This window comes from Zalophus californianus, chromosome 5 (genome assembly GCF_009762305.2).
Source record: "Zalophus californianus isolate mZalCal1 chromosome 5, mZalCal1.pri.v2, whole genome shotgun sequence".
NCBI lineage: Eukaryota > Metazoa > Chordata > Mammalia > Carnivora > Otariidae > Zalophus > Zalophus californianus.
The window spans coordinates 102,179,386-102,286,408 of record NC_045599.1 but is presented as its reverse complement, the minus strand read 5'-3'; the positions used below and the strand labels follow the sequence as shown (position 1 = coordinate 102,286,408).

Here is a 107,023-nt window from a genome sequence, read left to right as displayed (position 1 = left end):
GAAAACAGTATGGAGGGTCCTCAAACAGTTGAAAATAGAGCTACCATACGATCCAGCAATTGCACTACTGTGTATTTACCACAAGATACAAATATAGGGATCCGAAGGGGTACGTGCACCCCAATGTTTATAGCAGCAATGTCCACAATAGCCAAACTGTGGAAAGAGCCAAGATGTCCATCGACAGATGAATGGATAAAGAAGATGTGGTATATATACACAATGGAATATTATGCAGCCATCTTAAGGAATGAGATCTTGCCATTTGCAATGGCGTGGGTGGAACTGGAGGGTGTTATGCTGAGTGAAATAAGTCAATCAGAGAAAGACATGTATCATATGACCTCACTGATATGAGGAGTCTTAATCTCAGGAAACAAACTGAGGATTGCTGGAGTGGTGGGGGGTGGGAGGGATGGGGTGGCTGGGTGATAGACATTGGGGAGGGTATGTGCTATGGTGAGCGCTGTGAATTGTGCAAGACTGTTGAATCACAGATCTGTACTTCTGAAACAAATAGTGCAATATATGTTAAGAAAAAAAAACGTTAGCAGGAGGGGAAGAATGAGGGGGAGTAAGTCGGAGGGGGAGACGAACCATGAGAGACGATGGACTCTGAAAAAGAAACTGAGGGTTCTAGAGGGGAGGGGGTGGGGGGATGGGTTAGCCTGGTGATGGGTATTAAAGAGGGCACATTCTGCGTGGAGCACTGGGTGTTATGCACAAACAATGAATCATGGAACACTACGTCAAAAACTAATGATGTAATGTATGGTGATTAACATAACAATAAAAAAATTAAAAAAGAAAAAAAAGCTACTGGAAAGATCTCACTACTAAAAAAAAAAAAAGATGTCACCTTCCTCTCTCTCCTTCCTATACCCCTTTTTTGCTTTCTTTTTCTCTTTAATACTTACTACATTTTAACCAAGTATAGAATTTTTATATTGTTTATGCGATCTCTTCCCACTAGTATAAAAGTGCTCTGTGGGGAGAAAATTTGGGCTGCTGTTGTACTGATACTAACCAGCACCTAGAACACCGTCTTACACATAATAGGAATATATACAAATATGTTGAGTGAATGCTATTAATTCAAGACATTTTTAATGGATAAATATAACTACATACTTAGATTTATTTTAGTAAACTACACATAAACAGAGGCTCTAATGAAAGCAACAACCAAGGATATTTGTCTAAATACTTACAATATTATAATTCCATATTTAGACAATTATTTAAAAATTAAGCAGTCAGTATCACTTTTATTTTTTTATTTTTTTATTAAAGTTAACATATTTTTAAAGATTTTATTTATTTATTTGAGAGAGCAAGAATGAAAGACGGAGAAAGAGCACATGAGAGGGGGGAGGGTCAGAGGGAGAAGCAGACTCCCTGCTGAGCAGGGAGCCTGACGCGGGACTCCATCCCGGGACTCCAGGATCATGACCTGAGCCGAAGGCAGTCGCTTAACCAACTGAGCCACCCAGGCGCCCAGTCAGCATCACTTTTAAACTGAATAATTTATCATTGATTTGGGCATCAGTTCCTGAAATCTTTTAAAATTTCAGTTTTGCAAGATATATTTTAGCTTAGAGAATATTATTGCTTTCAAAATATTTTCCCAATAACAAAAGAAGACCAAAGAGGATTTTTTCCTTACATTTTAAAAAGACCCAAAAGAAATTATAAGAGTTTTACCTAGTTTCAGTCATTGGCTCAAAACACCTGAAACAGAAAAGAGAAAGATAAACAAAAAAATTATATCCTGAAAAAAATAAATAAGCATTGTAGTTTCAGATTCCATGGCCTTTTTTTTTTTTTTTTTTTTTGGCCCCTTCTCTCCTGCCTGTGTTACTGGCAGAGGATCTAGCTTCATAAGATCTGTTTTCAAAGAGACATTAGCAATCCAACCTGATATATGAGTTTGGGTATGAAACTTCATCAACTCAATCTAAATAATACCCATTGATAATGTCAGCTTTTCTTCCTAGTCATCAAGAAAATTTTAAACCTGACTCATTATAGCTCATTCAACAAATATTGTTGACCACCTACACGGAAGAATAGGTGCAGAGTGTGTGATGCAGTACATATAGGGAGTTCTTTACCATATGCACCTGATGTCCTTCCTTCATTTCATCCATTTGTCTCTAAATCCAGCTTCAACTTGCTCCTTAGGTAACCATTCTCCACACTGCAAAATTACTTCTTCTGTCCCCCATTATTCCCCACAGGGTTACAATATGAAGTACAGTGCCACAAGACTGGAAACCGGGTGAATAATGGCTCTTCTTTAGAGATTATCCCTGACTCCAGACAAGAAAATTCCCATTTCTGATCTCAGAGACACATAGTGTATACTGCTGTAGATGAAGGGAACAATGAAGTTTCTGTTTTACTTATTTATTTTCACCAAATCTAAGCAATGTCATATTATTTCACTGCTTTGTGTGTGTGTGTCTGTGTGTATCTTACCCTACTCATAAAATAATAAGCATACAAAATGTGTTCTATACTTAATAATGTACATCTTCCTTAGCAAGTAGTGAAGATTTATCTATTAAGCTGAATTGAAAATGCCATTTGAAAGATATTAAATGGAAGGGCTTACTAATCAAATCAATTTACATACTTGAAAAAAGTTATGAATCTGGAATACAAATGATAGTAACTGAATTTTTGAAAGACTCTAGTTCTGCTAAAGTATGCTTAAAATCCAGAAGAATTATGAAAAGATTAGTTAAATAAAATTTTTGTTAAATTGCTGCCAGCCTCAAATGTAAATCCATCCAGTTTGGGGGATATTGAATTAACTGTAGTGCCAGATTGACATACTGTTTACTACCTTGAATATGCATTTCCAAAAGTGTCCATTATTTTATGATATTTATGAAGAGGAAAAAAGATTAATTTCTATGTGTAGGTATTTTTCTATTAATAACAAGAGTTAAAGAGAATGAGAAATAAAATATTCATGACCGACATACTTGAACAGTGAGATTATCATTATATTGTTTCCATGTTTCAATGACTAAACTTTTCACTATGTTAGGTTTAGTATGTGTTGCATCTATTTGGAAAAAGATCCATTACTTAAAAATAGGCAAAACAACAATGCAACTTAAACAAGTGATTTCTGAATCACTTGGTAGATTTTTTTTCCCTTGTATATAATTTAGAGCCAGATAGAAAGTATCTGAGGATGCCCTGTAAAAGAAAGATACCAGAAAATAATTAAAAACTTATACTTTAATGAAACATTTACTAAAGATGAAATTTTAGTGGCTTAATACACTAAAAAGTGCCAGTGTGGGGCGCCTGGGTGGCTCAGTCAGTTAAACAACTTCCTTCGGCTCAGGTCGGGATCTCAGCATCCTGGGATCGAGTCCTGAGGAGCAGGGAGCCTGCTTCTCCCTCTGCCTCTCCCTCTCTCTCTGTCTCTCATGAATAAATAAATAAAATCTTTAAAAAATAATAAAAATAAAAAGTGCCAGCTATCCATCATCCCTTTAAGGCTTATGGGAACCCTTAAGTATCACATGATCTTATTCCAGGGTTTGATGTCTTCACATCTTAATCTGGGCAAGATAGGAAAGATGAGCAATAATTCAGCAGATGGCACTCCTGTCCCTAGGTCTAGACTAAAACAAAATCTAAAGATGTTTGTTTCACACTTCAGTGTAGAGATAGTGCTTAGAAACCTATAAAATCTATATATCATAATCCTAGCATGGATCAATGCAATCCCAGTGAAAATCTCAGTAAGTTATTTTATAGATATTGACAAACTGATTCTAAAGTTTATGGGAAGAGGCAAAAGACCTAGACTAGGCAACACAATATTGAAGAACAAAGTTGGAGAACTGACACTCCCTGACGTCAAGACTTAACTATAAATCTACAGTAATCAGGACAGCATGGTATTGGCAAAAGAATACCCAGATCAATAAAACAGAATAGAGAGCCCAGAAACAGATCCATATAAATATAGTTAACTGACCTTTGACAAATGAGCAAACAATATAGTAGAGAAAGTTAGTCTTTTCAAAAAATCGTGCTGAAAGAACTTGGAATCTATATGCAAAAAAATGAACGTAGACACGAAACTTACACTCTTCATGAAAATTTCCTCAAAATGGATCACAGACCTAAATTTAAAGCACAAAACTATAAAACTCCTAGAAGATAACATAGGAGAAAACCTAGATGGCCTTGGGTATGGCTGTGACTTTTTAGGTATCACACCAAAGCCATGATCCATGAAAAAAATAGTAAGTTGTACTCTATTAAAATTAAAATTTTCAGCTCTGCAAAAGACACTGTCAAGAGTGGGAATATAAAATGGCACAGCCACTTTGGAAGACAGTTTGATGGTATGTTACAAAACTAAAGCTTCTCTTATCATATGATCCAGCAATCATGTTCTCTTGGTACTCACCCAAAAGAGGTGAAAACTTACTATCATGTAAAATTCTGCACATGAATGTTTATAGCCGCATTCATAATTACCAAAACTTGGAAGCAACCAAGATGTCTTGTAGCAAGTGAATGGATGAATAAACTTGGTGCATCCAGACAGTGGAACATTATTCAGTGCTAAAGAGAAATGAGTTATCAAGCCATGAAAAGATTTGGAGGAAATTTAAAGGCATATTACTAAGTGAAAGAAAACAATCTGAAAATGCTACATATGAACTTTGATTGATAACAGTGTGTCAATGTAGGTTCAACAATTGTAACAAAGGTACAACTTTGGTGGGGAATGTTGAAGATAAGGGGAGATTGTGCATATGTGGGAGTAGGGGATATATGGAAAGTCTCTGTACCTTCCTCCCAAATCTGCTGTGAGGGAACAAAAAAAAAAAAAAAATGAAGTTCTTTTTAAAAAACTATCATAATACCAGCATGGACACCAAGTATATTTAGGGAGAGTGGGATGGAATTGGGTGAACAAGCTCATGTGATCCTTAATAAGTAAATGGTAGGTTGAACTATAAATAACCTTGAGTGTACGAATGTTCCTTACCACTCTCAAGAACAGCCCTCCACTGATCTTTCTGCAAATACAGCAATTATCATTATTGGAGAAACTTAGGTTCACTGTGATTTAAAACTTTTAAAAAGATGGTGACATATCCAGAGTGACCATCTTCTTTCTCCTGAGATAGTCTGCAAGTACCCATTAAAGAAGGGTCATGTGAAAAGCTATTGGAAGGTGCAACATGGATGGCAAACATTTTTTTTTCTTTTTAAAAGTTTTTGTGTAGATAGTGACATGTGATGGAATACCAATAATACTTCTTTTCAAGCCATCAATCCTATGATACTAACTCAATATCTCACCAAGTAGATGGAAGCTATAGGAAGACCCTAAGGGAGAAAATCAGAATTCAGACTATTTCTAAAATATGTACTTTGTCTTGTTATGGCACAGTGATATATATACGTTTGCTTTAGCTTTCATAAATTGCATAGAGTTTTACATTATTTGGTCAGCATCATGCAAAATTTGAAGTTTTCCCACTCATGTTGTACCATGCTAATACACATCATTTGCCAATAGATAGTTTTTAAAGCAATCCAATAATTCTGAACTTTCAAAATAAGAAAGTTAAAGAAAATACATTCACTTCTGCACCATAATGCCACATAAATTTACAAATGCTAGTGTAATCATCTCTGTTGATATAAGAATTAAGTTAATAATTATAAAGTTCTTAAAACATTGCCTATGCATAGTAATTGCTAAATTGAATATGTTAAATAAAATGTTTGAGAAATACTTATACAGTAGCTCTCTCTTTAGAATCATAATGCATGAGTGTATTAAAACTCCAACAACACAACAGCTGTGTTGTGATAATGAACAACCACAAGATCTCAATAGTTTATAATGACAAAATTAATTTTTCACTTATATATATAGGCTAGTTTCAAATATTTGTTCTTTTTCAAATGTTCTTACACTCACGTGATATGATGTTGGGCAAATCTATACATCAGATTCCTCATCTGTACAGTGGAAGTAATCATACGAATATATCAGGAGGTGGTTATGAAGAATATATGTTAGCACATGTAACACACTTATGCAGAATGAGACATTATAGGCACACTAAATGTTAACTTTATGATTGAAATTCTATTATCTTATAGATAAGAAAATTAAGCCTCAAAAAGATGAGGTGTTTTAAACAAAGTTCAGATAACTAGCAAATGATGGATCACAGACTCACACTAAAATTGGTTTGAATTCAATCCCTCCTTTTCTAACATTATATTACTGGGAAATTCTTATTGTTAGAAATACCTATCAATATGCTATTAGAAATATGTTCAAGAATTTGGAAAGAAATAATTTTTCCTAGTGTATTATATTTCAGTGATACATATAACTTGCCACATTTAGGTGCACACAGACAGAGTATGAGAGAGAGTATATGAGTTTGCAAGAAATAACAGTGCTGGCCAACATCAATGTGATTTTATCTTTTTCTCAGTCCTCATTAGTCCCATACAACAAGGAAGGAAACTAACATTTATTGAATACTGATCAGGTTTCATGCACTATGCTACATATCTTACACTTAACTTAATTCCTAGAATAGGAACCTTGTAAAATGGTCTCAGTATCTATAAATTTTAATCCTGAAGCACTCCGGTAGTGTTTCTGGTTGGTGCTTGCTGCCATTCTGTCACTAATTTCACTATATAACATTTTCCACTTAGCCAAAATGCTTCCTAAGAAAGACTTTCTTGGTCAAACTGTGGAAAAGAGGCTCTACCCAAGTCATATGACTCATCACGCTCTGAAATTGTAATATCTATCTATCTATCTAATCTATCTCTCTATCTATATCCCCTATCATCAGGGGAAGCTTCAAAAAAATGCAGAGGTATTATCTTTCTTGGTCCCTGCTTAATCCCCACTGTCTAGAATAGTGCTTGCGTGAACAAATGAATGAATTTATGAATGCAAAATTGAATGAATGAAGCTAAGAGATTGTTAAGGAATTTATCTAAACAGTCACAGTTAGTAAGTTGTACAATTGGAATCTTAACTACAAATTTGGGCCCAAACCCCATGGACATCCCATTGTGCCAACTGTTTCCATCTTGTTTCCAACATTTAATGTCACCATGGCCATGAAGAGCAACATTATGTAATACTAGTTTGAACCATGTGGATTTGCCTTCCAGAGTTGAGTGGCATTTCATCTCTAACATGAAGTATATAAAGCAGCCACTCTGCTAGTCAGAAGGACATCTTGTGCAAGAGAATCAGTAAGGTCCATATTTTAGGGGAGACCCTGGGTTATTCTACAGGATGACAAAAGGCCAGCATGGTCAGAAATTAGTGACAAAGAGAGTGTTTGAGAATTGGGCAAAGTCTAGATAGTGCATGGTGCTATAAGTTATGTAAAGAAATTCACATTTTATTACAAGTGCAGTAGGAAGCTGCTGAAAGTTTTATGCCAGAAGAGTAGGATGATCTGGTTTGAGTTTTTGAATAGTCACTCTAGCTGTTGTGTGGAGAAGGAACTAGGAATGAGCAAAATATACATGCATGCACATACACCTTCACACCCCACATGCTGCCTTTGGATTTATAGGATGGGGAAAAAGAGGATTTTGCATAGTACTAGGCACATGGTGACACTGAAGTTAATGATTGCATCCCATGTCTCTGAATACCAAATGTTATGTCTCCCTCTTTCTCTGTCCAGCTGCCTGCCCTCTGCAGCAGCATGAGCAGCCTCACATGGAATGGGACCCTACCGTACAGATGGCAACTCTAATATGAATGGAACACTGAACTAGATATAATTTCATATGCAAAATATTCAGTGTGTAATGATGACTTATATATTTTCCGTTGTTAGGATGCATTTTATTCCTGCATACTATCCAGTTGTTAAGTATGGTTTTCTTTAATTTTTTTTTCTAGGACCATGTGATTCTTCCATCTAATGTTCTTTATTAGCTCCCCATTTTCTTTTACTTTGCAGGATAAAATGCAGGCATTTAAAGTTCTTCATGATCTGGCCCCTAGATCCCTGTCCATTCTCACATTTACAAGCAGTCCTGCTCATCTTGCTCACACACACCCATATTCTGTGTTGAGGCAGTAGTGAATATATTCATCACATGCTATTATTTTTCCTATGTTTCTGTATCTTTGGGTACTTTTAGGTTTTGGTTTGATAAACTTCTATTCATTTTTAAAACCTTGGTTATTGTTCTCGTCCACAGAAAACCATCCCTGGTACTTCCTTAATTGGCGAGTCACACTTTTCTCTAAATTTTTTCTACCCCTTATTTTTGAATATAGTAATGGATTTCTTTACTGGATTCTTAATCATTTATTACCAAAATGAGTTTCTGGTTGAGGGATTACTTTTCATTTGTTTTATGTTTCATATGTATAGTAGCATTGGGCTTGAGATAGTTCAGCCATTGGACAAATATGTTCTAGGTTGAAATCGACTTTTCATGTATGCAGATATTCTGAATAACTACTGTTCACATAGAAATAAAGTAAATTCACAATATGCAGTAAGAGGGATTCCAGGATAATTCTTATTAGTCATCTGTCAAACTTCAGTGGCAAAAAGTATTGTAACAACAAATCAAAGGGAAATAAACCATAGACCCTTCGTGAGATTGCAAACATTCTTAAGAATTTTAATATATTTTGTGGTATTGGAAGTCCATACTTCTGATAGATATAGAACAGAATAAAGAATAAAGTCAACGAAAGTTTTATTGTTTAAAAAAATTGAACTTGGAAGAAATGTGTCAATATATTGTAGAAACCACTTTCTTTATTGTTTTGATTTAAGCACTTTAAAACTAATGTTTCCACTGAGGGCTTCTACCACAATTTATAAGGGTTTTTGGTCTTTACTCTTTTATTCAGAATTCTGCTGACCTTTGAAATTTAAGGAACTGGGAGCTGGAAGGAAAGAAATACAGTATTTATTATTTGAGGAGGCAGTGCACTACTAGACTGCTTTCAGCCCTGACAAACGAGATCATACTTGTGAAGGTCCTTGAAAAAGTTAAAAAAAAAAAAAAAAGCAATCTCTATTCGTAATTCTGGTAACAATGATGGAAATGACATACCTTCTAGACTCAAGATCCCACAAATTAAGAAATAGAGTACGTTTGTTATAAAGTGCAGGCTTCAGTGGATATATTTATTATTTTGTTGAATATTATAATTTTCTGCTCATATTTCCTTGCTGCCTTCCACAAGGTCATTGGAATGTCTAAAAATAGCATAAGTGAAAATAATGTTGTAATGAATTAATTACTTCAAAAAAGGAATCACAGACCTCCATGGTTATATGAATTCCACTAGTGTCTAGAGTGTTTTTCTTGTTCCCTCTGTAAATCTTGCACCTAAAATATGGGACAAACAATGCAGAATCCTAATATTTGTTGGACTAATAAATGATATATTGAATACCCACCTTAAATTTAAATGGAAATAATTCCATTTTTTCAAATAGTTATGTGCATTTCAATATTGCTTTATATCTACCAGCTCTTCTGGTTGTTAAATTTTGTCACATTTGTTCTGTCTCCCAATCTATCTCTCTCTGTACATAAATATATAGCCATTATCTTTTATCTCTTTCTGAAGTTTCACGAGTAAGATGTGGACATAGTGTCCCCTTACTCCAAACAATACAATATTTCTGTTCCCCAAACAAGCATGCTTTCTTGAATAACAGTCACATAACCCTCCAAATCAGGAATTTAAAATTAGTACAATATTACCATTCAAGCCCAAGTTCCCGTTCAAATTTTATCAGTTGCCCCAACAGTGACAACTTTCCCATTCTGATTCTGGTTCCTAGCCAAGACACCATGAGGCATTTAATTGTTAGGTCTTTTCTGATTCTTCCATCCTGATTCAGTCCCTTAGTGTTTTTCTGTCTTTTGTGTCTTTGACAAGTTTAAAGGTAGCAGGCCTTCCATTCTATATAGTATGACCCTCAACCTGAGTCCATGTGGTAATTCTTCCTGTCCTGACTCAGCTCATCACTTTTGGTAGGAATTCCGCAGAAATGTTGTTGCACACTTCTTGGTGCATCACCTCTCGAGACACTTGTGAAACAATCCTTTCTCTGGTGACTTCAACTGAAAACACTGGGTAATACTGGCCTTTGCCAAGTTTTTCCACTTACAGCACCATTTTACCAGTTTAACTGACAAGAGTAATGTAGGGAAGTATTTCATAATAATTATATAAACCCATTCCTCATCAAGCCACCACCAAATGACTTTGGTATCTATTGATAGCATCTACTTAATTAACCATGCTCTCTGAAGTTGCCAAATGGCAATTCTCTATTTTTATTATTCCTTCAAAATTTGTTGGCATTCTATTGTAAGGAAAAATTTTATCTATACATATATTTTTGTATATAACTATAATAGAATACATAGATGTATAAATAAAATCTATCTATAATAGAATATATAATAGAACCCATAATTCTATTCATTTATTCATCCATTTATTATCAATATAATATCATGGATTCTTATTCAATGGGCTGCAATCCATTGTTACTGTTACTTACTTTGATACCAAAATCATCCCATTCAAACTGGCTCCTATGTGCTTTAGAGATGTCCTTAACACTCATTGAGCATTACCTTAATTTCAGGCACAATACAATATTCAAAGCTCATCTCCTACTTTCCCTGTCCTCGTCCTAGGAAAAGTTAGTACTTCAAGAAGCCCTGGTTCTTTTTAGAGAGGTCAGCACTTAGAACACCAGTGTCTTGGTACTCACTGTACTTATTGTTAAAGAGTATCATTGCCCTATCAGTGGGCAGAGCTTGGAAGGATATGTATATGAATGCATATACAACTACAACTATTATACATATAGTCGTGTATATATATTACAAAATCATGCATCTATATTAAAATCTTTAATTTTAGTCCAACACCTCATGTTTCTTTCCATCATTTTACCTTTCTTTGTTAATATCTTCTCTTGCTTCCAGAGGCTTCATATTATTCTCAATACATTTACTTATTTGCTCAATGTAACCGAACTCTAGCCACGCCAGCCAACTTTTCTGTCATCTCTGACCTTCTCATTACTCCCACTGTTTGTGGGGACCAGACTCTTCTGGTCTGCCCAGCATCCCTGACCATCAATCCTGCCATTCCATACCTCCATGTAGTTCTTCAACTCCCTCTTCCCTCTCCACCTCACATTCCATGTGCCATATGTTCTCCTCTACAAAGGAAAGAGAAAGGAAAGAAAGACTGGTAAAGAATTTTTAACAGCATTTCTGTCCACTGATGGGTACTTCACAAAATATTCATTAAAGAAAGTCTATGCCATACCAACATGAAAAAAAGAAAAGAAAAGAAGAGGGAAAAAATAGTTCTTTTTGGTTGCTCTTTGGGTTACATATTTAAAGTGAAGTTATCTAAAGAAATGATTCTAGGGGCACCTGGGTGGCTCAGTCAGTTGCATGTCTTACTCTTGGTTTCAACTCAGGTCATGATCTTGGGGTCGTTGGATTGAGCCCCACATTGGGCTCCATGCTCAGCACAAAGTCTGCTTGAGATCCTCTTCCTCAGCCTCTCCCCCAACTCACGTGCACACGCTCTTCTCTCTCTCTAAAATGAATAAATAAATCTTCTTTAATGAAAGAAAGGATTCTATACTTGTGCCTAAGATATTTCTTTGCAGTTCTATCCCTCCCAAAATTAGGTTAAATTAAAGGTGTTTATTGTAGAATTTAAGACATCTTCCATTTGTAAACCCTGGTGTTATAATAAAAAATGTTGTATTGAGATACTAATTATATAAACAGCTTTAGGTCTATTTCTAGAGAATAATCATGTAAATTGTATGATTTTTTTAATTCAATAAAAATAACTATATTTTCTGCAAAACATGGCCCTTATATAAGAGCATATGTAGGTAGAGCATATTTACTGTCACCATTTAATGAAAAAGAACACTAAGGCCAAAAGATCAAATAGTTTCCTAAGATCTCAGAAGTATCCAATTCTTCCAATTTCACTATATCATGCCTCTGACTTTATGATAACATGAAACATACACCTAGAAAATATTTTACTCTCCTCTTCCAAAAATATACAGTTTTGTGACAGTATCTCAGTGGATGATTTTAGCCATAAACAGTAGAATGTCCCATTAAAAAGAGATTAATTATTGGGGATATATATTACCCCACACAATAGGAAGTTTAATGTGAATAACTGTGAATGATCTGAGATTTTACTTTACATGTGAGGTAACATAATTAGCCTGTAACGGTTTCATGAGTTGCATGTGAACTACAAGACTCTGGGTCAGAAATAAAGGCTTTATTACAACAGTAACAACAGCCAGAGTATCAGTTTTTGCTGGTTCCATGAGTCATGTTTCCACATGGAAATTAAAAGGTCCAGCTGATACATGCCCATAAAGTTGGTTGCATTACAAGACAAGAACTCTAAGCTTAGGAAACCTGAATCTTTTTTAATGGGCTTGCCTACATTTTGTCTTGGAGGTAAACATTATCTTTATCATACTGAAAAGTAAATAAACTGGCTCTGTTACTGAAGGAGACACTATCTCTATTTTCCAAGCCTCTTCATTATACAAGCATCCTTGAAAATGTAGTCAGCAACAAAGGCAGTTAGTACTGCTGCTTGTAAGATATGCAGAAAGGAAGAGACCCATGGAAAATTGTCTCTCAGTGCTCAGCTGACGGTTGATTACAGAATTGGTTTTGCAAGGCAACAATATCATCATGGCCCCAGATGCTCAGTACATTAGTCTTCTGTTATCTTTAGCGACTTGGAAATGTTTTTACTTATGGTTGCAAGATGTTTGTCACAGTTCTGTGTTATCATCTTGACATATGGCCATATCTAGTGAAAAAGAGATATTTCTACTCTTGCATCATTTAGTTAGTTAGTTTGTTTGTTTGTGAAGCCACATTGATAGATTTACCTGTCTATCCCTTTGGTCAGGACTGGGTCACACATTCATACCTAATCAATCACAACCAAGAGGTTTGAGACCTATCATAATTATCCTCCTCTATTTTTTTTTTTCTGAACTATGTGAGTGAATATCCAAACAAATGGAGGTTCTGCAGCAAAGAAGTAGGCAGATGGGGCAACCAACTGAGATTACTAGGCTTCTAGATTCCAGGAACATTTCTGCCTTTCTGCTCTATAAATTGTAAGCATTTCTTTTGCAGCACAGAGGTAGAAAATGGTCTTTCTCTTTCACATACAATAATGGAATATAAGCATTTACAAAGTCTTTACATTTTGGGAAAGCCATAACTGTGAAGATAAGTGGGACACATAGCTTCATCCTATTATCTGGTCTTCTTACTCAACTTATAAGGTTGTAATTCGGAGGTTTCCCTCCTTTTTACCCTGAGGTTTAGAGATGATGAATTATCGCCATTACTCTCCCTTTCAGGAACACTTCTCAATCTTCCATTCTAAAGTGTTTCTTATTTATAATTTGAAAAAAATATAAGTGGGACTACTCTTAAAAATCAAAATTCCTTACATTCCCTTGAGAGCTCATCATTATTTTCTTCATCAAGAAGTCATCTCTTGAATTACCAGAGAGCCAATTAGCATGATTTTGAGAGCATTTTATATTTGAATGGTCTTTAAATGTGTATTTTATGGAAGGAAAGTGAAAAATATCTATTTGATTAATTTAATTGCTAAAGGTAAAACTCCAAAAAAGAGAATACTTTCCCTCCACTAGATTGGCTTTTCTTTTTCCCAGGTCTAAACTTTTATATCGAAGAGCTCTCAAACATGCATCCTGCTGTGATGCGAAGGGATCTTATGAAACTAGGTTACTAAGTATTTCCAGAAAACTAAAGAAGTTTCTTTAATCTTTTAACTGGTGGAGCCTCAAATGAATATAATAAAGGCCTTTTTATTTGAAATAAGGTGTTCTCATGTCTCCCTTCCTTAAGGGAAATAATGACATAAAGTGTTCTGCCTAGTTTTGGAAAATCTGATTTGAATTATGTCACATTTAGTTTCTAAACAGGGGAACTTTCAGTCTTTGATCTCTGCCATGGGTTCAGATGCTGTTACTTTAGGTGTTTTTTTGTTAGATTTTCAAAAATCAAGATTGTACCTTCTAACAAAAACTCAGGAAATCAATGTGTCCTAAATTACACACACACCTATCTACTTTGTGGAAGGGAGAAAACCTGCATCCCTGCCCAGGGCTTTTCCCCTAGAATAAATTGCCTGGGAGCACACCACATAATAATAATTTTGAAATATAGCCCCCTCCAGATAGCCCCTATTACCATGTGACATTGGAAAAGTCGCTTTAATGCTCTGGAATGTTTGTTTTCTTACTGTGATGTTTAAGCATTGGATTAAATGCTCTCTAAAAATGATCATTCCATGAACTGATTGATCTCAGGATCTGTGAGATTTCATGTTTCTTACTAATTTTATAGGGCTGTAGTCAGGATATTTTCTAGACCTGAGGACATGCCTCTAATTCTCGAAAAGATTTGTTTTGTAAATATTTTAAAGGTTCACTACTATGATTTTTATCTCAATGTTTTCTTCTCCATTTGTGAAAAACAAAGACTGAGCCACATGGCTCTTTCTCCTCCTAATTCTCAAACTGTTCCTGCCTTTTCATCTCATTGAATATATTGTTCTTACAGAAATAAAAAAGTTGAATTTAATTTCAGGAAAGGAGAAATTACTATGTGTAATGATGTCCTTTCCTTAAAATTTATACTCTGGGACATCAGCAAAACTTTCACTAGAACAGTTAATAAAACAGAGGGAGTGTATACCACTAGCTACTCCTAGTTCTCTTTGGGAGCTAGGTAAAGTCCAAATAAAAATAAACAAAAATATACTTTTATGCTTTTCTATAAGAGGCTGCTTTAATCATTACTTTCTAAGTAAAATATTTATTAAGCTTACTGGGTATGTAACACAGACATTCCCCCCCAGTTTGTATATTCAGCCTCTGCCATTATCTGATGGGGTAGTGATGCTTTCTGCCAAAAATCCTGAGTAGAGTTTCTTGGATACATTCTCTTCATAAGGTGATGCATTTCATGTGTTTGAAAGGAAAATTTTCCTAAAGGAATGAAATCAGAGGCAGGAGTCTTTGTAAAAGAATATAGATGGTGGGCAAAAAAGCAGCATGCAAAGAACTTGAGTTCTAATTCTTCACACCCTGATTGATTCTTCCCTGAAATTTAGTTGGCAGGGTGGAGGTGATGAGAGTTGTGGAAGGGATAGAAATGACAGCAAAACAACAATAAAAAAGATAACCAACCTCCAACCACCTCAAGAGGAAGATACTGATAAAAATGGAAATCTGGGGCGCCTGGGTGGTTCAATCAGTTAAGCGTCTGCCTTTGGCTCAGGTCATAATCCTAGGGTCCTAGGATCCTTGCTCAGCGGGGAGCCCTTCTTCTCCCTGTCCTTCTGCTGCTCCCCCCTGCTTGTGCTCTTTCTGTCAAATAAATAAATAAAATTTTAAAAAATGGGAATCTAGGAATCTCATTCAGAAATATTTTACAGCTCTTCCACAAAGGTTACAAAGTAAACACTCTATACTTCAGAGGTAGGATTGTTCAAAAGCTCAGGATCTCCTCATAATTTGGTGTGGTAGAAGGTTGTTACAAGAACTCATGAAGTTGGATATGCACTGTTATAGTTTTTTTAATTTTAGGGATGCTAAGTGTAGTGTAAAGGTGTTATTGTCTCCCACAGAAATCACTCTGAAATCAGGACTATGCAGGTTTTTATTGACGCTGCAGTCATTGGCTCTTAGTATCAATGGTACTACCTCAGTGAAGATGACCTGGCTTCAGTCACAATGCTGCAAGCAAGTGTAATGCTAAACACCACAGTGGACAATTTCTCAGCATTGTCTCAATGCCAGGAATGTTGGCCCCTGGGAAAATGGAAACCTCCTTGACTACAGATATGAAGAGATGAACAGACTCTGTTCTCTTATCCTGGGGTAGTGAGATATCTGCAAAGTGGCAAATCAAAACCATCTTCAGTGTGGAGCTGTTAGTGGGAGAATCAGAGTAGATGAAAGATGTATCTGCATTTTTGTGCTCTTTAAATAGTTCTTGGGGCACCTGGGTGGCTCAGTCGGTTCAGTGTCCCACTCTTGATTTTGGCTCAGGTCATGATCTCAGGGTGGTGAGATCCAGCCCTGTGTTGGACTCTGCACTGGGTGTAGAGCCTGCTTAATATTCTCTCCCTCGCCCCCTCCCCTCTACGCATGCGCACACACACACGTGTGCTCTCAAAAAAAAGTTTTTTTTTTTAAAGATTTTATTTATTTATTTGACAGAGAGATACAACGAGAGAGGGAACACAAGCAGGGGGAGTGGGAGAGGGAGAAGCAGGCTTCCCGCCGAGCAGGGAGCCCGATGCGGGACTCAATCCCAGGACCCTGGGATCATGACCTGAGCCGAAGGCAGACCCTTAACGACTGAGCCACCCAGGTGCCCCCTAAAAAGTTGTTCTTTAACAAATTGGAAAATGGGAAGTTTTTTAAAATTTTAATACATGGAATCAGTTTCCTCAAACGTGGGCTTTCTATTGGTGTAGAAGTCAGGATTTCTTTATCTCCTATGACCATTGGTAGTTTTGTGGAAGCCGTATTGTTCCACAAATAAATACTAGTAGCCTTTTGCTAGTAAGTCAGAGAAGTTACAACTGCAGTGGTTGATGGCCTCTTGAGTAGACCCCAATTTGATGTTCTCATATCTGGTTTCATGCCCCACCATGCCCACTTTTCACAGTCAACCTCCCTTATCCATTCTCCACATTAATGCCAGAGAGGTCACTTGAGAACACAAAACTGATTTTGTTTCTCCTTGTCTAAAATTGCTTAATAGTGCCACATTGCCTAGAGTATAATGCCTAAGTGCAGTAGATTGACATAAAAAGCCTTGCATAGTTTGGCCTTTGTCTACCTCTCCAAATGTGTAATTCTGTCACAGGACCACGTATACACCCAGAAGACCCAACTTACTTCTGTTCGTCAGTTGTTATCAAAGATGCTGAAGTTCTCGGGACATTCTGCTATCTCTTTTCATTTATCACATTTCCCACCTGTCTTGTATTTCCATTTCTTCTCTATCTAGAAAACTCCTTTTCACCCCTCAAGACTTAACTGAGCTTCTTTTGAGAAGACTTCCATGACATATTCAGAGTCAATCACCCCATCTTTTAGTTTCCCACATCCTCAGCATTTTGCACAGTGTCTGTCACATGGTAATTTCTTAATAGTTGTTTTATTTATGAATGTATTATTTATGACATTAATTTTCAGTCTTTAATGAGTAAATGTGCCTGTAAACCTTTAAGTGAAATGCACAACACACAGGGTGTATCAAGAATTGCACCCAATTGCTGGTAAGTAACAGAGATCTAGTCACAATTGTTTAAACATGTTAAGATTTATATTTTCACCCCCCCACCACCAAAAAAAAGAGTTAAGATGGTACACCAGGGCTGATGAGGCAATGCCACAGAGTAAGTTTCATCTGTAGGTTTTTGTAGTGTAAGCCTTGACAGCTGGCTTTTCTTTTTGTGGTCCAACTGCCTGACTTAAGCTTTGATTGCTGAGACATCCTTTTCAAAGGGGCATCCACCTCAAAGACGGCTATCTCCAATAAACACATTGCCAACCACATGACTAGAGAAAGAGCCAGGACACCTCTCCCCACATTCCTTTGTTTTAAAGAGCTTGGTTGATTTCAATAACTGACCATCTGGCTGCTTGTTTTTCTCTTTCTTTGCCTTAAATTCCCACTCTTATGTTTTAAATTCACCAATAGTGAGCCCACCAAACCACTGGCCTCCACCTTCAACTCCAAATAAAACTAAATAAGAGTTCTTTCTGTTACAAGAAAGGAGAAATTTGGATAAATTTTGCTAGAGGTTTTCCAAGCAATGGAATCTTAATTTCATAAAATGTTGGCATTTCTAGAAACATGCGTTCGTTGCAACAGTTTTGAAAACATTCATCTAGACAATCTGTTTCAGACATTTCTCCCTAGTATAACATGTTATTAGTTACTAATTACCTAAGAAGTAAATTCCAGATCCCCTTGGATTTGATATTCTATTATTCTATTAGATCAAAACCTGCCTTTTTAGTTTTCAGATATTTTTTTCTGTTCCCTTACCTTTGACTTGGTGCATTTATGAAGCATTTTCTTTAGGATGACAGTAATCCTTTCTCTTTAGAGATATTTTCCAGAAACTCATCATTTTTCTTCCAGAGGACCAAAGTCTAGAAGCACCTGGAATAAAGCATGGGTCAGCTATCTTCTCATGTGAGATGACCGATTCAGGCATTTTTGCCCATCTTATTGCATAGACATTGTACATCTGTTGTCTGCTATGGCATCCACTGGAAAAAATATTATGTGCTGTATTTCAGCCTCTGTTTAGAGCCAGACTTTTCAAACAATGCAGATAAAAACAACCAATCATTTTGTTCCATGACTAAATCTAACAATCTCTGGGATACTACAATTCTCTATCAGCTGATGACAAAGCTGCCTGCTTTATAAGGAAAGAACATCTTCCACATAGAGATGCTGCATTAGAATACAGGCTGAATATTCTGCAAAGTTTCTGGTTCTGGAGCCACACAGTTCCAAGGTTCAAATCCTGGCTCAGATATAGGCTAGCTGGAAAATCTCAGGCAAAGACCTCTTCTCTCTGAGCCTGAATTCCCAATTCTGAAAGGAGCATCAAAGCATTTTGCAGCATAATTGTGAAGTTTAAAAAAAACTATGTAAAGCATTGAGCATCATTCTTGGCAGTGATTCTCTCTACAATTTGCTATTTTTCTTCTCGTCTCCCTCCTCATTCTTTTCCTTATCTTTATATCGTTATTTTTAGTAGTAATAGAAATATTAGTGTTTTAATATTAATAGTACTTTGTTGCAAAAATATTTAGCTCTGTTCTCCAGAAGTTTCTAGGCAAAAACTTTTTTTTCATTTTTTTCTGTAAATCCAAACACCTGCCTTACACAGCACAAATGTATTCCTTATTTCATAGCATCAGTAAACTTTGTATCTTTTTAAAAATAATGAAGAAAGTGAACCAATTTAATTTCACAAAGGAAAAGAGACAGCATCTATCTCATCTGATTGCCTACTGTAGTCTATAATTTACAATATGATCTGGCTCCTGCGCAAATTGCTAAAATCATCCAGTGTCACTTTTCCTCTCATTCATCACTCATGTTCCAGCAACACTGCTTTTATTTCTCTTATTCAAGCTTCCTTGTCTCTACTCATGCTGTCTCTGTTTCTCTCTCTTTCTCCTTTTTCTCTCCTCGTTTTCTTCTGTTCCCTTCCTTTTCCCTATCCTCCTGGAATGTTCTTCCCCCCATACATGACAGACCTTATACCAAAGGTTACCACTTCACAAAGGCCTTCCCTTGGGTTGGGGGAATGGGGTAGTTGGGTGATGGGCACTAAGGAGGGCATTTAATGTAATGAGCATTGGGTGTTATATGCAACTGATGAATCACTAAATCCTACCTCTGAAACTAATAATACACTATATGTTAATTAAATTGAATTTAAATAAAAAAATTAAAGAAAGTCTTTCCCTGACCACTCTAATTAAAGAAGCTGTCCCTAATTACATTATCCTTTTTATTTGGCTTTATAAAATTTATGACCATCTGAAATTTTTTTTTAAAGATTTATTTATTTATTTTGAGAGACTGAGAATGAGAGAGAGAGAGAGCACATGAGAGGGGGGAGAGTCAGAGGGAGAGGCAGACTCCCCGCCAAGCAGGGAGCCCGATGCGGAACTCGATCCCAGGACTCCAGGATCATGACCTGAGCTGAAGACAGTCGCTTAACCGACTGAGCCACCCAGGAACCCCAGACCATCTGAAATTTTAAAATATATTTGTTCACTTATTTATATTTGTCTCTGGTTGTTCATAGGCATGTAGCAATAGAGAAGCGGCATTATCAGTCATAGTCAGTATTATATTCCTGGTCTTAGAATAATACCTGCCCATTAGAAGGTGCTCAATATATGAATAAATGAATTAATGCTAAGTGAACCTTTATTAAACATGAAGGAAGGGAATTGCAGGCTAGTGTTTGCTCTTTTACCTTTCTAGAGTTCTTTTATATGCTGAATCCCTTTATTTCTCTATATTCCGTCAAGAACTACGAGGTGTCTAATACTTTACTTGCAAGCTAACGCTTTATTCTTCTGCAGTTTTTTAGGTGCACACAGAAGGCATAAGACACCTGGGTCAAAGACAAAGGGCTTTATTATTCAAAGCACAACCAGCAGCGTAACGTTTGCATCAGTGCTCCACACCCCAATTTCCACAGGGCAACATGAAGAGGGCCAGATGCACCTGCGTATGGAGCACGATGCATCACAGGATAGGAACCTGGAACTTAGGGAACCCACATCTCTTTTGTTAAGATTTTATTTTTATTTTATTTTATCTTATTATTTTATGTTATTTATGTTATGTTATTTTATTTTATTATTTATTGTGAGTCGAGTCCATGCCCTACACGGGGCTTGAACTCATGAGATCAAGAGTTGCATGCTCTACCGACTGAGCAAGTCAGGCACCCCAGAAGCCCACATCTCTTATTATGAGAAGCATGCCCTGCCCTTTGTTCCAGGACAATGCTATCTTTACCTTCCAGACTGTTTACTACAGAAACATCCTTGAAAGAATAATCTGGAACAAAGCAATCATTTTCTCTGCTTATAACATGTGCAGAAATGCTGGAAAACAATAGAGAATTGCCTCCCAATAAGTCCCTCTAACTCTTACTCACAATTCACCCCAATGTCTATTTTGCTCTTCTAGATTTTACCTTTTATATGACATATCCAATTTACTTGTTTACTCTGAACATTTCTGGCTTTCAGGGAACCTACAATCTACTGTTAGTGAATAAGGAAATCCAGAGTTTCCAGCTCCCAAACCAGCATTCCCTACCCCATCTCACTCCTGTGAGCACAGCCTCCTAAATAGTTGAAGTGGTTGCCACTCCTTCTTGGAGCTATCTCCCTAAGTGTAGTAGACAGGAGGTAGTCAACTCATACTTTCTGATGAGACTGGAGGGTTGGGTGTCTTCTGAAGCACTTAGAAATATTAAACCCAGCAGGAGAAGTTCAAGCATGATTCCATTGAGAAGAAATCCTTCATGTGAATCACGAATATTGGAATTTTTAATAACCAGAATATCCCTAATCATCATGGTTCTAATACTTTGGAGTTGGAAATCGGCCTGTCATAGCTTGGAATACAGTCAGTCGACATTTGTAGGGTCAGGATTAGGGGAGGGAAGTTTTTAGTCCAGTAGAATTCTAGGCATCAATACCTGAGCTGTCAAGTTTTTGCAAATGTTCGGTTAGGTCTTTGCTTTATGCATAAGGGATATAGGGACTGATATACTGGGAAACAATTTTCTTGCTTAATTATTACAATAAGACACACGGAATTTCATATTCAAAAAGAAACAGGGAAGAGAATGGGAGCATACACAATTTGAAAACTGCAACATCAACATATTTTCACCTATGCATAGAGTCATGGAGCCAAGGAGAAGTAATTGTGCATTCTGACTGATTTAACATCAGTATTCCTATAACCTGAATCTTTTTAAACCTCTATGACTATAGAATGCAGTATTTAAGATAAGGTTATCTAAAGACTATAATGACTGTTCATGCTAATATACATTGGCATCACTTCTTCTAAGAATCTTGAATTCATCCATTAAATCCTAAATTGTACAGTGCTTTCAGAGAACATATGTTCCCTGATGGATGCCATTTACATGGCTATTTTGTAAATTCTCAAGTGATGGTGACATAGTGGTATTCCCTAAATAAAAACATTATAATGTGAGTATCCCCAGTAATAGTATCTATAGTACAATTTCCTTTGGATTATTGATTTCTAACCTCACTGTGAGGAAGAAATATTAATCTCAATCCATAAAAATTTAGAAGCTGAATATCAGAAAGTTTTTATTATAGTGATGATATAATATTAATGAGTAGAAATAATATCAGTAACATTAAAAAGTGTTCATTGAGCATTTATCATGTGCCATGCACTGTGCTAAGCACTTTAAGTTATCTAATTTAGGCTTTTTTTTTTCAATTTTTTATTGTTATGTTAATCACCATACATTACATCATTAGTTTTTGATGTAGTGTTCCATGATTCATTGTTTGTGCATAACACCCAGTGCTCCATGCAGAACGTGTGCTCTTTAATACCCATCACCAGGCTAACCCGTCCCCCCACCCCCCTCCCCTCTAGAACCCTCAGTTTGTTTTTCAGAGTGCATCGTCTCTCATGGTTCATCTCCCCCTCTGACTTACTCCCCTTTATTCTTCCCCTCCTGCTATCTTCTTCTTTTTCTTTTTTCTTAACATATGTTGCATTATTTGTTTCAGAAGTACAGATCTATGATTCAACAGTCTTGCACAATTCACAGCGCTCACCATAGCACATACCCTCCCCAATGTCTATCACCCACCGACCCCATCCCTCCCACCCCCCACCACTCCAGCAACCCTCAGTTTGTTTCCTGAGATTAAAACTCCTCATATCAGTGAGATCATATGATACATGTCTTTCTCTGATTGACTTATTTCACTCAGCATAACACCCTCCAGTTCCATCCACATCATTGCAAATGGCAAGATCTCATTCCTTAAGATGGCTGCATAATATTCCATTGTGTATATATACCACATCTTCTTTATCCATTCATCTGTCGATGGACATCTTGGCTCTTTCCACAGTTTGGCTATTGTGGACATTGCTGCTATAAACATTGGGGTGCACGTACCCCTTCAGATCCCTATATTTGTATCTTGTGGTAAATACACAGTAGTGCAATTGCTGGATCGTATGGTAGCTCTATTTTCAACTGTTTGAGGACCCTCCATACTGTTTTCCAGAGTGGTTGCACCAGCCTGCATTCCAACCAACAGTTGTAGGAGGGTTCCCCTTTCTCCACATCCCCGCCAACATCTGTCATTTCCGGACTTGTTAATTTTAGCTATTCTGACTGGTGTGAGGTGGTATCTCATTGAGGTTTTGATTTGGATTTCCCTGATGCCGAGTGATGTTGAGCACTTTTTCGTGTGTCTGTTGGCCATTTGGATGTCTTCTTTGGAAAAATGTCTGTTCAGGTTTTCTGCCCATTTCTTGATTAGATTATTTGCTCTTTGGGTGTTGAGTTTGATAAGTTCTTTATAGATTTTGGATACTAGCCCTTTATCTGCTATGTTATTGGCAAATATTTTCTCCCATTCTGTCAGTTGTCTTTTGGTTTTGTGAACTGTTGCTTTTGCTGTGCAAAAGCTTTTTATCTTGATGAAGTCCCAATAGTTCATTTTTGCCCTTGCTTCCCTTGCCATTGGCAATGTTTTTAGGAAGAAGTTGCTGCAGCTGAGGTCGAAGAGGTTGCTGCCTGTGTTCTCCTTTAGGATTTTGATGGACTCCTGTCTCATGTTTAGGTCTTTCAACCATTTGGAGTCTATTTTTGTGTGTGGTGTAAGGAAATGGTCCAGTTTCATTCTTCTGCATGTGGCTGTCCAATTTTCCCAACACCATTTGTTGAAGAGACTGTCTTTTTTCCATTGGACATTCTTTCCTGCTTTGTCGAAGATCAGTTGACCATAGAGTTGAGGGTCCATTTCTGGACTCTCTATTCTGTTCCATTGATCGATGTGTCTGTTTTTGTGCCAGGACCATACTGTCTTGATGATGACAGCTTTGTAATAGAGCTGGAAGTCCGGAATTGGGATGCCGCCAGCTTTGCTTTTCGTTTTCAATATTCCTCTGGCTCTTCGGGGTCTCTTCTGGGTCCATACAAATTTTAGGATTATTTCTTCCATTTCTTTGAAAAAAGTGGATGGTATTTTGATGGGGATTGCACTGAATGTGTAGATTGCTCTAGGTAGCATTGACATCTTCACAATGTTTGTTCTTCCAATCCATGAGCATGGAACGTTTTTCCATTTCTCTGTGTCTTCCTCAATTTCTTTCATGAGTATTTTATAGTTTTCTGAGTACAGATCCTTTGCCTCTTTGGTTAAATTTATTCCTAGGTATCTTATGATTTTGGGTGCAATTGTAAATGGGATCGACTCCTTGATTTGTCTCTCTTCTGTCTTGTTGTTGGTGTATAGGAATGCCACTGATTTCTGTGCATTGATTTTATATCCTGCTACTTTACTGAATTCCTGTATGAGTTCTAGCAGTTTTGGGGTGGAGTCTTTTGGATTTTCCACATACAGTGTCATATCATCTGCAAAGAGTGAGAGTTTGACTTCCTCTTTGCCAATTTGGATGCCTCTGATTTCTTTTTGTTGTCTGATTGCTGTGGCTAGGACTTCTAATACTATGTTGAATAGCAGTGGTGATAGTGGACATCCCTGCCGCGTTCCTGACCTTAGGGGAAAAGCTCTCAGCTTTTCCCCATTGAGAATGATATTCGCTGTAGGTTTTTCATAGATGGCTTTTATGATATTGAGGCATGTACCCTCTATCCCTAGACTCTGAAGAGTTTTGATCAAGAAAGGATGCTGTACTTTGTCAAATGCTTTTTCTGCATCTATTGAGAGGATCATATGATTCTTGTTCTTTCTTTTGTTAATGTATTGTATCACCTTGATTGATTTGCGGATGTTGTACCAACCTTGCAGCCCAGGGATAAATCCCACTTGGTCATGGTGAATAATCCTTTTAATGTACTGTTGGATCCTATTGGCTAGTATTTTGGTGAGAATTTTTGCATCCATGTTCAACAAGGATATTGGTCTGTAATTCTCCTTTTTGATGGGGTCTTTGTCTGGTTTTGGGATCAAAGTAATGGTGGCCTCATAAAATGAGTTTGGAAGTTTTCCTTCCATTTCTATTTTTTGGAACAGTTTCAGGAGAATAGGTATTAATTCTTCTTTAAATGTTTGATAGAATTCCCCCTGGGAAGCCATCTGGCCCTGGGCTTTTGTTTGTTGGGAGATTTTTGATGACTGCTTCAATTTCCTTAGTGGTTATAGGTCTGTTCAGGTTTTCTATTTCTTCCTGGTTCAATTTTGGTAGTTGATCCATCTGTAGGAATGCACCCATTTCTTCCAGGTTATCTAATTTGCTCGCATGTAGTTGCTCATAATATGTTCTTATAATTGTTTGTATTTCTTTGGTGTTCGTTGTGGTCTCTCCTCTTTCATTCATGATTTTGTTGATTTGGGTCATTTCTCTTTTCTTTTGGATAAGTCTGGCCAGGGGTTTATCAATCTTGTTAATTCTTTCAAAGAACCGGCTCCTAGTTTCGTTGATCTGTTCTACTGTTCTTTTGGTTTCTAGTTCATTGATTTCTGCTCTGATCTTTATTATTTCTCTTCTCCTGCTGGCTTTAGGCTTTATTCCCTGTTCTTTCTCCAGCTCCTTTAGGTGTAGGGTTAGGTTGTGTATTTGAGACCTTTTTTGTTTCTTGAGAAAGGCTTGTATTGCTATATACTTTCCTCTCAGGACTGCCTTTGCTGTATCCCAAAGATTTTGAACAGTTGTGTTTTCATTTTCATTGGTTTCCAAGAATTTTTTTAATTCTTCTTTAATTTCCTGGTTGACCCATTCATTCTTTAGTAGGATGCTCTTTAGCCTCCATGTCTTTGAGTTCTTTCCGACTTTCCTCTTGTGATTGAGTTCTAGTTTCAAAGCATTGTGGTCTGAAAATATGCAGGGAATGATCCCAATCTTTTGGTACCGGTTGAGACCTGACTTGTGACCTAGGATGTGATCAATCCTGGAGAATGTTCCATGGGCACTAGAGAAGAATGTGTCTTCCGTTGCCTTGGGATGGATGTTCTGAATATGTCTGTGAAGTCCATTTGGTCCAGTGTTTCATTTAAAATCTGTATTTCCTTGTTGATCTTTTGCTTAGATGATCTGTCCATTTCAGTCAGAGGGGTGTTAAAGTCCCCTACTATTATTGTATTGTTGTCAATGTGTTCCTTCGCTTTGGTTATTAATTGGCTTATATAATTGGCTGCTCCCATGTTAGGGGCATAGATATTTACAATTGTTCGATCTTCTTGTTGGATAGACCCTTTAAGTAGGATATTGTGTCCTTCTTCATCTCTTATTACAGTCTTTCTTTTAAAATCTAATTTGTCTGATATAAGGATTGCCACCCCAGCTTTCTTTTGGTGTCCATTAGCATGGTAAATGGTTTTCCACCCCCTCACTTTCAATGTAGGGGTGTCTTTGGGTCTAAAATGAGTCTCTTGCAGACAGCATATCGATGGGTCTTGTTTTTTAATCCAATCTGATAGCCTGTGTCTTTTGATTGGGACATTTAGCCCATTTACATTCAAGGTAACTATTGAAAGGTATGAATTTAGTGCCATTGTCTTGCCTGTAAGGTGAGTGTTACTGTATATTTTCTGTGTTCTTTTCTGATCTATGCTGCTTTTAGGCTCTCTCTTTGCTTAGAGGACCCCTCTCAATATTTCTTGTAGGGCTGGTTTCATGTTTGCAAATTCCTTTAGTTTTTGTTTGTCCTGGAAGCTTTTTATCTCTCCTTCAATTTTCAATTAGAGCCTAGCTCGATATAGTATTCTTGGCTGCATATTTTTCTCGTTTAGTGTTCTGAAGATCTCATGCCAGTCCTTTCTGGCCTGCCAGGTCTCTCTGGATAGGTCTGTTGCCAGTCTTATATTTTTACCATTGTAGGTTACATATCTCTTCTCCCGAGCTGCTTTCAGGATTTTCTCTTTTTCTCTGAGACTCATAAGTTTTACTATCAGATGTCAGGGTGTTGACCTATTTTTATTGATTTTGAGAGGGGTTCTCTGTGCCTCCTGGATTTTGATGCCTCTTTCCTTCCTCACATTAGGGAAGTTCTCTGCTATTATTTACTCTGATATACCTTCTGCCCCTCTCTCTTTTTCTTCTTCTGGGATCCCATTTATTCTAATGTTGTTTCGTCTTATCGTATTGCTTATCTCTCGAATTCTGCCCTCGTGATCCTGTAATTGTTTCTCTCTTTTTCTCAGCCTCTTTATTTTCCATCATTTGGTCTTCTATATTGCTGATTCTCTCTTCTGCCTCATTTATCCTAGCAGTTAGTGCCCCCATTTTTGATTGTACCTCATTAATAGTCTTTTTGATTTCGACTTGGTTGGAATTTAGTTCTTTTATTTCTCCAGGAAAGGTTTCTCTAATAACTTCCACACTTTTTTCAAGCCCAGCTAGTATCTTTAAAGTCATGATTCTGAACTCTAGGTCAGACATCGTACTAATGTCCGTATTGAGTAGGTCCCTGGCTGACGGTACTACCTCTTGTTCTTTTTGCTGAGGTGATTTTTTTGTCTTGTCATTTTGTCCAGAGGAGAATAGATGAATAAGAGAACAAAATGCTAACAGGCTAACAACGTCCCCAGCAAATATACTCTATACAAATCAGAAAAGACCTGAAACCAGGGGAAAAGAAAGGGAAAGAAAGAAAAAAGAAAGATAAAAAAAAACACAAAAAGAAAAAGATAAAAACAAAAACAGAACAATACAAAAAAAACAGAATATGATCAAATATGATCAGGCTAGTGCATAGATCAGTGCCACACAGTAGATTTTGGGCGTATTTTGGTCTATTAGAAAAAAGTGTCTCCTAAAATTTTAAAGGAAGAAAGACATATATGTACAAAATAAGGGTTGATACAATGGAGGGATGGAAGATAACTGTAAAGATAAAAACTATAAAAGATTTTAAAGAAGGAATTGATAAGTTGTTTGAAAAAAGAAAGAAGAAGATTAAAAAAAAAAGAAAAAAAAGGGAGAGAATGTGATCAGGTAGGAGACTAGAACCAAGCCATACACTAGTGATTTAGGGTATATTTTGAACTGTTAGAAGAAACTGTATCTTAAAATTTTAAAGAGAGAACAACTGATATATATATGCCAAAAATAAGGGTAACTACTATGAAGGGATAAAATATGACTCTAAAAAAATGAAAAATAAAAAATGTTTTTTTTTCTTTTTTTAAGATTTTATTTATTTATTTGAGAGACATAGCGAGAGAGGGAACACAAGCAGGTGGAGTGGGAGAGGGAGAAGCAGGCTTCCCGCGGAGCAGGGAGCCCGATGTGGGACTCGATCCCAGGACCCCGGGATCATGAACTGAGCCGAAGGCAGATGCTTAACGACTGAGCCACCCAGGCGCCCCTAAAAAATGTTTTTTTAAAAAAGGGATTGATAAGATGTTGGTTGAAAAAGGGGAAAAGAAAAATAAAAAAAAAACAGTTAAAAAAATTAACTTTGAAAAACTAATGCATCATAGTAAAAAAAGCCATGAATTCTATGTGCAGTATTCCCCTAGCACTGGAGTTCTCCCGTTCTCCTTAATCGGTAAACTTGGTCTTGGCTTGCTGGCTGTCCGTGCTGATCTTCTGGGGGAGGGGCCTGTTGCCGTGGTTCCCAGATGTCTTTGCCGGAGGTGGAATTGCCCCACCCTTGTTGGTCTGGGCTAAGCAAGCTGCTCCGGTTTGCTCTCAGGAGCTTTTGTTCCCTGCAAGCTCTCGGTACAGCTTTGGAGGACCAGGGTGAAAATGGTGACCTCTCAATCTCCACCTGGAGGAGCCGAGAACTCGGGGCCCCGCTCCTCAGTGCGCCCCCAGAGAAAAGCAGTCACTCCCGTCTCCCCGGTCTCCGGCCGCACTCCGTGCTCACCCGGCCTGTGACCGAGCGTTTCTATCTCTGACACCCGACCCCGTGTGGAGTCTCCAAACCCAGCAGATCCCTGCGGTGTGCTCCCACGCCGCTCCTCCCCGGGAAGGAAGGGGAGTCTCCCTGGATCTGCCGCTTGTTGGGTCCCTGCTGGAGGAGCAGTGTCCCCACTGTGCCGCGGATCACAGTTTATGGCAGCCCTAGCTGAGATCCCGCGCCTCGTTTCCGTCTCTGCAGCCAGCTTCCCTGCTCCGATACCTGGGAGCTCTGTCGCACTCAGGCACCCCCGGTCTTTCTGTGACCCCGAGGGTCCTGAGACCACACTGTCCCGCGAGGGTTCCACCCTCCGCTTAACCACCGGAGCGATGTCCCTCAGCAGAGCCGACTTCTAACAGTTCCAATTTTGTGCTCCGCGGCTCTATCACTTGCCAGAAGCAGCCAACGGAGGCCCCCTCCCCCGCCGTCTATCCTCCCGAATATCGCCTTGGATTCACTTCTCCGCACGTCCTACCTTCCAGAAAGTGGTCACTTTTCTGTTCAGAGAGTTGTTGCTACTCTCTTCTTCGATCTCCTGTTGAGTTCGTAGGTGTTCAGAATGGTTTGATCCCTACTCAGCTGAATTCCTGATACCAGACGAAATCCAGGTCTCTTACTCCTCCGCCATCTTGCTCCGCCCCTCCTAATTTAGGCTTCTTAAGAAAAAATGGCTCTTATTCCTAATTTTCAGATGAAAAATTGGAAATACAAAAAAGTTAAGTAACTTGTCTCAGCTCAGTAATTAGCTGAGTTCAGACATGACCCATGTTTCCCTGAAACTGCTTTACTGTTCTGTTGGACTTTTATTGAGTTTTGAACAGAACATCTCTGCCATTTTTATGCCCATCCAAGACTGGACACTTAGCCCCTACTGCCAACATCTACTCTCATTTGATTTCAAGAGAAAAAAGGAAATCCTTTCTACAACCAATCTGGAGACAGATGCATGCCCACACTACACAACTGTCAACTTTATCTTTACTTACCTACTCTTCTGAAAGGCAAACCTATTTTAGCTAAGTGAAAAATAAGAAATGCTAATCTCATCTACCACAGCTTAATAATAAATGTAATGATCAGAGTTTTAAACTTAGAAGTGTTTTAGTAACTGATCTTTTCATCCTTTAGATAGAAAGCTAGGTTTTCGGGGTGCCTAGGTGGCTTAGTTAGTTAAACATCCAACTGTTGGTTTTAGCTCGGGTCATGATCTCAGGGTCCTGGGATTCGGTCCCACATTGATCTCCTTGCTCAGCATGGAGTCTGCTTGAGGATTCTCTCCCTCTCCCTCTGCCTGTCCATCCTCTCTCTCTCTCTTTCAAATAAATAAATGAATCTTAAAAAAAAAAAAAGAGAGAGAGAGAGAGAAAGGTTTTCAACCCATAGAAAACAGATGCCCAAAGTCGAGTGTTATTCATATATGGAAGAATTGTTTTTCCTTCTTCTCACAAAGATGCAAAGCAGAATTATAATTCTCTCCTGACCATGAGGCTGTTTCTTTAATGTTTCCATAAACATTAACTTATGATAGTACATTTTTTAGCAGTGAAACAAAGAAATTTGTTTCATTTAAATTTACTCTCTATTTAAAACTTGCTCTTCTTGCTAAGGCTGTGTGTGTCAGGGGGCAGGGGCAGGGGGTGGGGAGACAACCTTTCAAATGAGAGAAAAGAACATGCTTAATAGGGATTTGGAGATGTTTACTTACATAACTGTTGTGGAAAACCACACAGCCAAACTTATACACGCTTCAACATAAGGAAGAGGAGGTGATTCATTTAACAATAGGACTGTGAGAATTATGTGACTAGTGAAGAGTTCCAAGGTCTATAGGCAGAGAGCTAGGTGAAGAGCTTTGGTTCCCATCAATGTGATGCTAACATATTTAAACATATGCTCCCTAGGGTATCCAGCAGGGACAAAATGAATTCTGCCTGAAACCAAAAAAAAAAATAAATAAATAAAATAAAAAAAAATAAAAAAAATAAAAAAAAGAAAGAAAGAAAGAAAGAAAAAGAGTGGCTGTAAGTCTCCAGACTGGTAATATTATAAAATGATCTGAGATTTATAACATGCACCAGAGTCTTTTATACTCAACCATGTCTGTTTAGTTGATTGACAGCCTTTATTTTTCAATCATTTATTGTTGAGTTTATAGTAAACCTATAAACATTTCATTTGGAGTAGTGCCTATGATTATGAACTAAGTGTCTTATTTCTGAAGGGAAGTTTTACTCCTGGATTACTATATAATTAGGAAGATGAAGAAAGTGAGTATGAATTTCTAGCACTGTGCTACCATTTCCTCTTCAACTTCTAAGACAAGTGAATGAAATCTCAGCAATTTTGAAAATCCAACTCTTCCTGGGTGATAACAATTACAATAAAAAAAACCTAGAGTCACAATTCTGGGGTTAGTGTCAATGTTTCATTTCTTCTGTATCCAGGAAGCTAAATCATATCGCTTTTCTCTTTTTCTTTTTGTTGTTTTATAAAAAATTTTACAAAAGGTATACATACACAAAAAATACTATATGGAAAGGATAAAATTAAAAGGTGTGATCATTACTGACAGCTCTATGTATCTGAAATGTGTACCATTTCAAACCTATATTTTGTCATGTTATTATATGTATTTTATAAAACAGTAATCATACTATTTATATGTTTGCTTTTTTGATGTAGCAATACACTGTAAGTATCATTTTATGTGAATGGGTCAAAATTTACTTCATTTTTTAAAGTACTACATATAATTTCATGATATGAATATACTAAAATTTATTCAATTTCTTCCCTATTTTTGGACATTTAAGATGCCTCTAATTTTAGGGGCATTTACAGATAATCCTACATTAAGCTTTCATCTGCATCTGGGCCAGAACTATTTATTTACTATATTTTCTTCATGTACATTTTTATATCTGATAGAACAATCCCTATGCCTAGAATTTTCTCCCAAAAATATTTTGATGATTTTGTTCCTATTTACTCCTCAGAAGAACTTTTGAATTGACTTAAATAGTTCTAAAAATAATCTGATTAGATTATTCAGTATATTTGTAAAGATTTTATATGAAATAAGTTCTAGAAACTCAAAGGCAGTAATAATTATAGACATGAATTTTGCAAATGGGTATGAGAAAGTGAAAGTAGTAGACCTGAGCAAGTGAGTCCTTTAATACAGTGTGCTGTTAAATGAGGAAATCTCAGATTTGGTTTTAGATTTGGAAACTACATAAAAATCAGGATCTATACAAAGGATAGTTACTGAACCTTCTTTCAATAAAAATGTAATGAACAAAAAACTACTTAATATTGTCCAGGAGTCATTTTTGTTAAGACTTTTATATAAAATTTTAGTTTTGCAAGGTATTTGGTGTGCTGAGCTCTGAAGACTATACTTTTCTTTATGTCTTAATGTGCTTCAAAAGAGGGGTGCCTGGGTGGCTCAGTTGTTAAGCGTCTGCCTTCGGCTCAGGTCATGATCCCAGGGTCCTGGGATTAAGCCCCACATTGGGCTCTCTGCTCAGCGGGAAGCCTGCTTCTCCCTCTCTCACTCCCCCTGCTTGTGTTTCCTCTCTTGCTGTGTCTCTCTCTGTCAAATAAATAAATAAAATCTTAAAAAAAAAAAATGTGCTTCAAAAGAGAAGGAGTTTAGCAACTTTAGAGTTAGCACGATTTTTCAAAGGGAAAGAATGATAAAATTGGGGATTACAATTTCAAATATTGCAAACACTTTTTCTACCTGTTCCCATATATTAGAGTAGAAGAACTGCTCTACAGTCTAAACAAATTTAGTCCTAAAATATTTGGGTTTTCTCTTACCTTTTTTTGGTGACTCACAAGCTCTTCTCAAGGAAAATATTAACCCTTCTTCTATTTGTTTTTTTTTCTTTTGTTTTTATATATTGCTCACAACAAAATCACACACTTATTTTAAAAAGTGGGAGGTGAGGTAGGCAAATTTTCTAATGGATTTTTTTTTTTTTTTTTTTTTTTTTTTTAGTTTATGGGGCCTTCCATGAGAGTGTAAATGGGAGATTGATGCTGTTTTGTCTGGGAACAGGGCTTGTATTTTTGTCCTCCTTAAGCCTTTGACAAAGGCTTCTGAACCTTGACTGACCTTCCCCAACCATGTTCTTCCAAAACCACAAGGCAATTCTCCTGAATTCGCTGACTTGCTTGGGAGCCTGACAAAAATTTCTCCAGGCACTGAAATCATGATTTAAACATATGGCTGTCAGACTAACTTAGGACAGTTCAATCCCTGAAATAGCTAGTTTTCCTAGAGGTATCAAGTCTCTCAAGGTCACCCAAAGAGTAACTATAATATTTTAACATGGTTCACAGAACTAATAATGAAGGAAAGGAACAGAACAGCAGTCTAGTGAAGCTGGTTTTCAAACATTTTTTCTGACGTCTGCCTTTATTCCACTTTGGCAGTTTAGAAAAGCATACATTTAACTGAAATTAGCTTATAGAAAGAATTATAAAACAAACAAAATGCTCTTCATGATTTTCAGTCTAGGAGTAGTTGATATTTGTGTTTAATTTGAATTCTAAAATATTGATATGATTCAAATGGTCTGTTATGGAATGAACCTCCTTGATAAAATCATATATTCCCACACAAATAAATAAAATCAAAAGCATGGTATAAAAAAATGAATCTCTGCACGACTGGTCCCTGATCCTTTCTTTGTCTAGTAAAAGTTACTTTTCAAATTCAGAATTTGCTGAATCCATAAGAAATAATTTGCCTTTCTGTGTTCCCTTCTAGAATTTCTGAACTGCTTCCTCTTTCAGGGGTATCTATCTATTCCAGTTGTCAGAAAAAAAGTAAGATGTAGTAAGAGTATATCATTTTTCTCAACTTCTAATTTGTTCATTAATTTTCATCCCATTTATTTTGTTTTCCATTTTATCTGATTTTAATACTAAGCCATCCTATATTTTGACTAAACCTACATTGTCTTATTGGCAAAATAGTTGAGCAGAAGTTGGATAGAGAGAAATTTTCACCTCCTGTTGTGGAGTTATGGTTGAGTCTTGCAGTTGCTTCCGCCTTAAGCATTTTATGTCTTATGTTCTACCACCTGCTGAGTCGAATTTCTCTGAAATAATGAATTCACTTTCCTTGTAAAAGCCAATGCTTTCTTGCTTCAGGCAATAACTATATGATTAAAAAAAATCAAATGGCCAATCTGATATTTAATAAATTTGGGCTGAATGAATTGGTCCACCTGCAAAGCCATAACTTAATTGGTTGCCATGTATAAAAACTTAATATTTGAAAAGCTAAGAAATGTTTTAGGGAAAGTTACATGTTATCACAAATTGTTAAGGTGTAAAGATTGTGTTAATAATAACCATAGTTACCAATTGTTGAAAATATTTTAATGTATTACCTACTTTATGGCTATTATCTCATGAATATTCCATGTAAAATGAAGTTATTAATCCTCTATTACAAAAAAAGAAACAAATTCAGAAAAATTAAGTGACTGAACAGTAAGTAATTGATAGAGAAAGAAAACGTCTGACTCCAAATTGCACTTTCTTAAATATGTTATTCTGCTTCCCTGTTCTAAACATTTTTAAAAATTTAATTCATTTCTTCACAAACCGCAAACTGTGATCAGAAATATATTCACGAGTCTCTCATGACAGTTCTACTCCCAGCCTATGAGGAAGGGACTTACCTTCACTTACCTTATAATCATGAGTTTTTGGAAGCCACAAAATCAATGTCTTCATTGGGTTCAAATCTGGGCCCTGAATTATGAACCAGGTGTGTCTAGGAAAGTCCACTATTCTTTTGAACCTAGGTTCTCTGTGAACATTATTGCAAGACTGCAATGGAAAAGATTATGTGGGGGGAAAAAAACAACACAGTTTCTGGTATACTTTAGCTACTAAAATAGGAGATAATCTCTTTTATGGGGGGAGGGGGAGGCATTTTAGAATTCATTCTCTCACCTCCTTAAATGAAATGTAAGAATGGTCCACTTTATGTGGAAATTCTAATACTAAATGTGAGTAGTGACGAACAGTAAGCCCGCTCTATTGCTTTCAGAACCACACTTTACATCTTTCAAAGGCAATTATGTGCTGTCATCTTTATAAGCAGATGAAGCGTGGAACAAGTAAATCTAGCTTCACTTGTCATCTTGATCCTTTATGTTAAGTTGATATTGGTCTATATGGTTTCTGATGTTGTATGTCTTTACCCATCCAGAGCAATGCTTTCTGGGCTAAATCTCCAGTTCTATGGGGGACAGTCCACATTCCTGAGATATGCATGGGCTGATTGTTTCAGAAATGAAATTACTCAAGAGTAATTATTACTCATCTTTAAAACTCTTTTGTTCCCTCCTGTCCCTGCCCAAGACCATATATATAATTAAAATGGAAGTTGTGGAATTTTCTCCAAGGGAAAGTATGGTGAATGTTATTATAAGCAAAATTGGAAGTGAGTTAGTTTGAGATTGTTTAGTTGTAAATTATAGTTAAAAAAATTAATTGGTTCTATGTTCTACATTTAACACAAGGACATTAGATAATTTGGGATATATTCAAGACCAACCATAATAAAAATGCATCCATATCTACAAACTCATTTTCATTTGACGCCACAGAACACAATTATTGTAAACATCAAAAATTGGGAGCTACTGAACAGATGGGGCATTAGTGTCTTAATTCTTGATCTTTGTTCTAGTAAATCCTTCCATTTCATATCCTTTCCACAAATCCTATGGCCATTCAGGGCATGATGAATGATTTTTTCAAATGCTGCTTTAACGTTTGTGTCACTTTTTGTGTTTTATGATTTCAAACAAATATGTAAATGAAGCTGCCCAACAGGATAATGAGACCATGTTGAAATCCTCAAATATTCTAAACTAGTTGTATCCTTATCATGTCAGAAGATTCTGCATAAACTAAATGCAATTTCTTGGTACCAACATGCCTTTTTTTTTTTTTACTGTTTCTGATAAGTAATCTTTCTAAATTGATTCCCCAACTCAGATCTTTTTCTTTTCTGTATGCTAGACACTTAATAACTGATATTGATTGAAGAGCTATTCATTATGTTCACCTTAACAGAGAAAAATAAGGGCAAATATGCATTCTAATGGGTTAGAGGAGTTTACCCAGACTATGTGTACACATACACACTTGAAGTTTACCAAAGAAAACACATCCTGAATGGCTTAATGTTACCATAAAAATAGAGACTGCATGTTTCCTCAATTCAAGTTATATAGGATATACCATTTAAAAAACCCAATCTAGAGTTGTGACATTTTATTTATTTATTTATTTTTTTAAAGATTTTATTTATTTATTTGACAGAGAGAGACACAGCAAGAGAGGGAACACAAGCAGGGGGAGTGGGAGAGGGAGAAGCAGGCTTCCCGCCGAGCAGGGAGCCTGATGCAGGGCTTGATCCCAGGACCCTGGGATCATGACCTGACCCGAAGGCAGACGCTTAATGACTGAGCCACCCAGGCATCCCTAGAGTTGTGACAACATTTTAATAGACTATGCTCATTTTCTTACCTCTCTCCTGACTTGCATTGCAGTCTTCACATTGCTAATGGAATCTAGAGTCTAAAATCTTCTCAAAGTTTTGAAAATTATTGATACATGATATTTGAAAATAATAATTCTTAAAACTATCAGCTTATTATCGTTCCTCTGAACTCTGAGTAAATCTGCGTTTTCTTGGCTGGGTTGATGTGTTTGACATCTGTGAAAAGAAAAGATGTTGAAAGAAAATGGGTGAATCTGGGTTACACGTGAGTTGCTGATAAACTGAAAACTGCCACAAGAAAACTGGGTACTGTCCTACTTACGTGACTATTAAAAAGAGTCTGGCTCTCACATATATGTTTTATTCCTAAAAGGTATTAGTTGCATTTTTCTTAAATCTTATGGGAAACGTTGTAAAATGTCCCTTGGGGGGGGGGGGGTCTGTGGCTGACTGTAGAAGCTGTGGTTGAAGCATGCGCTGTGGTTGGTTCTGTCTTGGAGCTTACTCCAAATTTCCTGGTTTAGAGTGTATGTTAAATATTCAATGTCCAAGGCAGGTGTAGTGAGAAGCATTCTTCTTCTCAGAACACCTTAGAGATAAGAATATGGGCCTAGGATTAAGCCTGGCATGTAAGCCAGTTTGTTGTGGCATCTTGGCCAATAATGGGAGTTCTGTGTTTCAGTTAAATCTTAATATGTAATAGGGACAATAGAATCACTATTGTGAGTTATATGAAGATGCTGTGCAGAATGTGTTACAATGCTTGAAAAATAATGAATTCGCACTGAGATAAAAGAGAGTGAAGGAAAGTGGCATTCATTGGATACCTCCTAGGTGTATGCAAGAGGACTATGTGTCTCACATTTGTTTTCCCATATAATGCCACAATCAGCAAATGAGGTAACATTACCTCATTTCATTTATTTTTTTTAAAAGACGTATTTATTTATTTTAGAGCGTGCATGAGTGGAAGGAGCAGAAGGAGAGAATCTGAAGCAGACTCTGCGCTGAGCATGGAGCCCCATATGGAGCTTGATTTCACAACCCTGAGATCATGACCTGAGCGGAAACCAGGAGTCCGTCACTTAACCTACTGTGCCACCCAGGTGCCCATAACATTACCTCATTTTAAATCTTCAGAAAATGCGGTTCAGAAAAGTTCAGCAATATACCAGGGGTCATGAAGCTATTTGATACCAATGACTTCAGATATATATCCATGTGTGCCATGCTAACCCAGGTTCTACTACAAAGATCACAGGTTTTTCCTTACATAACTTTGATCTGTTAAATTGGTTGGGGCATACAATCTCTAAATCCCTTTAGAGTGACAAACATTTATGAGTCAAATATGAGAAAATCTTGATTTTGTTTCTATTATACATACCCTGTCTCTCACTATGCTAAGATGTCAAACTAGCCTTCTAGCATGGGAAAAAAGAATTTGTCTAAGTAACCCAGATGACAAAGGTGTCTAGGTGAAGGTACAAAAAGTACTCTATTACTTAAATCAAAGTTCTTTTTCCCACTGAGCTATTATTTCAATACCAATTAGAATAGAAGGTAGAAGGTATAGCCCTCTGGATGTGCTCATATAGTTCATTAGCAAGATGGTCTGTATGATAAATAGGGAAATTAGAAAAGGGGGCCTAGTTTAGTGAGTATAAAAATTCCATTTTAGGGACGTCTGGGTGGCTCAGTCCTTAAGCGTCTGCCTTCAGCTCAGGTCATGATCCTAGGGTCCTGGGATGGAGCCCCACATGGGGCTCCCTGCTCAGCCGGGAGTCTGCTTCTCCCTCTCCCACTCCCCCCGCTTGTGTTCCCTCTCTCGCTCTCTGTCAAAAAAAAAAAAAAAAAAAAAACTTAAAAAAATTCCATTTTAATACCCAAGTGTATATATAAATAAATGTAGGTGGCATCATGTTTAACTGCAACCTGTACATTTATTGTTGCAGATTGATAACCATGTTTCCTACATGTTAAAATGTACTTTCAGCATACATATCTAAGCCATGCAAAGACATTAAAAAGACCACTTTATTCTAGATTTCAGTTGACACTTATTTGATATCTCATTATTTTTACTTCTTCTTCTCCCTCACCCCAAATTATTTTGTAAATGATAAAAAGCCACACTGAATTAATGAGAACACTCTTGCTACTTTTTTTCTCATGTGGTTCACATTTAGTTGGAGAAAGTAAAAACATTTTTGTTGAAAAGAATCAGTACCACTTCTTCAATTAGGTCAGGGCTTCCTGCCATTTAAAATTGACAGAAAAAGCAAAATGTACCAGACTACAACACTGGAAATAGAGCTATTAGGCCTCCCCAGGATCTGTGGTCCTAGGTTTGACCTCAAATCCCTTCTGCCTACAACCAGTGATGGTTTGGAGGTCCTTTGAGGGAGTGGCCTCGTAAGAAGGAAAATAGCAGAAACCTCTGAAACACTAAAGTAAGTAAGCCTGACACTGTGTTGCCGTTTGATGCACTAAACCAGCAAAAGAAAGAATCTTGTCCCGAACAAATATTCTTTTTAAAGATTTTTATTTATTTATTGAGAGAGAGAGAGAGAATGATAGAGAGCATGAGAGGGAGGAGGGTCAGAGGGAGAAGTAGACTCCCCGCTGAGCAGGGAGCCGGATGCGGAACTCCATCCCAGGACTCCAGAATTATGATCTGAGCCAAAGGCAGTCGCTTAGCCAACTGAGCCACCCAGGCACCCCCCGAACAAATATTTTTAAAAAATGTTCAGAGGTAGGTTTTATGTAACTGATATGAAGATGGTAAACATAGATATAAGATGAATAAAACAGATTTTAACGTGACCTTACAACTGTATAGTAATTAAGGAAATAAAGTAATGTAGAAGGGTGGTTAAGGAAATAAGCTTTGAAGTCAGAAGATCTGGGTTTGCATTCTAGCATGAACATTCCCTACCTACGTGACCTTTGGAAAATCTCTCACTCTCTCTAATCCATAATTTATTGAATGATTTGTAAAGCAGGTATATTAAGACTATCTCTCACAGACATGTTTTGTGAATTAAAATAAATGGTTTATGGAAATTTGTTAGTACATTACTTGGCACCAAGTAAACACTTTAAGAATATTAAATATCATGGTTATTACTATTTCAAAAACTTACTTCAATCAGATGCACACACACTTTGAAGGGATTTATTCCCCTAGGTAGGAGAAAAAACAAGAGTGTCACCAATTATCTAAAAGATTCAATATAACAAGACAACATAAAGTAATTATTTCCTTGCCATTAATTTCTTATATTATTTCTTATATTTATTCCTTGGTATTATATGCATATGTTAATGATACCTTGATGGGAAATAATAAACACACTGATAATTTAGAATTGCAATTGCTATTTTTGGAGTAGTAAAATTATCAGTGTTTTAAACGGCCACAATTTATTTATTAAATTCATTTATTAAAAACATGTGTCCTGGGGCACCTGGGTGGCTCAGTCAGTTAAGTGTCTGCCTTCGGCTCAGGTCATGATCCCAGGGTCCTGGGATCAAGCCCCGCATCGGGCTCCCTGCTTGGTGGGGAGCCTGCTTCTCCCTCTCCCTCAGTCTGTTGCTCCACCTGCTTGTGTTCTCTCTCTCTCTGTCAAATGGATAAATAAAATCTTAGAAAAAAATATGTCCCAAAACAAATCATACATATATCATCTAGTAAAAACTGCTTTGTTTTACTTAGAGGATCATAGTATGGACATTGCCATTTCCATATGTGCACTATAGTTTTAAGATAAACCCAATAATTATTTATAAATATTTATTGTTTTAAAATGTATGGAAATGCTGTGCAGTTGTATCCTGTTGGATAGTCACATAACATTTAATCTGAAGAAAGATGTGATTGACATTGTTCTCAGAGAGTATTGTGCAAATGATAACGTTTCAGTAACTGTGACTGAAAAAAAAAACAATGAGTAAAGTGATTTGTTGTATGGTATTAGATATAGGATATAAAGTTATTCCCATTTGCAGAGGAGAATAGGAGCTGTGACAGTTTTACCGGGAGGAAAAAAAAGATGAAAAGATTACATTTCTAGGACTATCAGTCTTTGTTGAATCAAAACAAAACTATGGAATTGCATTTTATATTGTCAGGTAAGAAAACAGTATTTTCTAATTGTTAACCCAGGGTTTCAGAACTTTACTGAAGTGAGTTTTATTCTCAGAACTGCTCAATAAGTAAGTGAATTAATGTGTAAGTACATAAGTAAATAAAAATTGAGTAATGTCATATAGGGAAGCTGTGATGATCCTCAATGGATATCTTTAAGAATACATTGACCTTTGTCCTATCTGAAAAGAGTAGGCAATGTAAGATGATCTTCAAATCTCTCTTCCTTGAAGATTTATTTCTAAAATCTTTTCCCAATAACATTTCCCTTTCAAAATGATTTCATGATTACCAAGCCCGATTCTGAATGTGGTCATCAATTTTATTTTCCTTGTTTTTTTCAATAGGATAGGTTTATTTTCGATCGCTTGTCCTAAGTTTTAACCACCTAAGCTGGTTGCATTGCAGCACAAGGTCAGGGAAGGCTTATAGCCTCAAAAAACAGTGCGTGGTATAGACTGGCCATTTAGGTTTTTCTTTACTTTGCCAAGCTCCGCCCCTATAAAAAAAAAAAAAGTCTCCTCTGCTAGAAGTCTTCTTGGGCAAAATGACTAGGGAGCTCAAATTTCGGACTTTAGTCAATAAAAGAATTACCTGGAGGCACTTTATCTTTTCAGCGCCTCCTACCTAGTCTGGCCCAAGTACTGAAGGGAGTTTCCAGAGCTTCAGGCCATTTCAGAAAGCACCCATCTAAAAAAAAAAAAAAGAAAGAAAAGAAAGAAAGCACCCATCTCCTCTGTGCTACAAACACCCATTCACAAAATCCGAAGAGAGAACTACTGTTGCCCCTGGTTCCTTGGAAATTTAGTTAGATTGATGTTGAAACACACCCTCCTTCCCTAAGTGTATAATTATTCGTGGGTGGAGAGTCACCAGAGAGGGTAATAGAAGAGGGCAGGGGGAAAAAAAAAAAAAAGTAGAAGACAGTTTTGTCCTGACTTCTAAAATCTTTTTGTTAATCTTCTCTCCCCCCTCTCTCCATTTTCCTAATCCAGAGAATGATGGAGTTCGAGGCAAGGGAATGATTCCGGAAATGGAGATATGACTCTCAAACCTAGAAATGATCTGAGTGATTTATTTAAAGTTAAATACTCCTCGTCCTGGGAACCCAGCACAATTCTTATTTAAAGGAGCCTGTGTTTTCTCCTTCAAAACATAAACAGTTGCCTCCAGAGATTAAAAACCCGGTTCCGGAGCGCGTTTCTTGCTGCCCTCTAAGCTACTGACGAAGGGGGGCGGGAGGTGGAAAGCACTCACAACCTGTGAAAGTGCGAAAGCCTCGAAGCCTGGGGGCCAATTCCCTACTGGCCAGAACTCTTCTCCGCCATCCCTCATCATTCGTGACTCCGCAAGACACAGGGACTCAGACATGTGTGTGGGAGTCCGTGCGAGGGAGGCAGGCGAGAGGACAGTGGCTCTCCACATGTGCAACCCTGCAGCTCCCTGCATTCATTCAGATGCATGTAGTGGTTGAATCTTTGATCAAAGCTGGACTAGTTACACTGATCAGTTGTTTTTTTAATGGGCACACCTTAAAATAGTGTTCATGAATTGAAAGTGTGATTCTGAGGGGCGTCCCTAGGTCTCTAACCCTTTCTACCCTTTTCTCCCCCCATTCCTACTCCCCCACAAAAAAAAAAAAAAAAAAAAAAAAGGAAAGCTTGCAGCAGATTGTAGAAGGATTTGACTCCGCAGCCAGAGAGAAGGGGATTAGGGCCAGAGCGGTGCAAGTTAAATTGTGCTGCATATAAAAAATGGGCGGATTGGTCTCCAGATCCAGAGGCTGGTACCACCTTCCTTTCTAAAATAAAATCTCTCTGGCATGAAGTCACCGCCTATTTCACATCCGGTTTGCCCTGGGACGTATTACTACTGTCTTGGTAAAGAGAAATCTTTTGTTGTATAGCTGCAGATCGGATACTGGGAAGCAAATTTGGGTGTGAAATCTTCAGCAAAGGAGCACGCAGAGTCCATGATGGCTCAGACCGAGTGAGTGAGAGGCAGAGCGAGGACGCCCCTCTGCTCCCGGCGCGCCCGGACTCGCGGACTCGCGCTGGCTCCAGGCTCTCCGCGATTTTCTCTCGCACACTTTTCCCGGGTCTTGAGCGATCCTGTGCCCAGAGGGGGCCCGAGGTAAGTGCGGCTTCGGACCGCTACACACTGAGCTTTGAACGTGGCTTTTCCTAGCTGGAGAGACTGGAATGCTAGAGAAAAAAAGAGAAAAAGGGAACAGGACAAGAGCCTGATCCCATAGCAGGTAGAAACAACGAAGGTTTTTCTTTCAGGGTGAAAACCGCAGCAATATAGAAGCATTATTTTTCTCCCCTCTGTATCTCTTCTTTTCTTTCCCCCTTTCTTAGGCAGATATGAATTTATTCCGCGGGGTGGGTGGTGACATGTTGTTTTGATTCCTTTTTTTTTTTTTTTTTTTTCAAGAGGGAGCTGGGATGAGCTGGGGAGGGGCTTTGGGGGGCATCCTCTAAAGTTCAGATGCTGGGACAGAAAGCCTGTCTTAAGGTTCCAACCTAGGGAAGGCACTCTCACATTCTGGCTGCAAAAATGACTCTTTTCTCCTTTCCAGTGGACGCTGCTAAAATGCCCTCTGGTGTAGGGGTCTTTCTGGTTCTGAACATGAAAAACTCAACTTATCATTTAATATGGATAGCATGGGATATGGGTGTTTGGAGGGTGTGTGTCTGGTGGGGGAAGGTGGAAGGTGGAAAAGGGTAAGGAGGCAGCATAGCATTTCTTTTAAACTATTATGCTTGTATTTGCAAGAAACTTTCTTACTCAACAACTCAAGTGCCATGATAGGTTTGTTTTTCTCTTTAAAATGCCAGAGGAGGACAAAAAGCTATGGTACCTTATTTTGGGATTTTGTTTTGTTTCATTTACCCCTTCAGGAATCACCTTTTTTTTTATATATATATATAAAGACCAATAATTATTAAGAGGGTAAGAGAAGTTGCTTTTCCTTCATAACAGATGTTGAAGATTAATGCAAGGATGAATTATAACTGTGCAATTTAGATGCAATATTTTAACATAATGATATTTATCCAGTATTTCTTGTCATCCATGCCAAAACCAGTGACTAAATTAAGTAAAAACTATAAAGCTCACAGCTCTTATCTGTAGATCTAGACCATTTCACTCTAAACACATTAATTATGTTTCATTGCTTACATGCCTGTTTGTAATGGTTTTTACTGATATAAATGATCCCCAAGAGTGTGGAAAGCATTTGTGTAGATGTACTTAAAGGCATACCACATTAAACCATAGAGTGGTCAATGAAAAACATGCTTTAAAAGACATGCAATCCATTAATCACTGACTGTACTAAGGAGTATAGATTCAGGGAAGTGCTAATAAATACCCTTAACATTTCTCATGTTATAACTGCCATTAATTGTAGCACATTAAATAAAGTGTTACCATATCTGCTCCTTAACCAGGTAGTACACCGATTTTTAAAAATTGACACCACAAATAAATCATAATTTTTTTGAAATTCTCTAAGCTTTCCATACTCTTCCTTTCCTTCAGCATCCCACTATCAAGTCTAAAATTCAACAATCAGATGGTGATTGATTGCACTTTACCTAAGAGGGAAAAAAGATTCCCGTATTCATGCAAAGCAAAGCACTCCAGCTTCCATCTGCTTGAGATGAAACATTTTCTAGCAGCAACCTGGCAGAATATAAGAGGGCTTAAAAGATATGTGTGGGCATGTTTGTATGCACTTACGTGAGGGTGGTTTGTGTGTATGAGAGAGATCAGCACATGGCTTGACTGTAAAGTGTGTCCTTTAGCCTCACAGAAGCATTAGTGAGCATATTTAACAAGGCAATCACAGGCAGAGAATAAAAGCACGACTTCAGCATTCAACAGTGTGTTTCCTATTTTTTTTAAGATAAATGCAGTTGCTTCTGAAATCAAGGTACATCCAGAATTCAAAGATGAATTCAGTCATTGAAGCATATTAACCTACCCCATCTCAGCTCCAAAACATGCTTTCCCCGTTATAGACACCAGCTTAAAAATTTCAATGCACAGTTCAGGTGGGGAAACTCCAATCAGAAAGGTCAAAATTTTCAAATGATAAACAATAAGAAGAGAGTAATTCACACTATATTGGAAATTTAAAACCTACAGGGAAAAAAAACTCACAGTTTTTATGTTGAGCAATATTGTCACCTGAAAGCATTTCAACTTGTATTCTTTTACAGGAGAAATTAAGACACTGATATATTTCTGAATGGAGAAATGGAAGGGAAAGTGGAGAATGGATGGTCCAGGTTTCCATTGCTTCCAATGAGGTGTCATATCCTAGTGAGGTCATTTCCTGACTTCAAAGCATTCATCTGAACTGCCTCAGTCAGCCCTAGTGGTTATAAACCTGATGTTTCTTGCAAGAGACATTGATCTCTACTTGTTCTACTTTTCAGCTGCACAAGCCCGCGATGAAGAAAAGTCCGGGTCTCTCTGACTATCTTTGGGCCTGGACCCTCCTTCTGAGCACATTGACTGGAAGAAGGTGGGGACACTTTATTTTAAATCTGCATGAGAATTTCTGTAACTTTTCATTTATTCTTTCATGGGGAAGAAAATTGTCCTTGGATGAATTCATGACTAAGGGAATTCAAAAAACTTAATGGCAATAAAATCCCAACTAAGAATAAAGAAGAGCAGTATAAAAAAATAGCCATCTTATTTGCATGATGGTTAGAATACACTTAACACGTTTTTGTTTAAGGAATGTATTAATTCAACATTTAAGTCTTAAATTGAACTTTTCACTGTTCAGTTGTAACTGAATGAAATATGTGGTTTCCTAATTCAGAGAGAAAGTTACCCCAATTAATGTCTGCATACTCTATGAGTTGATTTTCCAACAAGAAAATTTCTAGCCAAATGTAAAGATCATAGAGTAACTTGTGACTGTATCAAAATGGAAAGTTTAAAATAATATTTGTAATTTGAAAGTCCTAAGTCTCTATAAATGTGTGTGCATATTATGTTTTGAAACCATTCTTTGTATAATCAATAGAGGTATAATACACCTAACAAATATTTAAGAACATTACATAAAATCGAACTTCTCTATTTAAGCGTAACTATTGTGGGGACAAGTTATGAGAAAAATGTAATAATAGGCTTAACCATACTCAAAAATCTGCTAATGATCAAATCAAGCATATAAACATATTATAGTAGCAGTGATATAAGTGACCAAATATTTTAGATTCTTCTTTATCTGCTTTAATACTTCTTGCATGGTCTACTCCTATGGCCCTTAAGAAAGTCTTAGACATATTAAAAAAACCTAAGGTTCTTCAAGATGTAATGGAAAGTGAACTCTTAACAAGTTAAGGCGGAGAGAAAGAATAATCTGGAAAGATATGAATTTAGGAGGATTTTTTTAATTGAGAAGTTGTCTGTTTTTATTTTTTGCTGTTGTGTGTGGTAAATACTGACTACCAGATGAAGAGGAGATTCACTATTGCCAGATACTCTTAATCTGAGGAGTTAAATGTTCTCCATTGCTTTTGAAAAATTATATGAAGTGTTACTATTGTAATGACCTGTAGATGGAGTTAGTGCACAGTGTTTTATTATATAGTGGTTCATATGGAATCAAAATCAGGTACTGTAACTGACATTTCTCTTCAAATTATATATTCAGTTTAGGAAACCTTACATTGGCATAAGTGTTTAAGAGCAATAAACAATCTTGATCTTTATCCTGGGGTTATTCTCTGACAGTTATAACTGGACACAGTAAATTAGAAGAAGAGATGAAGAATAATCTGATTAGAAAATCACAGGAAATAAAGATCACTATTCCAGTTGGGATAGCAGAACTAGTTTTCTGGGAGGCACAGAAAAGTCTCTTTTGGCATTTGAATTCTGATGCATACAATTGGTGGAAATGACATTTAGAAGATAAAACTGGGGATGAAAGCTTTTCCTGAATTTGGTATAAGCTTCAACACAGAGAAAATGCAGGAAAAGGTAACAGACAACTGCATATTCTAGGAATTGTATCCAGAATCGAATTGTGCTCTGTCACTCACCCCATCTCATCTTTACCCCTTCTTATTTTGCTGCTTTCTTCCTTAGACTACTTGATCAGGCCCTCCTCACAACTTAAAGTGTACTGGCATTTCTTTTCCACCTTTATCAAGATGACCTTCCTATATCCTTGAAAGATGCATGCATGGCAGTTCGTTTTGTGACGAGTTTTTATAAATAATTGCATTTAGACAACTATCTTTGCATTACTGGTATCATCTGCTAATGAGACATCCTGGAAGACACAGAGCTCAGTGAAAATTTGATTTCAAAAACTAGTAAGATGTTTAATTTTGCCAAAGGAGAGTAAACCGTCAATCTGTGTGGTATTAATGTTGAATTTAGGAGAATGGAAAATTATTCCATAGAGTTGCATTTCATATATTTAACATCCTGAATAGCTTTTAGTTATAATAGCTTTAATTTTTAAATTAAAATTTTATCAGAAAAATGGCCATTGAGCTTTGCCAATATAAAAGTAATTACCTTTTTAAAAATACTGTTTGTTTTTGAAATGATACTTTCATTATATTTCTTGTTCCTGTCAAATAAGTGAATCCTGGTTTCAGATGTTACTATTTTTTTACATTGATCAGTAATATAAACACACAAGAGTGAAACAAAAGCATATTAAACAGAGAGTATGAAAGTGATATTTTTGTGGCATTTCTTAGTTTACACTCTGTATTCATTTTTTTTTTTTTTACTCAAGGTCAGAGCTATCATTGAAATATATCAGTGAGTGTGATCCACTGAGATAAAAAATAAACTTTTCTCTCAAAGGATTTTGGAGGTGTCTTCCTAATCATTACGTAAAATATGATTCAATGACCATAAATGATAATGTGATTGATAATAAGAAATATACAATATTTGAACTGTGGTCACTATGTGGTTGAAACTCTAAGACTCATAATGGTAAGGGGTAAAAACTATACCTGCAAATAGAAAGAAGAATTATAGAAGAATAGGATTAAAGTTTTTAGACTAAAAGTTGAAGAAAACAGGGTTCTAGTTCAAGCTCTGCTCACAGATTGCTGTGTTTTCTTAAACAAAACGCTAATCCCACACTACAGGTCAGTAAACTATAAATTAAGAATATTGGACCATATTTTTTTCAAGGTATCTTTTACTTCTAATACTGAAATGACGAGAATTCAATTAATTAGAGGTTGAATAGACACACTGTAAAAATTGGTTCATAAAACTTGAGAATGGAAATTGCACACTGATTTGAAACTATAATTATCCTAAGAAACAAGTTTTAACTATTTTTCTCATCTAAATATCCTAAAAGAACATAAAAAAAACAAATATATATATATATATATATATATAAAGTGGATGAAGGAAGTGTATGTTGGTAGGTGAAATCTTAGGCTAATGCTACACGTTAAATTAAATGAAAGCAAAACTACTAATTTGATAACTCATAAATACATATTTTTTTTATTTGGGAAGAAGTTTGCCAGATTTTTTTTCTCCCTAGCGTGTAATAACATTCTTGCCCAGAGAAAACATGCATTATAGCATTGTATACATGCTGAGATTTACACATGCAGAGACAGAACTCATTTCCTGTAATTTTCCTTCCATAGTTAGAAATATTAGAATAAAGAGCTTATCATGCATGATAACAAATATGAGAAAATGGTAAAAATTAAAATATGACTTTTTTTTTCTTTGCCAGAAGGAATTTTCAAATTAAAATTCAATAGAAAAGGAGATAGGAAAATCTAGGGAAGGCTTTATTTGGGAAAGGGTTTTAATTAAAAAAAAATTGTATAATTTATATTGTTACCTGCCTTTATATTTTTTTCAGCTATGGACAACCCTCATTACAAGATGAACTTAAAGACAACACCACTGTCTTCACCAGGATTTTGGACCGACTCCTAGATGGTTATGACAATCGTCTGAGACCAGGATTGGGAGGTGGGTTGCATTATTGTGTTATTATTATTCTTATAGAGAACAGTATCAAATCTTTACTAATGAAGCCTTGCTTTCCTTTTAAATGGTAAAGTAATAAGAATGGCAGCATGTAGTTTAAGGACTAATCCTATTTTTAATAGATTGCTTAATGTTAATTCAATTTACTATGGTAATTTTGTGCACATACCTATATGTAGTAAAAGGCAAATACAAACATCTCATAATTACATAAAAAATGTTATTTACTTGGCAGTCATAATGTTTTCTGTGCAATGATTTGATTATCCAGAGAAAAAATGAAGATAATATTCTCCCTTCCAGCCCAAAGACTGCATCTACTTCATTTGGCATTGCTATGTTTACATTGAATTCAAGTAGATTATCTCTGAGCCTAATGCTGTAAACATTTATTTTGGAATATTACATATTGATCCACTGTTTTGCATTAGATTAGCACCAACTCTGGGATAAAAGGTGAATGAGATAGATGGTAATTTTTTTTAACCATGCATTTAAACTTAAACCCTAATTTTCTATGTAAAAATTTGTTTTTCTTTGTATACCAATTAATTAGTTACACTAATAGGTTTCTACTTAGAAAGAAAAAAGCACTTAATAATACAATATTTATAACAATAAGAGTAAATAGTGCTAGACATTACTCACTTATTTAAATAACATTTGAATAAGATAATCAATCAATTTTATTTAGTTAAACAGAGACTAATAAAGCCAAAACAAAATATTGATCTAAGACTAAAACAAGGGAAGCAAGGAAATAAATTATTGTTTAAAGTCACACAGGAAACCAAGGTGAGAATCTGTGATTCCTAACTATAGCTAATGCTGCATCTTCTCTGAAGCATTTGTTAAAAACTACTTAATAGCAATATTTAAATTGCAATTAAATGGTGATATTAAGAAAATCATCTCTTCTTCACTTAGAAAATATATACAAAAAATAAGAAGGTTAAGACTCCAAATTTTGATTTTAGAACTGAATGATAACATGGATTTAAAGTCTTTTTCTTTTCCTCAATATTTTGGGTAGCGTAATCACATGGATGTGGATCATAGGTCTGTTTTGAGACTGCCAAACACCATTACTGTCTCAGAGGTTTAAGGGGAACTGCTTTGTCAAAGACACAACTCAAATATACGTCAGAGGCCTTACCAGGTGTCCTTTCTTGTCAATTTCAAACATCCATTCTTGGACATGCTATACAAATTCCTTCAGGTTTGAATTCCACCTAGTGTTCCTTTAGTACCTTCTGAGAAAAAAAATCTTAAGGAACAAAATGTATCGGTCATAAAATGGAATGCATGACTTGGGTATGTGATGTATTACAATAATATTTGTGCATATCTAAACTTCTAAAGTGGCTTCAAGAAAATTGTTCTTAATTCATAAAATTTGAAATAAATTACAAATACTGTAGGTAGGGAAGGAATGCACAAAAAGAAGAAACAAGATAGCAATATAACTTTTAAAAAGTAAGGCTTTCTAGAGTACTAATGGGCATGCAACTGATTCCCCTACTTCCCACTCCATGATATCAATCCTTACTAAATCAACAGAATTTTATAATGCATCTAGGAAACATTGTTTTCATTCTAGTTTAGGAAATCCCTTTTAATACTTTAACATGTAAATAGGAGTATCCTCTATAAGCTCTATGCATAATTTTCAGTTTGTTAAAAATTTTAAACACACACACACACAGGCACACACTTTAATGATCAGTTGTACTGTTGTTTGGAGTATAAGTAACAAACCCAGGACTGCTCCTTTACATTTAATTATATATAATAATTCTTAAATAAATGTGTATGTTAACTCTTTAATCAAATGTAGTGTAAGCAGGAAGCATTTTACCTACTTCTCATCTGCACACCTGGACTTTGGAGAGCCACAAAACTTGAGGATGTGTAATATAGACTAAGAATGAGTTGAAAAGCTAATTTTCAAGAATTGAGATAATGCGAGATCTGTTAACAGAAACAACTGCATTGATTCAACCTGCAACATTACTATTTTGGTAGAATCTACTTTTAATTTCTATTTACTCCCCCCAAATAAGAAAAATAGACATGTAGTTAAAGAACAGAGATAGTAGTTGGCCAAATGTAGTCTAAGTATATTCTTTTTAATTGAAATGGATATAATGTGCCATGAGAATAGAGAATTTGACTCAAGAAAATGTAAGAGAATAGATATACTTTAATCTTTGCTAAAGATGACTTTTCTGATATCTATGATTCCTGGAAACAGTGATTTTGAGGATATGGTAGACAAAACAAATTAAAAAGTAGCTCAAATATTTACCTCTGTTTCTATTTTATGTATCATCCTGGAATGTACTACATACAATTAAATCTGATAAATTTGACTGTTCTGAAGAAGCTTTAATACTAACTTAATTTTTGTTAAATTTTTTGGAGTGCATCTTTAAACCTTGAGGGATATACTAACATGTGTTTATTACATGTATCTCCAGAGTCATCAATATTTTTATGTACATTTTGGGAATGTCTCTCCGTCTTTAGAAAACTACACCTTAAAATATTAAATACAGTTTTTAGGTGTTTTCAAAAGCATAATCAGCTACAGAATTAAAAAAAATATTACCACCATGCTTTCTGGATATTATAAACTGAAATTGTTGAATAAATCTGTCTCTGTAGTTATTTAATTTCATTTCTTTCCATAGATTTCTGCTAAGTATGACATACATTCCAGTAGATCTCCATTGCAGAAATGGACCTTTCTTCTTCTTGTTGTTGTTGTTACATGATCCATTTACTTTTTTATCTACGCATTTTCATAGATGAAAAGCCCATGTAAAGCAAATACTTGAAAGATTATCATTAGTATAAGAGGGTAAAAGTTTCCTCTTAACAGCTTCCTGATCACCACTGAGATAATCTCTTGCAAGAGAAATGGGCCCACTCTCTTCTCTGTTATGACAAAAGTCTGGTTTTATAAAAAGAATAACGTTATGCAGAAGGCAAGGATATTTTATTCTGAATGTCCTCAGAAGGTATAGAAATGTGATAAGTTGAGACTCGAGACTAATGGAAGAAATTCTTTATGTGCAAATTCATCATGACCTGTTTTTCAGAAAAACACACTGCCACCCAAAGGCATAGCAATACTCTTTGGAGATACACACCCTGGGTCCAAAAACTAAGAAACAAAATATTACAAAATATGTAACTTGGTTCACCTAGATGATAGAAATCAGTTTGCAGATATTGTTACACTATTTAAAAACTTTACCTTTTCAGAGCCCAGAAAGCAATCCTGAGAAGATGGAAATGAAAGGATAACATAGAGATATCTGAGAAGGGACTTTTTTCTTTTTCTTTCTTTTTTTTTTTTTTTTTTGATAGAACACATGAAAAGAAATACAGTGTGTGGAATTCTAATGTTGTAATGTACTCTATTCAGGAATGAGAGAGAACAATAATTTGGCCATGTTCATATTTTAAATACAAAGTTAATGAAGGAAACTTTAAATAGACTTGAATTGAAATAATCAGTAGCTAGAAAATACAAATCAAAATTGTCAGAAATTGTGGAATTCATTCTCGTTTAAAAATCTCTTTTTTTGAGGGCAAGGTGTAGAGGGCCACTTCTTCCTTGCAACCAGGCACTAAACAATGTTTCTGAAAGGTTTTTGCCTAAAGCCTGATCAGTACAGAAGAATAAAATGGTTAGGGGAGGGGAAAAGGTAAAAGCCAGAAAGAATGGCAAGATAGGAAAGGAAAGGTTAGAGAAGAAAAGTGAGCAAAAGGGGGCATTGAAAATAAGGAGAGGGAAGTGAGAAGGTGAAGGAGAGCAATATAGAAAATGGTAAAAGAGAGGGATCTGTGTTCTAAGGATGCGTAGCCTCAGATGTTCCTTGAATCAAGATTCCTTTTCTATTTTAAATCAGAACCAAACCAAGCACATTCTGAGACAATTCATTTTCCGAAGGTTTCTCCTTATTGACTGTGATTGAAATATACTAAATAAAATATACTAAAGAAGCTTGAATTTTCTCCAACTTCCTAAACAGCTAAATGATACAACCCCTGAACTGCAACCATCTAAGTTAAATTTCGGCCACCATCACATTGGTTCCCCCTGCACTCTAGGTTGGGTAAAAACGACCTAGAAACGCAGGTCCCAAACTTAACTCTGAAGGGAGGTTTCAGGTTTTTAAGGATAAGTAATGCCCTTCCAGTGACATCTTACCCTTCCCTTTGGCCCAGCCTTATGTACGGGCTACACTTTATGGATGATATGACAAAATGCCAGGGTGAGCTGGGTTGATGTGTACAGTTTATTGTCTGGAACATACTGCCAGGCTGAGGGGTTGCCCTTCCTCCTGTTCACAGGCTTCTTCTTAAGCGTCTTGCTCACAAAAGACCTTTTCTTCTATAAACAATTTTATTTCACTACTTGGAAAACTGATTAGGGTAAACCATTTTTAAATAGAACTCAAACAGGATAGTGCCAAAGGAATGAGATCTTGGTTGAGCCACATTTTCAAGGGACTATAGAACTTTTCACTCTCTCCCTCCCTGCTTTCTGGAAATATTATTCTAAATTTCTAAATATTGCCTTTAGTTTAATCTCGATAAATAATATATAGGATGATGGATGCCTCTCAAAGATTTTATCATCAACCATAAAGATGAAGATGGTAAAGGAAAGAGAGTGAATGCATACTCATCATGCAACAAACCCAGGTGGATGGAAGTAAATAAGGAAATGAGTACATAGGAATGTAGGTAGATAATGGACTTTATTTATCCCTACCACACCCTTAACAGATATTTAGTTAAGATTTTCTTCTTTTTCCTGTAAGTCTATAGAGTTAGGGTTTTTATTTATTTGTGTCATATTTTACTTGAATGTATTAGATGAATATTTATAAGTGGAGTATAACTGTGGTTTTCTTTCTCATTATTTTAGCACTAACATAATGCTTAACAGACAATCATACTGCAAAGCAGACTTTCTGCTTATCTTCCTAATTTTCCCAGCTTTGGATTTGTAATTCTATATAAGACCTTTGAGACTTACTTTAGCCCAATCATTGCACGAGATCTCAGCTTCAAGTTGTAAACGTCTCCAGCTAAGCACAGTGACCCGGTTGGATATGCATGTAACTGGCAAAGTGGTGTTGACTCCCTGGGGACTTAGCTTGGGATCTTCCATTATGGGGTTTTGTTTTTTTACATCAAAATAAGTAAAGGTGGAAAACTAAGTGCTCTGGAAAAAAAGCAGATTAACTTTTTGGAAATTTTGTGTAACTTTGTAAAATTTAGGTGACTAGGGGATAGAGAAAGCATCATTTAATTCTTTTACAAAATTCAGCTTTGTTCTATCTCAGGATTATAAGGCATCCAATATTCATGTAATTTTAAAAATTATTAATTTATAATTTATATATTTATTATTTTATTATAATTATTATTTTTATTTGTATCCTGTGTGATGCTGAGATCAGAGGCAACCATTTTATTCATGTTCAACTGAAGTTAACACACATATTTTATATTTCTATTAAACAGCCAGAATTTCAAAAATTAAGAGAATGAGATATTAAGAGGACAATGTGATGGCTTTTGGCAGAATAAAAAGATTCTAAATTACTAACAATATCCAAAAAAATTTAAAAGGTTAGATTCATCTAATATTTTTTGTTGGTGGAAGTGGTGTTACATTTACTTTACCAGATCATGGCTTTAATATTATCTTTTGAAATTTGACTCTGGAATCCTTCATTCTGAATTTGCTGTAGCTTTATCTGGAGCTTTTAATGCAAAGTGTGGAGCAGATACTCAGACTCTGGCATAATGTAATCCATTTCCACAGAAATACTATATCTAGACATTCCATAATTCAGTTGAAGTTTTGAGAAAAAGCAGTTACCAAAAACCCAAGAGGAATTGTTAAAATGAACAGAGAACACCTTTTAACCTTTACTGGCTGAGATCTCTAGTCAGCTCCTGAAGCCAGCTTGTCTAATGAATCCAAGTTGGATACCCAAAGGAATGTTGTAGCATGTTTAGAAACTTTCTACTCTCATCTTTTCCTGTTATATATAAATCATCGACTGATCAGTGCCAAGAATTTCCTGGGGTAAAATGTAGCCACTGAGACTATGCTCAAGTTATAAAGACCAAATTATTAGTAAACAGCTGCAGTTTATTTTCTGTGCAGTTACTTTTGAACTTTTTATAGTTTTCATTTCCTGTCTTGATTCTAGAACAAATGTAGGATATTTTTTAAATGTTTTCTGTAGATGATTTTTTTTTTCAGGTAGAATCTGAATTCCTTACTTGAAAAATAATGTTGTAGTGTTTCTGAGATGAGAAACTGCCATTTTGGAAAACTTAAGAGAAAACAAAGTCCTAAGTGGTTGCCATATTCCTCCAAAGATTGCTATAGTGTTAGTCTTATGTAACTAAAATGCTGTAATGGGAACAGGAAGTATGATGCCTCAAAGCTATTACAGGTTATACAATTTTGATCAAGATTTATATAGACCAAAAGAAACCCATTCCTCCAACACAGCCATCATATTCTTTTCTATAGGTTACCCCCTCCCAATAGAAATTGCTTATAACCTAAGGAGGGAGGGAGGGAAATTTCAAATGGAAATGAGATTAATCTCTGCTACAGTAAAATTTACTTTTTTTTTAATTCCCCTAGAAGATGCTTGTATCATTTGAGTACTTGGAATCTGAAGACACAAAAGGATCAGGGATTGGTTAGACACCTCGAAATGTGGGTTTCTACCCCATATCCAGATTTAGTAGCTGAACATAGCCACAATTAAGTAGCTCTACATATCAGCTAGGGAAAGTTGCCAATTATTTTAAAGAATTTAGGGAATGGAAATGAAGGACAGGGAGCAAAAATGTTGCCCCAGGCAGACTGGCAAGGAGTTGAAACATTGTCCAATCCAGGAGATGTAGGGAGCCCAGAATATTTTCAATTTCCAAACAGGACCATTTCCAAGTGGGGTTTTAAGATATACTTTATTATGATGACTAATGTTAGTCCATTTAGTCTCCATACAGTGACTGCCTCTGTAAATTAATAGATAGAAAGTAACTTAAAGGAGGCAATAAACCTCCTTCATAAGTTATAAGTCCATACAACAGGGCCTAGTGAATGTTACTCCGAGTTCCTCAGTAGACAGCATTTCCAGTGAAAATATGGTCAATACCATATTAAATAAATTGTTGTGATAGGCATTCCTAATAAAACAACACCTATAATTCTTCATTGTTGATTCCCTATTCCATTTTTTAATTACACTCTTACAATGCATTATTCACACAGCATCAGCTATCTTCTTAAACTGCAAGTAACACCATTTCACTTCATTACCCAAAGGCTTCTTACTGCATTAGAATAAAGGTCAACTGCTTAGTGAAATGCACAAAGCTCTTTAGGTGTTGCCCCACTTGCATCTGGATTGTCACCTTGTACCATTATCATCGGCATCACCAGGCTCCAGATATATTATTGGACTTTCTGTTTCTTTTTTTAAAGATTTTATTTATTTGAGAGAGAGAGAGAGCACAAGTGAGCGAAGGGCAGAGGGAGAGGAGAAAACAGACTCTCCACTGAGCAGGGAGCCCAATGCAAGGCTCAATCCCAGGACCCTGGGATCATGACCTGAGCCAAAGTCAGATGCTTAACCAACTGAGCCACCCCTGGACTTTCTGTTTCTTAAACATCACACATTTACTCTCACCTCAGATCTTGTTCTTCCCTCTCCTCAGTTAATTGTCTTTCCCTCTCTGCTCATCCCTGAATTTTTCTCATCATTGAGGTCTCCATTCAAAAGACATTCTTTCAGAGCATTTATAGTGATCTGAAATGAATTAGTATAATTTGTGTATGTTTGTATATAACTATATGTGGAATTATATCTGTCACCTTCCTATCATCTACCAATCTGTGTGTCTAATCTATCATCTATTTATCTATCTTAATGTTTCTAATCTATCTAAAATAAGTTTTCCCCAAGACTGTAAGATGTGTTAAAGAATAGGAACATTTGCATTTTTGTTCACCAATGCATTACTATTACTTAGAACAGTGCCTGTCTATCATATAGAAAATGCTCAGTAAACATTTGTTGGTTAAATTAATATACCCAACAAATACATCTCAAAGTGTTTTTGGCATCAAATCTTATTCCACCCTTACTCTAGTGTGATGTAGTCAACTGTGCAGGTGTTCTTTCTTCACTGAAAAGGCGAAAAAACAGGCTCAAAGAGATTAAAGGATTGTACCTAAAATCACACAGCTTGTTCTCCAGGAGAATCAAGTTAAAATCTGAGTGTTTTGACTTTTAATCCAATGTGCTTATTATTTACTACACTATACTGCTTTTCTCATTTCTGCCTCAAGCACTAATCATCTTTTTGAATTATCACTTCAAAACATCTGTTATTTCAATACTTATCAGCAGGATATCAACATTGTAAGAAATCTCTGGTAAAAACAGATTTACTACTGTCTAACAGCTATAGAGTACATAATACAGTATGTGTACATAAATGTGTGTGTATATATAGTGTGTGTGTATATATAGATATATATTTGTGTATATATAAAACATACATATATATAAATCATATATATAAAGCACATAAAGCATTTATATATGTATATAAAGTATATCTTTGAAGGATATGCTTCTTTAAAGACTGAATTTAATTAGTTTATTTATCACCAGAAATTTTATTTACATTGATGTACTATTTTAAGATGTCCCAAATCACTATAATAATCATCATCACCATCATTATAATCTCATTTTACACAACTATTCCATGATTATCCCTGTGACACTTGACCATGTATATAAATTTATACAAGGTTTAAAGACAGTTGATTTTTTTTTTTATAATGGACAGGGAAGGATTATTGTGAAGAAAATACTTTAAAAATTATTTGCTAATTAATCTCTTTGAATATTTCTTCCAACTGAGTTATTTTAATTGATTTCCATTTTCAGAAAATTTCCTAGTTACATAAGGGGTTCATTCATGTTTAACTTTGGCTAAGTATAAAATCACTCTAACAGAACTTCATTAGAAGTTCCTGACTCACATTGTATGGTCTTAAATAGAATATTTTGAAATATAAAGTATTTTCACTTTTCCTCATGTGATCCCTAGAAAGGCCTTGAGTACTTCCTAGATATTTCTTTTTTTAAAAAAAGATTTTATTTATTTATTTGAGAGAGAGAGAGAGAATGAGAGATAGAGAGCACGAGAGGAAAGAGGGTCAGAGGGAGAAGCAGACTCCCTGCTGAGCAGGGAGCCCGATGCGGGACTCGATCCCGGCCCTCCAGGATCATGACCTGAGCCAAAGGCAGTCGCTTAACCAACTGAGCCACCCAGACGCCCCACTTTCTAGATATTTCTAATAACACTTTAGAGTCCAGTGCTGAGTCAATAAAGTCTGGTATTAGAGCATGCAATTTGGATTTTAATGATCTAATGTTCCTTAAATAATAGATAATTCCTTAAGTAATAAATAACTCCCTAAAATTATTTATTTATTTATTTATTTCTCCCCTTCATGGAGATTTATGGGGATTTCAAGTTGGAAAGGAGGGGAAAAGACTAAATTTTCCCAGAATTGGGAAAGAAGTTTCCTCAACAGTTCTCTTAGATATCAGTCAAAGCCCCTATGTATGAGCATATCTTCCATTTAACCCTGGTCCTAGACCTAAAGAGGTCTTGATTTCAGATCATCATTTCTTTGCTGAAAAGGCAAGTTAACCATGTCATTTTTTACAATTTGACTAAAGTACATTCATAACAGTCCTCAATCTTGAACCTTTGCACTCTGAATTATAAATCTTCTGTCTAAAGAATGGGGAGGGTATATGCTATGGTGAGCGCTGTGAATTGTGTAAGACTGTTGAATCACAGACCTGTACCCCTGAAACAAATAATACATTATCTGTTAATAAAAATAAATTAATTAAAAAAGAAGAAAGAAAGAAAGAAAGAAAGAAAGAAAGAAAGAAAGAAAGAAAGAGAAAGAAAGAAAGAAAGACTTCACGTATCACTAAATTGCTAGTGAGCTATAGTGAACGACATACTTTTGGTCAAAAGAACTTATTTCTTGTCACTGAAATTGTACTCAACTGAATGAGAATGTGGTTTGAGGATAATCACTTGAATAGAAAAAAAAGAAGGAAAAGAATACATCAAGATAGCAGATTTATGTGAATGAAGGTATTCTGGGGGGGTTAATTTTTTTCAATTTCTTTTTAAATTTCCAAACATATTATCAAGTTTAAAAAAATTAAATAAACAACATGATAAATTACATTAGCCTTATGTTTACCATAAAGCTTTTATAACATTTTATAATAGCATTCTCAGATAAGTTTGGGAAATATGGGGGTAAACAAGGTTGATCACATTTATTTAAAACATGATTTCTTCGAGACACTGGCATGCTAATTTTCGTGATGAGTCTTCCAGAGACAGACATAATAAGCAGAATTTTTCAGCAATGGAAACTGGCCACTCACAAACAGCTGATGACAAATCAAAGAAAACTGTTTGGGTATGTGGCAAGGAAAATATATTAGAGGGAAAAATACAGAAAGTGTTGTTCCCTTTCTCTAATTATCTTATCCCAAGGTCCAGATGGTTTCCTGGATCTTATTTCGCCCTCCTCCTTCCTCTTCTGGTGCCATGACCCACCTCTTCCACTTAGTAGTTGAGTGTCCCCGCACCTTCCCCACCCCCACCAGGCAACCTTCAGTTTGGTGACTTAGACATTTTTCTACCTTAACCGTAAGGTTTGTGAATATGTTTGGAGGAGAAACAGAATGAACAGAGAGCAAAAATCAGAAACTCTTTAAGAATATCTGTATGATTAGAGTATGTGGTGAAAAGGTCATCTGAAGGACTCAGGTGAGGGCTTTCAGTCAGGGTACATGCCTTGGAATATTAAAATGGTGACTTTTGGGTAATATCAGAGGGAGATAACTAGTAGAAAATAAGGTCAAGCACTTGAAGATGATGAACTGCTATGGTAAATATACTTAGGGGCAAGGATAGATAAAGGATTAAAGAAACAGACTTTTAAAATGTGATTATAGCCATTTGTGTGAACTGCTTTGCCTTTATGCCTAATCTTTCTATATGGCACACTAAAAATTATGTGTGGCAATAAATGTGTATAAACTTAACCATGCTCTACATTCTATTTTATTGGTACAGTAATCTTTATAAATAGGTTTTTTGGTCTTTATAGTTTGTTAGTTATGTAGCATCATCATTTACTAACAATTTAAAAATGGCAGAGAGAAATAGCCCATATATTTGGCAAGTGGATATCTCACTTCTTTAGAGCACTTTATCATGACAGATAAAACAGATTGGTTGCTCCTAAAACATCTGCTAAGCCAGTTTTTGTAAAGCTAGCTACCTTGCGGAGTTACCTTGAAGTGCAGAAATTATGCCCTCCCCACAATCAAGAAATAGATAATGGTGATAAAGGAGTTCAGGAAAGCTGCCCTACACTGCCAAGCACTTGCAAATATGCAGACCTATTTCTATGCAAATATTCATACCTATTTCCCAAATGAACATGCACTTAATAGTAGATCCCTGCCACAAAAATAAAAATGAAAGAATGTACATAACTTTAATTCTGTAGATGTTACCCAGATCTATAAGATAGTCACCGTAAGTCCCACAGTTTATAATCTGCAGAGAATGAAAACTCAACCTTAGAAACAAAATTAGGTTGAGTCAACCACTTAGAAAAGTAAATAAAATAACAGGAGGACCCAACTATTTCAAGATTTATGTAGAAAGAAAATACAGATATTAATTTGATCACATAATACAGGGTGCTTTTAATTGCAAAAAAATAATCTATGTAAATAATAAGAATCAAAATTATTTCCAATAAGGAGCATACCTTGGGACACTAGGACTTAGGATGAAAACAGGCCCAATTCTCTATTATCTGCTCTTTTTGTGCCTTTTTCATGGCAATAAGTGCATGTTTTTTTCATATCAAAGTCTGCTGTGCTTGAACTAGAAAGGAAAATGCTGAAAGAGAAAGGACAAAAATGAGCTCAATTAATAAGATAAATCCTAGCTTTTGGGAATAGATAGCATGCAGTTTCTTTTTATTATTGTTTTAATTGAAAGTCAGTCCTGGCATTCTAATAAAGTGTGAGCTCTAGATGGATTCTTAAGAAATAGCAGATGTTTAAGAAAAAGAGTTAGTCGAGTAAAGAATACATATGGAGAGAGGGTGCAGAAGAGAAAGAGAGATGTAAGCACTAGGAAACTGACTGCAGAAGGGGAGAGAATGGAGACAGCCAGAAGAAACCAATGGTTACTCCAGCTAAGACATTGCTAACGGCTGTTCCTTTCAAGCTGTATAGTTGCCGTAGAATATTAACACTGACGTTGGAAGGAAGTGAGATCGAAAAACACAGCTCTATTTTCTTTCTTTCAAACTATGTCCTCCATTTTCAAGTTTTTAAAGAGTAAATCTCAGACGATTCTTACGTCAAGGGGCTTATTTAAGCATTTTTGGAGCCAATGAAATTGTTAGAAAAAAAAGGAAGAAAAGAAAGAAAGGGGGAGGAGGGAAATGAGCCAAAAAATATTGTATTGGTTATCGAAGGGATTATCTCTACCTCCAAATTATATTCTCATTTGTAGTACACATTATGGACAGTATATAACAAGACCTTCTTGAGAGAAATTTATACTGAAAGTATTAACTGTTTACAGGTGAATTGCTGAGAGATAAAATTCTTGATTTTCAAAAGAATTCATTACTGCATATATTGGATCATCTTTTTCATGCCCTACATCAGAGATATAAATGTCCTGATAAATAAAATGAATTGCTTAAGATACTGGACCATTATTTCTCAGAGCTACAGTTTAAAATGACAAAGCCATCCTTTTCATTCTCACCTCTAAACAAATTGTGTCCTTTTGTGAAAGCAACATTTTTCTATCATTTTTTTTGGGGGGGGGAGGGTGACTGAATTTCCTTGAAAATGCCTGTGTTGTCACCAGACTACAATGAATATGTTTTATTGGTTGATATATATGCCTCAGAGACTAATAAAATAAAATCACATTGAACTTGAAATGGAGTTTATTAAATGAACTTTTGCTGTGCCATAATATATTCTTCTTATCCTCAAAATTGAAAATATTTATATAGGTTGTCAGCTTTTTCCCAGGGAGTAATTTGGATAATTCAGTTATGATTTAGTGCCAGAAAGCATCATTTACAAAACATACCCTTTAGTCCTTAAAGAGTTAATAAAGCTTGCCACAGTATACTATATACTTCCCAAGAGTATCCTAAGTACCTGGAGGATCTGGTGAGCTCTGTAAGAATATTTAAGCTTAAATGACACCCATATGCTAACATATTTTTTTATTACAATGTGAAGTGGCTTGGTATCATTTAGGAAATTGTGCCCATTCTTGAGGAATTCATTAAGCAGCAGCTGACTTCATAAAGTCTGCCTCCCAAAGTGGCATATTTAGGCTCTGTTCTCCATTGAAAAATATTAACTGTGAAATTTCATGTGTAAGCAGTAAATTATCAGGACTACACAGTGGACCAATTTTAGAAATAGCTAATCAAAGCCAATAAATTTCCCATTTGGGTGTGAGTATGTGGTAGTGAGATCTAATAAGGACTGTTGGTAGACATTCACTGTCCCAATTTCCTGCTTCATCAGAGCGTGTAACTGAAGTGAAGACCGACATCTTCGTCACCAGTTTTGGACCTGTTTCAGACCATGATATGGTAAGTGACACTGCGTTTTTGGTTTTCTTGGTATATTTTCTAAATTTAACTTTTGAAAGGAAATTACAGACCAGGTATTTAGAGAGCAACTTGAAATAGCTTGGCTATACCTTTTTGTCTTTCTGTATGCATAATATGTAATATATACTAATACATAAAATTTATATAATAGACAATACCCACTTACTTTCCAGACCAAACCTATTTATGATATCAACCACTGCAGACTTCTTTTTTTCCATCCCTGAAATGATTGCTTCGCCTTGGTTTATGTTCTGTAAGCCAAATAGTATGATCTGCCTTACATTTTATTTAGGAGGGCATGTTGATTCAAAGATGCTAGGTCTCAAGATAACCAGCACTCATATAGAATAGCCATGAACATCATGATTTCTGAATTATTCTTGGCTAAAAAGGGGATGTGAGTGTAAAAGCTGAGTGAATACTTGACCAGAATTAGACAGAGAAATAGTTAAACACACCGATGGGAAATGTTCAGCTTCACTGCAAAAAAGAAATTCATTAAATTAGTACGAAGAATGAAAATAAAATTAATACATACCTGTTCTTTCTTTTCCCAACCCAATAAGTTAACATGAATTTCTCTTCTATTTGATGGGAATTGGTAAAAGAGTAGAGCTCTGTTGTAATATTTGTGTACTCATAATAGCCAAGCTCCTATATAATCAAAAAATCATAAAGAGGCCATGAAGACACACCGTTCTGAAATATTTCAAAGATATATTTATTGAATATTATTCTTAAAATGCTTTTTTGTTGACACCATCTGTACATAAAAGTCCTCTGACTTCATAATAGTTTGAGAATAAAAGTTACAGAAAATACCAGTTTGGACCAGCATTTCTCAAAGTGTGGAAATTCTCAAGTGTACCCACTTTGGCAGAGTAAAATCTCTGACAAGTCCTGAAGTAAGGACCTGTTTACATTTAATCTAGTGTTTTCCAATCATATTTGTCCAAAACCTTTTATGCGATACCTGTTGACATTCTGTAGAGCTAGTACTCTGTGAGTCAAACACTGGGAAATGCTGTATCAGGGTAATTAGATAGTTTAGATCTTAACACAGGTTATGAAATGTAGTGACTATGCCAATTAAAATCAGCAGAGCATAAGAGAGTGGTAGGTAAGAATACAGATTTCCGAACCAGAATGCTGCCTTGGTTTATAATCCCACGTTCTGCGCTTATAAAGCTGTATTGTTGGGGAAGTTCCTTAATATCTCTTTGCCTCAGTTTCTTCATGTGTAAGATGGGAGTGATGATAATACCTCATGCGGTTATCACAAGTATTAAATAAATTCATACATGAAAAGCATTTAAAAGTTCTTAGCATATAGGAAGCACTCAATGTATGTCAGCCATTATTACTATGCAAGAAATAGAGATATAAGAATTAGCCATAATTGTGGATTTATTCCTTTGGCAACTTATTACAGTGGTTGATCTGTAGTTCACTTTCTTGAAATATTGTTATACACTATTTTTTGCTAAACTGATCACTCTGAGGACCTCTTGTGATTCTCCCATGTTGGAACTCTGTCTTACAACACTATTCTCTCATGCTACTTTTCTAATTAAGAACATTTAATAGAGCCCAGTCAGGTTTAAGGTCAAATTTAAACTCCTCTGCCTGTATTTCATATAGTCCACAGATGATGTTACCATTCGTCCTCATTTGTTCCTAATATTGACTATTTACTTTAGTCGTTTGCTTAAGTACTACTTTCTGTGAAGCCATACCACTTGGAGGTGAGCTGAACTTGTCTAGGATCCAGGCTGGCTGAATTCACACCTCACCACTACCAATAGCATCACCTTGGGCAAATCACTTACGTGTGTAAGCCTCAAAGTCTCTAAAATTGGTATATTATTATAATTGCCTCTCCTTGTAAGATAGTTAGGAATTTTAAATGAGCTATGTAAATAAAGTGTTTATAGATAGCACTCAATAAATAATAATTATTATTATTTTTGTCTCTGAACTCCTTATCATGCTGTTCCCTTCATGGAAAATTCCCTCTATTTCCCAACCATCTGAATCCTACATTTCCATAAAGGCCCAAATCAAGACCCAAAAGCTTAATGGAAACCTTTTTTTATTAATCCGATAATGGATTAAGTTTCCCTTTCTGTATTCTAGTCACATTTATTGACTGTAAAATAACAACTTAGCTTTTGGCCTCATTATAACACTGCTTTGTGAAGTTATTTCTCTTATATAAATGTCTTATTTTCCTAAAGTAACGCCAAAAAAATGTAAAGACATTTGTTTCACATCCCTCACAGTATCAGCACATTGCTGGCTTACAGTAAGTGTTGAATTACTACTTATTTAGTGATAGGTTTAGGAGTCTATATTGACTTTAAAAACATAAAGTCTTATGGGACTCAATAAATAATACCCTCTTTCCTGAGTTCCAAACCTTCCGAGAAATAAGATAATAGAATAAGGGATTTGGAAAGTGAGAATATCATCTTTATTACTAATAATTATGGTCCTGCAGAAGGTGGTATATATCTGTAGATACGTGAGTTTTCAGAGAATAAATATCAGAATCAGTCAGATTAACCCACCCAGTCACCTGGCAAGACTTTGGCCTCCCTCTGTTAGGGCAGAGACTGTCCATATAAAACTTCTAGCATGGAAAAACATCAGAAATTGTGAGTCTTGTGGACAGTGCAGCAGGAAGAGGCTGAGATAGGCAAGATTGATTTCTCCTTCCATATTTACCCATCAAATGAAATTATTCTTCTCTCTTCCCCTCCCTAAATAGAGAAGTATGAGGGACTGGAGAGCATTCAGAAGTTTTGCACTGGTGAAGCTTTCTTCTCATAAAGGGAAACATCGAGAGGGATGAAGCATTACAAACATCACACACTGATAATGATATTATTCCTCCTCCTCATTATCATTATCATCATCGTAATTAAAAATGAATATTCTCTATCACTGGCATCTTTCATATTGCCTCACAAAGGCTAGATGCTCAATAGGAGTTGTTACGGGACAGTGCTCAAATAAAGGCACATTTTCTCTTGAAAATATTTGGTATACCTTTGAGTTATTGGTTTAGATTGTCATTTAAAAAAACTGATTTTTTTTTTGTCTTGGACTAAAGGTGTACGTTGGGATTTTTGATACATCATTAAGCCTATGATTATCGTGAATTACTTTTCATAAATGGCCTTTGGTCAAATATCAGATAGGAAGAAGGAACAGAGTGTCTAAGCCAGTTATACTCCCTGTTGCCTAAAATTCCTGAATGAGATAATGTTTGAATTGTTCTGTTAGAGGACCAAATTAGCCCTGCCTACAACTGATATGCTGAGTGGCTAGTGGAAATTATACCTGGCCAATTCATTTGAGGTTACTCATTTAAACCACATTATGGGTGAATTACACATAAAGAGCAGTATGATTTAGAGTCTATCAAAATCAGGCCAATGACAAAGCTATTTTTCAAGGCAAGGAAAACTTTGTAGTTTTTAAAAGTGAGAACTAGTAAAATATCTAATAAGGATAACCATAATAACAGAATTCAATAGTATTGAATGCTTACAATATGTGAAGCACCATGCTAATAGGTTTATAGATCATATTTCATCTAGTACCCGTACCATGATTTTACCTAGGCATTATCATTATCCGTATTTTCCAGAGGGGGAAAGTGACCTAGCTAGGTAGCAACTTGAACTCAGGCTGTGTGTCCCTAGAGGTTCCACAGCTCCCAAGGCATCTGACTTCATCTGGAATAGAAAACAAAATTAGGACAACTCCTTAACTTTATTTTAAAAACCATTAATTGGCAATCAAACGGCACATTCCCAGGGCACTAGGTTCTGACAGAAATATCCAGGCAGCACAATCATAGAGCCCTGTTTTCCATGGTGCTTAAAATGTATGAAGTCAAAGCACACACAGATGGTAATAGATGGTGCAAGTGGGAACACTTCAATACAGTATTTATTTAGGAACATAACGGATGTTTTGTCCCAGTCTTCAGAGTAAGACTCACATTCTCCAGCAACCTACTCTATTGAACAGGGGACCGTGGAGAGACATCTCACTTGAATGGTGGGGGCTGGCACGCTGAACCTTGAACAACATCTTCGCCAGAGCTTCCTACTTGTTCAGACAGTGTTCTGTAGGGTCTTTTCCTTTGCCTTCTGATTTTACTTTGCTTGGTTATGAGCACCTCACTTTCCTGAGGTTTCCTATCCTGCTACCAGTCCAAACAAAGAGCAACTTTTCTCATTCCCAGCTACATTGGAATCTGATAGAAATTTGTGTTGCTAAAGCAAAGAAATGGGGAGACAAATAACTTCTAATGTTTACCGAGAACTTCCCATGTTTCAGACATTCTGGCAAGCTGTTCACTTGCATTATTAACTCACTTCTCACAATAGGCAAGTGAAATCACTACTGCATGATCCCCACTTTATAGAGTGGAAACTGGAGTTTAGAAAGGTCAGAAAATGACCTGAAGTTACACATCTGGCAGACAAACAATTTAGCTCCAGTTAGCAGGGGTAGAACTTATACCCATAACCGTCACGTTATGGCTCTGCTCTCCTCCTCTTATTCCAGTTTCTTGAAGAGGGAGCTCTGGCCCATGTCAGCCTAGTGCGCTATGACCCCCAGGGTGAGGTCATGCAGAGAACCTCCGGGTACTACCATGGCAATGTTGCAGGGGCAGTTCTCAGAAAATGGGAGACCAAATACTTACACTCTTGGTTAGACAGTATCTGATCATTATCAAGTGTTTTATTTCAGTTTTCATTTCCACTTCTAGCTGAAGGGAACATGGAAATGAAAGCTTATCCAGTTACTTTTGCAGGGTGTGTGTGTGCCTGCTTGTGTGGCCAGTACAGTATTTGAAGGGAGAATATCATAAATGAATTTGGGGATTTCAATGTCTGCCATTTAGCACCAGTAAGTAAAGCTGGTTGTAAACATGACAAATACATAAACATGAGGAATTTGGCAAGTTTTGACATAATTTTTGGAATCATTGACTTTGGGGTGTATCTATTATGACTTGATAATAAATATATTTTAAGGTTTTTAAAATATTTGACATTTATTTCATTTTCAAAAATCTCCTTGGAGCAAGTAAACAAATGAACAAAATAAAATTTTGGGGTTCATAGGAATATGGTCAGTTGGGCATCTTGATTTACAAGTGACTATTCCCTCTACTGTTTGACAGGCTAAAGTAGTTCAGTTGTACAGAAAATAGAGCTTATGTGGCTGATTCCTGAGTAATAGAAATATCCTGATTATCATATCCCTATCTCGTAATCCTGTCGTCGAGAGAAGAGAACACACACAGCTCAGGGTAAATCCATCCATTTGCTTCCCTGGCAAGCACTGCTACTCTGAATCACTTCCCAATGTAGTCTATAGGCTCCCTCCCCATCTCTCTCCTCATGGAAAATATCATTGTATGCCCATCTTACTCCATGAGTTTTCCTTACAGCATCCAAGTTTAAACAGTTTCTCCCTCTGCTAAATTTAGAGATGCTTAACAAATGGTTCCTGGTATGTAAATTCCTATCTCTTGTATCTCAGTGCGTTTTCACCTCACACTTCCAGACACAGAAAATTACCTAAACAACAAACAAGGTAGTTTCTCTTGCCCATAAATATAAACTGGCATCATGTTACACTTCCTTGTTGCTGCTATCTCAATCGACATTTAGCACTATGCCTGGTACACTGTAAACTATCCAATGATAATACTAGTTACTGGATCAGAAGGGCTCAGCTATATCAAACGTGTGGCAGAAGGATAAACCTTTATCCAATCTTTACCTAATCTTACATAAAGCCTGAGAAAAAGACAGGTAGTTAAGCTCATGCACAAAATGCCTAGACACAGATATTATTTTTTATGCATGTTCTAAAGATGATATGTATAAGATTAAAAAAAAAAAAAACCAAACAACAGCTTTCTAATGCATCAGAGTTTAGGGGATTAAGAAAATGTAGCATGATGTTTTCAAGTTAGTCTTCCTTCCAGTTTGGAGCATGCTAAGATTAATGGAGAATGTGGTAATCTTTATTTCAAACCATTAAGTTCCAAATTTAGTGTCAGTGTAGCAAGTGCTGCAAGGAAGATGGATATTACCCTTTTCTGTTTTAGGAGCTGGTAAGTCACATTGCTTGTTTTCAGATTAGCAGATGTTTGTCTCTGGGTATTGCCCTAAGGAATGCTGTGTTTATTCAAATAAATAGATTCCCTGGCTGTGAATGATGATGAGCTTCACACATTTCTCATGTGTCTTATACACACATATACTCAGATACACACTCACACACACACACACACCCTCATATTCTACATTTTTTTTTTTTGGCGAAGATCCCAATTAACAGTGAAACAGATTATTTTCATAATCTTCTTTGTTGTGAAAAATTTAAAGTCTATATACATTATCTGTAAACAAAAAAAATTTTTTTTTTTACTTAGCCAAAAAGGAGATGGGGTTATCACGCTAGTATTAGAACCATGGATGATTTGAAATTGACTGTGAGGTTTTCAGACTGTGGAAGGGCCCCCCAAAAGACTATGCTCTATCTTTGTAGCTGTCATTATCTAATTTAAACATTTAAACATATATATGTAGTAAGCTCCAGGGTGAGCTTTGTTTTAATGTGTACTGTATTCTATTTTTTTGAGTGCTAGTGTGGTAGAGGTGTAGGGAGTAGGGCATGATTTTCTTTTCACATATCTGAGGAGATAGTTGTGGAATTTTTCTGACCAAGAAATATTTCAGACACTTTAGATATTTTCAAAAATGATTATGCTGACCACTGATTCACCTGAAACCAGTATGTACAGGCCACCACAAGTTTACTTCTGAAAACATCACCTAGCTCATATTTTGCTTTTAAAGTTGCAAAAAATAAGCATTGTCTGTGTAAGCTATTTGCATTGCAAAATACAGCTTAGTGAACTCTGCCATTTTCCAAAATTACCTAGGAATATACAATAGATGTATTTTTCCGTCAAAGCTGGAAGGATGAAAGATTAAAATTTAAAGGACCCATGACAGTTCTCCGGTTGAATAACCTAATGGCAAGTAAGATCTGGACTCCAGATACCTTTTTTCACAATGGAAAGAAGTCAGTGGCACACAACATGACCATGCCAAACAAACTCCTGAGGATCACAGAGGATGGCACCTTGTTGTACACCATGAGGTAAAGATGACTTCATTTCTATCTGTGATTCTTTCTGTACTTCTTTCTCTTCCATATATATGTGACCATGAAGCTGGTGGGCCACAGTGGAGCATCTGGTTTCCTGTTTGCCCTCTTTTTCAACCTTAATAATTACTCCGCTATGAAAAATAAACCAACTGAAGTCTTATGCAAGTATTAAAGCATTAAGTAAAATGATTAGATAAAGTGGGGGGGGAGTTTATAATGTATATTAAGTGATATATCTCAAGTATCTCTCCAACATGCTCTAATTCAATATGAGGAACTTCTTCCCCCTACTACTAACCTCATATATTCCTGCATCCCAATAAGGTCTAGATCAGATTTCTAGAAGCTATCTCAAGGTATGTATCCAAAAATGTTTCTACTTAAAAAGAAGGAGAAAAATCCAAAAAAATTAGAACAGTTCAAGTGTCATAAAAACCGTAGAATCATGTGGAAGTATACATTTAGGAGAAGTATATGAATTTATAATAACATTGTTAGAATGAGAATATAAGTATTCTTAATTTTGTTTAAGTTGAAGAATATTTATATGTATGAGTTATAGATAGATAGAGAGAGATATTTCTGCTTTACAAATATTTCTCCCATTTTGAGATTATTGGAAAACCTGGCAGCTAGGTATCTTCATTTATGGTTCAATGAAGCAAACATGAATCAAAAAATGTTGTTAATATTTTTAAAGAAAAAATGTTTAAAATATTCCTAATTTGTAAGCAATTAAAAATTGTCCACAACTCATTCTTAAGGGAAAAGTTATTTCATCCTCAAGAGACTTGTTAGAATGTTGTTTTTGTAGATCTGGACAGTACTTGGTAGTTCAGACTGTCCAAGTATTCCTTTGGCACAAAAAGGTAATGAAGGCAAAACCCTAGACTTGGTGGGTTTTGTTTAGTGTGGGAATATAGTGATCCTTTGCTTTTGAAGAAAGCTGCCAGAATTTCTACCTTTTTATACAAAATATCCAAATGAAAAAGAAAGGAAATAATGCCTCAAGAGCCGCTTCAGATGTTGGACTCAACTAATAGATATTTAATAGAATTAAAGAATGACAAATCTCAAAAAAAAAAAAAAAAGAGAGAGAAAATGGAGGATCAGTGGAGGAGACCTGTTGAGACCTTTCCAGATCATCCAAGTAGGACCCATTTATAAGTGAAACTTGAAACATCCTCCCCTTATAAAAAACCCTACACTTGTTTTTGAGCCTAAGTTCAGTATTTGTTCCTCCCAGCTGGCAATATTCTGGGGCAGGATTTGCACCTATTGAAAAGTTGATCAGTTCTTACTTTCTGATGCATGTAATGTTCTTCATCAGTAACTAGCCTGTTACTGCCCATCTCCTAAACTTATCACCACCTTTGCTAATACATCATCACTGTCCTTAATATTTTGATTTCAAAATGCAAGTTTGATCATTAATTTGCACATTTCATATTTGCTTTAATCACTTAATGAGTTTACTGGCTATAAAGCCATCCCTACCACATTTCTTGAGCTACTTAATAATATGGGTAAATATATTTTATAAAAACCATGTGAGGAATTTGGTATAAATTCCCTCATAATTCCACCAAACAAAATCAAATATATTTCAGTGAATTATTTTCTTTACCCTTTTTCAAAATGTAAATAGAACTGAAGATAGGGACTAAAGAGAAGACTAGCAGAGTCCGCCTTCCATTAGGCAGTAAATTTGTATAAAATGAAATGGTTGGAATATAGTGAAATCACCCACAGACTCTCCTTTGCCTGTTCCTTTGTTGTTTTATGGGGACCGGTGCTGTTTTAAGGAAGGCGATGGGGAGAGCTGCCCTGAGGAGAGGAGACATCCTCTTCTCTCCATGTCTTCTTCTCCACCAAGTCTTTATCCAAGTATTTATTTGCTTACATCTAGTTTTAGTCTCCAAAGATTTTCTGGGTCTAGGTGGCCTAGGTAGATTAGGTAATGATGCTTGTCTTGGGAAATATTACAAATGCTTGCCCATCATACAAAATCATACCTATTTTCTCAAAACAAACAAATGGATAGAATCCAATCATTGTTGTAAATAATTCCTTTTAGATCTTTTGGTTAACAGCTCAGTATCATGCTGCAGTTTGTGCCTGCCTCTCTTGCTTTTCTTAATATATTTGCTATAGATAATAACATCCTGGTCGTATTTATCAGTAAGTGTCTAATCTATAGGGCTCTTGTTTATGTCTTCTGTTTTCCTTAATTGATAAGGCTGACGGTGAGAGCTGAGTGTCCAATGCATTTGGAGGACTTCCCTATGGATGCACATGCCTGCCCACTAAAATTTGGAAGCTGTGAGTAAATTTTTAATTTTGATTTTCTTTATTCTTATGAGAGACCTAAGCCTTTGTTTTTTTTAAATATTTTATTCATTTATTTATTTGAGAGAGAGCGAGGGAGCAGGAAGAGGAACAGAGGGAGAGGGACAAGCAGATTCCAGGCTGAGTGCAGAGCCTGATGCAGGGCTCAATCTCAGGACTCTGAGATAATGACCTGAGCCAAAATAAAGAGTCAGATACTTAACTGACTGAGCCACCCAGGCACAACTGAGACACCTAAGTCTTTAAGCAAGAAATTTCCAATCAGTAAAGTTTGTTAGGAGACAGATAAAAACCATGAAGAAAGTTTAGTGATTTGCTGCAAATACTTTCTAGGGGTGCCTGGATGGTTCAGTTGGTTAAGGTTAAGCTGAAGTTGCCTTCAGCTCAGGTCATGACCTCCAAGTCCTAGGATCAAGCCTGCATCAGGATTCCTGCTCAGTCTATTTTTCCCTCTCCCACTAGCCCCTTCTATTCCCCCACTTCCACCTCCTTGTTCTCTCTCTCTCTCCTCTCCCTAAAATATATAAAATCTTTAAAAAGTTACTTTCTATAAGTAATAATCTTTTATTTCATTTTTAATGTTATTTCAGGAAGAGATTATTATGACAAAGAATGGATTTAATTAATTAGTGGAAAAATTCTACTTTTGTTAAAGCTGTATTCATAGAAAAAGCAAGTGGAGTACGGATGTTTTTACCCCATAGATAATATCTCCCTGCCAATAAATGGGAGATCACTGTACTTATTTTGTATCATTGCTGACATTTGTTTGACCTTAAGAATATTGCAAGTTGTTTATCAGATGGAAATATTGGTAGGTGCCAGCAGTGGATGATAGTTGTTTCTTAATAATGAAGTCTACTCCTAAAAAAATATTGCCTGATGAGAATTTACCCTAATCAGAGTCTTTTGAAAAGTTCTAGATCTGTTTGGATATCCCATGAAATTCATGTGTGGTAATGCTTTTGAAGGTATCCTAGATAACTTTATGATAACTGTTGGGGCTTCTGCTATTTGAAACTAGGTAGGCACACATTAGAGGAGCCAAGAGAACAGTGGACAGCAGAGTCAGGTTCTCTGGTCTTCCTCTCCCCTTCTGCTTTGGACTAGTATGCATATATAAAGGGAGTGAGAACAATGTATTCCTGGTTTCCTGCAGAAGACTTACAAGGACTGCGTCAACTCCGGGACTACCTAGCCAGCTTTCTGTTCCCACTAGACAGACAGTCTAAGCAACTATTTTGGTGAAGATATGATTCATAGAAAAAAAAATAGTGGTGGTGTAGGAAGACAGCAAGCAAAGAAAATAGCAAAGGCCTTCAGGCTCCTAGCAGCACTAGTCATGGAGAGACAAGTTTATTTATAAATCTAATTCTATACTGAAACCCAAGGACAAACCACTTCAAAAATTGTCAGCCAAATGGGCTGTGGTGATAACTCCCTCATCCCCACTCTTTTCCCAATTTAATTTATATTCTGTGTTACGGACTACTATGTTTTCTCCTGATTACCATTTCCATTCCTAACAATATTATGTATTATGTGTTACTTGTATGCTAGGCAGGATATTCAACATTTGTATGTGTATCAGTTCATCTAATCTACAAAATAATCTTTTACTTAGGAAAATCATGCATTATAGTTTGCCTGGGGCAGTAATTATTTATGCCTAATATCCTTATATAACTACTAATAGTGCCCCCTTTTCCTTCAGAAATACCTTGTTTTGGACAAAAAATTACTTGTTTAGTATACTAGTCAGGAATGCTTCCAAGCAGTGAGTATAGCTAGCTGAAAAGGAGAAGGGTTTATATTTTTACATGAGATGAATGATGGTGATTGTTGGTTGATTGTTGGTTAGTCAGCATCTTAACGAGGATGATGTTTTAAGATGCCCTTATATGTTCTTCCTGATCACAAAATGGCTGCTGCAACTCCAGCCATTGCATCTGCTTTCAAAATAAAGAACAGTGCACTGACAAAGAAGAAAGAACCAGCACCTGTATCAAAAAGATAAAAGCTTTCCCTAAAATCCTAGCAGACATTTACTCACATCTCATTAATCAAAGATGTGTCTCATTGCCAATGCTAACTGCCAATGAGGCTCGGAAGAAATACTCTTAACTAGGCACATTGTCAGCCTGAAGAAAATAGGAAGTATTTTTAGGAAGGGGGAAATGGATAGCGAGTAGAAAACAAATAGTGTCTCATGTAAGAAAACTGAAACTAAATAAAAATCTGCTTTCTACCTCAGAGCCTTTATATATGCTCTTTTCTCTACTTGGGTTACTCTTCCCTTGGTTCTCCATGTAACTGGCTTCTTTTATTTTTCACTTCTCAGCATAAATGTCATCTTCGGGAGCCTTCCCTAATGACCTTGTCTAAATTTACATACAGTCCTACCCATCTTCTTCATTATAATACATATTTAATTTAGATGTATTACAGCAATAATTATTAGTTTTATTTATTGGTTGACATTTTTATTGTCTGGAGACTGTAAACTCCCATGAGAGCACAACCTATTTTGTTTAGCATTTCCTAGCACAGAGCCTAATATAATGTAGACACTTAATAAATATTTATTGAATAGATAAAAATTATAATAATCAGGTTTTAAATGCCCCTTCAATGTTTAAGTCTTAGAAAAGATAGCTTCAGAAAAGGATTTAAGACCTGTGGGGAATTAAACAGAGAAGATTTGACATTGAAAAGTAAGCATCTGAGCTCAGTGGGAGAGCACCATGACTAATTACCATTGCCTGCCATTGGCTTGAGAAGAAGCAGTAGTGGTTGATTTATTGTATAGTTAGTTCTCTGACCTGGCCTAATTAGCACACTTCTGAAATGAAGAAACTGAGGCAAAAGTGGACTAAAAATGCATTGACCCGGTTTTTGAAGCAAACATCTTGCCAAAATCTCACAGAAGAAAATAAGCAAAAGATAAGCTAGAGGATTTTGTAATAATTTAGTAGAACACCCTGTAATAAATGTTTATGAAGAGAAGTCATCCAAATGTTGATAAGAACTAAACTCAGAAAAGCAGATTTTTCCTTACCACTTTCCATTAGACCACGATTGTCAATGTTATATCACACTTTTTGCTTATTGGGGATAGAGCCCTCTTCATAAGGCCAGATAACCAGAAGACAATGTACATGATTTAGCTGACATCTTTTAACTCCTTTTTAAGGAAAATACAAATAAGGCTTTGATTCTAAAAGAAGAGATTCAGATGATATTCTGACAATAAGATCTAGGCAAGTGCTAGATCTAGTGCGGACTTGATAAATGATGGTTTCCTGACTGATAATCAAGCACAATGCCTTGTAAATAAGGAGGGAGGGATACATAGATATTTAAATGAATTCTGAATAATAAATAACTTTGGAAATTATTTAGTGCACCTGCTTCATACAAATGGAAAGAGAAAAGCCCGTAAAGTGAAGTGATAGTGTCTATTAGCAGATGCTCTTCTGATACCAACTCTCGTTGTAGCACCACAAAGTTCTTTCATAAACCCAGCCAAGTATTCTTTTTAAATTTTTTTTCTGAAGTAATCTGCTGATTTATTTGAAATCTGAGCTTAGCATTTTGACTAAGTAGCTGAAGACTTTTTAACCTTATTTTTTTTATACTGAATTGTCTCAAATGAAGGAAGTAGTCATAGGACCTACTTTCTAGATATGAAGAAGTAAGGCATACTACCTGTTGTGATGCCTTAGGTATAGTTGTCTTCTACATCTTAAAACACCAACTTTATTTTTTAAGTTTTTATTTAAATTCCATTTAGTTAGTTGGGGTACCTGGGTGGCTCAATCTGTTGAACATCTGCCTTCAGCTGAAATCATGGCCCCAGGGTCCTGGGATCAAGCCCCATATCAGGTTCCCTGCTCAGCAGGGAGTCTGCTTCTCTCTCTCCCGCTGCCCCTCCCCCTGCTCATGCTCGTGCTCTCTCTCTCTTTCAAATAAATAAATAAATAAATAAATAAATAAATAAATAAATAAAATCTTTTAAAAAATAAATTCTAGTTAGCATACAGTGTAATATTTATTATTTGCAGGTGTACAATGTAGTCGATCTTTAAAACATCTGGTGCTCCTCACAAGTGCACTCCTTAATCCCCATCTCCTAAACCATGTGGATCCACTCTGCATTTTGGGAGATTTCCATTGAGAGACATGAGCAATATGTAATCTCCACTTTCACAGAAATGCTGTGTTTGTTGTAGATTTCGTACACAATGGAGTTTCTAAGAGATTGCAAGTGTGAGACATTGAATTATATGAAGTGAAAAGTGGATGGTAACAGTTTTTTTCCTCTAAAACCATATTAGCAGCCCGTTGGCAACACATGATTAGGTACAAAAAGGTAGAGTCCAGGCACTGTCCCTAATGATAGTGCAATACTGTAGCAAGAGTTTTTTTTTATTTGTTACAAAATGACACAATCTCTAGAATTGGTTTCATCCCTAATTACTTGACCACCAAGAATCCTTGCTTGGATTTTGAGCATATAATATACAGTTTTTGCCTAGGAAATTCTTATTAATAGCATTAAGGGAGAATGAATGTCATTCTATGCTCTTACCTCAGTTTTCCCATTAAATAGCTATTTAAATATATAAGACCTTAAATAGGCTATTCAGGGTTTCTCTGCTTCAGTTTATCATCTGTAAAATGAGACAAACTATATGACCTCTAAAGTCCTTCCATGTTAACAATCAGTGATTCTGTGTTACCATAAACTTGAGATGTTTTCCTAGGTAAGACACTCCCATTAAAAAAAGAAAAAAAATTATCATGATCGGAAAAATATTTTACTGAATATGGGTACCTACAAATTGTAAGCAATATGGTTCTTCTCAAACTAGTGTGCTCTGCACTACTTTGAGGGATTTTTAAAAATAAATCATGTTTTAGATGCTAACAAATGCAGTCCTCCTCCTTAACAAATGCAATGCTGAAACGATTCAAAATTTAAGTTAATGAGATGTGTTAACTCAATGGTAGGAATTATTTCACAATGTATATGTATATCAAATCTTCATGTTGTACACTTTAAATATCCTATAATTTTATTTGTCAATTTTACCTTAGTAAAGCTGCAGATAAATACATATATACACAAAAGTCAATGAGGACAGCCACAATTAAGAAATAAAAATCAATGAGAACAAATTCCAAAGCCACTCATTTATCAGTCTTACACATTTATGAAAGAAGCAGTAACCACTAACTTAATTCCTAGCATATTCTCTCAAACTTCTGAAAAAAAATTGATTAAAAAGATACCTGATTGTAAATTGGTCCAGAAATGATGCTGGAGCACACCAGACACCCACATAAAATCAGGAGAATACTGACTACACTTTTCTGCAAAACTCATCCCAGAGACAAGAAGTTTTGGTTCAGAGAAGGAGGGGGATGGCTTTCATCTTTCTTATGGCAGCTTCACATGTGTGTAAAAATGCCACCATCACTTCACATCTCATAATGTTTTAGCTTGGAGAAATACATATTTGAACAAAACACTCAAGTTTATTAGCTTGGGGTGGGCATTGGGTGAAACAAGAATGTATTATGACTTTAACAGGCTCAAGGCACTTGTGTTTGTGAACAATTCCTCAAAAAATAGATTAAAACTGTATTTTAATTTATAATTTTATATTTTTAACTTTTATATTTTAGGTTAATATACTCCAAGCAGGGTTGTATTCACTTTTTTCTGACTTAAAAAAAAATAGCACATTGCTTGGCCACCTAGAAGTATTGTGGACCCTGGACACTTTGTCTACTGTGCCTAATGCAGAAGTTGGCCAAGGGGTAAAACTTTCACAGTAAAGCCAACTTTTGGTATCATATCTGCCTCTCAAACACCTTGGAAACTCTTTGCTTTTGCTAATGTGCTCTTCTTGTAATTTTTAATATCACCCTACATCTAAACCAAGGGAAGTATATACTATCATTCCATCCCCTGTGTAGTGGATGTTCTGTGACTAGAAACCAGAAAAGGTATGGAATCCCTTCTTCTTTTCCTTCTCACTCATTCTATACACCTCTTCCCCCAACCTTCCTGAGTTACAGGTCATGTAGAAGGATGGCTAGGTTAAAAGTGACATGGCGAATGAAAATGATTGAGAAGTGTAATGAGCTAAGTGGTGAAACTCATCAATATCATTGTCATGATAGTAAACGTCCATAAAAAGGAGAATTAATTTAAAAGGAAGTAAAGTCAGACTTCCCTTAAAAATGGATGCTTGGTAAAATTTCCAGTGTTATATTTCACATTTATCATGACCTTCCCCTGGCCTGACATAATCTGGACCCAGGCTCCTTCCGTATTTCATCTCTCATGTACTCAGCTTTAGCCACATTGGTATTCCTGTTCTTCCTCAAACTTATCAAGCTTTTACCTCAACCAGAGGAAGAAAGTTCTTTGCTCACCTATCCAGCAAACTCTTCCCCAAGACATACCCTACTCTCATTTCTGTCATGCATATAACTGTCATTTCCTTAAGAACCCTCTCTGAGTCCTTTACCTAAAATAGGCCCATGTCCTTCATTCTCTACCCTCTTAGCCTATTGTGTATGGCTTTACTGCATTTAACGCTACTTGAAATTATGTTTATTAGCTTGTCTGTTTTTGTCCCCATTACTGCCGTGCATGTTCCACAGCATCAGGGAAACTTGTTTGTTATGGATTTTTTTAGCAAGGTACTTTGTCTTTTGTAGGTGCTTAATAACCATTTGTTGTAAGAGTGAACAGATGACTGAACAAATCAGGAAAATGTGTTTTAATTTTCCTAAACTAAGGGATATGGACTCTTCTTTCTTGGCCTCTGGAACCATGAAATTGAAAATATGAAACTAATAGGACTCACCAGCTAATGAGGAGTACCAAAGTAGCGTGACACATGGGCCATTTTCTTTCCTGTCCTTCCAGATGCCTACACCAGAGCAGAAGTTGTTTATGAGTGGACAAGAGAGCCAGCACGCTCAGTGGTTGTAGCGGAAGATGGATCACGCCTAAACCAGTATGATCTTCTTGGGCAAACAGTAGATTCTGGAATTGTTCAATCTAGTACAGGTAAGTGCCAGTTGATTATTCCAGAGATGTCAGAAGAAATATAAACAGTTTTTGTGAGAATGTGAGAATTCAGTAAGTTCTACAATAACACAAATAGAGAGACAATTTGACTAACCTGAGACCAGTTAAGCTAGGAACTAGTGTAAACTCTATAGATTTGTGCCCTTGGATTCCTCATTTGATGTCTTTTGGCCTCTGTTTCTTTGTTTGCAAAATAAGATGCTAGTTCTATGTGATCAGGGAAGCAGAGTATTTAGAAATGTGAACTTTTGGGAAGAATGTATGGATTAAATTCTTACTCTTCTACCTTGCCTGTTGACTGTGGTCACCTCACAGAGTTATTGGAAGGCATAAATTCAATCCATGAAGAGTACTTATGATAGCTCTGGCACATAAAAAAACTCTCAATAAATGTTAGCTATTAATATCATCTAGGCCTAATTATTATAACGATTCAATGAATCTTGGTGAATTTGTAGCAGTGATCATTATACGTAAGATACCAAAAGAACTAGAGCAGATACTATTAAGCAGCTGGACCCAAAATTTTAAACTTTTGAAGTTATTTCAAGAAATAAGAGTTTAGTTATGCAAATATCCATTTTGTGACTAAATGTAATGTGATCACTGGGCTGGAAAATTATAAAAGTTTGGATTTTAACCCTCCCTCAATCCCAATAATTTTAATTATGTTCAATCAGTGAAGGCGTAACAAGAGCCAGCAGTTTTTATAGCTGTCTTCAAAATTTTAAATTAGTTCATTCACTTTGGTAATTTCTAAAAAAATACAATTAGGTAACAAATAAGGGCAGAAGTGCTATTCTTGTCAGAAAAATTTCTTCCTTAGTTTTCAGGCTTTATATTAGGACTCTGATAATTCTAACAAGTTCATGTAATAGATCAATATATCTTATTCTGGTTATTGGAAAATCCCTGCTTAATGGGATCTGCCTTTTGCTTATTTTGTCACAACCATGGCTACTCTGGAAGCCCAAACATTTATGTTCCTTGTTTTGAAAAATGGAGAAGACTGTTGCTCAGTTTTGCCCACATTAAAAATTTATGTGGCATAGTGGAAAGGTTTTAGGCTTTGCAGTGAGAAAGATATGCACTCAAGTCCTGGTCCTGCCACATAGAAGTCTTGTGACTTTGGGAAAGTCGTTTATCCAACTAGAAACTCCGGTCTCTTCTAAAAAGTGGGGATTTTATACTTTTGCATTAAAGATGAGATAATATAAAATACTAAGCAGAACATTACATTTGGTAAGTGCTCAAAATGTTATGTAGTCCGAGATTCCAGAACTTGGAAAATACTGAACATTTCTCTCCCTCATAAGTTATGTGGGAAATCATACTAAAATGAGCAGTGTTCACTTTTAAGAATCAAATGCTATTATAAGCTGGATATTGTGGTAGGCACTGGAGAGTCAGTGATAGACAAGGCGGAGAGCTTGCTGCCTTGGAAACCGAAGTCTAAGGGAAGACAAACACATAAACTATAATTATCAAAATGGGTGGTAAATGCTGTGATTAACATTTTTGTGAGGGCAGGGACCATATCTGTCTTCTGTATCCCTACTATAGTAGCTGAAACAGAAGAGGCACTAAATAAATATTGTGAGTTAATGAATAAAACAATAAATGTATCCAGCCTAGGATAATCAAGGAGGAATTGCTGCAGGGGTTGACTTTCATGTTGTTAATCTGTATTTGTTGGGAACCAAATAATCACTGTTTTAGGCCCAGAACATTGACAATAATAAACATAGAACTTTCCCTCAAGAAATTCTCCATTATCATTAGAATGAGGGCTGAAGGATGTGAAAGCAACAATAATTCAACCCCAGGGACCAGTGACATGCATTCAATAGAAGTGTATACAAGCCAGGAGGGTTACTCAGAGAAAGGAGTGCCTCCACTCTAGTTCTAGTGGTAGTGACCTTGACATGCCACTGCATCCCTCTTGATGACCTATTTCCATGTCTGCAAAGTGAGTGGCTCATTCTGATGAACTTGGAGACATCTCTGGCTTCATCAGGATTTAGCCTACATATATTTTAGTTACTCAGAAATGAAATACAGGCATAAATGGAACTAGGGGATGAGAGGCAGTGGCCCAACCCACCATCACCAAACTGGTTGGACCTCATATGTTGGGTCTGTTAAAAGTACATTCTGCACTAAAGCAGCAAGTTTACCTATATAAATAAGAGTTTTTTCTTGTCATTCCCGTAATGGATATGGGGGGGGGAGGGAGGTGAGGAAAATAGTGAGCAAATTCTCAGATGTAGGAACTCAGTTTGGTGTACTTTTCAACCTCACAATAAAACACTGAACTATACTTCCTCTGGGTCTACTTTAGCTCATCAAAAATCCACCCTGATAGATTTCTGTGGGAAGAAACAAAGATCTTTTTAAGGTCTTCAATCCCATATTTCACATATATTTGTGGAGCCCTAAAAACATTAAGATAAATGGCATTGAGTGCTTTACCTCCCTGTTTCTGCCAGAAGACTAGGAATGGCAGCAAGAAAGAGCACCACATGGAGAATGATTAGATAAAAACCATCTTCCTCTACCTTAAAATCCTCTGCAGGGAGAGAAACAATTCAGGTCACCTCTTAGAAGGGGTTGCCTTACTTGCCTGAGCCAACTCACATGTGAACACTCATTCATACATACTACCAGTGATCTCTTTCAAGCCAAACACTTCTAGATCACTCCAGTGACATGGGGGGTGGGGGGAGGAATATAAGGCTCAATCCAATGCTTGGATTTTTTTAATTCAGTGCAAAACCATTAGAGGCCTAATATCTTTCCTGGGGTCTGCCATAAGATTTGGGAGAAGACAGTAAGTTGGAGATTTAGTTTGAAATACACCTACGCACCTGGCAGAGAAAAACCTTTATGGTCACATAAAAGGATGAGTCCAGTCAGCTCTCAAATCCAGTACAATTCTATGTTATTCCCTCATTTATTCACTAATTCCTTCAACCATTTGCTCACTTACTGTGTTTGACGTCGTAATTGGGCTTGGGAAAGATAGATGAAGGACACGTAATTCCTGCACTCAAGAAGCTCATATTTGATTGATATAAGTAGCTAACATGCATTTGCCATTGTTCTAATACAACAATCCCAGGATAGAGGCATTAATGTTATTATATCCATTTTATAGATGGGACATAATTGAAGCCAGAGAGATTTAACTGTTTTTCTTAGGTCACACAGCTAGGCATGGCAGAGCTGAGATTTGAACCTGCAGGTAGTCTAGCTGTAGAGTGCTCTCAACCACATGACAGGCAACATAGACATGTGTGAAATGCAGTAATGTAGTGCAGCATGGATTTAAGAGTATGGACTCTGGAATTATACCATGAAGGTTTAAATTGCTGGTTATACTACTTATTAACTGTCTGACCTTTGGCAAGACATTTCTCAGTTTCTCTTTCTCTTGTACAATTTGGAGATGATAAAAGGATCTACTTCATGAGCTACTGTGAGATTGAAATAAAAATGCATGTAACCTGCTTAGCAGACTATCTGACATATAAAATTATGTAATAAATATTAGATATTACTATTAATAATAATGATAGAGTTAGTGCAAAGGAGCTACACAACATAAGGAACTCATTTCTGCTTGAAGTATCAGAGAAGGCAGTTTGGAGCTGGACCCCAGACGTGGCACCTTATCTCATCCTATTATACCCCATTATGTTTCCTAAGTAATTCTTTAAGGAGAGCCCGTGCAAAAATTACAACAGTGACTAAAGAGCAAGAAAATATGACTTATACAGAGAAATATAATAATTAAATTAGTAACCAGGCATAATGATAATATCATGGCCAGAAAACAGTAAGAATATAATAATAGACAATGCCTTTATGAAGTATATGGTGATGGCTATAAAACCTTCATATTTACCTAAGTCAATGACAGATTTGATCAAAGGAAATTTAGTTTAGCTTTGCTGAATAAGAATGTTTCTTCTTTATGAATGACTGTCTTTTATCCTTAGAACAGATGACCAAGAGAAATTGTGAGATCTTCTTTCTTAAAGATAGTCTTCTCTGGATAAGTTGATTTAAGGATGACCCTGCAGGGTCAAAATGAATGAGGAAAGCAACCATTTTCCCTGACCAGGGAGCAACAGCGGTGATCGACATTCACCCAAGGAGCTTCAGAGCCCGCTTTTATGAAGCCTAGTACATGATCTCCAGAGAAATAATTGTAGCCATAAAATGTAAAAACTAGGGATTGAGTGTAGGGCAAAGAGATTTCTATAGTTATCTGGTCAACCTATTCATATTTCAGATGAAGAGACACGTCTAGAAAGGCTAAGCGGCCTAGAACTCTAACCATTTTTTTTTCTTATTTCTGTTCCAGAATTCTTTGACGCAGATATTAAAAACACCAATTCCTCCCTCAATGATATTTTTGATTCCTCAATCCTATTAAATATGTAACATAGAAACTTAGGGAAAACATAACTTGGAAAACACAAAGTTTAAAATACTTGGAAGGAAAGTGACGGGTTTATAGGGACCTAATGTTCACTACAACTTTGTTGACGTGAATGGTTGCTTTCTAGAGCTGGAGAGAATACATTTCTATTGTTTCTGTCTTCACACTGTCAGTCTGCATGTGACTCAGCTTTTTTAAATGACTTTCGTATCTGTCATTTCATTTTGTCCTCCCGGCGTCCTAGGAAATAGTTAAGTAAAGCACTATCATTTTAATCAAACAAATGAGGAAACTGAAGCCAAATAAAGTTAAGCAAAGTATTTACTCTTCAAGTAAACCGAAACCATTTACTAAACAAACCCTCGAAGCTGCTTTATAGAATTATATCCTTGTTTTTTGTCTTTCTTTCTCCTTAATTTTGTATGGTAATGTATCAGAAATATTGTCACATCTAATTTACAAGCTTCCCTGAGGGTTACATGATATGCAAGGATATTTGAATTACAGTTCTTCTAGACTGTTGAATTAGAGGAAAATAATTTAACACGTTTAGTGCATAAGCACTTGATGTCTAGAGATACTCTTTCAATTCAATTTAGGAGATTGATTTTTTTTGTTGTGTTTTTCATTTTTAAACTATTACAAAATGATTATGATTTTGCTGCCTTTTTTTTCTCCTTATGTGTTTTGTGCCAAAACTTCTTAGATTTTTTTTTAATTTAAGAAAATGATTTCAATAGATTTGAAATCCTCCTATTCTTTCTCTAATTTGTTAGGAAGTGATTTATATAACAAATATAATGTGGAATAATAGCTCCTCCAAATTAGTATTCTTTGCAGAATCTTCCTAAAATGTCACATTGTGGACAACAAAAGATGATAATGGAATATGTATAGACACTCATCTTTCTGACATTATATGAAAGATGGAATTTTTTCTTTGAGCTGATGACATTTTGTAAACCACAGTTGAATGAATGGTTAGGAATCATAATAGCATACTCCTGAGAGGGTGAAATGTAACATGGCCATGTCCACACAAGACTACATTTTAGGAGTCCTGGGAAAATTGGTTTTCTGCCTTTTTCTCAAGTTTGAATCACTCCTTTCTTTCAGATGACCTTGGAGTCATCACCCAAAGTATCACAGAAACTGAAAAGAAATTAGTAAACGTTGTATTTCCCCTCCCAAAGAAAGAGTCTCATGGATGTTAATTTGAGTGAGTGCCCTTAAACCTTAGTGCCTCCTTTTCACCATACACGGATGTTGAATACTTAAAATATGTAAAACCTTCTATATTCAAAGAACTGTCCCTCTTTCCAATTAACTTTCAGTTTAATGAGAGGGATATAAGCATATAAGTTAGCTAAAATAAAAAGTATGAGATTTTATTATAAATGTAAACAGAAGCTATAAATAAATTTGAAGTTACTTCCTAGTGATCAGTCAATGGCAATTGTTATCATTATTAACAATTAGCAGTGAAAGCATACTTGTGTGTGTGTGTATGATTTTCTCCTATAAAGAGTAAATGCATTTATTTTACCAATATTTTTATGAATTCTGATTGGAGGGAAGAGGAGAAAGTGGAGAAAGGAACTAAAATTTATTTTAAAACTCTTACATAGCATGATCTTAATCAGAGCCCTTATTCTTTATTCTCCCCACAACATACTTCTCACTTTTTTATAGATCAGGAAACTGAGAATCAGAGACTGTAAGCGAGTTACCCAAGTCTATCCAGGAAGAAAATAGCATATCTAAGTTTTGAACCCAAATCCAAACCTAATAAACTTTCCTCTGTAGTGCATTTCTTCCTATTCTGCTATGGACTGAGCCCAACCTATAGATGAACAAAATATTCAGCAATAATAGGTGTCAAGTAGAGAATTTTGTATCAAGATACTGAGATGTGAAAATGTGTGGTAAGACATGAGACACGATACTGAAAAGCATATTAGAGCTGTGACACGGAGAGTCTTAAATCCAGGTAATGGAGAAGTTTGCTTGTCAGTAGATGATACTGGAGACATTGTTGATTGTCACACTGGGGGAGGGCGAAGTGTTTACTAGTGGCATCTAGTGGGTATAGGTCAAGTGAAAAATCCAAAAAACATATAGGACAGCCCCCACAACAAACAACTATCTGGTCTGAAGTGTCAATAGTGCTGAGGTTGAGAAACCTTAATGTAGATAATGGGAATCCATTAAGGTATCTTAAGATTTTATGTACACTTTAAAAAGATTACTCTGACATCAAAATTTAGGGAAAACTGGAGTGAGGAAGTGACTGGAGATAAACAAGGCAGTTAACAGATCTACAAAAGAGTTAAGAGCAGTGACCATGAGATAAGAGATAGACTAAGAGATACTGCACAGGAGAAATTAAAATTGTGATCAACTGATTCCTTTCTCTCTCTCTCAGAAGCCCTACTTAACATCCAAGGTTTGATTCTAGGATTTTAGTCTGAGTGAGCAGACAGATGAGAGAGTACCATGAATTTAGAGATGGACTCTAAGGGAAAAAGCAGCACAACTATACATTGGTCATTATATTTTTTTATGGGAAAGGTTAACTAATGTCAGTTTTTGAACACATTTAGTTGATGATGTCAATGAAAAATCAGTATCTCTGAGATGTCCAGTAGGTATTTGGGCATACAGGTTGATTTTAAAGTAATATATATCCCTTAGAGCTGTAGATTTGGCAGCCCTCTAGGTACAAATGATGCTGGGGCAGAGGTGAGAAAGGCAATTCCTGGATAGAGACAAAAAAAAAGGGAGGGGGGGAAGCTGAAAGCAGAACTATACCAGGAACCTCTATGATTACTTTGCAGAAAGATGAAGATTGGGATATTAAGAGATCATGAACAGTTTTAGCCACATTATAGGGCTGAAGGAAGATGGCCATTGGCTGAGATATAAATCCACAGATTGCATAGGGCAAAATTTGGAGTTGAAGGGAAGGACAAAGCTGGAGCAACATGAATACCAAAGAAAGTGATGTTTTCTTAGTAAGAACACACCTATTTCTCTCCTACCCACCCACAGATAGCTCAGTATATATTCAGAATGGATAAAGCTAAAATTTTAAGATTTATAATTGAGAAAATATAACATCAATTTAAAAAAAAAACCTCCTATAATTTGGGTTGCATGTCAATCACTTTGGATCTCTAGATGAAATCAGACTTTGATGTATACAAAGACCATGAAGTGTGCCCAGCTAGTCCACTGTTTCCTAGCCCAGGCTAGGAAAAATCTATATTGAAGTGGATTTTCCTTGGCCTCCCTTAAAGAATAGTTTGTGTATCTAGGTGGGACCTGAAGAACTGAATGTTTCAAAACCTTCCCAGGTGATTCTGGTGAAGGTATTCCTCAAAATAAATTTTGAAAATCCCTGGATTCCATCCCACTCTCCTCATTCCAAAGATCAGGCTAAGCTAAATGACTTACCCAGGATCACAGAGCTGCTGAAAGGAAGCGCTGGTGTTAGAGCTGGAATTCCCCTAACTTGGACACCAAAGCTCCTTCATTAGACAGCCTAAATGTCCTCCGCAATGGTAAACTGGGGATTTGGTCTGTTCTAATCCATTGGTATGTGTTGTCAGGATCTCGCACATTGCCTTCAGGGTCATTAAAGCCAATCTGTAAATAGTTGCTCATCTATGTCTCTTAAATGTGTGATATACCAGGATAAGGAGGTAGCAATATCCATGAGATCTCTGGCACCTCAATTTCATACTCAAACCCATTCTGGTGTTTTTACAACGTCTTTTTTCTTTCCTGGATAAACATTTTCTCTTCAGGAACCAGATGTCACATGGAGACAGGATATGTCTTAAGTCTAGGTTTTTGCTACTGATGGAAAAATCCAGAGATAACTTCTCTTCAAGGTCAAATTGCTCACCTTACTGTCTGTTTCACCCTCTAGGAGAATATGTTGTTATGACCACTCATTTCCACCTGAAGAGAAAGATTGGCTATTTTGTTATTCAAACATACCTGCCATGCATAATGACAGTCATTCTCTCCCAAGTCTCGTTCTGGCTCAACAGAGAGTCTGTACCAGCGAGGACTGTCTTTGGTAAGTGCCAATCAGGACATGCAGGCAAGGGTCTGGGGAGCAAGTTATATCATCCTGATGATGTTGCGAATGGAATGAAAAAATAACTGTACATTAAAATCTGAAGTTAGCACAATAGAAAGGTTCAAAGAATTACCATTCTCATTATGGTGTGATTTTAAAAAACTCTTTAAATTGCAAGCTGTTTTAATGTATGTAAATAGATGCATGTGAATATCAACTAGGCACATGCTATGTTTAATACTCTTTACTATGGAATAAAAAGCCTTAAGAGGCTTATAATCTAAACTAAAGATTATTCATGTGCAGAGATCCCTATGGTATCATTCTTCAAGAATAGGCAAGGTATGGAAAATCAGTTATCTCAGGAAAAAAGCAAGACTTTGCTACAAATGCCCAGAAAAGAGTTTTTTCTTCTGAACTTAGCAAAGTGCTTCCAGGTTGGAAACCACCAAATCTTTGCTCTGACAGTAGCCTAGAAACACAGGTATATTAAGATCCAGAATGAGGGTGCCTGGGTGGCTCAAATGGTTAAGCATCTGCCTTCAGCTCAGGTCATGATCCCAGGACCCTGGGATCAAGTCCCGCATTGGGCTCCCTGCTCCTTGGGAGCCTGCTTCTCCCTCTGCCTCTCTCTCTCTCTCTCTCTCTCTCTCGTCTCTCATGAATAAATAAATAAAATCTTTAAAAAAAAAAAAAGATCCAGAATGATTCCAGCCGCAGAGCACAAGAGTAGTTCATTTCAAACTTCTTTTATTACCATTTGTTAATATTAACTAGTGTTGAAGCCACTTACTAGAACTGAAGATTGAACTCTTGTCAAGATGCTTATTTATAGATGTATATTCACTGGAATTTCAGAAAAATAGAATAGAGAACATATTTTATGTTTTATGTTTATTTTTGTAGAATGAATAATAGTACTAGGTGAAAAAGATTTTTTTAAATGCTCACTCTTCCCCCTTCTTACCCTAATAAATCCTACCCTTCCCGTTTGAAAATTCTCTAAAGCATTTTGGAATGTTTTATAAGTCAAAAACCTTAGTCTTAACATTTTCAACAATCTGATATCTCAGCCAACTTATGCCCTTTTGGTGAACATAACTACATATCTGTAAACTCAACTGTGGCAAGTATTTCCGTGTATCAAGTTATATATTTCAATGTTTTAAGTTCAGTACAATCACAAATACAATTTCCCAAGACCTTTAGCCTTTTAACATTTATTTAGAACACATGTTTCTATTGTTTTTAGTCTCAACTCGAACATTCCTCCCTGCTGGGTGAGATGCCTGAGAGGGTCACAGCTATTTAAAGAAAAAATACACAAAGGAAAAAGAAAAAAAAAAGTACTTTGTAACAGTTTATTATAAGGCATCAAGAATGCAACATAGCTGAAGCCTCTTTTATGTCGTCAAAGGTCATCTTCTTGCTGGTGCCTGTTCTCTGTCATTTAGAGGCAATGTGATCATGTAATTTTGTTGCCAGATAGATCAAAGTTTTAGGTTCAATCTTCATTTTTTTTTAAGATTTAGTTGCCTATAAAATGAGAATGCAATTAAAGTAAAATAGTGCTGTTTAAAAGATTGAGAAGAATAAAAATATGTCAATTGTCAGGTTGAATTCTTGGAACTCGATATATGCTCAATCCATTTTTGTTCTTTTCCCTGTCCCTCTAGCAGGAATTGTAAGACCACACACACACACACACACACACACACACACACACACACACCTCTCCTTATGCCCTTCTTAATTTATGGATGCATTTGGTTTAAGAACACACATTCCCAAATTACTTCTGACAGTTGCCTACATGAACCAAAATTTGAGAAAAAAATGGAATTCACTGTAGCAGAGGTTTATTAACAAGGACTGAAGTTGTCAGTAATAATAGCCATTAACTTTGTTCAATGCTGAACACTTTATTACAGTAGTTTATTTAATACTCATAATAGCCCTCTGAGTTAGACTTATTAATTTGCAAAGAAATATTTTTTTTTAAGAAAACCAACAGAAGTTCAGAATTGTGAGACAATTTTCCCAAGGTCATTCAGCAATTAAAGAGCTGGGACTTGAAACTGGGTTGTTCTGTTCCTCAAATACCGACACTTAATTACCTTGCTCTTTGCTCAAGTTAATATTGATATGTAAATTTAAGAGCTGTTTACCAGCCACTATTTCTTAAAGCGTTTGTTGGTTACATAATACAGATAATGCCCCAGAACTTTCTGTAACATCTCCAAAGTTTAAAGTAAGTCTATTCCCTTTTTTTATCTGTGACTGTGTATCAAAAATATGATTCAATAAAAGTCTCTGTGTTTCTTCTTACTCTTATCACTTCCTAACATAGTTACAAAGATCATCTACCTTAAAATTCATGGAAAACTAGGGAATATTGGATGTTTTAAAGCAGCTATGAAAAATTAACCACCTACCAGCTGTGTGATACTGCTGATTCTCTAAAAGTTAATCAAAAGGGGTAATCATGGATATGAGTTTTAAACACATCGGATGACAATATCTTCCACAGCAATAATTTATCATCTTTAAAACGTTTTACATATTGTTACATTTAATCCTCAAATAATCTTGTGAATTACTGCAGAAATTTCTCTTAGAATTTCAGCAATGATATATAATTGAGAGAATGAAATCTAAATCACCCCTTTTACAGATATGGAGACTGAGGTCCCTAGAAGTGAATTTGCCTATGCGGCCATTGAGCTAGTAAGTGGTGAGTCTGGGACCAGTCACGGAAAAAGGTTTGAAGTTTTTCCATACCGTGCAGCCTGCTGGGTTACTGTGAATTTTTTAATGCCCTTTCAAATGGCTTAAAATGTATCTTATAATATTAGATCATACTGCATTACATATACTAATTATCTAAATAAGCTAAAAACAACTGACTTGAAAACCGCTTTGAATATTGGTAACTTTAATCACTAAGGATGGATGTGCAAACCAAGGGCAGATGAGGCAGCATTAACAGAGAAAGGGAAAGATTGTGGACATCTAAATCAGGCAAGCTTGTGCTCAAATGTTTGTTTTGTCACTTCTGTGCCGTGTGCCCTCAAGCAAGTGACATGCAACACATTTCAGGAGTTTCTTCAAAAAAGGAGCTGTATCAGAATTAGGAGGGAAAGATAGTTTAAAAGTAGAAGAGTTTGTAACAAAATATTACCCTAAAATAAATAATTAATATTACCCTAAAATAATAATTAAAATAAGTTTGTAACAAAATATTACCCTAAAATAAATTAATTAATTAAAAGTAATGTAACAAAATATTATCCTAAAATAATTCAATTATCTATCAGTGATTAACAAGAAGCTGTTGACTTCTTGGTTTATACATTTAGGATATGCAGATAGAATATTAAACAGGGCTGAGGATCCAGCAGTTTCTTGTGGATCAGAGACAACGAAGATCATTGCTTTCTGTTTCAAAAAGTTGGGGACAGTGAGACAGTATTACTTCCTTTCCTGCCCAGGACACCTTGTTCAAGGCACCCAATTAAAGCAATTCATGCTGTTATTAACAGCTTCCCAATAGCAGAGCAGTTTATCCCTCCAAGAGATCCCCCTCAATACTGCCGCACTGTGAACTGCCAACTACAATAGGGGTTAAATTAAAACTCATCCATCCCAAACCAAAGCGGGATGAACTAAAAAACACAATGTATCTGTGGTCCTACTGGTTTCCCTTTGCCCTAGTAGGCTGACCTCCAGTGATCAAATTTTGTAGTGTGAACCTACAGATTCACTTAATTTCTTCCTTTACAGGAGTAACAACTGTGCTCACTATGACAACTTTGAGCATCAGTGCCAGAAATTCTCTTCCTAAGGTGGCTTACGCCACTGCTATGGATTGGTTCATTGCAGTGTGCTACGCCTTTGTGTTCTCAGCTCTGATCGAGTTTGCCACGGTCAATTATTTCACCAAGAGAGGTTATGCATGGGATGGCAAAAGTGTGGTTCCAGAAAAGGTAAGTACTTCAGTATCCCCCATGATCTGTCACTGGTATGTCTTATTAAACCTGTGAGATGGCATTTTTGGACTTTGGGGAATGGATGAAGAATGCAGACACAGTAATGAGGATTCTCTGTTTCTTGTATCATAAGTGACTGTCTGCTGTGGTAATTTTGGCAGTGCTAAAGAGAGAGGTTGTTTAAGTGAGCCGATGTGCAAAGTAGAGTGAAGGAGATAAAGGAGGGACAAAGGTAAACATTTCTACTCAAATATGCTTTCCTGTGGTCTCTATTGATTTGAGAACAGTTTTAATCAACTTGACATTAGGAGCAAATAAATTTATGCCATTTATAATTTGGACTTAAAAATCACAGTCTTTTGGTTGTTTTCTGAGCCTAATCACTTTGGTCATAAATACCATTAACTCTAATGCCTCGACTGAATTTAGTTTACAAAATGTATTATCTCCAATTTTCAGTGAAGTAAAGGACAGGAAATATATTTCCTTTCCAAATTAGGTTTGCTTTAAGGATCATACACAAATCACAGAAAAATCCTTCATTGTAGAAAATTATCAAGTCAAGCTCATTACCGTTTTCCTAAATTAGAACCTATTTTAGAGCATATTTTAAAGCACATGAGGCGAGGATGTTTCTACTTGTATGGCTTGAAGGAAAAATATGTCAAAATGCAAGCGAGCCTTGGAATGGTGGAAAGAAGTCGAAGTCAGAGACACAGAGATTGTAGGGTGTCTAGAAATAATCTAGGAGGAATCACTCTATAGCAGCTTTTTCCCAAAAGTCTATTCCTCCGAGTACTAGTATCATGAGATAGTCTCTAAGAATAAAGTTCTGTGGTTGAATACACTTGAATAATGCTGCATATTATATCACAGAGTCACGGGATACTCAAGAATATGAAAGAGTCTATTGTAAAGAAATTTACTTAATGGTGTTTCCCTCATAGCTCCATGGATGTACTAGAAAGGAAAATGCTTTGTGGTGGAAACATCTACCTTATTTAGACTAATTTAAGGGGCGCCTGGGTGGCTCGGTTGTTAAGCGTCTGCCTTTGGCTCAGGTCATGGTCTCGGGGTCCTGGAATCGAGCCCCGCATCGGGCTCCCTGCTCCGCGGGAAGTCTGCTTCTCCCTCTCCCACTCCCCCTGCTTGTGTTTCTTCTCTCTCTGTGTCTCTCTCTTTCTGTCAAAATAAATAAATAAAAATCTTTAAAAAAAAAATAAACTAATTTAAAGTGTTACTGATTATAAGATGAGCTATTAATATATGCATAAGTAGGAAAGAAAAGATTTTGCCAAGTAAAAGCTCTTTTAGATTTACCCCTCAGGCACAGATGAGTCAGCTGAACACCCCAATGATCTCCTACCCAAGTGAAAGCAAAAGAAGGTCTGTATAGAATGCACTATGGCAGCCAACAGAACCCTAACCAGGCCCTCAAAATTCACTTGCCTTGAAACGTGCTTGCCAAGTATAAAAAAAAAAAAATCTGAATTTGCAAACCAAGGACCTTGGCTCAGGTTCAGGAGAGAGAAGGGACAAGACAAAGGGATTGCATTTACCGGTTGGAGAGAGGAGTAAGGAGGAGTAAAAGAGTGAGGACAGAGTGATTGTCAGATACTTACTTTAGACATTGATGGTCTCCATTTGTCCTACAACAGAAGAGCATCCCAAAGAAGAGAGAGCCAAACATGGGGAATAGTTAATCATAAGACACTACCAAGTATAAGACATAACCCAGAGTCATAGATGTGAACATTTTTAAATTCGTATCTTAGAATCACTAAAATAGTCTGCTAAAGGGCTTCAGAATTAATGATCTGTAAACGTGGGTGATATACAACTGAAAAGTGATATGCCAACATTGGGAACAATTGCTTTTCTATCTGAATACTCTCTTTGTTGCAAGAGGCCAGTGTCTTTCTGATTCTGTCTCATCAGTATCAGTTGTTAATGACTTGTTAGTTGAACTTGGTCCAGAAAACAGAATTTGTGTTGAGGCATTGGTTGAGCTCAAAGTTCAGTTATTTATCTCTGTCTGACCCTGTATTTGGAAATACTCTGATCTCTATCAATCTACAGTCCATGTTATTCAGTATACAAATATAGATATAGAGTCGTATCTTATCTATATAAATATATACATATATCAGTAATTCATCTATAGCCATCATCCAAATGAGAAAGATAATATTTTCTGTAAATTATCTATGCCTCTGTAAAAATCTTCCCTAGGGCTTTGCCAGTTTGATTGGCTTTTTACAGGGAGTGTGAGCACAGTGTAATCCAGGTCTCATTTTGACATTTAGAGAGAATTAATAAAATATATTTTCTATGACCAGGTGAGTGTTTTCAGGAGAATTAAATTTTCAATCTCTAACATGGTATAACTTGAAAATAAAAAGAAAAGTTCTCTAAGTCATCGCATTATCAACTGAGCATTCAGGAGCCTGCTTAAGATCCATTTTCATATGGTAAATTGCTAAAAGAAATATCAGTTTCTTACAAATCAAAACCTCAATGAGATACCACCTCACACCAGTCAGAATGGCTAAAATTAACAAGTCAGGAAACGACAGATGTTGGCGGGGATGTGGAGAAAGGGGAACCCTCCTACACTGTTGGTGGGAATGCAAGCTGGTGCAGCCACTCTGGAAAACAGTATGGAGGTTCCTCAAAAATTTGAAAATAGAGCTGCTGTATGACCCAGCAATTGCACTCCTGGGTATTTACCCCAAAGATACAAATGTAGTGATCTGAAGGGGCACGTGCACCCCAATGTTTATAGCAGCAAAGTCCACAATAATCAACTATGGAAAGAGCCTAGATGTCTATCAACAGATGAATGGATAAAGAAAATGTGGTATATATATATATATATATATATATATATATATATATATATATATATACACACACACACACACACACACACACACACATATATATATATATATATATATATATACACAATGGAATATTATGCAGCCCCATCAAAAAACACAAAATCTTGCCATTTGCAATGATGTGGATGGAACTTGAAGGTATTATACTAAGCAAAATAAGTCAATCAGACAAAGACAACTATCATATGATCTTACTGATTTGAGGAATTTGAGAAACAGAACAGAGGATCATAAGGGAAGGGAAAAATGAAACAAGACAAAACCAGAGAGGGAGACAAACCATAAGAGACTCTTAATCTCAGGAAACAAACCGAGGGTTGCTGGAGTGGTGGGGGTGGGAGGGATGGGGAGGCTGGGTGATGGACATTGGGGAGGGTATGTGCTATGGTGAGCTCTATGAATTGAGTAAGACTGATGAATCACAGACCTGTACCCCTGGAACAAATAATACATTATATGTTAATAAAAAAAGAAATACCAATTTCTTAAAGAATGTAGGGAGCTCAACATTCTTGAAAATTAAAAAAAAAAGATTATTAAGTATTCTTTCCTGATAAGCCAACCAGATATGTCTCAATATTTTATTCAACATGATGTTGCAAATAAAATCACTTAACTTGAGAAACTTAGTACTGGAGTATTATAATTTGGCACTGGGAGAAATGAAATCTATCAAAAATATAAACTCTTCTCCAAGAATTATTCCTGCTGCAGGTTACTCGTTTCAGTTTATCTAACAGGGTGTCTTTCACTCAACAACTTTTGATTAGATTGGAACCCATTGCCTCTCTTCCACAATAGAGTACATATACTTTTTTTTTTTTTAAAGATTTTATTTATTTGATAGAGAGAGACACAGCGAGAGAGGGAACACAAGCAGGGGGAGCAGGAGAGGGAGAGGGAGAAGCAGGCTTCCCGCGGAGCAGGGAGCCCGATGCAGGGCTTGATCCCAGGACCCTGGGATCATGACCTGAGCCGAAGGCAGACGCTTAACGACTGTCACCCAGGCGCCCCAGCAGTTCCTGAACTCTTAACAAACAGGCGCCCGAGTACATATACATTTTATCTAAAGGACATGCATGCTTTTTCATGTATTCTGCAATGTTAGAACTCTTATTTTTTAAGAAATGAACTAATACAAATTTGGGCTGGCTATTTAACGGTGTTGAAATAATCAACCATATCTCCTTTTTTATTCTAGTATAGATGATACAAAATGTTACATTAGTTTCAGATGTACAACCTAGTGATTCCACAACTCTATGCATTAATGCTATGCTCACCACAAATGTAGCTACCAAGGGTCACAATCCAATGCTGTTATGATACCATTGACTATATTCCCGATGCTGTGCCTTTTATTCCCATGATGTACTCACTCCATAACTAGAAGCCCGTATTTCCCACTGCCCTTTACCCATTTTGCCCATCCACCCCCTTGTCCTCCGCTCTGGCAACCAACAATTTGTTCTCTGTATTTATGGTCTGTTTCTGCTTTGTGTTTGTTTATTCATTTGTTTTGTTTTTTAGATTCCATATATAAGTGAAATCATATATATGGTGTTAGTCTTTCCCTGCATAACTTACTAAACCATATCTATTTTTGACCTGTAGTCATTTTGACATTGAAAGAATCACTGTTACTTGTTTTATTTTTGTACAAATAATTATGGAAATTTCTGTCACTCTTCATAAAGCTTAACCAAATCTGTATTCACTATAAAATAGGAGTACACTTGGAGTAAGTGGCCTTATTTTTAATGATGTAATACTAGAAAGAAAAAATTCTGAGCTCTTTGTCATTGTCTTAATGTAATTCTTAAGGATTCTGAGAGGGGAGGAAAAAGTAGCAGATAGGTTACAGGGCTGGATAAAGAAATTAACCTGTTAAAATACCTGACTAGCGTGCCTTATGAAAAGCAGCAGGTCTTCTGGTAGTAAGATTTTATTCTGATTCAATAATAAAAATACAAATTATTCAGAGAGCATTGAGTCTGGTTGGTCAGGTTTAGCTGCTCATCAGTATTCTCTGCATACCCTTTTGCAGTATCAGTAACCAGACTCTGCTCCTGAGGAATTTTGATTCAAAATATGGATTGTGCCCAAGATATTTGCCCTTTAAAATTTTTTAACTAGTGATTTAATGAGCACAAAAGAATGAGAACTACTCTTCTACATTAATGCTGTCCAGCAGAAATACGTGAGACACAAATGTGAGCCATATATATAATTTAAAATTTTCTAATAGCCTTATTTAAAAAGTACAAACCAGTGAAACTAATTTTTTTTTCTTTTTTGACTTTTTATTTAATTTCTAGTTAGTTAACATACAGTATGGTGTTAGTTTCAGATGTTGAATTAGTGACTTAATAATATGATTTAACCAATATATCAAAAATATTATATTTACAATGTGTAAACAATAAAAAACACTATTAAAGAGATATTGCATTCTTTTTTCTTTTTTTTATAGTAGACCTTCAGAATCCTATACATATTTTATACTTACACACTAGCCACATTTCAAGTACTCAGTAGTCATAAGTGGCTAGTGGCAACTGAATCAGACCACATAGCTGTAAACAATGATCCACTTCAGTTTTTAGAAATTTCTATATGACAGAAACCCCAAGAAATGCTGCGGGTTGAGACTCATTGCACAGATAGCATGGACAAGCAGCTGACACTGAATAAGAATTGACTTCAGGATACCCTGAATAACTCTGCTTTATCATTTGCCCACTTGCAACATAGGGAGAAGGAGCAAATAATAATTGGCTCAGCATCTTACTGCTGCAAAACAAACCACTCCAAAACTTAGTGCCTTAAAGTAACCACCAGGCACTTGGGGCTGGGAACAACCTGGTGGTACTTAAGGTTAGTAGACCGTGGGCTCAGTAACATGGTTGCAGTACATGAAAGACTCCACCAGGGGGGAGAGAATCCACGATGGCCTCTCATTCGTCTGGGGCCTGATAACTGGCGGGCCCTCTCTACTGCACATGATCTCTGGTCACCCAGTTTTCTAGTCCAGGCTTCTTCATGAGGCAGTAATATGTTTCTAGAGGGTAAAGGCTGAGGCTATAAAGCTTCTTGAGGATAGGCTCCTAAACTGGCATCACATCACTCCACCTCCTGATTGGAAAGCCTGGAAAATACTGTGCATTTTTTTTCCAGCTTTATTGAGATACGTGACACATGACATTGTGTAAGTTTGAGGCATACAGTGTGGTTCATATGATACATTTATATGTTGTGAAGCGATTACTGCCATAGCATCAGTTGTCATCTGCATCCTGTCACAAAGTTACCATTTCTTTTTTTGTGGTGAGAATGTTTAAGACCTAGTCTTGGCAACACTCACGTCTAGGATATGTATTATTAGCTGTAAACACTGTGCTGTAGAGTAGATGCCCAAATTTGTCAATTTTATAACTGGGCATTTGTGTCTGCATTTTTCTTTTGTCTCAATAATATAGTCATACATTACATTTCTCACGTTTTAAACAAAGCATAGGTTTGGGTTCCAAAGTAAAGTTCACTTTGCTCAACAACTTATAAACTTCCTTCCCACAGTTTACTGAACAAAATGCTTTTACTCTTTCCTTCTATAGCCAAAGAAAGTGAAGGATCCTCTCATTAAGAAAAACAATACTTATGCACCAACAGCAACCAGCTACACCCCCAATTTGGCCAGGGGTGACCCCGGCTTAGCCACGATTGCTAAAAGTGCAACCATAGAACCAAAAGAAGTCAAGCCGGAAACAAAACCACCAGAACCCAAGAAAACCTTTAACAGTGTCAGCAAAATTGACCGACTGTCAAGAATAGCTTTCCCGCTGCTATTTGGAATCTTTAACTTGGTCTATTGGGCTACATATTTAAACAGAGAGCCTCAGCTAAAAGCCCCCACCCCACATCAATAGGTCCTTTCATTCACATTCTGTTGTTCAGTCCTCCGCACTGGGAATTGCTTTCTGTTCTCAACGCAGTGATTTCTACCTGCTTTATTGCCTCTGTCTTAAAGAATTTGAAGGTTTCCTTATTCCATAATTCATACAAGAACAACAGACCCCTGTCCAGCAGTCCAGAGCAAAGCAGAGCATACAGCTGAGAGACAGGATTCTGAGAGAGGAAGCAAGAGAGAAAAGTCACGACAGAAGGAGACAGAATGAAAGAGAGGAAAGGTTGGGGGAGTAGGTCCAGGCTATGAAGAAAAGTAGAAGGAAAATAAAACTTTTAACTCTATAACTCCCAGGTCATTTGTAGATATATATTTCCAAATATTCTAAAAAAAAGATACTGTATATGTCAAAAATATTTTTATGTGGAGGTGTTTCAAGGAATAAATTATAAATGTTTATTGAAAGAAATTTTAAAAATCTATGTCTTTATTGCACAGACTGCAGTGTACTTTACATTTTGTTTTGTTTTTTAAACTGATGTATAGCTTTAACGCTTTGTTTCCAAAGCTAAAGATCCCCAATTTTTTCTCCGTTTAAAAATGGCTAATGCATTATTCTGTTGTTAAAGGATATTTTAAAATTCATGGAAATTGCATAGGCAAACGTGCAGTTCCTTACCGTTAAGCACATTTAATCCAAAAGAGAGAAATGCTTTAAATAGGTTACTTCACCATCATCTGAGCTTTTATCACTAGATTCAATGAGGAATCATTTTAACAGAGACATACACTCAATAAAAACTAAATACTAAAAAAAAAAAAAAACAAAAAATATTCCCTTTGCCACCCTGTCTATATCCAGATAGCACATGGGTCCAATAATCACTTGATTCTCATTATGAAAAGATGTTTTTAGAGGGGCAAACATATTTTGCAAGCTCTAGAATTGTTGAATGTATTATTTTATATAACAGTACATTAAAAGCTTTAGATTGAAATTTATGACTAGTAAGCAAATATAGAATATAGAAATTATGTATGTAAATATACGGCATGAGATTGTACATTTTTTACTTTTTTAAAGTTGTGTTCTTAAAATATTGTGTAGGACTCACCGCTCTTAGCTGTTAGAATGTTGTAAAGTGCTATGGAAATACCTTAGAGCCTGCATTAAAAACAGAACAGCCTGTGGGAATCAGATGGAATTTAAAATAGACGGGTATAAATTCTGCTTATATAGAGAAAGCTTATAATTTCAAACTATCGTCCGGTGTACAGTAGTAAATCACTTGCTCTTTGCTCAAGTCATGCCAGATTTCCCTATTTGAGGCTCTTGTAAAATACAAAGAAAATGGAAAATCATTAGTTGGAGCTAGAAAATCAACTGTATATTATTGCTATAATTGCTGATACCAACTATCTCAATAAGTGTTATACCATATGTAGCATTAAATATAAAAACACATGAAAGAATGTACAGGAAATAGCTTTTATTGAGTAACATTATTACATTTCATTTATACTGTAGCAATATATTTGTAGGTATACTATGTAAGGGCTTTAACTACAAGAGGTCCATTAATACTCCCTATAAAAATTCTGGTCTGTTTCATTACTTCCCAGATGTTTTAGAGATGAATATTTATGCAGAAGGTATTTTTGAAGTCTCCTTTTGTCTGATAGAATTTCAGAGATGTTTAAATTTAGCATCCAGAATCCACAGGTCATAGTCTAACCACATTTAGAATACTACAACATAGACCTATCAGCATAATTGCCAAATAAGTCCATTGGGATCCGTACCCAAGTTTTGAGCAATGTTTCTTTCAAAAAGCTGCTATCCAATGATGTAGGAAAAAACACAGTTTGTGTTTTCCTAAACAAACTCTGGTTTTCTTTTTAAATGTGCTTTATTGTTTGATTTGGTCCTGCCTAAATTCAACGAGCTATGCCAATAAAGACTGAACCAAGGACATTTCATCCTCTGGTATCATGTGTAGATATCATGTATAAAAAATAAAATGAAATATGGCTCTAATCTCCGTGTTGCTGTTTATATCTGTTATTTTTCGGCGTTAACCCAATGTGTTTATTAAGAGCATTTTATCTTCCAGACTCCTCATGGCTAACATTTGGTCTGTATTTTGCTCATTAGATGTGAATATTTCTTACTAGTCTGCTTTCTGCTATGCAATGATTGCATTTCTATCATTTCTTAGTTTGTTAGTATGTGTGAATAGTATTCTATTGTATAAATTGATTGCACAATTTATCAAAGACAAATTATTCTATGTAGCTTTTCTACAGTGCTTTGCTAAACCATGTAATACTAGTTAAGTCTTCCTTGAAAATAAAGATACACTCTTATAGAGGACAGTTCCTGTTTACCCCCAGGAACATTTTTTAAAAGATGACACTGAATGTTTTTTGCACCTTAGTGCAATGAAGTGGCAATAAAACCTAACATGAATCGAGGTTGTTTATGGTAGATGCATGTATTGCTTTACACAGTTTAGCAAAAGTTCTTAATTTTATGTCATACTGTATTCTATTATAATAATAAAGCTAATATTATTCAATAACCAAATGGAATGTTTGACTCTCTTTTCCTATTATCCATAGGACTTACTACTGACCTGTTTTAAACATTTTCGCGTGCGAGCACCTTAAAGTGCCAAGTGCTAGCAAGAATCTAGGGTACAGAGAAGAGTTTTGAAGACGTGTCAATAATATGACCCTAAACTATGATTTTTAAATGAATCATTTGAAAAGAGGAATTATTAAATGCCCGATCTCTGGTGCAACCAGTAGCACTTCAACTCAAAATTCATAAAACATAAATAGAACGGAATCAAAATGCTGAAATGATAGTAGAGTATCTATTGTCAATACAGCCAATCTGTTTTCTGAACTACTGCACAGAGACTCTGGTTTAATTGTTTTGAGGGAGGAGTCTGAGCATTGTCATTTGAAAATCTCCCCTGGGACTGTTCTTTTCCTCAGTGTTTCTATGACCACAAAGTCAGATTAAAGTACAAAATACTTATAATCACTTGAAAGACAATAGAAAAATGATTTCAATGACAGAGATAAAACTGTACCGGGTTTCCACAGACAAGACTATGTGAGGCAAAATCTTTCTGTGTTAGATGGTGGCCAGGCAAAATCAAAATAAATTCTGTCTCTACAAATAATCTATCAAAAAAATGATTCATGAATTAGCAAAATTAATAATTTTAAAATCCTCCAACCAAATTGCTTATTCAATCCAAATAAAACTGCTCACTAAACTAGCTGAATCCACATTCACTGATTCCTTGGCTCTCACAAAAATGAATGTAATGAACGATGGTAATTTTGGCTATCAAAATACATCCATGTCAGGGCCCACCATAATAATTAGCTAAGAAATCAAAATCAGAATGGACCTGGCATAATTGCTGACCATCTGTGTGAATTTCATTATACCTGTTTGTTAAGTCCTTCTGTTGGAGTTTTCTAAAATCTCTCCAACTCTGGTGACCAACAAGAACAAACATCTGATTTGATTACATTATAGTCACATTTCAGTCAAACTCCAAATGTTAATTTAATTATGCTAAATTCTGCTAACATTTGCTGAGTCTCTATCTTGTATTAAGTATTGTGCTCCATGATAGGGGTGTAGACATAAATATTTCATGGCTTTTTTCCTTAAGGAAATTGCAATTAGGAAAGGAAGACAGAGAATCAAGCAAAGATAATATAAATACTGTGAGAAAAGTAGAGGGTGCTAAGAGACAAATAGCAGGGCTAACTTGGCACTCTTCATAAGTTACATAGTTGTATCTGTAGGAACTAATCATGCCCAAGCTAAAACTTGAACTGTAAGAAGAATTGAAGTGGTCCTGGACCATTTGTCAATGGCTGGGGGATATAAGGCCAGCCCTATGCGTTGTGAGCCATTTAACCACCGTCTAACACATGAGACCTCTCTTCAAACCCTTCAGCTACTGTGGTAGGTACTAAGATGAGAGAAGTGGAGATGACAGGATGACCTTGGAGAGTTCGTAATTCATAGAGAATCCAAGTGAACCTAAAGTTATAACATTTTAAACAAAATGCACATCTACCCATAAATGTACAAGGTATAGGGCATTTAATGCTTGGGCAATTTTATGAGTTTTTAAAAGATGACTCAATATTAGGCATTCTGTTGTTGGGGATGGCTGATGATGATGAGGGACAGGCCTTTCATTGAAAGGTGATAGTAACATATTAACACTTAACTCAGAGAGTCACAAACTCTTTTGTCAGGGAACTAACGTGTGTGGGGTAGACCTAATATGACACCAGAGCAAGCGCTTGGGCCTGTGAGAAACAGGCCACATGCCCAGTCTCCTTAGCCTCAGGCACAGCCATTTTGTACCAGGTAGAGAAGGGGACTGTGTATTGCTGCAAATATCCCAATGTAACAAAAAAAAATACTGAAATTCTTTTTAACTCCACAATTTTGAAACCACTGTATTTGTCAAACATAATATATGAGCCAGTTGAATTTGGCTAATTCAACTGATTAATGACCTCTGTTTTTCAGAAAATCAATACAGATTCATACATTAATTTGATAATATTAATTGAGCAACTATACTATGGTGCAAGAATTACTTCACAGAGAAAGGGAAGGTGTTCTTTCTTATTAATAGTGAGCGAACTTCAAAACTGTATTTGAAACAATGCTGATTACCCACATTTTCTAAAGTCACATTATTTTTCAACAAAACATTTGTGGTCTAAAGAGAAGTTGATATCTGCATGGGACTGTAAAATATTAAGGTTCTTTGGTTTGGGTTGGTAACTTACCTGTATTTCTCTAACTGTAACATGTAGCACGTTTTATTATGGAAAGTATGATTTCTTCATTAATAGTCCATCAAAGTATAATTATGGATATTACTTTCTTTGATTCTTACCATAAGCAGTATAGTTATAAAAGAGAAATTTATATAGGTCTGTTGATTTGCCTAAAACACTGTGTAAGTAATATTGCCTTCATTATAAAGCTGATACTTTCAAAATTCATTTTTTTAAAAACAATTTACACTGGATTTCCTTGACTAATGGTGTATTAGTTCAGTCTTTTAGCACCCTATTTTCTTGTTTGAAAAACTAATAATCTTATAAAATATTATGAACAACACAAGTAGTCATTTCATATCAAAAGGAAAGATCATGTGAAGTATGCTAGAGATGAATAGGGTGGCTCATAATGGACACTTTGGTATCCATCTCCATCATAGCATAAAAAGCCACTGAAGTTAGAGATCTCACTTTAAATACTGACATGGCCCACTGGGCAGTTCCTGCTAAGCCTTGTTTATGCAGGAAACAGGAATAATAATAATAATTAATGTGAATATTCCTAGAATGGCAAAGTAAAGACCTGAGCAAATCTACTTTCCCAAGACAAAATGAAACTTGACAGGTTTTCTAAAACAATAATTCAGGACTCTAGAAATCAACCAAAGCCCCACAACAAAGGAGTATTTATTTAAAACAAAAATTAAACAGGGCTGAAACTTTTGTAAGAATATTTACATGCCATGTTTGAACCTGGATTTACACTCATGATCTCTTTATCTACATTTTTGCAATAATGCTACCAGAGAAAGACAGGCTGTGTTAACAAACACCTTCCCATCTGAAGTGGTCCTTAATTTAGGGCAAAGCATACAGAAGTTCCATACCCATGGATATTGTTAGAAACAGTAGTAATCTTATAAGCAAATGAATAGGAAGACTAATAATACTGACGGTAACTAGAAGTTACAATCCCAGGTAGAGCAAAGAAAAGACCAAAAGAACCAGAAATGGAAATTTAACAGAAAGATGAGGAAAATAAGGCATGCAGAGCAGGCTGACTTCAAAGCGGTATAATCAGTGTCTGAAGAATCAAAAAGCTATGTTCAAGTAATAAAAGTATTGTGACAATGATACATTAAATAGAGGATCTCAATAAAAACATAGAAATCATTAAAAAAGTAAATCTAAAGGGAAAATCTAGATTCAGAAATAAGAATAGCTAAAGTGAGGGGTGCCTGGGGGGCTCAGTCCGTTAAGCGTCTACCTTCAGCTCAGGTCACGATCCTGGGGTCCTTGTGTCAAGCCCTGTGTCAGGCTCTCCCTGCTAGGTGGGGAGCCTGCTTCTCCTCCCTCTGACCCTCTACCTGATCCTGTGCTCTCTCTCTCAAATGAATAAAGTCTTTACAAAAAAATAGCAGAGGTGATACAGTCACTAGGGGAGCTCAAAAGCAAATTTGAACTATTATTTTATTATTTGCATGTGGTATCCACATTACCCACGGCCTATGTTTTTATGGGTTCATTGCTTTTATTTCAGAAACTAAAGTAACAATGCAAGGGTTGAGGAAGGAGGTAAGACTGAGGATTTAAACAACAAAGCATGGCTTTAATAGGGAAGGTATATACATTTTACTGTAAATGACAAGGAATTCAAAATTTTATTGAATTAAATCTTAGAGAGTTTGTCTCATTCAGTGTAAAACTGGTAACTATTATAAATCCCACCCACAAATGGAAAAGTGAGTACAAATAAAATGAAGAAATAAAATTTAATGAACCTGTTAAAACAGAGGTTTTTTTTTTCTGACATAATAAAATTTGAATATTTCTGAAAATTAAATTGCTTTGTCCTTTAAAGAGAAAACTCAATTTCAGACATTACAAATGAGAGTCTATTCTGCTCTCTACATTCTAGTACAGCTGTTTGTAGGTCATTCAGTAACATTTGCTCCTGCTGTTGGCACCTCTCTCCACTGGCCCATGAGCTGCAGTTTTCAAATGATTTAAGAGCAGAAAAATGTCTGTGGACATTATAATTATTATAAATGTGTATGATCTTGAAAGATGAAGTACAATCTATGCTTAGAATGATCTAGTTTTAGAGTGTGGCAAATGTGCACACAATGAAACACTGCCTAGGTATTCCCCACATTGAAGGTTATGAAATGACATTGTTGAATAGAATTAGAATTTCCAGCATCACAATTAGCTCAGGGTGAGGGGTACCATAAAGGGTCTCTTCAAAATACTGTTGAGCACTTCTCTTTAACAAAGTTATTCAGATACTGAAAGGTTAAACATGTAAATTTGGTTTTACAATAATGTGATTCTCTGTTCTTCAGCAGTCCTATTTCTGCACTGATTACCATTAGGAGTTGATGAGTTGACGTGGGGAGATTGAATCCACATATTTGGAGGTCAGTTGTCCACATTAAGTTCTGCTTCTTCCCTTCATGGCCACGGCAAAAATAGAAGACAGAAATAATATACCAAAACTGCTTTTTAAATCCAAGCCTTAGGTAGTACCAGTAAAGAAGTTCTCTCGGGAACATTTTTTATTCAAAAACAATTTCTTGAGTGAGGGATTATTCAAAGGTAAGATTAAAATGCTATGTGGTCCAAAGAAAAGAGACTTTTTCTCTTCAACCAGTTATGACCCATGCCCAGGATAAAGTTAAATCTTGATGTTCAATCACATCTGTGTATTCCGTGGATCCTAGACAAAACTCCCATAGGAAAATAAGCCATTGTATGATATAACAGAAATAATAATCACTGATGAATTGTTCCCAATAACGTATTGCTTTCTTAGTGTCAGGGATTACACTATATTATTTTCATATACTATTTCATTTAATTCTCATATCTCTGTGATGCACTGATGACAATTCTCATTTTACAGATGAGAAAACGAAGCCTTGGAAAGATTATAGAACTCACCAATTGGTTTGGAGCTATAAAATGCCAAACCAGAAATAGGAACAGGATCAGAACTAGGTCACTTTTTATGAGTTTAAATGGATTTATAAGGTAATCTAAATTAATTCCTTTATTTTATAAATAAAAAAATTATGCAAGCCATAATGGATAAGCTCCCTGCTAATGGTAGATTCAAGATTATAGTACACATTTTTTTTTTAATTTTCATAAGAAATAAAAATATAAACTTATTCTTCTATATTGGACTTTCCATTGCACTATCTTAATCTTTAGTTCTTATCCTTTACAGAGAAGAGAGATATTTAACTGAAATGATACCAAAAGAATGTTTAATCCAATCAAGATGTTGAAGGCTATGGGTATTCATTAAGCAGATATGTAAGTCGATATGTGACAGGAACTGTGCTAGACACTGGTGTTCCCCTAGGAACAGATCTGCTTTAAGAACACATACATGGCACACAGAGTAATAGAATAAAGAGGCTTTTTTTTTAAGATTTTATTTACTTATTTGAGAGAGAGCAAGCATGAGTGGGGGGAGGGGGAAGAAAGAGAGGGAGAGCCAGAATCCTCACCGAGCAGGAAGCCTGATGCGGGGCTTGATTCCAGGACCAATAAGGAGGATTTTATATGAACATATATAAGGGGAAGTGTAACGGGTTGAACGATGACCTCCAAAAAGATATGTCAATGTCCTAAACTCTGGAAACTGTGAATATGACCTTATTTGGAAAAAGAGTCTTTGCAGACATAATTAAGTTAAAAGATCTCAAGATGAGGTCATTCTAGATTATCTGGTCCTAGATTCAGTGACAAG

At 36.1% G+C, this 107,023-nt stretch overlaps 1 protein-coding gene across 3 annotated transcripts; it reads left to right on the top strand.

The window, feature by feature from the left end:
• The first annotated feature begins 42,007 nt into the window (after positions 1-42,007).
• On the top strand, positions 42,008-101,011 carry GABRA1 (gamma-aminobutyric acid type A receptor subunit alpha1). Of its 3 annotated transcripts, none has more exons than XM_027606858.2 (10): positions 42,013-42,669; positions 44,988-45,076; positions 48,437-48,549; positions 62,328-62,395; positions 69,402-69,622; positions 71,871-71,953; positions 78,927-79,070; positions 87,473-87,625; positions 91,535-91,614; positions 98,135-101,011. In XM_027606858.2, exons 2-10 carry the CDS (start codon positions 45,003-45,005, stop codon positions 98,444-98,446), a joined length of 1,248 nt encoding a protein of 415 aa, XP_027462659.1. In that variant the 5' UTR covers positions 42,013-42,669; positions 44,988-45,002; the 3' UTR covers positions 98,447-101,011. The 3 variants fall into 3 exon arrangements, with proteins under 3 accessions (XP_027462660.1, XP_027462659.1, XP_027462658.1); XM_027606857.2 differs by having other exon boundaries at positions 42,197-42,669; positions 91,412-91,614; XM_027606859.2 differs by lacking the exon at positions 87,473-87,625 and having other exon boundaries at positions 42,008-42,669; positions 91,412-91,614.
• The last annotated feature ends 6,012 nt before the right edge of the window (positions 101,012-107,023 follow it).

Excerpts from the sequence above, each read along its gene's own strand:
- GABRA1 (XM_027606857.2), top strand. The coding sequence starts at position 45,003 with ATGAAGAAAAGTCCGGGTCTCTCTGACTATCTTTGGGCCTGGACCCTC. Across the intron at positions 71,954-78,926 it reads CCCACTAAAATTTGGAAGCT|ATGCCTACACCAGAGCAGAA; the intron begins GTGAGTAAATTT and ends CTGTCCTTCCAG. Across the intron at positions 87,626-91,411 it reads ACCAGCGAGGACTGTCTTTG|GAGTAACAACTGTGCTCACT; the intron begins GTAAGTGCCAAT and ends CTTCCTTTACAG.